The following is a 142,631-nucleotide window of genomic DNA, read 5'->3' as shown; positions in this document are numbered from 1 at the left end:
GAAGGTGTTTGCTGTTCCCACACAAGCATGGCTCAAAGGAGATGATAAGGATACACAACCAGAGGAGGCAGAGGAGAAATGCAGCAAGACTGAATTAGCAAGGAGTTTGGTATGCTTTTGGTCTGATGGTTACTACAGCCTCAGGAATTTGCTAATTATCTGTGTGGGACAACTAATTATCTTGTCAGCCAGTAAGTCAAATAGTAATTCAGTTTAAGCACACTTTTTTTTTTTCTGTTTGGAAGCATGGTTGGCTCTTTGGCACCTCCGTGCACTGTTGCGGTGCTGCACAGGCTGCAGCTCATGAATCCCCCCGGCTCTGTGGGAGGGTGGGCTCGCAGCCACTCATGGTCTCTGCTGTGACACTGCACGCAGACTCACTTGCTGCTGCAGCAAAGCAAGGTGGGATAAAACATTGGGGTTTGGGGTTTTTTTTTTTGCATCCCACAGGACCCTGAATTACACATTGAGGATGGGACCAGAAGACAAGCCCAGAGCGAACGGGAGCTTGCAGCTTGCTGTACAGGGGCAGTGGTCCACAAGGGCCAGAGCAAGTTGGAAAATAAAAGCCTGAATGTTTTTAATAAGCGACATGGGTCTGAGCCAGCAGTACAGAAGTTTTGTCTTACACAGGTGGGCTGGTTACCCCACACCCCAATTTCCTCAGTCTTGTACGCTTCCCACGTGAGTATCCAAAGCTGTGTGTACCAGATGGGGTAGAAATTAACAGCTGGAAAGGGCATTTTTTTTCCACCTAGTTGGTAAACATTTTAGTCTGTGGGCTTAACTGTGCTCTGAGTGATGCCAGAGTAAATCTGAAGTTTAGTTAATTTATCAGAGTTACTTCAGGTGTAACAAACTGCAGAATTCACCCCTGTGTCTGACGAGGGATCCACGTTCTTGGAAGGAGAAGAAAATCCCAGATCAAGGCTGCATTTTCCCACCATCAGTGTAAGAGTTATCTCCTCCACCTCCCCTGAGCCCAGGGAGAGGGTGACTTACATTATTCATGAGCTGAGTGCTAATGAGGCTAATCACCAGCTAATTAAAGTCTTCATATTAGATATCCTGCATTGCTTTGCCCTAACATACAGCGTAGGATGTTCTTAGCTGAAGAAGCTGAAATGATTTCTTTGGAATACATTCCAAAATTAATTTAATGTACAATGTCTGCTGGGACTGGGTGAGTCAGAGGGCTGTGATGGGACTGTGAATGTGCTGCAATTTATTTGTACTGAAGTTTAAATAAGATTGATGGAGCCATAAAAACATTGACGAGACTTCATCGTGGAGCCTAGAAGGGAAATAAAGCACAGCAACAGGCTCTTGGTTTCATAGCATCCTCCCACCTCGCTATAAGGGTGTGATGGTGATAGGTCTTCTTCATCAGATGGGTTTGGGTCCACAGAGAGCTGTGGATAGCTGTGGGCTGGGGTGAATGCCTGGGACTTGTGAGAGTCGCCAAAGCTCTGCAAGATTTCCCAGGAGATGAGAGATGGCCTGTGGAGCCATATCTAGTAGAACGTTAAGGTCCACCTGAATTTCCTGGTTTAGATCTGAGTTTCTGTCAGAAAATGGTCTTGGGGAAGAAGGCTTGCAAACCTGGTGAGGTCTGAGGCCAGTGCAGTGGGGATAACTCAGGGGGGATGTGGAGGTCCCAGCTGATTTAAGCTGAAGCTCCTGAACAGCTGAGATCCTCAGACTTGCCCTTTCCAACTGCAAATTCATATTCAGTTGCCTCTTAATGCCTTTTATTAGCAAACACACAGAGCACTGGTCCTGTATTCCTTTCACCCACTGAGGACCTGAATATGTCCCAATGGCTGAGGAGTAAAAACATTCTGGTCTAAAAGATGCAGGCAAAAGGCTGGATTTGGCCAACTCACTGCTCCCATGAGCCATTTCTTAAAACATCCCACGAGCAGAGAGCTCGATTCTCTTCCTGTATTCCTTGAAATAGTGATAAGAGAGTAGACCAGAAGAAGCCCTTTGGCTGCCTGGGTTGAGTCAGGGCTGTGGCAGGGAAAGGCAGTTTGGAACAGAAACCAGAAAATCCAGAACTGCTGAAGGTTTTGCTGAGAGCCGCTGGTGCTCAGACAGTCCAGAGATGGCTTGGGATGCCATAATACCTCTTGGAAAAGAGTATTCAGGCTCCCACAAGAGAAACCAAACCCTGTTGCTGGTTGCAGTGCCTGGGAGAGTCTTTGCAGCAGCAGGAAACCGCAGTTGGGAAGGGAGATGCCTTGAGGGTCCAGGCACCCCTCGCTGAATCTGAGGCTATCCCTCCACATCTCTTTTTCTCCAGCTGAAGATGGTTCCCCCCTGCTCACCCCACTCCTTCTCAGCAGCGCTGGTGCCTCTGCCTGTGGGGCTCTGCAACAGGCCCCACCAGCAACCCCCACCAGGCTGGAAACCAGCGACTGCCCATCTGCCACAAATGCTTTTGGAAGCAAAGCAAAAGAAACTGGATGGGTGGTATAATAAAACTACAAAGGATTATTGGCTTTGGTTTGCTTTTCAAAGATTAAGAAGCTCTTTCAAGTGTCTTGGGCTTCATTTATCACCGAGATATAGACCAGCACAGGCAAATACATTTACAGTGCAAGATATCTCTAAAGGTCTTTCTTTATACTTCACAGCTGTGAGGTATCAAACCCTCAGCTTTTTAATGATAATTCAGTCCAAGGAAGCCGTAAAGAGGAGCAGCAAATATATGTGGAGCTGTGGCAGTCTGCAGCCACAGGCTGGGTGTCTGTGGGCCCCGGGCAGCCCCGCTTTCCCAGTGCTTGACATGCTGTCACGTCGCAGGCACACTTTGGCAGCAGGGATGGCCCAGGAACGGTAAAGAAAAGCCTGATGTAAAATGTTTACAGTCACCCTATTTTGGCTGAACCCTCTCCTTTCGGGTTTGTAGAAATGCTTAGTGGTGGCTGCTGCCTTGAGGTTTCCAATGCCGCATGTGTGCAGCTGACATGGACAGTATTTCTCACTTGGAAATCTCTTTCCAAATGCACCAAGACTTCAGCTTCAGAGAAAGAGCAAGAAAGACTCAGGATGCACCAGGATTTCCAGACTGGATATTTGTATCACTCCCGGACAAAACACGCTGAAGCAGATTCCTCCTGAGTAATTCAGAATCTCCCTTTGCAACCGGGCGTGTGAGTCACCAATACGTTGACACATACTCATTTTAGTAAAATCTGGCATTTGGTTCACTAGCAGTGTTGATGTACAAAAGGCATTGAAATTAAGTGCTGCATGTTAAAGATCAATTAGCTTTTACTCCCACCGAAAACGACATTGGTATTTGGAAGACATATGTGCACCCACATCCCGGCTTACGCTCACCGGGAAATTTATGGCCCGCTCCCCAGCTGCAGAGAGGCCATTTCCTCTGCAATGAACTTGAAACTTTGGTTTCTAGCTCTGCTCTTTCTCCATTTGAGTATGTTTTTGTGTGCAGGAAGGAAAGTCCTGGAAAGAGTGAGCAGGTTGGTGCTGGCCAGGAGAGGCTGGGAGCTGCCTGCTCCTCTTCAGACCTCGTTCCCTTCACCTGGGCCTTAATTTGGGTAACCAAAGGAGCAGATTCACATCATGTGTGTGGGCTGCAGGTGGGAACACATCACCTGCCGTGAGAGCTGCACCCCCGGTGGTCGTTAACAGCAGCTTAAGGGGAGGCGGACAGGGAGAAGGGGAAGCACCATTACAGGTACCTCTAAGGGAAGTGCTGTGAGATCTGGTGCAGAGGTTTGTGAGGCTGGTACCAAGGACTTTACGCTGCTCTACCAGGAGAGGTAAGGCAAGAGAAACCACAGTAAAGGTGCTTGTGTGGGTTAAGCACTGGGTTAAGCTTGTCCTGGTCCCCGCAGGTGTCCTTATGCGGGTGGCATGGGGCCCTCCTGATTGCTGGGGTGCTCCTCTGCCTCCACTGGGCTGAACAGGGAGAGGTTTAATGCTGTTCTGTACTCAAGTGGCTTTGCTTGTTAGTCCCCTGTGATGTTGGGTCATTGCCTTAAAAGAAAGTGGTATTTGAGGAGTAAAACACATCTCTCAGATGCATTATTTAAAGCAACAGTCATCCTTAATTGTGGGGTGGCACCTGGCCGGACTTTCCTGTTCCTGTGGTTGGTGTTATAAGGGGGTGGAGGAGGCTGTTGCCCAACACCTGTGGCTAACACACCCCTCCCTGCCTACAGCTCTTGCAGGCAGCAGGCACCCTCCATCACACCCCAGCCCTGCTGGAACCCGGGGCGGCTGGCATGGGGCTTGGCGTGAGCAGCCCTGGGCCCAAATAACCCTGGGGAAAGGGGGTTGGGAGGGTCTCTTCAGCCTGATGGTTTCCCTGGTGTAGTTAAGGGGGCTGGAGAGAGGCTGCTGCTCATGGAGAAAGGGGGTGCTCAAGAAAAAGAAATGCCTGAGAGGTGGTTGCAGGTGGCTCCTGTGCTGACTTCAGCCATCATTCAAGAACTGTAAAATGAAAGAAAGCAGCATGGAAGTGAGGTGATTCTTGCACTGGATCAGTTCCCTGGTGTGGTTTGCACTGTGCCTCGCCCAAAAAAAGGTGTAGTGGCCCAGTTTGGGCAGGACTGAGCCGGTGGAGAGACTCTGCCTGGGCTGGCTCTGCACTTGGGAGGAGGGTGATGTGTCAGGGGCCAAACAGGGAAAACACAAGGCTCTGTCCTGCCACTTCTCTCTATTCTAGACCCAGAAATTCAAATGCTGCTGCATAAAGGATATGTGTACCTTTTCTTGTCGTTTGGCTTATTTTACCCTCTGTCCCTGTGTGAAGACAGATGCAAACTGAGCTCAGTACAGACGAGCTACAAAGTGATTTCAACTGCCCAGAGCAACAGGCTGGAAAGGGAGGGATGCACGTGCTCTGCCTCTCATTTATGTCGAAGCCATAGATATTATTTCTCATTTCCAATTGTGTGTGTGATTTTTGTCAGTTTAATCAAATTGCTCCTTTTAACACTAGATTTGCTCAGGACCTCCTTCCCCTTCCTTCCCTTATCGGGCAAGGATCCAGCACAGGCAGCGCAGGGCGTCCCGCTGTCCCACAGCCTCCCTGAAGGGCTGGGGCCAGCCAGGGCTGCTGCCAGAGGGCTGCACCCAGCTTCGGGCACACGTGGGGCTGGTTGAGGAGAAGCATCGTGTCAGGGACCGCCAGCAGTGCTGGTCCCTGCCATGATGCTGATCCCTGGGAAGGCTTGGAGGAACCCGCCCGGTCATCGAAGGCACCTGCGAGCAACGCAGGGAGGGCAGCAGTAAGGAATCTGACGTCACCCACTACGGCTGCTCACTCTGTCTTGCCTGCTGGTGACTATATTTAGCATTATCTTAAAAGTGCCTCCTTGCCAGGGTTTAGTTGCTTAGCAGCCGCCTCGCAGCTGGTGTGACTCGGATGGGAGCGGGCGGCTGTTAACGCATATGTGCGGAGATTACCTTGCGGTTTCCACCCAGTCGCTGCCCAGTAACCTCGCAGCTCTCAGGTGCGCGGGGCTGGAGACAGAGGTTTTCTGCTCCAGGGGCTGATGTCCCCTGCGTGCAGTGGTGACAACCCCCACCAGCCTCGGGGGGCTGCCTGCATCCCCTGGCCTGGGCTCACTCCTCGGGCACAGCCGACCCCATCCCTCTGGGTTCGCTCTGTTTGGGAATAGGCATCAAAAAAGGGGCTCGGGCTCAAAACATGCATCTGTGGAAGTCCCCAACCCACAGCCAAGAAAACGCAGTGCACAAAAGATGGGCAGGATGCTTTGTTTATTCTTTGGTGAGACGTTTTAATTTCAGATGATCTGTTTTCTCTGACATACATAGAATTGCATGTTTCTATACCAGGATTGCTGGTGTCTGAGAGCTGAATTATGTTTGTCATGAAGTCAGTGAAACCCTCAGTCACAATAGGGCTCTCAGAAGACAAAGGGAGTTATTTTCTCAAATTGAAAAGTTTGGTACTTAAATTATATCTGCTCAAATTGATTAAATCAGGTTGCTGAGCCACAGATAACTCTATAAATAAATTAAGCTGAAGAAAAAATTCTTTTAAATCTCCATGTCCTGACAGACCCCTTTCAAAGCTGGAAAATCCTGAAATGACTTACTGTAGGTACAGATATGATACACAAAAAGGACTTTTAGGGACTGGTTTCCAAAATGGGAGGAGCCCAAGCTGATGCATGGCTGTAAAGCACATCCCAGCCGCTGGCAAAGCGATGTCTGCACATGGAGACCACTGCAGCCTTACAGCCGTCAGAGTATTGCAGCTTCTCCTAGGAGTTACTACAAGAGGTTATTTAGACAGCAAAGTTGTCCTTCAGCCTCTGTTCAGGGACGGTCTTGCTCAGTGGCGGTGTTGGACGGTGCCTCTTCGGGATGGCCGCTGTGCAGAGGGACAGCTAGCACAGCTCAGACGAGTGCCTGCCCCAAGGAGCCTCCAGGTCTGGGGGATTAGGTGGCAAAGACAGGGGCTTTTGTGGATGGGCAGAAAGGGACTGCAGTACAGCATCCACCACCTCAATGCCATCCTTGGCATGCTGAGGTCTGGCCCTCAGTGCTTCATCTTTAGAGCTGTTGTAGAACAAGAACTTCCTTAGCACGGTCCCACCTGGGGACAGCAGCCCCTCATTAGCACCTTTAATCCTTCTCAAATTCCAGGATAGTGCAAATAATATTCCTCAAGAATGATCAAAAGCTTGCATGTGGACATGGAGCAAAACTGGAGATTGCACAAAGTGGAAAAATGGGCATAATCTGATAAACCTGAAAAATCAGGCTGAGGCTGTGTGTGCCTCCAGGGACACATCCTACTCCTGTCTGCCCCAGACCCTCAAGGACATGCTGTAGCTCCTGTTCCTGCACTGGCATCTCCTCATTGCGTATGACGGGATATGTCTGGGAGTGCATCCAAGCTGGAGCGTGGTGCTGCAGTGCCACAGGTCTCTGAGCACAGGCAACCATGGTGTCGGGGAGGTGAAGGCAGTGGGGATGTGCGGGGAGGGCTGCTGCGGTGGGACTGTGCTTGGTCTGGGCAGCTGAGGGAGGGAACGGAGGTCTGGGATATCCTCGATAACCCGCTGCCCATTTATTGGAGAGGGATGTGTCACTGCAAGGACAGATGCTATTTCAGGAGCGATGCTGTTTGGGAGACAGAAGGTCTCTGTCAAGCACCGGGGCCTGAACGCTGCTGGCAGGAGAGGATTTCTGCTGCGCACAGAAGCTGCCAGGAGGAGTCCTGCAGCATCCAAACCAGGGATCAGAGTCCTGCTCAAGGGAAGTGATCTCTGAATATCACCCCCTGTTTAATCCAGGGTAGGTTATGCTCCTCTGTGTTTTACACCCAGGATCTCATCTGGAGCATCTCCACACCCCTTCCAGGCTGTGGGCAAGGATAAGAGGTGGGAGCATAGGCTCCCTGTGTGAAAGCCCTGTGTGCATACCTGTAGTCTTATCGATTTAGCATGAAAGGAAGAAATCAAGTATGAATTCAGCCTTCCTTGCCAGCTTGGTCCACAGATCGTGCATTTTTAGAAAGCCATCCTACATCCTTCATGTAACTGAGAGTTACGGGCCACCACTCTTGATAAATGTCAGCCAAGAATTAAGTAGGATATGGGAATGGGGCAGTCATGCGTTTCCTGCAGGTGACGGTGACACCAAAACTCTTCCCGGTGGCCCATGTTACTACCCAGCTAGCTTGCAAGTGGAACAGAGCTCAAATGGTTTGAGGAAAAGTAAAATACAGTGCTGCACAACAGAGAAGGCATTTTGGTCTGATTATGGTTGGCGCCCTAGAGTTATCTTTAATCACTAAAAGATTAAATGGCAATTTCTGAGCTACTGGACACTTGACATTTCAGGAATAGAGTTCTTTTAACGCATGCTTGAGGGATGGAGCTGTTTCCTTTCCATTTGTCTTCTTTAACTGATGTACAGTTGAAGCATGTAGAGCCAGTTACTAAGTTGTTTTTCCTGACCGGCCCTGGGAAAGGTGGATCTGGCAGACAACAGCAGCAGTGGCCTGGGAGTCCTGGCCAAAGCAGCAAAACGCAGGTGCGTGTTTCTGCCACAGTCCCAAAAAGGCGATGGAGAACTGAGCACCGCCCTGCCTGTACTCTGCTCCTCTGCAGCCACAGCCGGCTCCTCTTCACTACCTGGCATGTGTCCTGGCTGAACCAACCCTGTCTGCGCAGGCTGTCCCGAGGTGATGCTGGAAAGGTTATTCCTTGGCTTTTTGCTCCTGTTAGTCATGTTGGCGCTTGCACCCGTATCGATTATTTTCAGACATGATGCAATGTTAAAGCGTGAATTTAAAGCTTCTCCGCCCGTGCGAGGCAGCGTGAGAGCAGATTTGTGTGCTTCTCTTCGAACCAGCTAAAACTATGAAACCGTGCATTTGCAAAAACAGCCCCTCGATGGGGCCTTTTTACGTTTTTAATGAAACGTTTTCTGCATTTATATTCCAGTTGCCTCTCGCTCTGCCACCTGCTGCCGGCTCTGTGAGCGCTGGCTTCGCTGCAGCCGAGTCTAGGCCATGGGGCTTTTTTCCTTTATCATAAAATAAATTTGAAATAAGAAATAATATTTAGGTGGTTTAGGGCAGAGCTTTATCCTACTACTTGTTTGCTTAATGCTCTTTACTTTGGCAAGCGTGTCAAGGGTGGGAAAGGAAATGAGCGTTAACATATGTCACACATTTGGTAATATTGCATAGAGAAAGGTAAATGCCAAATGTACATATGCCATTTTATAAATAAATGCTGCTGGCAAGGAAAGGCGTCTTCTACCCAATTATGTGGCCTTATTGACGTAAATGTTATAAATGTGTGGTAATATTTGGCCATCTGCTGATGACAGTAAGTATTGCACGGGCATGGCAGAGCGGAGCCCCATCATGCTGGGTTTGCGGGAGCAGACTGTGCTGCTGGGGGCAGGAGGAGGGATGGCGGGGACCCCAGCACCCCGCAGGGGTACCAGGATCTGCCCCACATGGTGGGATGGGGCTGACAGCCTCACCCAGACTTCCTGACATCAAAAGAAACCTAAATCCAGGTTTGGGATCACCACCTCGGTCTGTAATAGTACCTGTGGGTGTCAACTAGCAGATGACCCTGCTGGCCCGTGGCAAGCTTTCCCCAGGCTGTTGGCTGCTTGTTGCTTCCAATGGCTGGAGGTGTTTCTTGAAATGCATTTGCCTAATGTCTGTAACCTATAGGGTCATGGACAGCACCTGGGAACAAAACCAGGGCACTATATCTGGGTGAGAGAGGAAAAGGAGAGGTGCCAGAAGAAAGAAGGGGAGATGAGAAAAACACAAAGTGGAAAAGGTCTAAATACAAAGAAGGTGGGAAAGTCTTGGTTTGTGTGGTTGAGGTTGTGTGAAGGAGGAGATGGGGGTTGAGAGAGTAAGGAAAAGCTGATGAGGGAAGATGTGGAGACAAGAAAAGGAGAAAGGTGAGGGGCAGTTGAAGTGAGAAGCCCTTCTCAGAAGAGAGAAGTTAGGAGCTGCCATCCAGGTCATGATATATAGAAACTCATCCCTTGAAAGTCCCCTTTGCACCCTCTCGGCTCAGTGTGCCTGATGGGCAGGGGACGCACTGTCCCTGCACAGGCAGAGGTGGATGTTTCAGTGCCCCTCCAGCCTGCTGGCTTTCCCCACGGACTGGGGAAAGTGGTGGGTTCAGGTCTTAACTCACGAGCTGGAGTCAGTCAGGGTGGAGGAGCTGGGGCAAACATGCTGTGCGCTGGGGTGATGGCAGGGACACGAGACTGTGATGGCAGAGGTACGGTCTAACTTTGCCTCGACTCCATTTCAGAACCCAAAGAAGTTGTTTAAAGGTTTCACTGCTGGTTTTGTTTTCCTTTTCCTCTCTGAGACCGGCCACCCCGTTTTGTGTGCCAGCACAGACCGGCACTGCAGTGGCCCTGGCCAGGGTGGACACAGGGACGTGGGTGCCCTGACTGTGTCACCCAGGAGACACCTGGTTCTGAAGTCTTCACAGTCCTTTCCTGCTCTTCCCTCATCACGTGCGCATGTTGCAGGATGTTGGTATTGTGCTTTACAAAAGAAGGTTGTGTAAGGGGATGTGATTTCACAGTCTGCCCAGCAGAAGGCAGTCAGGTGAGCTCTGACAATATCTGATTATCTTCTCCGCCTCCCATCAGAGGGAGCTTTCAGAAGTTCTCATCCCTGCCACCCCACAAAAGGCACCGTGGAGGTGTTGTAGGAGGTGAAAAAGGAGGACTTGGCTTTTAAACCCACAGAAACATAGTGAGTCAGGAAAGGTTTTTAGAAGAGACAGATGAAATAATAGTACAGCTGTTTTCTTTCAATCTTTCCTCAATATGTTTGTTACATCTCTTTCTGCTGAATTAATCCTGATTTTTCTCAGCACAGCTGGAGTTTAGCCCTGCGAGCCCACCCCAAACAGAGACAGGGGCATCTGGCATCATTATAACACCAGTCCCACCTGTATCCACCAAACCCTGAGTCTCAGCTCTGGGTAGTGAGCTGGGAACAGAGGGCCATTTCCTAGAGTGAGAGCTAGAATCGGGTGAGGGAAGGTGACAAATACATGGCAGGGATATCAAATCACTGGACTTCAGTAGGAGCACGGTCTCCAGGCTGGCCAGGGCTGAGAGCCTCCAGCATGAGGAGTAGTCCTCAGGCTGTGTGCCAGTGCTGCTCTGGCTTTCTTGGGGGAGAAGGAGAAATTCTCATCATCTGTCAGAAGTCATCACCTGCAACCCCCCAGTCCCTGCTTCAGCCCCAGGGTCATTCCGCTGCTGCAATGAAGTTGTGCCAGGTAGGGACTCTGTTGATTGCATCTGTAAAAAAAAAATGTGTATTTTTTTACTTTCAGCTATCATCAGTTTGAAAACTGCTTCTATGTTTGACAGGCAGGGTATTCACTCACTTGTGCTCATTTGCTTTCCAGCTCAGTTTTTCATTTCACATTTCTCAGTGTCTCACCAGAAGCTATTCAAGTTTGCGCTCTTTCTGTGACAGGGCACGTCCTCAAACTCGAAACTGCACATGTTGGACAAGAGATGTCTGCTCCAAGGCTTACAGCTTGGCTTTTTATAAAGACCTGAACAATTTGCAGAATTTGGATCCACCTGCTGTTTCAAATGAAGGCAGCCAAGACTGTATTAGGGAGCTCAAGGGCAGCACTGTAGCCATTTTGCTGCAGCACTATGGTTTTGTTTCAGCTTAGAGTAAACAATAAACCTGACATATATTGAAGGAATTGGTGGAGATGTCATACAGCAGAGCGAGGTACTAGTGTTAGAGGTATGGGGACAAATTCCCTGTTAGGGAACCCTATAGGGGTGAGCCTGACTTCCAGGGATGGGATGTTCCTTTTGCCAAAAATCCTGTGCAATTCCTTCACCCTGATAAATGAAAAGCTTTGTGCTCGCTTGCTCTCTCACCATAGTCCTTAATAGTAAGTGAAAATCTTTCTACACGTGGCTGAGATGTCTGTGGCCTAACAGCGTTCATAGCAATTGCATTCCAATTTCCTCTCTTATTTGATAGTTTAATACTATCCTGAGTAGCATTTAATGCTACTGTTACACTTGCCACATCTGGTACAGAATGAATATCAATCCCTTACAAAGCTGGAGCTTGGGATATTCATGAAAACTTTCTCTTATGCTGAGTTCACTGTTGATTTGTTTAGTGTTCCCTTTCACCTCTTCTATTTCAATTAAAGAAAAAACAACTCTGAAAAAGAAAAGGAGGAGAAAAGGCAGTTTCTGTGGGCTCACATTAGTGTTCCTGACCTACATGCTCTTGGTACTGCTTACCTGTAGCTCAGCTGAAGTTGACATACAAACCCTGTTGCTGTATCGGGCAGGGCCATATTGATATTTATGTATAGATTCCCCTAACTTCAAGGAGAATATTTGACCTCTGAAGGGCCTGAGCAACCCCCATAGTCTGGAATGGTAACAGTGTCCTCTGTGCATTTGCCCTGGGGGATGGCTGAGCTGTATTTTGGGCTATCACTTCCTGATCCAGAGGCGGCTGCGTTGCAGCAACAGCAAAAGAAACCCTGGGTCGGAGAGCTGTGAGGTTAAACCGGAGCAGACACGGAGTCATTTCTTGCCACAAGACAAATGGTATTACTCACACAACGTGAACAAGATCTGTGCCAGGGCTTATGAAGACTGTCAGCTTCGCACACGTGGATAAAAGGCATTAAGGAAATCTCCCTTATTTTTTTGATGTGTTGTCTTTTCTGGGGCTTTCCCATTTGCTGGGTTTGTGCTCTCACGCTGAATGCATTTTGAAGCTCTCCAACTGCTGTGTATTTAATTGGCTTCACAGGCAGGCACCTCGCGCGACACGGTCTGTCTTGTTGGCAGTCTGTAAAATATTTTGCCATTGTTCTTTTTCATTTGGCACATGAGTGTCTGCACACAGTGTCCAGAATAGCCAGGCCCAAGTCACTGGTGACATCATGGTCTCTGGAAGAAAAACTTCCTCAGGGAGCAGGGGCAGTACGTGCAGCTTTGGGCTAACTGCAAAACAAACCCACTCCTTTTTTTGTGTAGAAAATGAAAAATATGCTCAGAAAGATAAAAGGGAATAATAACAGTGACTACTAGATGTGTTGGATAAACCTAAAGTCAATGTGATTGTACTTTACACTGTACCAGTGATTACATCTGCAGGATGACCCCAAGCTCTCAGTGAATTCATCCTTGTGCCTTGGTGGCCCTTTCCCTCTTATGGGGGCAACCTGTGGTCCAGAATGACCTGCCAGGACTCAGCAGCAGCCGACCAGAAGGAAGGCAGGGTCCTCAGCAAGCCTCCCGTCTTGGGAACCCGTCACTTCCAGACTAGGGCCTGCTGGGCCCCAGGTTCTGACCAGGGTTTCCCTTTTTCTTCTTTTTCTTTCTTTCTTCTTTTTGAGCTGACTGCTGGTAGCAAATGGTAAAAGCCCTCTTTGCTGACACTGCTGCAGGAAGATTCATAGATTCCTCCTGGTTTCTGGGAAATATTGAAAACTCCAAGACAGGGAAGAGGCAGCTGTGAGGGAGGGAGGGAGGGAGGGAGGGAGGAGGAACATGGCGGGAGCTATTCAACTGTCCTGGGAGATTTGCATCTTTCAGCTGATAACTGAAGTAGAGTATAACAATGGAATTAACTTTAAATCGCCTAAACAATCAAAGAGCAATTGCTTCCTTTAATTACAAGCAAGATAAGGGAAACAATAAGATTTAATTTCAATAAAACCTCAGCCAAACCAGCTATGATCTTTAATACAAAAGTGACAGAACTTCCTGCTTTGTGATACTCTACGTGCCTGAAAATACTGTGCTTTATCTTCACCATTGACACAGTAAACCACAGTATGGACTTCGCTTAACACTCAGCACCTGACTGAAAAATACACCAGGGCCCTACACTTTGTTTTTAAATTATAATCCCAAGTCTGTACAGCAGTATCTGCTTTCAGTGCCAAAGTTCACTGGGAGAACCTGGCACTAAGTTGAATGATTCCCTGCTTGTTTTGGTATTACTCATTAATTATATTTTTTTTAGACACCCCCCAAGCATCATAGTCCCTTCACAGAGCTCACAGCTAACTCTATCTCTCCCTGGAGGGGCTGAGGGCTCAGCGAGGGGGATGTGAGGGTGGCCTTCGGGTACTCCCGGGCTGGAAAAAGTTACCGAAATCTGGGTAAACAGAGAGGGAAATGAGAGCAAAAGTAACAGCTGGATTAGTTGGCTGCTGGAGCGCTGCAGGCAAGCTGGTGAGCGGCACAGCTGTAGGACAGTTTTGGCTTGCTTCTTCCTGCTTATTTGCCTTTGTAGTTGCAGTTTATTTTTTTGCTAGCATTTTTAGCATTATTCCAGTTTGGTAGCATTTAACCTTGCTGCAGTAATAACTGTTGCAGAAACTGTCATGAGGGAATTTATTCTGTCTTTGTGAATATGTTTGTACAGTGTGAAATGAAGAAGGCCTGAGGCAAGGTATCAAACAACAAGGAAAAGACAAAATATTGACTCACCAATTCATTAAGTGTGCTGAACAAGGCAGGGGTCCTATAAGAAAAATCTCCCTCGATCATGTTATTAAGTAATATCTCATAAGGCAAAGAAACAGGAGGACTGAAGACAGCTGCATGGCCTACAGTAAGCCTGATAAGTTTTGAATACTTGACTTTGCAGCATGTGAATATATAAAACTCATACATAATTCATATAGGTGGGCAAAGGAACTGATATATCCAGACATATATTTCCAATTCATGTACGGCAGTGGTAGTTTCATTCCTGGTGTTAGTGGTTCCATTTATTCTCTTCTTGGTGCTCATTGCTTTTATTTGGAGTAGCCCCTTCTGACGTCCTGAGTTACCTCAGAAGAGGAGGACACGAGGATCCAGCTTTAGCTTCTCCAGGCAGCTCTCTCAGTCCCATGCCTCGGTTGTTGTCAAGGAGACATATCTCTGGCATATATCTTCTCTGTGGTTTCTCTTCTTAGTATGCTTTTCTATTGCTATGGAGACTATCAGAAACTCATTTAGTAACTCGAGTGCCCCACGAGGAATGTGTATTTCATAACTCACTGCTCAGAACAAGCAGTGCTGTTTAAATTTTGGCCTCTCACCTGCACTGTCCAGCCTGGCTGCGCCAGGGACTGCCTGTGCTGAGACTTTCCGAACTGACACAGCACAGCTCTAAGGGCACAGCTATAAAAAGGTGTCTTCAGTGGGGACAGTTTTGAAGCTGACGCAAACCTCACATGTGAGAGGTAGCTGAAGGCTTGCCCTGGCCACTTGGCATGGCTCTCCAAGTCCAAAACACTCTTATTCTTCAGCTCTTCTGCTGAGTTCTCATGCCATTGCTATCTCCGGTAAAGAGACCATTTCAGATCAAGGAGTAAGTGTTTGCATGCTGTAGGTAAACTGTAGCTCTGGAGACCTTAAGGATTTCCCAATAATTTATTTCGAGGAGACGTAATTACAGTAAAGGCTATTAAGAGACAAGTCTCCAAATAGCAAAAGGGACAGAACTTGCTGGGATAAGAGCAAAAGCAGTTCACAAACTTGGAACTGGGGCAGAGAACACTGGTATCGTGGTCTTTCATGGATGCTACATGAAGCAAAACAGATGAAACCACGGAAAATGCCTTATTGTAATGGTGCAAAAAAGAGGGAAGCAGAACCACTTTGTTGGCCACCATTGCAGGGCAGGAGAGAGGGAACCACGCAGCGGGGCTAGCAGCATGGAGGTACGCAGTGGGAGGGAGGACCTGCAGCTTGGTTAGACCAGCTCCCAGGACTGTCAGCGTCCTGACACTGCAGATGAAGGCTGCGTCCCCCTCAGGGCAGTACCTGAGTTTGTGTCAGTCAAGCGGTGGCACTTTGACTCCCAGAGAGCGGTGGGGCAGTTGCGCTAGGAGCAGCAGCATCCCAGCAATAGAAGTGCCAATAGCAGGCTGGAGGAACCTAAATGTGTGCTGGCACTGTGCACCCAAACCACTTTGGCCGGTACAGAAGTGTAGGCTTTACTAAGAAAACCAAGACATAAGAGAAGTTATCATTTGGGGTTTACAATAGCTGGTATGCAGGCAAGTGGTCACTGATGGGCTGAAGGGCCAGCAAGCAGTGGGTGTAGGCACAGAAGAGTACCTTCCTTCTGAGATAGAAGGGAGAATAATCCTTGCAACCCAGTCCAAAAGGGACTCAGTACCATGGAAGACCCCTTTCAAAGTGGATGCGAGCGAGCAGGCAAAAATTAGAAATAAATAGGGCAGCCTATAAAATAGTAAAGTTCCACTTTCAAGGTGGGACTTCCAGCCCCTCTCATGAGCTCTGAGGTTCATGCTGAGGTGGCAGCTGAGGCTGCAGTTCCCAGCTCCCTGCCCTATCTCCCCACCCCAGTGCACAGTATGACATATTAGCATAATCCTCAATTCCAGTTCGCATTAATATGTCGGCCTATCCCCTGCAGTAGCTCAGGAACAGATATCCTGTCATTCAGGTATTGGGGCTAGAAGGCCATAGGAGGGCTCTGAGATGGGGACAGTAACTCCATTACCCTCTCTGGGTAAATCAGAGCCCACCCATACCCAGAAATCTGTAAGTAAGTAGACAGATAGTCTCCAAATCACCACCTTAGTGCAACACAGAGCTATAAATATTCAGCAGGTACTAGGAACAGCTGAACCCAGCTAAAAGAACCTAAATACATAAATAAAATGAAGTAATTAATCAGTTCAGGCATTTTACAAAAATGTACATCAAATTTACATATTTTACTAAGGCACATGATTTGTAATGAGGTAGGGTTTGGGGAACCGAAAGGAATCACACAGACCCTGTCACTTACGCAAATCACTCTCTGTTCACCGATTTAAAAAATCAGTTAGTTACATGTGAAGCTGCTTTAAGATGCTGCTGTGTGTCTCCCTGATGTGTATTGGGCTGTGTTTATGTATGCTGGACTGGAGCCGGTTCAGTGCAGAGCTGTGCCGGTGTAGGAAGCACACCCCGAATGTACCCTCAGCATTTGGGAGCCAGCACCCTGCAGCCGACGGGCTCGCAGGCAGCGGAGAACGAAAAGAGGAGGGAAGTGCATTAAAAATCTACCCTGAACAATTGATTTCAGTATGTCTTAGAAGTGATGGGTTGCTTTGTAATTTGCTTCAGTGTAATTTTTAATCTTACAAAGTTCAAAATGTAAAGGATATATTTCATGCAAACTTAGATGTTCTTTTTTACACTTGGATTCCAGATCTAAAGGAAATCAATTACGCTGATCCAGCTAGTGTCTATAGAAATGTATGTGTATGTATGTATACACCATGCACGCAAATGCATTTCAGAGGGGTACCTACGCCCAAACAGCAATTACCTGTGCAGCTCTGGTTCATACTGCTACAGTTCTCAGTGTCACTTCTTTGCCTCGTAATGGGTTTTCTTCTCAGCGTTTAAACGCTTAACTTGTTATTTAGCTGTGTGTTGGTGAAAGCATACAGCCAGGATTTATGGTTTTGCAAACACGTCATTACGGGGTTAGTGGACAGGGTCTGCACGCTTGGAGCTGAATTCCATTTATCTGGAGAGTAGGTGTTTAACTAATGGGGACATCAGACATAGAATAAATGCAGGGTAGCTTCTAGTGTCAGTGTTGTACAAAAACATCTGAATGAATGAGCTGAGAGAGCAAAACATTGCCTGGTTTTATATTTGGTGAAGAGAAATAACAAGGAAAAGCACCAGGATGAAGCACTATCCTTGTGCATTACTGATTATTTCAAGGTTAATTTTATTTGTTCCGAATGATTGACATATCTGCAAGACTGAGGAACAACAAAGAACCGAAAGAATTAAGTAATTACAAACCATAGTCTGAAAACAATCTAATTAATATCTCAAATAAGAATTGAAAGGAACTTACGTGAAAGACAACAATAAATTTATGCCACTTACTGATTACTTTCTAGGTGAACGAAAGGCTGATCATGTTTGTTAAAAGGCCTCTGTGTTAAAGGGCTGTACCACTGCTGTGTGCATAGGCTGCACGAGCTGTGGTCCGAGGAGGATGGCTGTGCTATAAGGAACTGGGCAAAAGTGTAGTGTAAACTATGGTCAAGAAAAACAACGAAAGAGAGAAAGAGAAGGAGAGAGATGTGCTCTGTTTAAGGGCTCATTCTGCTTTAAATGATGAAGCTCCCACTGACTTCAGGCTCTTGGACTCTTCTATAGCAGAATTATTAGACCTAACGTTATGCTGTGCTCCAAGATCCCAACCAGATCAAGGTCTTACTGTGCTAAACATAAGGAAAGATGTCATTTCTGCCTAGAAAGCTTTACAATATACAGAGTTTTATAGAATAACGTGTTTTACAGGAGACATTGCAAGTATTGGGGACTAAGGAGTATCACTTACATGTACATCACCAAAAAAAAAGTTAAAAGAACATATCAATACTGCATGATGACACTTGCTGTCTTTCTTCTGTTTATTTCTGATTAAATCCTTGGAGTCTTCTCTGTAAACATGAGAAAAACTGAATTAAGAGAACTTTATGAAGGCTGCAAAAGCAAAACTTGCAAACTGGGAAAAAGTCAGAATTCAGGTTGGCGAGGAATAATGTATGCTTTTTATGCCCAAGAACACATACTATTTTTTCACCCTGGCCTGGAGATGAGTCAAAGGTGCGTGTTGAAGGAAGCTGTGGTTTGTAAGGCTGTTGTTAGAGAAGCTGGAAATTGTAGTGATTTAGGTAGAGCACTACAGGAAGATGATTTGGTGGTTACAATGCACGTATGTTATTTGGGAAATCAGATTCTCTTTTACATGATTCTAGCCAGTTCTCCCACACCATGCTTTTCACAGGCTCAAATTAATACCAAGTCTTTGCACTGAATGTATCTGGCAGTAGAAGGCAATTTACTCTCATCTGATTCAGCTTGAATTGTGTCGTTATTTAGACACGGACACAGCCTTTCTCACAAAAATAACACGCAATAACAACTATGCGAGTGAGATTTCAATCAAGAAGTGCCTGGGGCCTCAGTTCTCCCTGTGGACACTTTGAACCCTCCTGGCTTTGCTCTAGATAGTGCCAGGTGACTGTGGCCATGGGGGTGCCTGTCCTTCGCAGTGCCAAGCAGAAGAGACGCGGTTGAGCTGGACCAGAGCATCTTCTGCTGCTGCCAACCCTGAGTTTACCCCAGCTTTACCCGCATGCCACAAGTGAAGGAGTCCAACTCTGTTTGTTTTCTGCTGAGGAGCATTTTTCCACCCTGGTAGCATGTCACCATGCAAACATCCAGAGGAATCAAAGACTTTGTCTTTTTAGCTGGTTTCTTACGGAAGCAGAGGTTATGTGGTCCCTTGGCCAGCAAGTGGACCCTGGGGCCTCTGGTAATAACTTTTGGTGCCATTGCCAGCTCTGTGGTAAAACACCTCAACTTGTGAGTTTCCACAAAAACACCCTTCAGAAGGACTGTGAGAAAATCCGAGTGGGACTTGAGAAATGTGTGCAGAATTGATAGGTGTTCTGGTTGTACTTCACGTATAAAATCAGTCCCATGGAAGACTACCTGGCTCAGAGCAGTGAACTCTGTTGGATAAGGACCTGCTGTTTAAATCTCTGAGTCTGGCCCCATGGCTCCTCGCTTTTGTGCTCTGATACTATGTTTTTTTCTCATAAAGGCTGGCTATCGAGCTGTCACTTGAAGTATGACACAAGTGACATCTCTAGTGTTATCATCAAAGTATTTTCCAGAGGCTTCAAGGAAAGATGGAGAGATAAGGACTTGGTAACTTTGAGACCTGGAACACATTAAAAAACAGGTAAGAAAATAAGCCTAGAAAAAGCAGTTAAAATTAGAGAAGAATAAAGGATAAATACCTTGGGGGAGTTTACTGTATCTTTCACTTCTAATTGTAATGCACCTCTTAGACCAACTTTTCATAGCACTCCACTATCTGCAATAAGCACCAAACTGAGCTAAATTAACAAGTTGGATTCATTACACCATCCACACAAATATCCCTGGGCTTATTATGCCTTAAAGGCTTGATACTTTCCTGGCAGCCTCTTTCAAATTACCCCTTCAACAAACATAACATAAACTTGGGTCTGTAGAGCATGAAAATTTATGTGAGAGAGCAGTTATTTTACCAGACGGAAATTCTCAGATTCACCAGAAAGGTGAAGCATCAAGTACACTATTAATTTTTCAAAAGGACTTCACAGTATAATAATCTTGTACTATTGGCATCCATGGTAAAAGACAACTGCTTTTTGCTCCAAGTTTGCCTTTTTCTGCAGTGCAGTACAGTGAACGCCAGCTCCGTTCCAGCACTGTGCAGCATTTCATAATATGCAATTGCTCGTAAGTCCTGATTCAGCTTTTCGCTCTTGCAGGATGCAGTGTTTCTCATTAAGCTTGTGCCCAGGCTCTGCAGAAATAATGCAAGCAGCACAAATCTCCCAACAGCTGCCAGTCAAAACAGCCATCTCTTGCAGCAACATGAACTAATCTGCAGCCACGCTGTTTGGCTTGCAGATAACAGAACATCTTGGGCAGGACCTTGGGCACAGCACCATCTCATTGAATGGCAGAGAGAGAACTGCTGCTCGTGGCACACATTTTATTCGGCATGAGTAAAAGCATACTTGATTCTCGGCCAGCGCTGTCTACCAATCAGACACGAGATTGTTCCACAAGGAGTTTGATTTTCAGAGATGTTGAGAATTTTTTTTAACCCAGTTCCTATGTTGCTGTCAATTTAACTACGTAACACACTGCATGCAGGCTGTGACATTCCTCTAAGGCATTCTGTGTGACTTCCAAAACTCACAGAAGGACTGCTGCAGTTTCTGCTCTCCTGAAGACCAGCATGGAAATTCCTGCTTGGGGCTATCTCGCCATTTGAAATTTAACAGATGTAATATGGCTGATTGTATTGACCACAAATTTACTATTCTACCATTTTTCCTTGGACATTTCAAGACCTACAACTGTTTCAGGCTACACATTTGTCAGGTCAAAGCAACTCCAATGACTACTTGTTTAGGAACCAATCACTTAAATGGAAGTGCTCAGTTTATATATTATATATGACTGTTGCTGGTAGTATGTAAATGATGTCTAGGACATTTAAGGAAGCATGTAGTTAATAAACAGAAAAGCATATTGTTAATAAACTTAAAATGAAGAAACAGCTTATACACACAACCAAGGACTGCTGTAGTCCCATGATGTCATAAGTCCGTAATGAACTTCTGTGACAGGAACTCAAATGTTTACTCGTATACTGTATACAGAAGTACATAATGCTGCCTCACCTAGGAGATGTAAAATGTCTTAAAGGTGTAATAGCCTTAAAGAAATTCAGTAGAGCAAAATAATGCAAGTTCTAGCAAGGTTGATGTATTGTATTTGTTGCAATGATGTAGAGGAATGCTGCTCAGTAAAAGCTATCCTCTAAAGGACCTTGAGGAAATGAAGCAGATGGTTCCATGTGTTATCCCACTTAAATTCAAAGTGGTTTTACAAATACTTCAAAAAAGTAAAATAATATTTTCCTTAGTCTTTTATGTAAAGAAAAGAAGGAAAAAGATGATTGTTGTTAGTACTCAAATCACAGTGCCTTTATTATGGAATTCTAAAATACAAGATTGACTTTTTTTGCACTAAAAAAAGATTTTCAACACAAAACTCTAGAATGGTTCAATATGCCTTGCTATTCGGACTATTTGTATGTTGGATTTCTGTATTAATACATGCCATAGGATAAGGAAAAAATCCAGTTTGGGATGAAACAAAGTAGGCCCCAATGAGGATTGCACCATTTGTTCATGATAGACAGTATCTTTGCTCGGCAGTACAATCGCTGTAGTTCATTACACCTGCCGACATTTTTAATGAAGAAAACAGTAGGAGTCCTGAGGGACTGACTGTGCATGCGCTGACGGGCTGTGCCTGCGCCACAAGCACAATATGTTCTGGACACCCTGGGCTCTCTCTGCCTGCACAGATTGGCCATACACCACACATGCTTTGAGTCTGCTGTGTCCAGGAAATAGTGTATGTGGCCATTCAACCGAAAATGTGGGAGGTTACTGATAAAAACAGGATTCTGCCATCAAAGCAGTAGAATTGGCAGGTATAGGGAATAAGTATTCTAGGAACCCTTTATAATTTTTAAGAGGCATCCATTTGCAATATACAGGCCACAGGATCTTGGCGTCTGGTACTTCTCTGCTCTAGTTAAATACTGTTTTGCTCCTTGGCTTCTGTCCTGTTTCCAGAGAAGGAAATAGCATCTCTTTCTCTCTCTTGTGGTTGGTGATTGTTTTTCTTGCAATCTGTAGCTTTGTTATGGATCAGAGGCAGCCAAGGGCCAAAAGTGACTTGTAATCCTCAGCACATGCTGTTTTTTCTAGACATACTGCTTAGTAAGGAAATAAAGTAGTACAGGGTAAAAGATGCAATATGGTGCCTATCGCCCTATTTCAGTAAATTAAATATATACAATCTGCACTTTATTCCAACTAAAAATAACACTCAGATTAATACAGCTTTCTTTTATATGTTAAATAGAGAAATCATTACCATGAATTATAAAGCAGGAAGAGTGTGGTTCACAGTGTCTGTCACTCCGGAGTTCTGCATTAGGATGGATGTGGACAGTTTGATGGAGTGGATTGAGCATACGTCCCGGAGTGAGACAGGAGATGTATCTCTGTGAGTGTCATCGACTCATTCTGAGATCTAAGACAGGTCTTTTACGTCCATATATTTCTATTTTAAGAGGGTCCAGATTTAGACACCTTATTTATTTCTTTTTAAACAAGACTCAAGAATCTACAGCTCCAACTGATGTCAGTGCCTGCCACTAAGTATCCAAAACTGAAGTCCCAAACTTAAAGACAGAAAATTAGAAGGCAGTTTTGAAAATCCTGGCCTCAGCTTCCCTGGGCTTCTTCATTTATAGAGTGGTGCCTGAATGGCCTTATCCATCTTTGCAAAGTGCCTGATTTAAATCTGCAACTGAGAAAGTGCTATACAAATAATTATTGCTCTGTCTCACAAATCTCTATGAACATTGTAACTATTATCTATAATACCATTCAAATTTCACAATATAATCATCCTTGTAGAAGCAGATCAAGTATGTCTTTTCATTTGGCAACTATATAACATTCTACAGTTTTAAGGCTGTGCACAACAGCAGTTTAGAAAGCTCAAACATCACTGATCCATTTTACAAACGGAGACAACTGCACTCAGAAGATGGATCTGCATTAGACCACACAGACTGCAGCAAACTCACCACTAGAATACAGGATTTCTGATACAGAATTTACCGTACCAAATACTAGATCAGTCGTTCTTAAACTCTTGCTATATGCAGGAAGTTGTTGGTCATCGTATGCCAGCTTTCTTTCTTGCCTCCCCTTGCTACATTAATTTGAAAGGTAGTTAAAAAGACATTCCTAGTATTACCTTGCCCCTCAAGTGATTCATGTTGTTACCATTGGGATACTACACAGTCATGAAATTAAAAGAAAAATCATCACCTGCTGCATCACCATGGGCAGAGGATCTGCTAGACTTTGTTGGAAAGGGTGAGCAAATTTGCAGCAGGTATTGTTGCTGTACTTATAAAAAACTAATTTTGCCACATATTGTGTAATTCTGGATGTCCATCTCAATTATAAAGAAGGGAAAAAAAGATCTATCATGGCTTGTGGAACTGATTGTTTTTTTGCAAAACTGATTCAGTTAAGAGACACAAGCGTATGTCAGTTGAAGCGCAGTCTGATGGGCACTGGGTCATGTTGCATAGAAATGGTATTACGTTGCAATGAAGCCTTGTGATACAATTTTTTTTTTTTTTTGTCCTGAAACTTATTTTGAAATCTGTACGTGTCTTGCACGCGTTGCTTATGGACTGTAAACCAACAAGCCCGTATAGCAGGATGATGGCTGCCCAGCAGAATCCCAGGGAGACGGCGGTATGCCATCTGTCTTAGCTAAGTCACCAGCAGAACCGCGGTGTACTAGGCACAGGAGAATTTTAAAAGTCTCCTCAGGTCTTTCAGTGGTCACAAATCTAGGCTAATGTAATTAAAAAGAGTTTGATCTACCCAGGTCTCTTTGTTGTGTATCTGACTAAACTATTAAAATTTTTCATAACTAAGGAAATATTCTGCAGTCAAGAACTGCGTTTATCAAATCAGCTAATGTAAGTTTCCAGGTCTTGCAGGAGAAATAAAAATATGCCTGAGACAGTCTTCACATCTTTTTTGGGAAATGTACTAAGAATATCCACCAAACTGGGGAGACTTTTTTTGTCCCCTCATATTTGCCTGCCTTCCTGTTTACAGACAGGCTTTCCCCACAGTGGGCATCAAATGCCCTTAGAATCATAGAATCATTTTGGTTGGAAAGGACCTTTAAATTTGGTCACTGCTTTACATAGAATTCTAAGTCATCCGGGCTTAGAAAGACACTATTTTGCTAGACTGCCTTTGAAACCCATCTTAGCAGCTGTGAGGAAGAAGGGAGGAAGAAGAAACTTCAGGGCTTTAGTGTTTAGTGTGGGATTAGTCAGCTTTTTGCTGTCCACTGCCAAACATCAGACTTCTCCCTGGCAGTCACACATGGGTGACACGTCCTAACGGGCAGATACGTGCGGATGAAGATCTGATCTGTCCACGGGGACTCAGCTCCCCGCAGGCACTCCAGCAGGGCCTGGGGCAGCACAGACCCCTGCAGAGGGAAGGAGGGAGCATGTCTTCATCCTCTTCACGAAGGGAGATGGGAGCAGGGTGCGGGTCCTCCCGCTCTGCTCAGGGCCAGGGAGCCCCGGCTCCTCTCAGGACTCAAGGGCCCCAGGCTCCCCTCACGCCCTGGGGACCCTGGTCCCCTCAGTGCTCAGGGGGCCCCGCGGGGCTCTGGGATCCTCTGGCTCCCCTCGCAGCTGGGGGACTAGGATCCACCGCCTCCCCTCGTGCCCCGGGGACCTCGATCCCCTCAGGGTGCCAGGATCCCTTCGCTCTGGTCAGGCCGGGATCCCCTGGCTGCCCTCACGCCCAGGGGCCCCGGTTCCCCTCACGGCTGGGGGGCCGCGAGCCTGTCGGCGGTAACCGACCGCGACAGCCCGGGGGCCTCAGGCTCCCCTCAGGACCCGGGGGGCTGGGAACCCCCGCTGCCCTCACGCCCCGGGGCGGGGTGGCGAGGACGGCCGCCCGCCACCCCACGCCCACTCGTGGGGGCGACCGAGGCCCCGCGGGGCGTGCAGAGCCGGAAACTCCCTCGCGCGCGGGGAAGCCCGTGCCGCGGCTGCCGCAGGCGGTGCGGCCCCGCCCCCGCGGCCCGGCCCCGCCCTCCCGGCGTGCCCCGCGGAGGGGGCGGGCGGCCTATGTTCGCGATCCCGGCATGCCGCGCGGCCGGGCAGCAGCCGGAGCAGCCGCGGCCGCCCTGTCTCCTCCCTCCGGTGCGAGACAGCAGCCGCCTGCCGGGTGCGAGTGAGGAGCCACCACCCGCGCCTCTGTCCCCCGCCGCCCCTGTCCCGCGCTGCTGCCCGGCCGGCCATGCCGTCTCGGGCAAGGTAATGAGCCGCAGAGCCCCGGGGTCTCGGCTGAGCGGCACCGGCAGCAGGCAGCACTACCACCCGCGGGGCTGGAATGACTGGCAACCCAGGTGGGCAGGGCTGGGGCAGGGGGCGCGGCCTGGCCGCCTGCGGGGCGCGGGGGGCCGGGGCAGCGGGGTGCCGCGGAGGGCGGCTCGGCCCGGCCCCGCCGCCGGGCCTGGGGGAGCGAGGCGGCTCGGGCCGCGGCGGCGGAGCCACTTCCTGGCTCTTGGGCCTAGGAGCGGGCGGGCGGGCGGGAGGCAGCGCCGGGCCTAGCGCGGGGCGGGTGGCGGCGGGCCGACCGCCGGGCCTAGGCGGTGGGGAAGGTGCCGGCGGCGGCCGTGCCCTGGCGGGAGCTGGGCAAGAGCACGGAGGGGATTCCAGATCCGTGTCCGCCGGTGGCTGGAGACGGGACAGGGAAAGGTCTGTCACGGCGCGGGGCTCGGTGCGGCCCCGGTCTGGGCTCTGAGCTGGCGGTTGGGAGCGCTCCTTCCTCCCCCGCTTCTCCCGCTGTCCCCTCCTGCCCTCGCTCTGTCGCGGCCCGAGGTGGCTGTGACGTGTGTGGCCGGTACCTGGTGTGTGTCCACGGGCAGCGGCTCCGCTCGCCCTGCGCAGCGCGGGGGGAGCCGCCTCACGGGCAGGCTGAGGCGTTGGGGGCCTGCAGTGGGGTGGAGAACTGGGGGGTGGGCTTGGTACCTTCATTTTTTCGGTCTGGTTTTCATCTGTCAGTTAATCAGAGAAAAGCAGAGGCTGCAGAAGTGCTCACGCAGTCCCAGACACAGCACATTTTTCTTTATATGTTATGCTCAAGTTTTTTGAATCTCAGAATACAGCTTTGGCGATGTGGAATCTGTGAGTATACACTAAGAGCTTAAAGAACGATGCAGAGATTAGATCAGTCTTTGGTGTTTTGGCATTAACTAATTTTTAAAAGTGATTCACATGCACCGTTGAAAGGAGTTCTGTTATATAAAACTGTCAGTGAGTGTTTCTTTTTCACTGATTGTTTTGAATATGCTCTTGGACAAACACGCAGCACAAAATATACCCACGTATTCTTTCCCTTTCTTTTCTGTTGACTGTTAGTTTCGTTTAGCTTAGGTGGTGTTGCTGGTAAATGCTTGCTTGCAGGGCATGGAAGAGGGAATGCACATGGCCACAGTAGTGAAAACTGCAGTAATTGTAGTTGTTTCCAGTTCCTAAAGGAGAAAAAAGGAACTACTAATGCACGGGTATATTAACAGATGGGTTGTGTTTTCAAACGCACATTTTTGTGTGTATAAAAATGGTTAGATTGATTCTAATTACTAGGTTCAGATTCCTCTCAATTTTTAGTAATGATAATCAGCACTGGGACTTGGGGTGAAAACTGTGTGAAACTGAAAGCTGGAGCCCACATCCTTTTTAAGGGAGAATAGTTTTTAATTAGAATTTGATTTTTTTTTTTTGTGCCTGCATGAATGTAGTCATATCTGTCAGATGCATGTGGACTCATTTTCCTACAGTGTGTGTATTGATAGAGCTGTGTATTACAGAGGAAGAAGTTGTCCTGATATATATGGGCATATTAATTTGTGCACTGAGGTGTACCAGACTCTAAATTAATAGCAACATAAAAACTTTTTAGGTAAATGTTGGATATATGTGACAGAGAACAGTGAGGGTTTTTTTGAGAAGGCTTGATAAGATCTTGCTCCCTTCTTTCTAATCTTTATAGCTTTCTAGACCTTTACTTTTTTATTTCCTTTTTATTCACCAGATCTCACTGTGTTTTCCCTGATACAGCTTCTGGGGAGGGGGGGAAATCGTGTCAGTGTGCAGGTCTTGCGTGTGAGCGGAGATAATTTGGTAGAGTACTATAGGCTAATTATATACTGAAACGAGCAATACTTCCCTTTGATAGGAAATGCTCTGGGTGGCAAAGCAAGTTTCATGTGCTTGTGGTGGTACTAAGCAGGAGTGTGAGTGCAGGGTAGCAGGTTAGCAAGTGTGGGGTGCACCATGGCTTTCTTATTCTTAGGCGAAAGTGAGAAAAGGAAGATAAGATTTTAATTAACAGAACTTCTCTGTCTCTCCTGTCATAAACGTAGGTTAGCAGGGGAGTCTACAGAAAAGTGAAGAAGAAAATCTTTCACATCCGAGAAAAGTTCCAGGAGTGTCTTATTAGGTTCAGTACTGAAATTTCTTCTTGAAAATGAAGTGTATTATTCTCGTGCAATCTAAGTCAGTGTTACGAATTACTAATTTCTGTTAGCATGGTGCCTGCCAAACCAAGTTACCACTTAGGTCCCTGTGGGTCTAGACTCAATGAGACAAGACAGTAAAATATGGCTTTCCTTGCAGGTAGCTTATAACCTAAGTAGGAGAGCAATATTGGCTAGCGCTTTATAACTGAGGACAAGTACCCTGTTATTAATTAAAGACAGAATGGGAGGTATTGGCAAGGAACAAAGAAATTCATTGGAACAAATGGGCTAAGAAAGTGATGGTTAGAGCAGTGCTTTTCACGTGGCTGTGAAGGGCAGAGACGTGTCTTTTACAAAAGGCAAGCACTAGTTGTGTGGATATTGTCTGTTCGTAATGCTGGATTAACACATTGAATGACAAGCAGGGCGATAGTGGGTGCTGTGTATAAGGAAAGTTGAGATGGAGACTGTTTCTTCTGTGTTTGCATGTACAACAGAAATAGGCTGAAATTGTAGTTTGGACAGGTCTGTAACTGGGAGACCTGAAAGTTGACAACAGAGGTGTTTGAGGATGTAGCTGAAATTACCTGGGAATGGATGTAGAGTCACATAGGATGAAAGCTGGTAAGGCTTCTCTTCAGGGATAGTTGAGAGAGAGGAGAGCACAAAGAGTGAGAGGGATATGTACATAGGGAGAGAGAGAAAAAGAGTCTGCGATGTTGCAGGCAGCTTAGAGAATGAGATGCAGTATCAGTTGTGAGGTGCCGTTGTGAAGAGGTCAGTGGAAACCTTGGGAAGAGATTCAGTGGACTGTGTGTGGGAGATGCTGAACAGGAATGGGTTCAGTTCTGAACTGGCAACAAGTAATTCTTGATCTCCTTTCACATCTGAGTGTGTTGAATATGCTGATAAGGTTGGGACGGTATGAGATCAAAGAGGTTTTTTGTTTTTTTGGCAAAATGGGGGAGCTTAAGTTTGTAATGTGAAAGCCTTTGTTTTTATTGTGAAGACAGAGGAGAATGAGATGTGAGAAAGATGAAGGAAGATGAAAGCATGTCAGTGGGAAGCAAAAGGAACATGGAGAGCAGATAGTCTTCCATACAAGAATAGCCATAATAGATCAGACCAATGATTTAGCTAGCATAATATCCTGTACCCAAAAATGGCGACCAGAAGATGCCTATGGAAAAATAAGAACAGGATTCATATATGTGGTACATTTCCCTGACATTCCCTCCTAATGTCCATCACAGGACAGAAGGAAATTGGTGAGCTACTGTGTAAGAAGGGAGTGATGCAGAATCAAGAGGTGATTTGAAAAGCGACTGTGACTGCAGGTGGTTGTCTAGCAGTGGAGATGGCAGAATTGCAGTACAAAAATAGTTAATTAGTTGTTACTTCACTAGTAGAAAGCATGACCGCTTACACTCTCATCGTGCTCTCTCAATACAGGAGTAGAAACAAAAGTAGGCTTTGGGGTGGGCTCAGCCAGGCTTGGGCTTGGCAAGATGGACCAAGTGATGATAAAAGAGCATGGCAAAAGGCAGCTGTCATTGCTCTGCGTGCCAGTGGAAGAAAGGTCGGAAAGTTGGTGGGAAGCTGTTCATTTGAGTGGATACAGTGACTCCTAAGTTTTAAATGTTTTATTGATAAAGATTTTAAGTAATGTAGAATTTATCTGCAAATAAACTTGGCAAAAAGAGCAAATAAGCAAGTAAAATTGCTTGACTTGAACAATAATACAACTCATACAGTAGAGTTGTCCCAGAATAAATCCTCCGTGTAGATTCTGTGCTTGGAAACAGAATCAAATAGAATAATTAAGTGATTTTTGTCTCAAAATAATATCCATATGGCAGGGTCATTCTGAAAGAGCTACAGATAATCAATAGTATACACCAGATTGTTTGTAGCAAGTTTCTTGGACAAAAATTCTTAAGGCTTCCATGTAACTAAAGAAATATATTTTTGATTGACCTGTTTTTCTAGATAAAGATTTTTTTTTTTTTTTTAGGGAGTACTAGTGGCCGTTTCTGCTTATTTATGTGGGTGAACTATTTTCTTTTTCTGATGGATAAAGGCAAGTTAAAAAATCACCCTGTAGAAACCTTTATGCACTATCTTCTGTATAAATGATATTGCTAAAACAGTGTGTGCAGGAAATTGTTGCCAGTGTTGGTGGTAATCAGGTAGCCTTCCACCCAGAACCAGGCACAGATGAAAACTGTCATGTGAGCTCTTGAAGTACTTTGCTTAGCCTCCATCAGTGAGCTTTTCAGGTGGAAATAAGAGAGTAGTGTCTCATGAAGTGGCAAATATGGTTTTGAAGCTATAGTATAAGGTCATCAGTCATGTTCATCCTTGCAGTTTCCCATTACAGCTTTGTCTAATATCACATTTGTATTTGTACTTCTGCTTATCTGTTGCTAACATTGTAGTTGTGATTTTATTAGTATACAATGTTTGTTCATGTCTGTGGCAGTGTCAATGTATGTAACTGATAAATTTGTTGTTACATAGACTTCTTTTGAAAGATAACACTAAACGTTATGTCTGTCACCTAACCTACCCTCTGCTTGGCACAATGTAATTCCAGTGGAAATACCCCCATGTGAACGGGACAAATGCCCTCCTGAAACATGGGCATGAGTTGAGGTAGCTGGGAGTAGAGTTCTTCCCATCGCCTGGCGGAGTGGCTGCAGTGTACCCTAAAGGGCTGGAGGGAGCGGGGAAAAGCAGTTACTAGTGAGACTTTGGCAAGTGCCTGTCCGTAGAGTGGCTGCGGTTTGAGTTCTAAGTGGTTCTCTTCTGAAATCATACGTTACTGACGTGAAAAATGGTATTTTTCAGAAACAGATTTGAAAATTAAATGTCTCTTGCCGTGCATGCAGACTGTGCTTTGCTGTGAGTCTACGCAGCAGTGTCCTGCGTCACCCAGGCGTCTGGGTTCCTCGGTGAGGGAGCGCAGATGCAGGGGACAGGTACTGGGGTTGCGTCCACAGGTCTTGATGAGCCCGTGCCACAAACTCCCCGAGTGCTGATGCAGGAGCCTACAGTACAATTCCTAAATTTGTTTCCCACCTGAGGAATGGCATGCATCGCTGGACAGCTAGAAATGCATGGCCCATGAAATGGTGGGCTCTGCTTCTGGCATGAATCTTAGTGCAGGTTTGCTTCAATTTGAAGTCCTCCTTCAAATCAATACGGACCATGGCAGCCAGCTGGGTCACAGAACCTAGTTCTCTGGAAACAGTAGCTTTCTATGAAGCGGTTTTTCTCTGCCTCATAAAGAAAGGGCAGAAACTACTGGCTATCTAAGCTACACACTTATTGTAGCACGAACAATGTCTTCAGTGGTAACTATTGTCTTTTAAATTGATGCATAGGAGAACAATTACATATTTTTAATAAAACTGTGCTCACCTTTTAGCTGAGTGACGAAGTGTGAACAGGTTAGCTTGCAGAAAGCTGTTCCCAAAGACAGAATGAAGCGAGTGTGTGGTTCTTCCCAGGGAAACAATAGGCTTATGTGTTTTACCACAATGGAAAATTTTACAAAACGTTCAGCGGCTGTGCTGCGGGAAGTGAGGTTAGCTGTAGTCCTTCAGTTGATTGGGATACACAGAACAGCCTTAAAAATTGTAGGTTTAATCAGCTTGCCTTCAGACTCAAGAATTTCAGACTTGATGCTTGACAATTGGAGATGATACAGTCTACAGCACATCGCCTTAAAAAAAGCCACGCTCTTTGGGGAGGTACACTGTTAAGAACCCATCACTACTTAAGTTTACAAATTGAAAATTTGTCAGTCTGGTTCACTGAAAGGCTAAAATGGTTTTAATCCTTTGTCATAAACTCTGCTGTTCCTCAGAGTGAGCTGGAAGTCTCCTGAGGTTTTAGGGCAGGGAGAAAGTCTGGGGGCTCTGTAGCAGACTGGAAAATTTGCACATGATGCAGGCACATTTAAAGTTCATACCATTTGAAGGTAACAGTGCAGAACTTCATTGTTGTTCAACATAACTTAGGTGAATGATGAAGACCCAACTGTGTAAGTATTTCTGCAGTCCTGGTTGACTGTCAGGAGCAAAGACTTTTACTAAGGCTCTGCCCCTTGAGTAGTGGCATAGCCTGTTTTATAAAATAGCCCAAGCAAGTGCTTGACAAAACAGTAGATGTGACGCCACAAGGAATACTGAATGAGGGAGAGAGTCTTACTGTGTGTATCTAAAGACGAATTTGCTTATAGAGCAACAGGGAGTAATACCTGCCAAGCAGACCTAGTGTCAGCCTTTCACTGTGAGAACAGGGCAAAAGCACAATTTCCTTCTTTTGAACCCTGTTCCAAATTGATAATATAGTGTCCTTTAACATTCTCGAGAGAATAAAATGTGTGGAGGGGTTCCTTTAATTCCAGTTGTTTTTGCAAATATCAACCCTCATGGTGTTACTCGTCCAGTTGTACTGAGGATGAGCTATATTTGAAAATAGCAAGCCTTTAGGCCAGCTTAAGTAACAACTGCTTTTCAAAAATTCTAGCTGTGTTTTTCCCTTTTGGCCTTGAGATGTATTTAACTCCTTTTCCCTGAATTTGTCTACCAGTTCTAATCAAAGTGTTCTCTTGAAAAGTAAAAATGAAAGACTTTTTCCCAAGAACACATGGTGTTTGTCCTTACACAAATTGTAGTTAATTTACAGGAAGAAAAAGGAATGATCTGTTGTGCTTGTTGTTAAATAATCAAATGAACTATCCAAAGCTTTAAATAAAAATAGATCTTTGGAGTTTGCTTAGGAAAAGCCCTCTGTAAATAATTTGAATTGTATGATTCCGAATATACTTGAACAAAATCCTGCTGATTTTTGTTTTGGATGGGTATTGTTTTACTGGTTTTAATGTAAAACCTCCAGTATTGCTTATAAGACTTGCATTTAAAGTGATTGGTTGTATTTAGGTTCTGAAGGCTCATGCACACAAGTTTAATATACTAAAGTCACTGTATTTTAAAAAATGAAATCACTTAGCATGTCCAATGAGAAGAGTTAGTTTCATAATTTTCACCTTTTTCCTTAAAAGTTTATTCTGGGCTATAAATTTGCTGATATGAGAGTGGTTTAAACTTAATGCAGAATTTTTTAACTCACTTTTTATCAGCAAGCATTTACTATAAAGAATAACAGCTCTTAATTTACATTCCAGGATTTTTCCACAGCAAAGCCTGTTTTCTTGTTTTGCAGTTTTATTTTTCAAAAACTTAATATGTGATTCCTATATTGATTGTCAGTTATGTGCCAGTAAAGCCTCCATCTAATGAGTGGTTTTCCATTGTTCAGTAAGGCCCGTAGCATATTATGTAAATGTTCATGTGTGGATTAGTAATGACTTTCACAAATGGTAGATACTGTATTGCTTAGCTGTGGTATATACCTGTACCTAGTTGTATTTTATTTTTCACTTCTGGGAAGTAATTTTTTCTTGTATAGGCATCTAACTGAAAAGAGGCTTGAGAATGTCCTGAGGAAAAGGCATGGGTGCACTAGAATGCATTTCCTTGGCATGTTGCTATAATAGTCAATTTTAATCCCAATGTGAATTTAAGGTCACTTTTTAAGCAGCAGGTTAGATGTACAACTTTTTTGACACAGGAAAATACATTTGGGATTGTCATTTAAATATGTTGCATTTATAAGTGAATGTGAATCCCACTCCTGTTATACCCCTACATAAAAAAAAATATTTTTCTCTTTATAGAACTGACAGTGCATCAGCTGACCAGGACAATTTAAAATACTCTTCATCCAGAGATCGGGGCAGTTCTGCCTCCTATGGATTACAACCCTCAAATTCAGCTGTGGTGTCTCGACAAAGACATGATGATATCAGAGTCCACACTGACATACAGAATGAAGAAAAAGGTATACAGATTGCTGTTCCATGTGTAAATTGTGAGGGGACATTCAGAGAAAGGCAGTAAATTTGACATGGTGGAGAATATTTTTCTTTTTTTTTCTTTTCCAAAAAAGGCAGTGAACTGATACAACTCGTTGCCACAGTATCACTGTGTTGAGAGATTTATGGAGGATCAAAGCAATGTTGTGGTTGATATGAATAATGAGAAAAATATGCAGTTGCATTAGGAGAAGAATGTAAGAGAAGACTTGATGCATTAACAGAATAAGCACTTTTTTCTAAGGAATAGTATTCTGGCTGTGTCTGGTCTGCAAGTTGTAATTTCTTCCTGAATACTGTCTAGTGCTTCTGGTATTGAAAATGGACTGCGTGATTAAATGGACTACTAATCTGATATGTTACCTATTGCAGCTTTACTGCAGCAAACTGGCATCTTTGGGAATCTAATCTATAGTTTCTCATTAATGGGAATTCCTACTTCCATGTGCCTCAGTCTGACTTCATATAGGTCATGTAGTGTGTAGTTCATAGTTTTTTTCTGTTTGCTTTTTTTTTTTTGAAAATGGAAATAACTATCTCTAGAAAACAGCTAAAAATTCAGACTCGTCTTTTTCACCTTCATGAAAAAGAAATGGGTATTCTGATTTTATTTTTAAATCACCAAATACAGATATCAAATAGGAGTATTTTTTACTTGCAGAGTCACTTTTTAGACTGTGTAAATCTTTAGACAGGCCAGACTCAAAAAAAAAAAACCTCACAGGAATATTAGTGTGGGAGCTTTTGTTCAGGAACCTAAAAAGCATTGGCACTCCCCCTACTCCTCTGCCCTGTAATTGTAAAGAAGTGCTACATCTTAGGGGAACTTACAGCTGGGTGCGCTGATGCAAATTTATTCTTTTCTAAGTAGTAGATACTGTTAGTAGGAGGCAGGAGCATGAAACACGTATTTGTTTATCTGCATACCTTGAGAACCTTAAGACTGATTAACTTTAACAGAGAAACTGGTTAGAAAGTGAGTATATTTGTCAATGTGTCTTACTGTGTTTCATAGACTGGCATAGTAGGTTATTCTTGTACTTCGAAGTGTGCTAGTATTTAAAGAACGTACTGGGAGTATAGTGAAATAGTAAGTTTCGGACAAATTCAGTAAGGTAGTTTCTGAAGTTACTGTGAAAGTGCCATTTGAAAAGAAAAATGCACCTATCTCTCCCTCAAGTACTGTGACTTACAGGGCATGCCTCTGCTAGCTCAGCACTTTAACTATGTTATTTTGTTCAGGTGTGACTTGAAAAGAGATGATTAGGATATTCTGGGCTATAAAACCAAATTCAAGTATCTCTAGTTCATTTTTATTTTTGGAGAAATCTAAGTTTACAGATGCAGAACAGTTCTTTGTTTACTAAGATTTTTCAGTTAATCTGTTGGAGTCTGCCAGCATGGAATTTTCATTTTAAGAACTTCTAGCTTTTCTGTCCTGGATAACCATATGTCATAAGTACCTAGAATCCTTGAGAAGAGATTCCCTCCCCTGCCCCCTCCAGTTTCTGGTGTTGATAATAAAAATGACTTCCAACTTGATCATTTCTGGAGGTTGTTCAGGTTTGAAAACCTCCAAGGATGGGAGGTTCTGCAGCCTCCCTTAGCAGCCTGTTTAGTGCTTTACCATTCTCCTGGTAAATAATTTTCTCATATCCAGTTTGAATTTTCCTTGCTGCAACTTATGACTGTTGACTCCTGTCCTTTTGCTCTGCATCTGTAAGATTAGTCTGACTTTTTTAAAAATAATCCTTCACATGAACTAGTGGATGGACTGCAATTACGTCTCACCCCTTTGTCTTCTCTCCTTTACTTCATAAAACAAGACAGGGGAGTTTGCAGATCTAACTTTTTAAAACTAAATAAAAGGCTCCTGGGTTTTTTACTTACAGATGGGATGTTCTCCATTCCTGCAACACTTTCCTCCCTTTTGATTTGTAGCTGTATGATGTGCCCAGAGTCCTTACTGCTAAAAGGGTACTGCACTAGTATTCGTATGTCATGGTATCTGCATATTTATGCTAAAATTAATAAGTGACACAGCTGATCATACTCTTATTTGGTCTCAGATTTAACATTTAAAGGAAAGTGGATAGAATTTGTATATATTAGGATTTTCAAAAACTTTTCAGACCAGCAGATAAAGGAAAAGAGTTACAATGTAATATTTACAGCTTTATTGCCAAAAACACCTGATTGCCCTGCTGTTTTTTAATTACTCTGACAATTTATGTCATGTTGTCACTAAAGATGTATCATCTATATATCAAGTGGGAGAATATAGGTTTGTGTTTAATTCATTTAAGATAATGTCAAATATGCTGTAGCAAATACTACATGCCTTTGCAGACAACCAAAAAGGCTGTAATTTTTTGTGTGCTAGAGGGAAACTATGAAATAACTTTAAGAACTTCAATAGTATATGGTAGTACGTCTGTTCTTGATAGCTGATGTTTGTGGTCTGTATGCATGATTATCTGACATCTTCAGTAAATTAATTTCTTTGTTGCTTTGAATTTTAGTGATACACTTCTGTTTAGTCATAAATATAATTATTGCTGTTAGAAGTAATTTCCTTCATAGGATAGTGTTGGTTTATTATGACAAAATAACGTTAAGGTAGCAGAGATGCTAGTTTATGTTTAAAAATTGAATTTAATGTTGTAAATCCAAATATACACAAATTATCTTTACTGTAATTGTAATTAACTAATTACATCTGAGACTTTGCACAGGATTTTCTGTGATGGTAGGATAGTCCCGTGTGTATAGAAATACAAACGTCTGCTGGTAGTTCACAGCTTCTTTTTATCAAAAGCTTTGCCTTCAAGATGACATTCTTTACATCTGCTAAGCTCCAGATTCACCTTCATGTTTGAACTTTTTTTATCCATCCCATGGTCTCGGTAGGCTGCCTCTTTTTCCAGAGAGCCATCTCCCCTTTTCCCCAGGCTTCCTTTTATACACCGGTGCAGATGGAATTGTGGAAATATCTTTTCTGAAAGAAGTCTTGCATATCTTTTGTTTTTCTGGGTTTAATTTTATTAGTTGATTCTTCCGTGTCTCAGGCAGGGAAGGCACTTTAGAAAGCTGCCTGCACAGCTGTCTCGAAAGTGAGCTTCACATTGAGTGAAGTATTGGGCAAACTCAGGGGACAGTTTCACTTCTCCGCAGCACTGCAGAGGAAGAACCTGCCCCTCAAAGTGGTGTGACAGACTAGAAAAATCTTTGGTTTCAACAATTTAATGTGTAAATTCTTGTGGATCTAGGAGAAAAAATAATCTAATTACTCAAAATGACACTTTTATTTCTGTTTTATATTGTTACCAAAGATGTACCATGCGTATCTCAAGTGGGAGAATGTAGGATTGAGTTTAATTATTTTAAGATAATGTCAGTATTAGTGTGTGAAAATAGTGATTGTTGTATGTTTAGGGAGAGTTGTTCAATCTGTACGTGATAATATAAATAATCTGTGGCTTTTTAAAAGCTTTCTGCTTTTTTTTTTTTTTGCCAATTACTGACCCTGTGTGGTGGATTTGTAACAAAAACAGAACGAAAATTTGATCTGCCCAGTCAAGGAGCAAGTAAGTGAATGCATCTAGCCATGTGTACTAGCAGTTTGACATGAAGGGCCTTGTAAAATACAGGGTCAAAAGGAATAATAAAACCCCAAATACAAGGAAATCAATGTTAAACTTTATTGCAGTAGAGTTTTTTCATACGCCTCAAAAAGACTGATCAGATTCTAAATGTGACCTGGAAACTTGCAGAGCATAACAAAACATTTTTGTGTGTGAAAGTGAAAACGGAAGCTAAAGAAGGTGGTAGAGGATAGGGCTGCTAATTTGCATATGAATTGAATAACTCATAACATACTACCCGACTAAATATATGGTCTGTCAGCCTGTTTTAATCTCATGTTGGTTTTTCCACAGGTGGCTACAGTGTCAATGGAGGATCTGGGGAAAATACGTATGGTCGGAAGTCGTTGGGGCAAGAGCTGAGAGTTAACAATGTGACCAATCCTGATTTTACCAGTGTTCCACATGGGAATCGTGCTTTAGCCACAAAAGACATGAGGAAATCACAGGGTAAGGATACCACCGATTTTCAGGAAAAGAGGATCTCTTTTGGCAACCTCTCTTGTGTTCAGCGTAGGAAAAGGAGTTCACTGTGATTAGGCAATCTATATGGATTTTTTTTTTTGTGATGTATGATTAGATGATGTTGATGGGAACAGTCATCTTGTATTTACTGTTCCCTTCATTGAGACTTCCTACATAAGGTTAGGCAGATCTCTTGGCTATATGGCTTCTGATATCAATCTTTCAATTTCTTTTAAATAGCTTTTGAACCCTTATTCAGGTTAGCCACATTTGGCAAAGAGAACAAGGACTCCAAGAAGGAGAATTTGCTCTTAGATTTGTTGAAAATTGATGCCTGAGTAAAAAGTTGTTAATTAATGAGCCTAGTGCAGGAAAATCTGCAACAGTGAGCTCAACCGTTACCTGTTCTCACTGGCCTGTAGGTCAACTAGTCATCACATCATACCAGCTGATTAGTCAGTAGATGTATACTCCTGAACCAGCCACAATTCATGCTTTCTCTTGCTCCGCTGAGGGTTAGAGGCCAGGGTGGAACTGGAGTCATCATAAGAATGTGGGCAAGGTCTTGGGAGATGCAGCCGGAGTAAACCTGGAGTTGCAAGACGGTGCAAGAATGCCGGGCACACGTTTTTGAGAAAGAAGGCTTCACTTTTCCCACTATTTGGGTTTAAATCATAGTCTAAAAAAAAAAAGGAAAGTTGTTCCAAGGTCTTTTGAATGAAAATAGAAACTTAGTTATGACTAAGCACTGCCATTTATTGCATCACGTAGTACAAATGGTAGTTGAGCCATTGACAAAAACTGCGACTGCTTTATGCCAGGCACATTACAAACGTATGCGCACACAGCGTTTCTCTTCAGGGATTTATATTTCAAAGGGGACAAAAGGTGAAAGCAGAGTGTTCAGTGTGCTTTGCAGGTGGAAGAACTGGGATGCAAGTGGTGACATGACTGTTGCAAAAGCCTGATGCTTGGAATGGGTTAAACTCAGACTTTATAATGCCTTTCTGGTGTCTTGATATAAAAATTATTCAGTCCTTTTAGTGTCTTAAATTATGTCTATGTAGAGGAAATAGATAATTGTCTAATAGAGAACTCTGTGTAAATAATACTTCTGGTAGTGGGCTTGTGTGAATGTACTGTTAGTGCTGGCAGAAAATTCGGACTGTTCTTCTAGTACGTGAGCGCCTCTTTAATCCTTAAAATGTTAGGAACTATAATTTCGGATGACTGAAGTCGCTGCCTGTGACTTGTACGCTTCTGTACGTCTTTTGTCCTCTAGAGTTTCTTCTTTTTAACTGGGATTTGTGATTGTTGTAGATTTCAGTAAGTAATTTTGATTTTTTCATATCTTCAAAATACAATGGGATTATATTGCAACAGGATCTTATTTTTTAAAATTCTTTTATGGTTTCTTGTTTGTTAGTGTGCGCATTAAGCAATTTTTAAAATAGTTGTCTTCTGTGTGTGAGTTTGTGGCTGAGACCCCGCTGATTTTTCACAAATTGGAAGTCGTACAGGTGTTCATTAACTAGTGCTTTGATTAGTACAGCTTCAGTCAAACATTTGGTTAGTTTATTTTTTTTTGTATTATTTTTAGGTTATGATTATGGTACAACAGACAGCTAACACTCTCTTAGGAAGTTCATCTGATATTAATTGAATAAAAATAAAGCTGCTTTTAGTAGAGAATTTTGAACAGTACATTTTGTTCTCACAGCAGCTAATGCGTCTCATACCAGTAACCTTGGTGGTGGTAATTTTATTTATACAGTCCTGGTTTTAGGATTTTTTGTGTATGTAGAACAGCACCACCGTATTTTAAAATAAAGTTTTCCATGAAGAGATTACTAACAAAAAGATGAAGGCAGAGGAGACAGCACTAAAAAGTTGCGAGTTGGGGATTTAAGTAATTCAAGGCTTATACTTACTGTTGACTTTTCATCTAACACTGAAGAGTCAACCAATTCTTAGGCATAGGAGGCGGCACACGTTAGGGATCTTGCAAAGATCTAGAACATCTTTATAAAAAGTTATTTAGTAAAAATAATTTTCAGTGTTTTCCAAACCACTGTATCCTGGTTTGCCCTTCAAGAGCAGTATCTAGTGACCTAACCTAGCTGTGCTGGTGTAGGTTCCCATGTGCTTGCTGGGTGGCAGAGAACAGTGCAAACTGGGAGTGACAAGAGAGAAGTGATGTGCACTGTGTGTTCCTGGTCCAGGTTAGTGTTGACAGAGTGCAGCTGTAGGAATATTGTAGAATAGACTTTTCTCCTTCTCATGAAGCACATCTGTTGTCTTAGAAAGAACTCTATTATGGGGTGGCCAGGGCATTTAATTATTCAAGAACAGATTGAAATTGCTGTTTTGAGAGGCTTCATATGTAGACAATCTAATAGTGAAATAAATGTGTGTAGATTCAGTTCAGCTTAAGCTTTCAAGATACATTCAGTACTTCCCTAGCAGAAGAATTTTCACATAGAATTACTAATGAATAGCAGTTGCACTTTTTATTTTGTGTACCATAGTCTGTCTTAATTTCCATTGTAACCAAGCTTTAAAAGAACTTCCATTCTTGTTTGTATATGTTTTGTTTCTGAACTATGCCATTGGAACTTTCAAAAAAATAATTTTTTCCCTGGTCTGGTGACCTTCTACTACTGCCCAGGTTTTCAAGCATATGGTAGACGTGGTACACCCCTGGGCAGGCTGCATCCTTCCTGGTAGTCCTTTTCTTTCTTCTCCAGGGCTGATCAAATTTTTTGGGTGGGTACCCGTGCTAGGTCCATCTTTCTGAAGTTTGGCTGTGTATTGACCATGGGCAGGCAAGCCTTGGACTACAGCTGCTAGCTCAACTCTGAGCCGGAGATCTTCAGATGCAAGTGATCATCTAGCAGGGATTGTAGTTATTAGTCTGGCACCATCACTCAGGAAGACCTCAGATACTGCTTTAGAAGGTGTCTTTGCTGATCATGATTCCTTGTATGTTTCTCACCAGACATGTGGCTTTTCATCCACTACTGAAGACTGGTTTCCAGATAAAGCAAGGGAAAAGAAACTTAATTCTTCCTAAATGGATGTGTATGCCTTAGTCTTTTGTAAAATCAGTAACACCTGAAAAGAAGTGCTCTTCATGCCTGTCAGATAACATCTCAACACGTCTTAGGTAGTTGTTCTAGCTAGGAACAAAACGTAGATTTGATCCTTCAGACTCTTATTGCTATTTTAATGTTCACTAAGCCTACCTAATCCTTCAGAATGTCAGGTGTCTTCAAAATTAATTGCTTAAACTGATGCCTGGCAAGAAACAGATTATGAAAGCCTATTTTATTCATAGTCTCTTTTACAGTTAAAAAAATAAAGACATGAAAATAAGGTTGAGAATATTCTTCATGACTATAATATAGAAGACATAGTCTCCTGTAGATGATGTCATGAACTATAAGAGTTACTGGCCTGTGGTTGGGTTCATAGGATTCTGTAATGCACAAGGACGCAAAGGGTTTTGTTTCTTAAGTTTCCTTATTACAAGTTACTACAAATTACCACTAGTAAAGCAAGTATATACTTATGATTAATTACTTACATGCACACCTACATATATTATTCAAAGTGTTACCAGTACAGTACTCACCAAACTTCTCCCAGGAGTGGGGCCAGTTGATGACAGACAGTTTCACTTCAAGGATGATCTGCATCACGGAGCCTGGAGTCAGTCAGGCGTCCCCAGCGAGGGTCCGGTCTGTCCAGGAGATATCACATAGCGAAGTCTTTGCAGGGGGAGCTCTCGGAGAGAAGCTCCATTTTGGGTAGAGAGTGAGTTATTTTTATATTGTTAGAGACATAAGGGAGTGGAGGACACAACCACCTGGAGCCACCAGTAGCTTTTATTAACTACTGTTTTTCACCTGGAACAGCCAATGGATGATGCTGTTTTCTATTTTTTCAGACCAATGTTTGCTTTCCCAGTCTGTTTTTCCAGCAGGAGCAGCCAATAGCTGTTGCTGATTCCTCCTTTCCCAGGATGTTTTCCACCATTGCAGTCTAGATTTCCACCTCTTCAGACAATGAGTTTGTTGTTGCAGTTTCTTGGTTTTGTGCTTATCGAGGGTATCTTGGGATGTCTCAGGTTCTTAAGTACCCAGCTGCCCTTCAGGGATGTCCTGCGTTCCCAGGCCAGGTTCTCGGGCTCATAGTTCCCAGGCTAGCAGGCATCATCTTCTGGCAGTACTTTTCCATTGTAACTTTCCCATTATAACCAGGTTGCCTTTATGGCTGCTCCCATCAGATGACTGATGTGTAACATACCAGAGAAAAGTGCTGTCTGTAGTTGTCTTGGATGTTCTCGTAAGAGTCGTGGTGACTAAGAAAACCTCATCACGTTCTATGAATCCTCTAATTTTAATCACCATGAAACATCTAATGTTAAACTTTTCAAAAGAAACTTTGTTTCCTTTTTGAAAATGAGGGAAACAAATTATTCATATGAATTAATTGTAATTGGTACCTAAATCGGGTAAACAGAGTTGTGACCTTCACTGGTATCAGTGGTGCTATTGATCAACTTAAATGAAATGTTTTCTTAGGAAGATGCTAATTCTCCTGTATTATGATCTGCTTAAATCAATAGCCACTGCACCTCTGCACAGTGTATACTTTTGTTCCTCAACAGGGGAAGAGTAGATCTATTTTCCTTTTCAAAGCAGAACCCTGCTAGTTGTCAGAGGATTGCTCATAATCTTTCTTCTTGTGCCAAAATGATAGAGAAAATCTTGTTACTTGGTAGCTGCTTGAGCTTAAATCTGGTTCTTTGCTTCAAGAAGCAGCTTGTTTTTTCCACAAGGTTTTCTTTAAATGTTATTTGTTGAATTATTTTTGTTTATGTATTCAGTCAGAAGTATGATTTAACCTTACCACACCCTTTTTTTTTTTTTTTTTTTTTCAGTTCCATTTATGCAGAAGGGAACCAAATCCAGGTTTTTGTGTAGAAGTAAAACTGTTCTGCTTAATTCTGAATGAGTTCTACCTGGGTACTGGGCTGTCCACTGGAAGAAATGAAATATTTTAGTAGCTAAATTAGATTTTACATTTCATTTTCCTCATAATAGCTTTAAAACAGATCAGGATTTTTTTTTTTTTTTTTTACTTCTTTTCTCAGATTACTATTATGCCTTAGTCCACAATACACAGACAATACAGGTATTATTGATCAAATGCTGTAGAGAAAAGAAATAATTGCCTTTTCTCTTTCAGAGCGATCGTTGTCTTATTCTGACGAGTCTCGACTGTCAAATCTTCTTCGGAGGATTACTCGGGAAGACGACAGAGACCGAAGACTGGCTACTGTAAAGCAATTGAAAGAATTCATTCAGCAACCAGAAAACAAACTGGTTAGTAATTGTTACTTTTCCATAGCACTGGAGTATTTATCGTTTTATAAAACTTATCTTTTAAAAATCTGAGTATTGGAATATGTCTGTGAGGAATATCTTGTATTCAAGGAATTTCCTTGCACAACAAAGGAAAGTGTATTCCTGGATTGCCTGTCCTTTTTCCGGCATTCAGGAAATTTTGTATTGCTTGATTACTTACGACGCATTGCCTTAAAGCAAACTACTGAATGCATGAGCTGTAGGAATAAATGTGGCATTGCATGTGGGTGTTTTTGACTGGTCTTAGCAATATCCTGTGGATTCTTCAGCAAGGAAATAGAGGAAAAAGGAAGTAAAATGTGGTGTTGTCTTGTTCAAGAACTGGTCCTGTATTTTAAATCAAAAATATGCAGATATTTATACAGTCTTGTGAATAGCTCTTCTTAGAGTTACTCAGCTTTCTAGCTAAACAGCTTTGTATGTGGATTCTCTTTTATGGGAAGAAAACAAAATAAGTTTTTGTTTTCATCACATCTTTGGGTTTTTTAATGAATTGTTGAACTCTCTAATATCCTCAAGTGTTTCTTAAGGACTGGGGCAGGGGGGAAGAATCCCACTGTGGGTATATGTTCTTAATATTACTTATTTTGAAGTGAAGTATTAAGAGTATTTTGTCTGACAGATCTCCCCCACTGTGTTGGAGAGCTTAGGAGTTCTCCAAGTACTGAAAAAGCAGGAAGTGATGCTTTAATACCCTGCCACTCATTTACAGGTGGTGCTGTGATATTTCAGTTGTGAGTTATGTGTCTATCTACTATTAAGTGTAGTTTAACAGAGTTCATTCTCAGGGTTGAAATGTAAGTGTGTTTAACAAAGTAAAGTAGTAAAAGTCACTAGGCAAGTGGCATTGTCATGTAATGGCATTCTGCTTCAGCTTCTAAATTGTATAGATGCTGCCTTCTGTCTCTTCTGTAGCCTCTTTTTGCAGATACCAGGCACATTTTTAAAATGTCCTTGCAGCTTCTGTGGACCAAGCATGTGGACCTCTCTCTGCCGCCACCCCTAAAAGGGTGATGGTGCTCAAAATTTAACAACAAAAACTAGATAACATCCACTGTGTTAAAGATTAAGGTTTTCCTGAAGAAAAGAGAACAAACCTTTTTATTAACTTGTCAAGAACACTTCGTGTTAATATCTCATACAGTTGCAGCTAATGTATTATTTTGCAACTCAACTCACTGATGTGTTTTTTTTTTTTAGTGCATATTAGGAAAACAAGTATTTCTGGTTATGTTTACTGAGAAGCACTGGTTCATCAATATTTCATCCCCCAAAATAGTACTCCATTTCTCTGAAAGTCAGGATTGCCTAAGGAGAAGTTTTAATGCTTCAGATTGTATTATATGATCAATTAAATATTCTGCTGATACAGTTGATTATTAGTATAGGAGACTAGGTCTTCAGCAGGCACTGGTGATGAGCTGTATGGCGAGTCTTACATTTGTGATGTATGTTATCAGCGAGAACTAAACCTAGAACAAACCTTGACAGCAGGCTGCCAGTGTGTTTTCCTGGCTACTGTAAATAAATATGAGCTGTAACATGTAGGATAATATTGCAGTATTGCTTAATATAGTTCATGCTAGTCTGCAGTGGCCACAGAAAGCATAATAGCATTCTATTGGCAAACAGAATTGGCAGTGGTGTTTTTAATGTGGGTGTAAACAGGACCTAGTTTGCAGAAGTTATCGTGCCATTATTATGCTTATGCCTTTTATGTATCTTATATTATAGGTACTAGTTAAACAACTGGATAATATCCTGACTGCCATTCATGATGTACTCAATGAAAGGTAAGCTGGAAAAACTAAGCAGTTTGAAGGCTTTAAAGAGAAAAAAATACTGACAGCGTTAGGTTTGGATTTCAGTATAGAAATGGAATGGAGAGGAGAAGGGTTGAATGAATTTCATTCACTAACTTTGCACGGATGTGACATTGGAGTAACAGGAAGGAACTGGGGAGAGTTAGAACTCTCTTAGGCTTATCAACAATACCGTTCAGACTGTCTAGAGTACACTTCACACGCAGAGAATTTGAATGCACAAGTGTGGCTTTTATGTTGTAGGTAACATGAAGTCTGTCTCAGCTATGTTTAGTCACCTGGCTGTAGTAGTGCACTGCTGCGGTTGTCTAGCTTACAAAATGAACTTAAGTTTTTTACAACCTGATCTAATTAATTTACATCCAACTAAGGGTATATGTGGAGGGAGCTCAGGTGTGTGTGGGCTTTTTGGTATTTAGTTCAGTGTTATTACCCAAAGTCAGATATATGTTAAGAATTTTCTTTCTCGGATAGTGTGTTGCAACTGTAACGGCCTATTTATTGCATACTTTTATTCCAGTTGATTTATTGCATAGAATTTTTCAGATTATTAATTTTTATTTTAGCTTCATCACTGTACCATTAAGTAGCAGAGAAGCAGCTTCGTTCATGCATGTATTTTTCTGCTTTAGAAAATGTTTTAGTTTGTCGTTGTTTCTTCTGTTCTGCTCTCATGTCTGGAGATTCCACATTTATTTTTTTTCTCCCCAAAAATACAGCAGCAAATTGCTTCAAGAACTGAGACAGGAAGGAGCTTGCTGTCTTGGCCTTCTTTGTGCTTCTCTGAGCTACGAGGCTGAGAAGATCTTTAAATGGATTTTTAGCAAATTCAGCTCATCCACAAAAGATGAAGTTAAACTTCTTTATTTGTGTGCAACCTACAAAGCACTAGAGACTGTAGGAGAAAAGAAAGCCTTTTCATCTTTAATGCAGGTAAGACTACAAGTTAAAACAGGATTATTAATGATTTTTCCAGTGCAATGCTTGAATCAACTTTTTAAACTGGAATGAACAGTAAGTAAGGCTATTTTGACATAAGTAAATATAATTACAACTGGGAGCAAACTTTCTGACTGAATGGGCTTCTTTCCTTTCTAATGTAATCAGAATCAATGTCAAGTCTTTGTAAGATGATACATATTTTGATACGACTTTTTAGCATATATTGCAGATCCAAGAGGAAGAATCTTGTTGAGACCAAAAAGAGAACTCAAGTGGAATGGTACACAAAACCCAACCTGTTGATTGCTTTATGCTACTTCCTATTTACAATTTCTAATTTGAATTGTAATTAGACTGAGGTGGGAGTAGGACGTGTACAGACAAATGTGGTCCCCTCATTCAAGTTTTAGGGTCTGTTATTTTGGGTGTAGAACAACTATGTCCCCGTCTGTGCTCCAATTTAATATTTTCTTTACAGAACTGAAAAGCTTCAGCAGGAGAAACAGGAACTTAGAACAACTAGTTGTTCTGTGGCTAAAGAATTAAAGAAAACAGTGTCCCCAAGCTTTGAACCTGGGTCTGCCATATTTCAAGCAAATACCCTCTTGACATGATTATTTTCATGCAGTATATGTGATGCTTTTTACATTTTTCCTTCCTGCAGAAAGAGTATTGATGTTTCTGTTGGTTCAATGAAAGTAGTTTGCTAAAGTGTTCAACACTAAATAAATCTGTGTCTAGTATCGTAACTTTTTCACATGTTGTTTTAATGAAGTGAAATGTCTAGTGGCTTTGCTTTACTTTTTAGCTTGTAATGACGAGCCTGCAGTCCATTCTAGAAAATGTGGATACACCAGAGTTACTGTGCAAATGTGTCAAGTGCATCCTTTTGGTGTCCCGATGCTATCCGCACATTTTCAGCACCAATTTTAGGGTAAGCTTACTTTGTCCTCTGTATTTTCTTTCTCGTGTAGAAATGTTGGTGCAGCAAATTGGGTAATTAACCTTTTTTCAAAATTGCTTTCCAGGACACAGTGGACATACTGGTTGGGTGGCATATAGATCACACTCAGAAACCTTCATTGACGCAACAGGTGTCTGGTAAGATTGGCCCAGGAGTCCCTACTGTAGTCCACTCTCGCTTGCAGATGATGTGGGTTTACTTACACAAGACTGGTCCTACTGACATGGAAGTTGATGTAAAACCAAAATGAGTTTCTGGCTACAGAACAAGAGACTTTATTCCTGATTTTTTAGTAAATTTGCATTTGGCATTTCATGCTATATCTGGAAAAAATGGGATGCTTTATTCAGGCTACATTTAAACGTCAATTGTTTTGTGTAACTAACAATTTTTAATAAGTTTATAGATCTTAATATATTCCCTGTGAAAGAATATATTTTCTCCTATGTACTTCTAGAAAATCTTTGTGGTAAAGATACTGTACTGGCATTTAAGAAATTGGGAAACTTCTTCCTATAGCTGTAGCAATTGTCTTGGACTTATTCACAGCAAGTCTGCTATGTTTCCCGTGTCAGTCCTAGATTCTGTTCTTAATGTTTAACTGTTGCAGGGCAGGACTGAACCTTAAAATGAATTTGTCAAAGGGACAAAGGAGGGAAATACAATTTATACTTATTTTAAAAACAACTTATGTTAAAACTTTAATGCAGAAGACCTTCTCTTACCTTAGCAATTTATACCTCAGCAATATGCAACTAAAATTTAGTTTTCATATGTTACCTCGTTCCCCTGTTTTAAGTGCCCTGGTATTTTTGTACAGGATGGCTGCAGAGCTTGGAGCCCTTTTGGGTGGCTGATCTTACTTTTTCTACCACGCTCTTGGGTCAGTTTTTAGAAGATATGGAAGCTTATGCTGAGGTAAACAAGACTTTATGGTATATACCAGAGTTAACTGATGTGGATTTCTTAATAAATCCACAGCTGTGATTCTTATGGATGTATTACATTTGTAGAATATAAAATTATATTGTTTTCCTGGGGAAAAGAGGATCAAGTTACGGAGTATACTTAAGGCATGTACAATGACAATTCTACATGAATCCTCGTGAACTACTTAAATAGTATCATAGCCAGTCTTTCAGCCATTGTTGATTGAGAATATCGTGTTATAATAAAAACAATTAACCAAAGAGGAATACCTTCATTTTTAAAAAGCTGGAGTGAAGACATTTAACGGTCTTTCCTTGGTATTTTTTCTAATTGTCTAACTTCAGAGTTTTTCAGAAGTAGTGGCTATTGGGAGAAGAGGGATTCTTAATGCTTCTGTAGATTAATGGTAAATCTGTCTTTCTTTAAATAAAGTAACAGATTTTATTGTGCCGGAAATAATGCAGCAGGAACTGATAGAAAACTAAAGTATATTCATTTAATGTATTTTGTTTTGACTTTGTAGCCTTTCTTAGTTAATAGGGCATAGAGTTTATCTGATGCTGTCATTAAAGGAAGAGTTTTGGTTTTTGGGAGGGAGTGTGGTCTTTTTTTCTTAAGGTATATGTGCTTATGTATACATGCTTATAACTAGATTATGCTATATTATATATGTTAACATGCAGATCCTATAGGTGAAATTGCACTTCCAGCATAATCTGTTTCACTCAAAGCAGAATAAAGAATTTGATTTTATTAGCGTACTTCTATATACACCAAGGCTTCTGATGGTACAGCTTTAAGAGTTAGGATTCACAGACCTCTTTGGCAGTGTCAAGCCCACAGAAACCTGCGCTGCTGTGACTGTCGGCACGCGGTTGAAAGTGATTAGTCAGTGCAGTAAGTAGGTGCTTATCAGCTTGTCTGCTGAACCGGACAACGTGCGTATTCTTAGTCACGGAAGAGTTTTAGGATAACGTGTTAACTTAAATCATGGAGGAGGTGGTTCCAGGTAGTGTGTTTTTATCTCACAGTGGGGTAGACCAAGGCTATATCTATACTAATGAGATCAGCACTTCTGGGAATGTTCCCAGGCACTGATGCCAGCTGGCATGAAGTAGACTGCTAGTAAACTCATGGCCTCCAGATCAAGGTAGCTGCATGTAAACAGTGTGATGGGAATGGCCACTCAAACATCCTGACTTCAATTTGTGGACAGGAATTCTTTGGGAGAGTGGTAAAAGTGTGCAGACAACTGTTGTAACAGTGCAGCAATATGGATGATCGTGTTCCAGGGGCCAGGAACATCATAAGGCTCTGTTTTAATTTACAAGATAGAGTCTGAGTACTCCGGCTCAGTGGCTGCTCTGTGACTTGCTCATCATCATTGTGTGCCTATATCCCATCTTCATATGTAAGTGAAGTTAGGGATATTGGATAAAATATCTATAATTGATAGGATCTATAATATGTCTGCAAAATAGATATAGTATTTTCAGTCTCATATTTTGATCTTTTATGCATGTATTATAACTGTTAATGACGTGTACTGATACATAAAACTTGGGTGCTGCAGGACCTCAGCCATGTGGCTTCTGGGGAATCAGTAGATGAAGATATTCCTCCTCCTTCAGTATCTCTGCCTAAACTGGCTGCACTTCTTCGGGTTTTCAGTACTGTGGTGAGGAGTATCGGGGAACGCTTCAGCCCAATTAGAGGACCACCAATTACAGAAGCATATGTAACTGATGTAAGAATTCAAGTTTTCCTTTTTGTTTTTCTTTGCTGACATGATTTATCACCATATAATGATGCTATTCACTGTCGAGTTTATTTAGGTTTTGTGAATTTTACATGATTATGTATGTGCCTAGCTTTGAGCAATGTGTTTTCTTGAAGAAATATGCTACAAGAATTTTATGAAATATTAAGGTATAGATTGTGATAGGGGCACATGGGAGTCATATAGAGCAGAAACTAACTTTTTTTAGGCGTTTTAACTTCACGCAGCTAGGTTTATGCTTGTGTTACCTGTCTTTGTAACCATAATGTTACCACTTATTCAGATTGCTATGATGTTATAAAAACTGAACTCAAATGATGAGTTCAGTTTTATAAAATGTAGGGTTTTTTAATCCATGCTGAAATTGTATCTGTCAAATCTGATAGCAAAGTCATCTTGTTCTAAACTATAGTATAGGACGGTTTAAACTCAGAAGAAATGTTATATAATACGCTAAGTAGCTGCTATACTTCTGTAAAAGGAACTGTAGAGGGTGTGAATGACCTTTAAAAAAAAAAAAAAAAAAAGGATAAAAATACCTGCAGTCAAAATCTTGTTGCTGCATGAGCTGCACAACTGGAATTTATGCCCTTGCGGAGTTCTGTGAGGGTCAAAACTTCTTGGATAAGTGTATGGATTTCCCAGTTAAAGCCAAGACAGTTATGTAGCTTGTGTCCTGATCTGCAGAGGATTCTTGGGACAAAAGCTTGAGAAGAGAAAACTAGTCTGTCTTTTACAAGAGGAGTTCTGTTGACATCAGTTGGAACTGAACAGAGTTCTGAATAATGAATTTAGGTTTTCTAGGTCTTTGCAGGTCTGTAACTGAGTAGGAAACCAGGCAATTGAAGGTTTCTTTTTTCTCATACTTCTGAAGTGTAATGCCATGATGTGCATTATTCAGAATATTCTATTGACAGAATTTACCAAGCTGCAGAGTGGGTGATGGGTCAGGATATCAAATGGATGTGAATATAATTAAATAGCATGTAGTCCTTGTGTCTTTTTAATGGAGTGTTTTTTAATTTAGTGTAATTAATTTAATTTAGTGTAATTAATAAGTTTAATTTAGGTGTGTGTTTAATTTTCCAGGTTCTGTACAGAGTAATGAGATGTGTGACTGCAGCAAACCAAGTATTCTTTTCTGAAGCCGTACTTACAGCTGCCAATGAGTGTGTTGGTGTTTTACTTGGCAGCCTAGATCCAAGTATGACCATACACTGTGACATGGTCATCACATATGGATTAGATCAAATGGAAAACTGTCAGACTTGTGGCACTGATTATATCATTTCAGTCCTGAATCTGTTGACACTGGTTTGTACATATTTTTATTATTGCGGTTTTTACAGTGGAAAATATTATTTTCTAAGCAGCCCTGCTTTTTTTGTGTGTGTGTGTAATAAATAAATGTTTAGAACTCTTCCTGATCACAAGCAAGAAATTCCTCTTCTAAATGCTTGTGTTTTCTGTAAAGCTTATGCTGCTATCTTTTATGTGTTTGTCTTGTTGATAAAATGGGGTTTAGTTTTAGCCTGAGTGTCCGTGGTTTGTTTGGCTTGGTTGGTTTGATTTCTTTTTTCTCCACCCCCCGCCACCCCGTCTGCTTTGACTGTTGGACAGTGCCATTCTCTGGCCTCTGCAGTTGATAACACCACCTGATGGATTTCAGAATCTTAGTACTTAATATGTTCTATTTATCTACTTATGCAATGACCTGGGAAATCAGACTTCTTTAATGTGTAGGCCACAAACTCTTAAACCCATGTTGATCTAAATTAACCACACAACTTTCTCTCAGCTGTGCTGTTAAAGCCTCAGAATAACTAATTCTCTGAATGTGAATTTGGGAAAGCTAATACAAAATACTTGCATTGCTGGGAAGCTGTTTTTTCTAGATATAGTGTATACAAGCTAGAAAAGCAGTATTTTAATTAATCTTTAATAGTGTATTCTAATAAAAATTAATTCAGGTAGTTAAAGATATTTATCATTTTTGGTTTTACCCCCAGATTGTTGAACAAATAAATACAAAACTACCATCGTCATTTGTAGAGAAATTATTTATACCAGAGTCTAAACTACTTGTTCTTCGTTATCATAAGGAGAAAGAGGTAAGAGTAAGTGACTTCTATAGGTATATTACAACAGCCTTCATGCATTGCCTGGAATATATTTATTAAGCTGTAAAACTTTGTTCATCTTAAATATATTTTTTATCTAACTATATATCTATGAAACTTCTGAAAAGGCAGATGTAGCTAATTCTTGGTTTTGGCATTGAGATTTTGTAAGGAATTAGTAAGTTGGCCATCATACCAGGTAGAGGAGTACTTAGTTGATGTGGCTTTCATACTCAGCTTGTTATGTGGATGATCCAGATAGTAATTAATAGATTCTGTAAGTGAGTAGTACTTAATTACAGAGAACTGAAGATGGGTATGTGTATCAGACTAGGCTATTCATAGATAAAGCATAATTTTAAATTCTACATTTCATTATTTCATGCTAATCAGTTATTACTGTAATTATTTTATATTCTCAAGGTTGTTGCAGCAGCCCTTGCTGTATACCAAGCCGTATTGAGCCTGAAGAACATTCCTGTTTTGGAGACTGCTTACAGGTTGATTCTAGGAGAAATGACCTGTGCTCTAAATAGTCTTCTCTATAGTTTACATCTTCCTGACGCCTGTTCTGAAATCCAGCACGACTCTTTCAAGAAGCGTATACTCAATGTGGATAAAGCAAAGTTTGTTGTTGTATTTGACCTCAGTGCTCTAAGTACTATTGGAAATGCTAAAAACTCATTAATTGGGGTGAGTAAAAATTCTGTGGGTAAAGTTTGTGCAATAAGTGTAAAAACACTTTTTGACTTAAAATCTACCATAAAGTATTTCACTAGTAGTGCGCATAACGTATAATTCAAATGATCGTATTTGTTTCCTAACTTACGTTATAGAAAAACTTCCAGTATTAAAACCTAGGGGAAACAGAATGGGTGGATTGTATGTCTAGTTGATGTGTAATGAAAAAGAGTTTCGAGGGAAGGGCATCTTATCAGGGTTATTCATGGATTGATTCTGAATCGTCATAGTAATTCTTCTGGGAAATCAAGACAGCTTTAGTGTGTCCTCTGGTAGTGTATCACCCATGTGAAAACAGTTGTTCTAGATCTTTCCAAATAAAAACATAAACTGCTTTTAGCAGGTTTTTTAAAAAGGGGAAAGAAAATAGTTACAATTAAGGTCAGAAAATTAATAGAGTTAAATTATTTCCCTTGGGAAGAAGCAAAACACAATAATTAGTGGTATGAAAAGTACACTTAAAGATCCTATTTTTTATGTTTCTTTGCTTATGTTGCAATTTTTTTTGTAGATGTGGGCCCTTTCGCCGACTGTGTTTGCACTACTGAGTAAAAATCTGATGATTGTTCATGGTGACATAGCAGTTAATTTTCCTGCTGTCCAGTATGCAGTACTCTATACATTATATTCGCACTGTTCCAGGTATGAAAATTAATAATCCATCAGTATTTTAAGAGCACTAGGATGGACTGATCTGAATAGAATATATTGTTGGAGGAATGAATTTAAATAGGCTATTACAATTAAGCTTTTGCCCAAACTTCCCTAGTCAGTTTTTACTTTCATTAATTGCAGGGAGTCTGTATCTCAGCCAACAAAGCATATCCTGGCTTAAAATTTGGCATTTTATTCAAAGGCAGGTTAGAAATCTTGTGTTTGAATAGAGATAACTGAGGGAGAACTCTACTGAAAGTAAATAAGGAAAGACTATTTACTGTTTTGCTTACTATGAGATCTAGGAGAGGTAATGAAATGTAAACAGATTTAAACACATTTTGGACCTTATTACTACAAAAATGTTGTCAAAGTAAGGGAATATACTGGTTTAACTGCTACTCTGTACATTTCTTTGTTTTGATGATTTTTTACTAAGCGTTTGATACCAGCCACAGATGAAATCAGGTTACTGGGCTGCGTGGACTGATGTAAAATTGTAGCTTTGTTCTTTTTGGCCAGGGATAAAAATACTTGGGTTTTGACATAATGTGGTTACTCTGTGTGTGTACATTAACTTTGGCTGCTGATTTTTTTGGGTTGTTTTTTTGTTTGTTTTGGGCTTTTTTTTGTTTTTTGTTTCCTCCCCCCTCCTGTATACTTTAAGGAAGTATCCCTAATCTTGGGGTGGTTTTATATTTTATGTTTTCCCTTGCCTTTTCAGGCATGACCACTTCATATCCAGTAGCCTCAGTTCTTCCTCTCCCTCTCTTTTTGATGGAGCAGTTATAAGTACTGTAACCACAGCAACAAAAAAACATTTCTCAATCATACTAAACCTTTTGGGGCTACTGCTTAAGAAGGATAACCTTACTCAAGATACCAGGTAATTAATATTTTCTTATTAATCAGGAGACTTTTTTTTTCCAGTGGAGTACCTTAATTCAGAAACCAGGATAATTTTCATCTGTAAAACTTGGGGTAAATTTAACCAGTCAAGTGTTTGGTTTTTTTGAAACATTAATAATGAGAAATACCTGTGGAAAAAGTAGCCGTTCATTTTTATGCATGAGAACTAGAAAAGCTGAAACCATCATAAGATCTATACAGTAAAAGCAGAGCTATCAAACTTTACTGAAAAAAGTTTTTGCTCACGAAAGTACCCTTTTACAATAGTTACAATCCTGTATTAACAAAATGCCGTGAAAGCTAGGGATGTTTTTAATGTTATGAAACCTTTTGCTTAAAAAATGAGTTATGGTATAATACTCATCTGTAATGTGAAGTAGTTTTAAGTTCTATCAGAAGACATCTTTCTGTAACTGTAGAGAGTGACTAATACTTTTGGTTTTTTTTTTTTGAAGGAAACTACTTATGACATGGGCTTTGGAAGTGGCTGTTCTGATGAAAAAATCAGAAACATATGCACCATTATTTTCTCTCCCATCTTTTCATAAGTTTTGTAAAGGACTTCTAGCAAACAGTAAGATATCGCATATTTTTACTTATTAACTGTCTTTTATGTGGCATAATTAAGTACATAAGCGACCTTGTCATATACCACTGATAGCTGTAACTGTACTTGTTTCATTTACTTTTAGGGATGCTTCCAGTTTGTATTGTGCAAAACTTATGCTCTCCTTCTCTAATTTTTCTCAAATGGATCCCTACCTATTACTTATGCAAACAATTAATTTTCTTAAAATAATAATTTGTGATTGTGAAATGGATCTACCAAAAATGTCAGTGATGTGCCAAGTCTTACTTGTAAGATTGCATTTTATTTTCTCAAAAGCAGTGGAACCATTCCATAATGTGATGTATTGTTTTGGATTTCAAAACCTGGAAACTAAAATATGGGAACAAATGCTTTTAGTAGCATAATAGTAGCAAGAGCAGTAACTTCCCAAGGCCAGGAGTTACTAACTTTACCTTAGTTTTTTCTTATGGAAATATATTGCGTATAATGCCAGTGTATGGAGACCATAGAAGGATTAATCTGTCAGCCGTCAGAAAAGGCCCATAAGTAATATGTAGCATAAGTGACTTTTTGTTACTACACATTTACTTTTTGTAGTAAAACCAGTCAATGAAATCAAAAGAAAAGTATTGCTTAAAGCCCGTGTCTCCTTCTACCAGCTATGCTCTAAAAATGTCTTTAGATGTTCTACTGCAACCAGAGTAATGCATAAGTTACCTAATTCTAGTAAGAATAATGTCTTTTTTTCTTTCAACTCCTTAATTCAGCCCTTTTGGAAGATGTGAACATTTGTCTTCAAGCATGTAGTAGCCTCCATGCCCTGTCTTCCTCACTCCCAGATGACCTTTTACAAAGGTACTTGCACAGAATTCTTTATATTATTTGAATTATTCTGTTAATGGAAATGTTACCACCTTTTTTTTCATTTTTGGTGATGCAGGTGTGTTGATGTGTGTCGTGTTCAACTAGTACATAGCAGTGCTCGTGTAAGACAAACTTTTGGAAAACTTCTGAAGTCAATTCCTTTAGATGTTGTGTTGAGGTGAGTTTAGCTTCAATATGGTTTAGTTTCTTTCTTCAATGACATTTATATGAAAAATAATGTCAGTCAAATGTCATCATACTGTCTTAATTTAAAATCAAAAAGCATGAAATGTCTTACTCTCTCTTCTACTTTCTTACAAGTTTAATAACAGTAGATAGTACACAAAGTAAAGAACAAATTTGATAAACTATGCAGCACTTGCAGCAAATATGAATACTTGTAAGGTCCATGTTATCCAGAGCTTCAACAACATTATGTCCTGCAATTTGTTTCAAAGAGTTGAACTCTTAAAGCACTTTGTCTTAATAGGAAAGCATATACTTATTTTCAGTCATTGGAGATCTATATGTGTGTGTGTGCAACTTTTTTGCACGATTTTTTTTATTTATTCAAGTACATTATAGCATGGGTTGTTTGTTTTTTGTTTTTTTTTTTTCCACCCCCCTTCTTCCTGCAGTAACCGTACCCACACAGAAATACAAGAAATTTCGTTGGCTATAAGAAGCCATATGAGCAAAGCTCCAAGTAATACATTCCACCCACAGGATTTCTCTGATGTCATTAGTTTTATTTTGTATGGAAACTCTCACCGAACTGGGTAAGAACTTCTTTTAATTTCAACATCCATGGATTTCAGTTTTATAGTAAACAATTCCAAGCTATATTTAGTTTAAAAATTGTAATTATCTTTACAATTTACATTGCTTTACCTTCAGTAATTTTTTTTTTTTACACTTCTCTTTCAAGTATTTATAAATATCTTCAAATACACACATTGTATAGTTGCCTATGTACGTTGCTGCTTGGAAATAATCCTATGAGAGATTTGTTTGAGAGCAACGGGGAGCTGAAGTGTGTGCAGTGTGAACTTGTTACCACATGAACTTGTGTTAACGTAGTGATGTTTTCTTTCAGGAAGGATAATTGGTTAGAAAGATTATTCTATAGCTGTCAAAGACTAGATAAGAGAGATCAATCAGCCATCCCTCGTAATCTGTTGAAGACTGATGCTGTTCTTTGGCAATGGGCTGTTTGGGAAGCAGCTCAGTTTACTGTTCTTTCGAAGCTGCGCACTCCTCTGGGTAGAGCCCAAGATACATTTCAAACAATTGAAGGTAATGTGAAAAATATAGTTTATTTTCATGGGGTTTTTTTGGTAAGATTGTGCAGCTAAGAACTTCTTGTCCCAGGCAAGAAGCACAATGGCTCTATTTTTCAGTGATTATAGATTTTAGCATGGTTTTGACTGACACATCAAGAAATGCAATGGCAGAAGAGCAGTTGCATAATTACTATTAACTTTTGAGGTATCTTACTTTAGCATTGCTATCCATTAACACATTTAAATAAAATACCGTCTGATAACTTTTTTTTTTTTTACCATGTTTTGGTAAAATGTGTAGGTATTATTAGGAGTCTTGCAGCCCATACATTAAACCCTGACCAAGATGTTAGCCAATGGACTACTGCAGACAATGACGAAGGACACAGTAGCAACCAGCTTAGGCTTGTTCTCCTTCTGCAATATCTGGAAAACTTGGAAAAATTGATGTACAATGCTTATGAAGGATGTGCCAGTGCCCTCACCTCTCCACCCAAGGTTTGTCTGTCTTGCAGTGCTGTTGTTACTTGAAACCATCGACTGAATGAACAGTGTTTTCAGGGTTGTTCAGGTCTTAACTGTAGAACTTCAGAAGAACTTCTCAAAGTTTGAGACTCTTAATTCATCTGGCTTTGACTTTGGCGTATTCCTAGAGAACATGTGAAAACAGGATATATTTCTAGAGTACCAGCTTGTATAGTGGTACAAATCGAGCAAGTTTGTAGTACCTCTAATTTGTAGCAGTCACTTACTTGTAGATCGTCAGCAGTCCTGTTACAAAGTAACACAATTATTTGAGGCTTTAAGTTGCTTTTTTGAAGAGTATAATTATTATTTATAAACAACTTACCCTTTTGTGTAGTTCTAACTGCAAAACACTTCACTGTTGAAATAAGCTGTTTAATTACTGGACTTTGACATGACAATAATATATGATTTATAGTCAGTTCATTTCAAGATTTTTAGCTTGCCTGTATGCCTGGTCAGTTGCATGCTATGCATGATTTCAGACTATCAATAAAGATGATGAATTTTACTTGTTTCTTCATCTCTCAATTGAAAACTCAAGTGGAGAGGAGAAACCTGTCCTGACTTTGGTTGCTATAAATATTAAGTACTTAATGTAACTATTTTGATTCATACAGAAGAGCAGTATTGTAAAACTTATTTTTTCTGTCTTTAAAGGTTATCAGGACATTCTTTTATACTAATCGTCAGACATGCCAAGATTGGCTAACACGGATTAGACTTTCCATCATGAGAGTTGGATTGCTGGCTGGCCAGCCCGCTGTGACAGTCAGGCATGGTTTTGATTTACTCACAGAAATGAAAACTAATAATAGTATCTCTCAGGTACTCTCTCTTCAAACTCTGTAGACTATTGCAAAAATATTCCCACAATATTCTAAAAGAACTAAGATAAGGCAATCAGTAGTTATTAAACTGACTGGTCTGTAGAAGATTCTGTTATTTAAAGCCACATTTTAAACTCATACTTCTGTATTGACAGACATTTATGGTTAAGTGATACTGTAGGTTGGAGATTAGGATGTGTACTGTGTACCTGTGGTCAAATACTATACATAAATGAATGCTATAGTTTGTTCACAGTTTTAATTGAGCCATTTCTTTTTAAGCAGAAGGTTCTGCTTAAACTGTATGAAACTTCTGTTGTATTAGTGTGAGGCCTTGTCGAGCGTGTGGTAGTGTAGTGTCTTTGCTTACCTGTGGGTGTGAGCAGGAGAGGGGTGTTTCGTGAGGGTATCCTTCCTCTGTAAGTAACTAGCAGATCAGTGCAGGGGTGGGATAAGTGGATAAAGTAGATAAGCCCTCTTAAAAAGATTGAATAGTTTCTTCAGTACATGACTTGATTTGCTTAAATATTTTAACAGAGGAGGTTTCATAGATATTTATTACTTCCTGCTTCTTTATGAATTCTCATATAGGTATAGACCATCACATAACTGACATTCAGGCTGTGGATTCAAAGCATGTCCTTTTCCCTTACCTCCCCTGCTTTTCCAAAAGCAGTGTAATGGATGGATATGCAGAGCATTTCATTTGTAGATGCATATAATGAAACAGTGCTTTCCTATTTCCAAGTATTTAACCATGTATATAGCTCTTACTTTAGGTGAGATTTGTTAAATAAAGCTTTTGTTTTGGTTTTAGGGAAATGAATTGGAAGTGACAATTATGATGCTGGTAGAAGCACTATGTGAGCTTCACTGTCCTGAAGCTATTCAGGGTATCGCTGTCTGGTCTTCTGCTGTAGTTGGGAAGAGTCTTGCCTGGATCAGTTCTGTAGCTCAACAAGCAGAAGGGCGGTAAGTTTTCTCAGATGACTGGATGTTACAAACTTGGACATTTTTTCCTTTCTATGTATAGTTCTACTTCTGAATCTTTTAAACTGGCCTGAATCAAGGCTACTGATCTAATTTCCGTGTCAATTAAAGTAACTATCTTTCAGAGACACCTAATGCATCCAGCATTTTTAGATATTTTAACTTTTAGTTTTAACGTAATTACCAGGGTTTGAATATAAATGGTGTTCCTAAGCGTGTTTTTTTTAGTTTTTCATACACAGCAATACTGTTTTCACATTGTATTTAATTTTCCATTGCAAATATTATTACTGTAAATCTTTTATAATGAAGTTTCTGACGAAATGGTGTGATCTGATTACCTGCCACAGTTTGCCAAGAGAGGGACTCCGAGGGAGATGCTTTGCAGTTTTAGTTCAGCTTTGAAAAAGTGGCTTCTACATCTATTGAAGTAGAGTCTTTGGCTGCAGATACAAATAAGTGGGTGAATGTTCTAGATAGGGTATGCCTTCATTTTGGTGTTTTCACCTGCTTAAAGGAACGTGTCCTTTCTTCTGTATAAAATGAAAAAGGGACACCTTTCATTATTTACCTGCCATCTAAAAACCCCCAAACAAAACAAAAAATAGGTTTTATATTTATAACTATATTTTTCCCATTTTTGTAAGATTCCTTAAAATAATGTGCAGATCTTGTAATATGTGAGAAGTTTCTCAGAAATGTCAAGTTTAAGGTGTGAATTGTTGCCCTCGACCCAGTTTTACAATCCTATATTAAATGATATGTAGTTAATCAGTATTCAGCTTTACTCATTCAGGTAAAACGTGTGACAGTCAAATATAAAACTCATTTATCTCCTTCAGTCTTTACATGGCTTGAAGTTGGCATTAAAACCTGAATGGAAAAGCTTTTATACTATGCTATAACCTGGAAACTCAGCTGGTAAACTTGTATTCCATGTTAATCCCTTTCTTTGGCTGAAGGTGACACGTGAACTGTTTGAGTATTGCGGTAAAGACATTTTTAAAATATAGTCTATTTACGAAAAAAGAAAACCGGTTCTGTAAAATGCTGACTAAAATATTAAACCATTTAAGGTTTGAAAAAGCAACTGTGGAGTACCAGGAGCACCTGTGCTCCATGACAGGAGTGGACTGCTGCATAACAGGCTTTGACAAAACTGTTCTGAAGTTGGCCAATTCAAACAGTGTGAATAATGCCAGCCCAAAACATTCCTTGAATGGTCAGTATTTATTGTTTTCTTTTTAAGAGAAAAATAATTTTGGAACTGTATGTACTTATAATTAGAACATTCAGTGATACAGCCATGGTAATTACAATGTTTAATTCTTAAATCTGAAAACCTGTTTCTGTATGCAGTTAAACTGAACCACTTAATGCCGTTGAAACCAATATTATGTGTAGATACGAGGGTTTGCAGTACTGAGGTCTAGCTGAGTGAAACTAAAAATAATAGGTGAAGTATTTTGTAATTTACTAATTTAATTCTAAATTATTTTAGATCATAACTTAAGACTTAGTATTTATCACACAATTGTATCATAAATGCACTAGTTAGTTTTTTAACTACTGTTAAAAAAACCCTACTGTTGCAGTATTCTGTTTCATCTTTGAAAAGGGACCTTCTTTGCTTCTAATTTAGTTCTTTGTTTTCCTGTTTTGATGTTTCTTTACAGATATGGATTAAACTTTTCCAAAACCTCCTTTGAAAAGGTTCTATTTTTTTTAAAGCATAGGTGGATGAATAATACTGTAAATGTGTAACTTTGATTTTTTTTTTTTTTTTAAATTTAAGTGTGTTTTCTTGAGAAAAGACAGAAATTACATTTGAGTAACAGAATTGCTATTTAAAAATATATAAGCATAAATATATATTTAAGTATATATACTGGTTTTTGTTTCACAGGAGAAACTAGAAAAACAGTTCTGACTAAGCCAAGTGACTCTTCACCTGAAGTTATAAACTACTTGGGTAACAAAGCATGTGAATGTTACATTTCCATTGCTGACTGGTCTGCTGTTCAGGAGTGGCAAAATATGGTCCATGACTTGAAGAAAAGCAATAGTAATACCTCAATCAATCTGAAAGCAGATTTTAACTACATAAAGTAAGGATATAATTAATTTATTCAACAGTACCTTAGAGTTCATTATCTTAGAACTGAAATATTAAAGTTTTAATGGATTTTAGAAACTGGATGTCATTGAAATAGAGGTGTGATAAGAAGAAAGTTGTGTTTTTGGGAGGGGGAAAAACTCGGCCATGGTAATTTACTAACCATACAGATAAGTAAAGAGGTAACATAATTCTAAATAGTTACTGTGGCTTTCTAACTGCTGAGGTTTCTTAGTACTCAAGAAAAACATCTTTTCATTGAAAGTAAAAGATACTAAATTTATTCTGCTTCTATTGGCAGAAGATGCATCCTTTCACGCAACTTAAAATATTTTTAAGAACTGCACTGCTGACAGGCATTTTATTTTTTACTATTATTTATTTATCTAATCTAAAAATTATCTTAAGGAGGTCATCTTGGCTGCTTACTTTTCTTTTTTAATAGAGTTTAGAATTGTAGTTTGTGCATTTATTTCCTAACCCATGATATTTGTCTGGTTCACGAAAAAATATTTGTGATATTGAAATAGTCCTTCAAAGTTTAAAGGTCCTTTCTGTTTCATTTGACAACTTGATTACTTTCCATCCCTCTACTATTGTGGTAAACATCTTAAAATCCTTTTATGTGAAGTTTCTTGACTTGAAAATAAAAGCAGAGAAGGAAGCTTTGAAATAAAATCTTGCAGGTCTGAAAAGGTGACTAGTTCTGTCAGAGAAAGGGGTGATCCTTTTTCTTACTGCAGTAACTGCGTGTGGTGCAGCTAATGCATTAGGAAAGTGAGTGCTTGTCATGGGTGTGAAAATGTGTCGTTTCTGAGCATTCATGTTTTTGTGAACTAAACTCCTTGTACTTCTGACAAACATCACAAGTGCTTGCTGTACTATTGCAGAGATCTGGCTGTTTTGGCTGGTTTGAGTTAGTTTTCATCCAGATAATTACTGGAAGTAAGATACTGTAAGATATCAGAAAAAATCCTGTAAAGAGCTCCTGAGGATGCACACCACTGAGGAGGCTGAGAAGAGACTCTCTGTAGTAATGAGGATCAAAATAATTCAGCAGAAAGAGGAGTTTTCACATGCTGAATAATTTTTAAAATTTTCTAATGCAGATACTTAGATTAATTCCTCCTTCAGTGGATAGTAACAAGAATTTTGAACCTTTGAGTCTTCTGTATTCTGAGCCATCAAGCCTCTTGACCTTTCACTGCCTTTTTTTTGTGTAGTGCTATGAAAGTCTATAATGCCCAAATTATTTGCTGCTTCAGGCTGTTAAGCAATATAAATTTGTATAATCTATGACCCGCACAATATTCCAGTATTTCTGGAATTTTGATTTCATGTAAACTGAAGAGTTGAAACCATGGCCTCATGAAATTCTGCCCCAAAACTTACTTTTCTCTGCATAGAGCGGGGGGAAAAAATCTTTGGGGTTTTCTTTGTTTGTTTTTAAACTCTTCCAAAGCCAACCTTTTTTCTTCCTGACTATGGTAAAAGAATATTATATATAGTGTGATGAAAATATGAAAAGCTTCATAGCTGGAGAGGTGCTTTTTCCCTTCACTTTATTGAATTTATCCATTTGGTGCAGTACTACTACCTTTTACTGATCTATGGGAAAATTGGGATTTTTGCTTAGAATTAATAAGTGCTCTGTAGGATTTTGAGTTAGGCTTGAGTCTTTTCTTTTTTTTGCTGTGTAAGGTATTTAGCAACTGGAATGAAGTAAGAAACATGAAAATAAAACTATAAACATTGAATTGCAGATCTTTGAGCAGCTTTGAGTCTGGACAACTTACTGAATGCACTGAACAACTAGAATTACTACCAGGAGAAAACATCAACCTACTTGCAGGGGGATCCAAAGAAAAAATAGGTATAAATGCATAAGTTAATGTGACTTCAAATACAGAAGTAAATATTTCTTTATATATCTGTCTCTGTAAATGACAGAGTGAAACTTCTGAATGCAGCTTGGTGTGTTCAGTAGACTGACCATAACCTTTATGAATCGAGCTTCTAAATGATTGGCAGTGGTCATTCTAAATGTTGATGCAAATGTGTTTTCTGGAGTTAATGTGTTTGTAAGTAATCTATCATCAGTTTCTAATATGAATACATATATATATATATTAAAAATAGATATATTAAGGTTTTTTTTTCCAAACTTCCTTGCTCTCAAAAATGCATTCTCAGATGGTGACACTTGATAAAATTTGGCAGTTCTAGTTGGTTTCAATTGTTTAATCTCCATGTAGACATGAAGAAGCTCCTTCCTAATATGCTAAGTCCTGATCCAAGAGAACTTCAAAAAGCAGTTGAAGTACAGCTTTTGAGAAGTTCAGTATGTCTGGCAACAGCTGTAAACCACATAGAACAGGAGCAAAAGTGGCAGTCAATATCTGAGTAAGTTGAAATGTGCTATGAATGAATGTAATATACTGTGAAAAGCTGTTCTAGTTTGTTAAATATAACTTTGTGAAAAGCATGCTTGGCTTTGTACTTCAGCATCTATGGTAGTTTGCTACCAGTTTTAGCTGTTGTAAATTATAGGCTTACTGAGGAAAAATAAGATGATGTTTAACTTGGAGATCATGTAGTTCTTTGATAAAGTACTTCTTGTCAGCTTAGTGATAAAGTATCATACTGTAACTTGTGCGTGATATTGCAAGATTTTCTCATCATCTCTTTGAAGATGTTGATTCGCTTTTTCTTCAGTAATTTTGATATCACTGTTTACTCTTAAAGTCTAGCTAACAAAAATGACTGTTCTGATTCTTTTATTTCAGAAATGTTATTAAGTACTTAAAGCAAACATCACGAATCGCTATTGGACCTTTAAGACTTTCCTCACTCACTGTGTCTCAGTCTTTACCAGTGTTGAGCACTCTTCAGTTGTATTGCTCTTCTGCTTTGGAAAACACTGTATCCAACAGGCTGACATCAGAGGTATGTCTGTCTGTTTAAAACCTAAATTGAAGTAATGTCTTTCTCCACGTCATGTCATGAAGTATTGAATATAGAACATACATTGTTTTGACTGTTGTTAATCATACTGTAAAAAGACCTCATTTAGTTTTCTAATGTGCCTTGACCTGAGTTTTTTTTAAATTTACATCTCAGTTGGATTCTTTCTATAGTTATAAATGTAATTGAAAGATGGTACGTTTATAAGTATTTTTAAAGTTTTATTGGTAGTTGCTTTTTAGAGATATTTCTTGTGTTGATATTTCTTCTATAAATACATTGTAACACTTATTCCTACAACACACACATAATTTACTTTGAAAGTAACTTTAAAATATTTATTAAAAACAATCACTTCAGCAATTAAAAACTCAATGTCAAATTTCAACCAGTATGAATAATCTAGCCCTAGTCTCTAATCACATTGTTCCGAAAACAATTCTGCTTGATTTGGAGCTGTTCTTAGTGTTGCTCTCAAAATCAAGCATGTCTCTCTAGAGTTGCATAAAACGTATTTGCTTTTTATTAGTTAATGATAAAGAGTGGCTACTAATACAAATAAGAATGTTTACTCTGCACTAAAATGGTCTTTGGTTTTAATAAATGAAAATACATTTTAGTAAAGATGTCTCTCATGACAACTATGCAACTTCTATGCCTCTTTCAGGACTGTCTTATACCTCTCTTCAATGATGCTTTGAGGTCATGCAAGCAGCATGATGTCAGGCCATGGATGCATGCGCTGAGGTACACAGTCTACCAGAATCAATTGATGGAAAAACTTAAAGGTATATAAGCTCTCACTTTAGTGTTATGAAAGGTAAATGCAGAATTTGAACTTAAATCCTCTGCTGAAAGCAGCAGCTCTGTCTTTTTTTTATTATTCAGATGGATTACCTTTTAAAAGCCACGTTTTGGTTATTTAGGTGTCTTGCTTTACAATCACGACTGTAATGTAGACTGTTAAAAAGAAAAAAAATTTATTCTGAAATGCTTAGCAGTTCTATACTCACTTTTCTAGTCACACTTTACTTGCTCATCTCTTCGTACTCTAAATGCTTTCACTTTTGAACACTTCAACACTATCAATAATGGATCTTTAAAAGCAGTCATGAAAACCATTTAAATGAGAAGAGGTAATGGGAGAAAAAGAAGTTGTATCAGGGGACAAGTAGGTTTCTTAGTTAAGAAGAATGCTTATAGTGAAAAAATTATTCTTTTGCCCAGCAGATAATCTGTGGATATTTTTTTGTTTTGTTTTGTTTTGCATGGGGTATGTAAATATTCTAGGCAGATATGAAGTCATGTAAATTTCTGAAGAAGGGTTTAGGAAATATGGAAGAGCTGAGCAATTTTTTACTGATGGCCAAGTACAGAATACATTGGACAGAAATTTCTGTATAACCCAGGTGCAATTATTGTTTGTTTAATAATTTTGTTTACAATGTCTTGGTTTCTTCTTCAGAACCAATGGTCCCAATTAAAAGCCACCTCATGGAGCTGGGCCTAACAGCAGCAAAATTTGCACGGAAGCGAGGAAATATTGCCCTAGCTACACGACTGCTTGCCCAGTGCAGCGAAGTTCAGCTAGGAAAAACCACCACTGCACAGGACTTAGTCCAGCACTTTAAAAAATTGTCTGCACCAGGTCAGATAGATGAAAAATGGGGTCCCGAACTTGATATTGAGAAAACAAAATTGTTATACACAGCAGGTGAGCATTTGCTAATTATGTTGTAGATACTTGAGCTTCTTGTCTTTATAACCAGGCTAATTCCCCTGGCCTTGAAGAAATTGTAATAGGACAGTGTCATTAGGAGCTGATTTCATCCTATTAACTGTTATCTCAGTCTGAAAGTGTTTTCACAACTCTTTCTTACTTGTAATTTTTAACTTCAAAAGAGAATTTCCTTTGTAAAAATATATTGTTACAAGCTGTATCTGAATATGCTGACTTCCAGAACAAGTGTTTTGAATAAAGTTAACACTCTACTGAAGATATGCTTTTGATGATATGCAGGTCAGTCAACACATGCCATGGAAATGCTGAGTTCTTGTGCCATATCCTTTTGCAAATCTGCCAAAGCTGAATATGCAGTTGCTAAATCTATTCTCACACTGGCTAAATGGATTCAAGCAGAATGGAAAGAGATTTCAGGACAGTTGAAACAAGTGTATAGAGCTCGACAGCAGCAGAATCACACGGGTCTGTCTACCTTGTCTAAAAACATATATAATTTGATTGATCTCCCAACTGTTAATACACTAGAAGAAGAATATCCTAGGATTGAAAGTGAATCTACAGGTAGATTTGTTCTCCTTCTTTTTCGTTTTTTGTTAAATTAGTTACTGATGATTCCACTGAGGGATAGCACCAGTTATATTGATAAAGACTAAATGCTCCATCACTCATGTATTTGTTTTCCTAATACCCATATAAACAGCGTGTGTTTTGTGCAATAGGTAACTATAGACAGTTAAAAAAAACAAACACCTTAATACTGATATTTCATATTTCTTTCACATTTTCCTCATTCGAGTGATGGTGGCCTGAAGAAGAAACTGGAATGTGTTTATTTTATATGAGGAGGATACCAGATTTTGTCATGCATTTGTCTGCTTTCAGCTCCTGTATTTGCTAAAGTTTGAATGAGATCTTTCAGATTAAGCATTGAAAGGATTTATATTTTGAAGGCCCTGATAAGTGTGAAAAGCAGTTACCTTAGATTTTCTCATTATCTTTAATTTATACTTACTTTGAACCCTTCTATTGTTGCCACAAAACATACTTAATTCCCAATTTTCGTCAGACTTTTCTTCAGATGTCATTATAAAGCTCTTTTTTTGCTAAAACATGGATTTTATAAATAACTTAGTTCCTCTTTTGCAGAGTCAGAATTATTTTAGAGCTGTTAATGAATGTTAAGTAGTAGGTGCTTCATAAAAGTCTGCTCTCTGAAGCATCTTGCGCTTTTGGAGATCATGAATTTCTTGCCTCAGTTCCATCTTTCTGTGAAAGAGAAAGCAATTGAGAGTATAGGCAGTGGTTGTTAGCATATGAAGAACTGGTCTTTGTTTTGCAGCTGGTGTCAGAACTGAAAACCAATTGTATTTTGGAAAACTTTACACTCTTGAGTACTAACTTTACTGAAAAAAATATTACTTACTTATAATGTTTTGGTGTTATTTTCTATGTTAAGGAAATTAGAAGCAGATTTTACATCCTAACATATATTGCTCTATTTCTCCCATCACAGTAAATATTGGAGTTGGAGAACCTGACTTCATCTTGGGACAGCTGTATCACTTGTCTTCAGTTCAGGCACCTGAAGTAGCCAAGTCTTGGGCAGCGCTGGCTAGTTGGGCTTATAGATGGGGCCGGAAAGTAGTTGATAATGCCAGGTAAATTCATCCTAGTGTTTAAATTTATATGACACAATTTTTCTTAAGGTAAACCCTAGCTTTGTATTTACGATTACTGTTCTCTGTGGCCCGAAGTTGCATGTGAGCAGAGAACTGAATATTCTCTTGATTACTTACGTTCTGTAAAAAGAAGCGAGTTTAATTCTGAGATAACGATAAAGATTTCTTCCTTCAAGAAGTTTTATATGTACAGTCTCAGTACATATGTAATGGGCTCAGTAGCTCTACGAATACTAATATATTGGGGATCAATAATTCATTAAATGTTACAGTCAGGGAGAAGGTGTTCGTCTGCTGCCCCGGGAAAAATCTGAGGTTCAGAACTTGCTTCCAGACAACATTGCAGAGGAAGACAAAGAGAAAATCTATGGGATTCTTGGGCAGGCAGTGTGTCGTCCAGCTGGGATTCAAGTAAGTGTAAATTTGCTTGCTTAAAAAATGTTCAACTTCAGTGTGAACCTTATTTTTCCTCTACTTGTGATTTGTATTAACTCTTGTAAATGTTCTAAAGTTAAAATTCAGACAATACAGGAGTTCTCTAAGAAAACATCTGTTAGCTAAGTGGTGACACATCTGTTTGCTAAGTGGTAACACATCTGTTCTATGGACTATGGTAATATGATCAAGTAATGCAGTTGCATGAGTTGCCTAGACAAAAACTGGATTAGCAACTAATATTGCTTATAGAAATGGTTGGAGGACTTAATCAAACCTGTTTTCTCTTTATTTGTGTTTAGGATGAAGATATGACTCTACAAATCACTGAAAATGAAGACAATGAAGAAGATGATATGGTGGATGTTATATGGCGTCAATTATTAACAAGTTGTCCCTGGCTTTCAGATCTTGATGAAAATGCAACTGAAGGGTTAATTAAAGTGTGGAGGAAAGTTGTAGACAGAATCTTCAGTCTCTATAAACTCTCCTGCAGTGCCTACTTTACTTTCCTCAAACTCAATGCTGGTCAGGTTAGTGTTTGTGCTGATGAGGAAATCTAGTTCCAAACATTTCTAAATGATGATATGAACTATGTACTTAGCTTAGAGAAGTATTTCTTTCTTTCAAGGTTCCACTTGATGAAGATGATCCCAGGCTGCACTTAAGAAATACTTCTGAGCAAAGCACTGATGATGTTATTGTGATGGCAACCCTAAGACTGTTACGATTGCTTGTGAAACATGCTGGAGAACTTAGACAGTATCTAGAGCATGGGCTAGAAACTACACCTACTGCTCCTTGGAGAGGTAAGCATATGTTATCTAGTTGTTAAAATTAATTTTGATGCATTTTCTCTAAATACAAGCAGAGAGGTATTCATTACACTTTCATAAATTTTTTATTTAAGCATGATGGAAAGAGAGCCTGTCTTTTACTAAATAATTTCATTAAAGGTGTTCAAGTCCACCATGCATTCTGATCTTAGAATAGATAAGTAGCAGAGATTCTGATCCGCTCCCTCCCCTGCCGTAAGACATTGAAAGGAGAAAGGAGATGTAGTTTGTGAAGTATTACATTATATTACTACCTTAAAAAAATGGGGTGAGTTTTTTTCCTAGCTACAGTTTGAAATGCAGTTCAGAGAAAGATGTGTGGCTAAAGCCAGATGTCTCAGAAGTAGTTGTTTGTCACTACATTACTGGTTCTGGTTGCTCAGGGACTTTCCCACAAAAGGTTATTGTGTGGAAGGCAGCAAAGAGGTGGCCAACTATTGCAAAATTGTACTTTCTTTTGAAACATCCAGTTATGCAAACTTCAAGAACTATTAATGTGACTCTCCTTATTTTTGAAAAATAATATAACAGATACAGTATGCAAAACTCAATTCCTAGTGCTTGACTAAAGGATCTATGTATTGCATCTGATGTTGTCTGTATTTGAATTGTAGAAGAAATAAGCTATTGCCTGTACTGTGAAAGACAGTTATTTAAAAGAAGTTGTTATTGGGAAACTAGACACTTAGGTTCTCCCAATGCAAAACCAGCATGCTTTTAAAAATAAAATAAATTCTGCATCATATGAAATTAAATGAATCGGCACATTTTCTTTTCCTGTTTATGAAGGTATCATACCTCAGCTTTTCTCCCGCCTGAATCACCCAGAAGTGTATGTGCGTCAGAGTATTTGCAACTTATTATGTCGAGTGGCTCAAGATTCTCCTCATCTTATACTATATCCTGCAATAGTGGGTACCATTTCACTTAGCAGTGAATCCCAGGCTTCAGGTATGGAGGAACAACTAAATGTTCATATATACTTTAGCTAATATATTTTTATATACTGGATGAAATAATACTGAGGGGTTTTTTTTTTTTTCAGTAACTATGATACTTTCTATCTTAAGAATATTTCTATTATGGGACCTCGCTGATGCCTTTCATTTGACTTACCAGTTTGGCAAATAAGTCAGTGTTTTCAATTTTATCATTATATACTTTGCCAGTAGTTAATGTAATATGGGGACCTGGTGCTAAATGAAGTATTGAGTGATGTATCTTTCAAGGCCAGAACAGTGTAGCTAATGTTTTAACATCTGTCTCTAATTTAGGAAACAAGCTGCCTTCTGCCATCCCTACTTTGCTAGGTAATATTCAAGGAGAAGAACTGTTGGGTGGTGAATGTGATGGAGGGAGCCCCCCAACTTCTCAAGAAAGTAGTAAAGATGACACAAAAGTTGGATTAAATGAAGATCAAGCAATGATGCAAGATTGTTACAGCAAGATTGTGGAGAAACTCTCTGCTGCAAATCCAACAATGGTATTGCAGGTAAATAATCCAAATTATGCTACTTGTGCTCTTATTTGAATCACAAAATATGTAATTTGTATATCTTGTGGGTGGACCTACTGAAAGTTTGGTGCACCTTTGCTATTAGGCTGTCATCTTTTTTCAAGTTGTTCATCTACAAATATACTTTAGCTAATATATTTTTATATACTGGATGAAAATCCAGTGAAGTCTTAATACTAGTACTCTTAAAAGTGAGTGAGTCTTTATTTTATACAGGTTCAGATGCTAGTGGCTGAGCTGCGCAGAGTTACAGTTCTTTGGGATGAACTTTGGTTGGGAGTTTTACTGCAGCAGCACATGTACGTCCTCAGAAGGATTCAACAACTGGAAGATGAAGTCAAGAGGGTCCAAAACAACAACACTTTACGGAAGTATGTCTTTTTTGAGTAATTCTTGGGGAAGCATAGTCAAACCGATCAACAGTGTTGTTGCTCCTGAATTCATACTGTCCTAGCTGCTTCTTTGTAAGCCAGTGACCTTATTTCAAGAACATTTTGATGCTACAGCTAGTACTCTAATCAAATGAGAAACAACAACAGTCTACCTGTGAATCCATGTTGGATTTTCCTTAGTGATCATGTGTTAGAACCCAATGCACATTAAGTTGTGGATTATGAGATCCTATAGTTCTTAATTTCCAAGGTCTTTCTCACAAGTCGGCTGAAATGAGGACAAGCATGTTGAAGGGTGGAATCTATTTGGAGTTTACTGTAAATACAGATACTTGGAGTAAACAGAATGTCTAATCTGCTTTTGGTTTTCAGTGTTCAGCAAGTCTTTTTTTTCTCCCTCACCTGGGTTCTTCTGTGAATGGATTTGTGGAAGAGGAGAGCCATTCACTGGACACCTGGCTAAGCTTAAGAATGCCTCTTGAATTCTGTAGTCAGGGCTGACATGGAATGGGAGAACAGCATGTTCTAAATCTCTCTCTTCCCCTTCTTTATAGTGTGGTACATCCTCAGGAAGTAGTAGTAAAGAGCTCTTTTATTAAAGGAAATCAGTTGCTTAAGAGTGGTTTGAGCTCTGGGTTTTTCCTCAGGGTTGCCAGTGGTGAAGAACCCAGTTCAAATGTTTCAGTTAAAAAAAAAGAAAAAAAAAAAAGAAAAAAAAAAAAGAAAAAAAAAAAAGAAAAAAAAAAGTGTGGTTCAGAGGAACATGCATTCAATGTGGAATGAAATACTCTTCCTTTCAATACGCTCATCCTTGAAGACCTCATTTTAGAGATGTAATAATTTTTGTGTATTCTTAGGTGTCTCATTTGCAGTCTTATTTTAATGCTCTGCTTATGAAGTAACTTGGTTTTATGGAGTTAAGAGGAAGTTTTGTTGTTTTTTTTTTTTAATAGAGAGGAGAAAATAGCAATCATGCGTGAAAAGCACACAGCTCTAATGAAGCCTATTGTATTTGCTTTGGAACACGTACGGAGCATCACTGCAGCTCCTGCAGAAACTCCTCATGAGAAGTGGTTTCAGGATAACTATGGAGATGCAATTGAAAATGCACTAGAGAAACTTAAGAATCCTTTGAATCCTGCTAAACCTGGAAGCAGCTGGCTCCCATTTAAAGAGGTATTATATGCTCCGACTAAGAGTACAATGTAGAGACTCTTGACACTCTTACTGCACCATGTGCTTGAACCCTCTCCTTAGTATTCTCTTGCTCTTCTCTTGCCATATCAAAATTGCAGCCTGAAACTTCATCTCCTCTGCCATGACCACAGGCATGCTAGACACTAAAGCACAGCAATTTTTGCCTCTGTAACAAGTCCTACTGACTGTCTGCATTATTGTGTTTCTACCCAATGAAATTTCTCTTTTTTTTTTTCTTTTTTTTTTTTTTTTTTAAAATCTTGCATCTTCTGCTGTCTGGGATGCTGTCAGTTTTGGGGGCAGAGGGTTTTATTTTTTTAAATACTGTCTTTCTGAAACTATGCCATTTCAGTTTAGTGGATTTAAATTTTAACAAGTTGGTACTCTGGTTATCTAAGTGTAGTCCTTGGGCTGTGCAGCAACCTTCAAATGATCAACCCTTCCCAAAGATACTTTGTTTTTTAATTATGTGATCTTGTCTTAGCTTTTTATGGGTTTGAGGAGGAACAAAATATGTATTCACGTGGATAACCAGAGCCAGCCTGGTGGTTTTTAGGTCTTGCTAGACAGAACCTAGGTTTTACACACAAATAGGCTTTTTTTGTTTTTAGCTCCCCTTCTGCTTTGCAGAGCAAGCAAGCATGCAGATACCTAAACAGGAGGTTGCTGAATGCTGCTGCCTTTGACCACAGCTCAAATATTTATAAATGCAGAAGCAAACCTCTTGAGGAGCTTGATTTGTTGTGACTTTGGTGCTTATCACCAGGCAGGGTATATTTGCTGCATAAAGAATGTCTTTTAGTTTTTGTCATCTTCATCTTAAGCTGTAAATGGATTAGTAGGGTGGTAAGGATGAAAGGTAGTTTAAGAAAAATCTCCAGGCCTTCTGGAAGATGACCAGCATTAAGTCTGTTTTGGTGGTGGTGTTTTTTTTATGCTAGCTGTTAAGGTGAATCTTAACCTAAACCAAAAAATTTCTTTGGAAATAGGTTATGCTAAGTTTGCAGCAAAGAGCACAGAAACGGGCTAGCTACCTTTTACGACTTGAAGAAATCAGTCCTTGGTTGGCTGCCATGATGAACACTGAAATAGCACTTCCTGGAGAAGTATCTACCAGAGATACAGTCACAATTCATAGTGTGGGCAGCACCATTACAATCCTGCCTACAAAAACCAAACCTAAAAAGCTACTTTTCCTGGGTTCAGATGGGAAGAACTATCCCTACCTGTTCAAAGGTAAGAAATTGACGTTTTCTCATACAAGTTACTGTCTCTGTTATAAACTAGACTATATTAAAGTTGGGAAGATGCATGGTTGCAACTTTTGTTTTATCTACCTGCATGATACAGAGGAAGAATTGTTTGGAGCATCTGCTCCCTCTCTTCCCCACCTCCCACTTCACCATACATTTTCAAGGAATTTTGCCTTGTGAAGCTGTAAGTCAGGGGTGTTTCAGATCCATTCTTTATAAGGGTTGCATCAGAAACAGTGTTCTACTTGCATACTGATAGGATTAGTGGTTGCACTTTTCCAGAAGCTTAAGGTAGCACTCAGAAGAGAACTGCAGAGACATGTTGCCTTCCCTGAAAGGGAAAGACCTATTTGTTATGTTAGTGTAACTGTTGCGTGTACTACTCAGAGAGATCTGTCATAAACTGATGATTCTCTTAGGTAAATGCTGTGTAAACATTTAGGTTTAGGTTGAACAACTCATCCTTAATCTGCATAATTTATAAAGCTATTCATAATCTGAAATGGAGTAGGATTTTTAAAAAATGCTAACTTTTGCGCTTTAGCAGAAGAATTTTTTTTCATCTAGAAACTAAATTTTAAACAAAATAAATTCGTCGCAGGTTTGGAAGATTTGCATCTAGATGAAAGAATCATGCAATTCTTATCAATTGTGAACACAATGTTTGCCACTATTAACCGTCAAGAGACACCGAGATTCCACGCTAGGCACTACTCTGTGACACCTCTGGGAACAAGATCAGGCTTGATCCAGTGGGTGGATGGAGCTACACCTTTGTTTGGTCTTTACAAGCGGTGGCAACAGCGAGAAGCTGCTTTACAAGCACAAAAGGTAACAACGATGTTTTATGCCAGCTAGAGCAATTCAAAAGGGAAACATTTATTCTTATTTGCTTTGCAATTCTAAATAACGTAGTCTTAAAGGATTGTGTTTTGTTCATAATAATACAAAATGGTTCTGTGTATTCATATCTCTTGGGATTTCACCAGATGTCAATTAAATTGCATATATGTATTTATATATCAGTATGTAACATAAACATACTGTTCTGACATAATTCAAGGGGAACTGTTTTTGAACAAATAGTTAACCTTGGTTAAAATTATTTTAATTCAACAACTCATTCTCTCATTCTCATTTCATTTTAAATATGGTTTTTACAATTATGTTTTTGAAATTTACCTTGGTAAGAGTAGAGTTAGGCCAAAACAATGTGTTTTCAGTTTATTTAAGCTTTTTTAATTTTTGTATTTTGAAAGAATTCTCTGAGCTGTAAGAGTCATCCTCAACAGAGGAGTTGATTTCATATTTCATTCTTAACCAAAACTGAATTTGGGATACTTTTCTGTGGTAATGAGTTGCGATATGTAAACTACCGTTTTTTACCTTCTCTAGGCTCAGGACTCTTACCAGACTACTCAGAATCCTGGAATAGTGCCTAGACCCAGTGAACTTTACTACAGTAAAATTGGACCAGCTTTAAAGGCGGTCGGGCTTAGTCTTGATGTGTCACGTCGTGACTGGCCCTTGAATGTCATGAGGGCTGTTCTAGAAGAACTGATGGAAGCAACTCCCCCGAATCTCCTAGCTAAGGAGCTCTGGTCATCATGTACTACGCCAGATGAATGGTGGAGAGTTACACAGGTGAGTTATAACGAATATATTTTCCCTTTGAAAGGCTGTGTTTTTAATGGGATGAGGGGTGACAAATGCCTGGGATGTGTTCAAGCAATGATACTAGTGAGTTAGGGGAGCTAGGACTGCTGAAGTCTCATGTAACAGGAAATGTTGGCAGTTGTACCATATGGAATAAAAAATGGGTATACACCTGGTAGCCCTACAGTGTTATACTAGAATTATCAGCCTATGACATGAAAACTCTTGTAAGATATCAGACAACAGATAGAAAACAGCTTGGTATAAGTTGGTTTTGATTTATCTTACACTTACACTTAAAATAATGTTTTAAGATGGTAGTCAGTCCAATGTGTTGGCAGAGGATTCCCACAAATAATTTTTTCCTGAAACTCTCTTTAAAGTCGTATGCAAGATCCACTGCAGTTATGTCCATGGTTGGCTACATCATTGGTCTTGGAGACAGACATCTGGATAATGTTCTTATAGATATGACTACAGGAGAAGTTGTCCACATAGATTATAATGTTTGCTTTGAAAAAGGTAATTTAAAAAATGCTATATGTTATTCAAATAAAAGGTTTCCCTTCTTGGTAATTAAAAGAAACAACTTAAATTTTTATCTTAAAGGGAAAAGCCTCAGGGTACCAGAGAAGGTTCCGTTCCGGATGACACACAATATTGAAACAGCACTTGGAGTGACAGGAGTAGAAGGGGTTTTCAGGCTTTCTTGTGAACAGGTAAGTTAGGAAACTTGCATAAAACTGAGGGCTGTCACTTGCCAAATACTATCTTAGAACTTTTCTATTAAACATTCTGCTGTTGATTTATAATGCTTTCACCTTTTCTGCTGTGATTTTAATTGGACTTATTTTAGATACATCCTATAGTATGTTTTTAAGAAATATGAGAACGTCAGTTAAATACATATGCAAGTAGTGGTATGACTACAATTTGGGGGTAGGGGGACTTGTAGCTCTAGATGTAAAATGTTACATTTTTCCTGAAGCTTTTTTCCTGAAGTTTTGCTTACAGTCTCTCTTCAGGACTCATCTTTTATAAATATGACAGATATATTTTTAAAAAGAAAAATGCTCTGAAGAGAGGAGAGTTTTCTTCCTCAAGTGGCTCTTGCTAGAGTATAGAGTTTGTGTGGAAGGCTAGAAAGCAATCTTTAGTTTTAGTGATGTTACTACAGGCTGGCTGTGTACCTACTGTGGTGGTCTTCCTGTATTTGTAGTGGTTAGGGACAAGTTACAGATTTCTGTACCTACTCAAGTACAGTATTTTGCATTTAAAATTCCACTGTTCTACAAGGATAATGCAAGATCAGAATGAGTCTGTTTAAAATATGATGCAGGTTCTTCATATTATGCGGCGTGGGAGAGAGACTTTGCTTACGTTGCTTGAAGCTTTTGTTTATGATCCTCTGGTGGACTGGACAGCAGGAGGAGAAGCAGGATTTGCTGGAGCTGTCTATGGTGGTGGTGGCCAGCAGGCTGAAAACAAACAAAGCAAGAGAGAAATGGAAAGAGATATTACACGTAGTCTCTTTTCTTCAAGAGTGGCTGAGATAAAAGTGAGTTTACTACAATAATTTTCTATTTTATAACCAAAGTAGGCCCTGTGCTTTCGCTTCATTTATGTACATTTTGGGGGTGGTGGAAGAGGTGGTCACTTATTAGAAATAGTTCACAAATTTTATGGAGCTAAATTGAGTTTGTATTGAGGGAAGTGCTTATATGGAGCTTGCAAGTATTTAGTTTTCATTTTCTGTGTGCTTAATTCTAAAACACGTTTTAATGTTTTGCCTGAATCTGGGCTAGAGGAATAAAAATAGAGGTTTAGAGAGCAGTCTAAATAAAGAATGTCTGTTAAGCTTTAGCACTTGTAGCACTGGAGGTAGTCCTAGATGAACAACATCATTGAAGGGTTAAGTTTTGCCATGTATTACTTACTCTTAACCTGTTTGAATTAAGTCCAGTTCTGTAACATCTGTGTCTTGGTTATAGGTTAACTGGTTTAAGAACAGAGATGAAATGCTTGCTGTGCTGCCAAAGTTGGACAGTAGTTTAGAAGAGTATCTGAACCTGCAAGAGCAGTTGACAGATGTAGAAAAGTTGCAAGGAAAACTACTGGAGGAGATAGAATTTCTGGAAGGTGCAGAAGGAGTGGATCATCCTTCCCACACGCTTCAGCACAGGTACAGAGGAGCAGTTCAATACAGTTGGTGGTTTAGTAATGTACTTACAAGTTAAATGTTAGAAATTTATATAAAAGAGAGGTTAATAGCTGGGTAAAAGCTATTCTTACAGTAAACAAGTCACTCCTTGTACAGAAGATATCTTATGTCCTACGCCTCATATTCCATCAATATAACCTGTGCTAGTCCATGTTCCACACCTAACCCTCAAGGCAAGAGAGAGAATGTGCTGAATGTGGTGTCCCATCAAATTAATCCACATAATGCAGCTATTGATAAATAAAACAAAAATCTTTTCATCTAAGTTTCTAATTCTTTAACTTATTTTTCAAGTTTATTTGAGATTGATCAAGGATTTCAGAATTGCATGAATACGCACATGCATTCATTATTTTGTAGGAAAACAGAATTAATTACTAACACAACATTGTTAGTTTTATGTAATTGGTCAGAATATGTTTGTTTTCTGATCAACCAAGGTAGTTGTATTGTTCAGTGTGGTTTTGTATTCAATATACTTAAGTATTTTTTTTCTTGTAGTACTTACTTGATTCTGTGGCTTCAATAATTCAGGTATTCTGAGCACACACAGTTGCAGTCTCAACAAAGAGCTGTCCAGGAAGCAATCCAGGTGAAGCTGAATGAGTTTGAGCAGTGGATAACACATTACCAAACTGCTTTCAGTAACTTAGAGGCAACGCAACTTGCAAGTCTTCTTCAAGAAATTAGCACACAAATGGACCTAGGTATGAAATAGTATTTGCGGGGTTTTTGCAATGGTTTGAAAATAACTAGAGTTAACTATATGGAGGCATTGTGAGTATCCTCTAACTTAAAGGCAAGGATCTGTATAAAATAAATGAAAAGAAAGGGAGTTTTTCAAAGGGTGATTTAGAGCACTTAAAGGTTTCTGTGCCAAGCTGTCTGAAGGAGCTTGTCTGTCTTACCCTAGCTGGGCACAAGATTATTCTCTTACCTTGTGCTCAGAATTCTCCAATATGATTTCTCCATGCCTCCTTTATCACAAGTAAAAGAATATTTTTAAAAAAATGTTAACGTTCAGTATTTGTATGCTGTAAAATATGCATGCTTCAGAGATGCGTCTTAATTTTTAACCATTTTTCTTAAAAGGTCCTCCAAGTTATGTACCAGCAACAGCATTTCTGCAAAATGCAGGCCAGGCACATCTAATCAGTCAGTGTGAACAACTGGAAGGAGAAGTTGGTGCTCTTCTCCAGCAGAGAAGATCTGTGTTACGTGGTTGTCTTGAACAATTGCACAACTATGCAACAGTAGCTCTTCAGTATCCAAAAGCTGTGTTTCAGAAGCACCGAATAGAGCAGTGGAAAACCTGGATGGAAGACCTCATTTGTAATATGACAATAGAGCGTTGCCAGGATATCTTTAGGAAGTAAGTTGGCAGAATAATGGATCATTTGAAGAACTTAATTTTCAAGCTATTTTAGGTTTTTAATTTTCTAATTAAAATGAATACTTTTGCGAGGACCAATCTAATTATAAAACAAGACAAGATTAAGTTGCAATTCCAGAAGTTTGGAGAAAAAGATGAAAAATTACTTTAAAAGTACTGTTCCAGAGTTTAATCTGTGTACTTAAAAAAGAAAACTAAGTAACGTTGCCCTGTAATGAAAAAATGAAGAATCATGTTTGTGGCTTTAGGGTAGTGATATTTAGGGATTTTAGAAACTTCTAGTATTTAAAAATCACTTAAATCAATTAAAGATTTTTTGTATTAAAGCAGATTTTCAAGCAATTATTTTTTTCTTCTACAGTCAGGCCATTTCAGCATTATTACTGCTTGGCTTACAAGACCTAGATTATATTCAAGCATTTACACTGAAAGCTGTTTCCTTTCTATTTCTTATCTTCTATTCATTCTTTGCCTCAAGGACTACTGATTGTCGTCTGTCCTTGCAAATAGATATGAAATATGGTGCATTCTAGGACTTTATGAAACTGTCATTAGGGTAGCCATCAACTGCTGTGGTATTTAGAGTCGATATGGAGTAGGTGATGTGGGAACTGTTCAAGTGCAGAGTATTTTTCCCACCCCCAGAGCAGAATGCAATTTGCTGGCACTTGAGAGGGGAGAATTTTGTCATTGTACTTTTGCTTTACAGGTATGAAATGCAGTATGCTCCTCAACCACCTCCAAGTATGTGTCAGTTCATAACTGCTACAGAAATGACTCTACAGCGCTATGCAGCCGATATAAATAATGGACTTATCAGGCAGGTGGAGCGTTTGAAACAGGAGGCAGTTACTGTACCAGTTTGTGAAGAGCAGCTGAAAGAAATTGAACGTTGCATAAAAGTTTTCCTTCATGAAAATGGGGAGGAGGGCTCACTGAGCTTAGCAAGCGTTATCATCTCTGCTCTTTGTACACTGACGAGGTGAGTTGCCTCTTCTGAAATTTTTTTATATGTGTTCATGTTTGAGACCACATAAGGAATATCCAGGTGACATAATTATGTGGAGGACGCAATAGCAGGCAGGTTGTCTAACTAAGTGTCATAATTCATCTAGGCGAAATCTAATGATGGAAGGTGCAGCATCTAGTGCCGGAGAACAACTGGTTGATTTGACTTCAAGAGATGGAGCCTGGTTCTTGGAGGAGCTTTGCAGCATGAGTGGGAATGTTACGTGCCTCGTGCAGCTGCTGAAGCAGTGTCATCTTGTACCCCAGGACTTGGATATTCCTAACCCAGTTGAAGCATCGGAAGCTGTTCAGTTAGCGAATGGTGTATATATTTCACTTCAGGTGATACTTTTATGTTACTTTTTCTTTCCTTATCCCCAACCTTCTAAGGCTTCAGCTAAGCCGTTCTTAACAGTTTCTTCCTTAAATAGATAAATGTTTGTTTATGATGCTGCTGAGATTTTTTTAGTGGGACCTTAGTTTTGATTGCTGTATCTGGCTGTGCTGAACAGGCATTTGCTACTGCCATTCACATTTCTACTGGTTGAAAGAAACCATTTTGATCTATGCATGACAAATTGTAAAAACTGCTCTGAAGTAAGTAATCATGAGACAGAAGTTAGTATCAGATTTGTAGACACACCAGCTCCATATTTTGCTTTCATTCTTTTATTCCATTGCTGGCAGTCCAGAACAACTTCCAGACTGTTCGATCTGTGTTCTTCCTGTTTTCTGCTCCTGCTAAGCCTTACTTATTTTCACCTGAAACAGTAGTTTGAAACAAATTCTGAAAACCTGTTTTACAGACCCCTATCTTCAAAATTGGGTAGGAGAAAAATGCATTTATAACATTTTAGAAATGTTTCCACTTTAATAAAAGAATCCAAAAAAATTAGTGGCAGCTTGAGTAAAATATCTACTGAAAACTTAGGTGGTTTATAAACTGTAGCTGGTATAAACAGCTTTTTGAGGATTTTGATTCCACTGTATTGTATTTGAAAAATATTTTCCTACCAGCTTGTGTAAGCGCATTGATATTTTTGTCACTTTGTTTCTTCGCTTTGCAAAGTATTAGTGTTTCAGAAATTTTCCAGAAACATGCATGCAATTTCATTGCATTGCAGCTGAGATCTTTCACCCACACATTGTTTTCCTCCCTGTGAGCTCTTAGGTGAGACGTGTAGCTTCCTGAGCAGTCAAGATAATTAATCTTTTTGGTGTGTCTTGTCTCATTTTGGAGACAGAACACATTGGTTGGTTCCTTCTGTAGCTGCCTTTAGCCCTCTGATGCATTCTGCTTGGGGAAAATTGCTTTATACCACTTTAGGTACTGTTTTTCTTACTTGCATTGATTTCTGTGGTGTGAGTAGCACTCTAGAAAAATAATGACTATCTGGCAAGTTTTTGATTCTTTTCCCTTGCCTAGTCCAATCAGTTTAGCAAATCATAAATTCAATAAATAATTTAACTCACTCATTTATAGTTACATAATGGAAAAGAAAAGCTATGTAATTTGACGAACTTGATTTGCAAAGTGTGATCTCTGTACCACTAATCCTCTGCTGAGGATTGCTGTAAGGTATTGGTGCTGATGCTGTTGAGGTAGTTGTTGCTACATTGTGCAAATGTCAAACCTTTGGGTTTGTACAGGGTTTAATGTATTCCTGATTTCTTTAAATTTAAAAAAAAAAAAAAAATAGATTTTGACCCTTGGCTGACCACCATCATATTATCTTTTAGATAATGTCTACCGCAGGGTGGTATAATACTAAAATGAGGAAGATGTTGCATATGCTACTTTGAGAGGGGAAAATGTCTTATGTCTTCATACTTACTTCCCAACAGGAATTGAACTCAAACTTCCGACAGATCATTTTTCCTGAAGCACTCAGGTGCTTAATGAAAGGAGAGTATACTTTAAAGAGCATGCTCCATGAATTAGATAATCTTATTGAACAAACAACTGATGGAGTCCCTTTGCAAACATTGGTTGAATCTCTTCAAGCCTACTTACGAAATGCCGCTATGGGACTAGAGGAAGAAACACATACTCATTACATTGATGTTGCAAGGTAAATAACTTTTTTTTTAGTCCAAGTATGAGAAAAAGAATGAAAGCTGCAGAACATTAGTTTGTCTAAATTTTATTATTTTTGATGTACAGGCTTGTCTTGCCCAAGAATACCCTTAAGCAGAGTGCAGTGTCTAAAGTGTGCATGCTTCCTCTCTGTGTGTTTGTGCATTTATCTGCATGCATGCATAGAAATACAGAGCTATGGCAATTTACATTTACATCTGCTTAAAGTTGACTTTGGTAGTCAACTTTTTCCAAAATACGTAGTTGTGATTTTATGTTTGAAGTTAAGGAATGCTAAAAATAGGAACTGGTCCATTAGTTTGTGAGAGGAACCCGTGAAAGGGAGAGCTTATAATCATGGCACTCCTCTTGTCAGGAGCTTTGATGAGTAGCTTTTGCATAATGAATCAGTGACTTGATTAAAAAAACAAACCAAAACACAAACAAAACCCCAACCAAACAAAAAGACTTGTGCATCTTGTAATGTGGGACAGTATCTTTCTAGGGAAGTGCTTGGTAGACAACTGAGCCAATTCAAAAGCTTCCTGCCAAGTAGAAGTGATCTTGCTGCTTCCCTTGAGCCAATTATGGTGGCTCCACCAGTGGTACCATGAAGCTTGCTATACCAGTTGAAAACAATTTACTTTTTTTCTCTTAGGTTAATTTACTTCCTGGTTTACCCATTGGCAAGCCTGCTCAGCCTGTTAGTTGAGGATCAAAAGTGCTATAAGGGAGGGAGAGGATCAGACCACCCTTTCAGGAGCAGCAAGCTGTTAAACTATCTCAGCCATAACCTGAGACCTCATCCTCCACCTTTTTACCCCATACTTCATTCAGTCCATTATATATGTGCATGTTATAAAATCAGTACTTGGTTTTCAAGGAAGGAGGGGTGATACTTACAGAACTTACTATTCATAACTTTTACCATGCTTGTAGGAAGTACAGTCTGTATCCTCTGCTGTATTTTAAGTTGGCTTTGTAGCTGATCCTTTAATACAATCCCATCATATATGGTATCCTTAGCTGTTCTTATGAGACTGGTATTAGGATTCACGTGGTAAGTAGGGTGGGGTAGGAAGAGCCTGCAAAAATTTCACCTTGTTCAAATGCAACTTAATTCCAATCTGCTCTAGCTGTGGGATCAATCAGTTTAAGAAAATCCTGTTTATTTTTTGTAGACTAAGCAAAACCATGTAAATTTTCTTTTTTTAAGAGTACTTCATGCTCAGTATGGTGAGCTGATTCAGCCAAGAAATGGTTCAGTTGATGAAACTCCCAAAATGTCAGCTGGTCAGATGCTTTTGGTAGCCTTTGATGGAATGTTTGCTCAAGTGGAAACTGCATTTGGTTTATTGATTGAAAAGGTATGGATTTGTTCTTTTCAGAGTACTCTGAGTCAGGAGTATGAAAGTTTTGTAAAAACGAAACTGATTATTTCCTTTACATTGCTTAGCTAAACAAGATGGAAATACCTGTTGCTTGGCGTAAGATTGACATAATTAGGGAAGCCCGCAGCACCCAAGTTAACTTCTTTGATGACGACAATAATCGGCAAGTTCTAGAGGAAATTTTCTTTCTGAAGAGACTGCAAACAATCAAAGAATTTTTCACACTCTGTGGTACCTTTTCTAAAACATTGTCAGGTAAATAAATGTTATCAAATATTCAGTATTGCTTTCTCCACTTCTCATCCCATGTCCTTTTGTGAAGAATGTAAAATGATGGTTGCTTTTACTGTAACGTAGCCTTTCATATATGGCAAGTATGCTGAAATTAAATATTAATTCTTGTAATCTTGCTGGCCTTATAAGTCTGATAATATTTGTCTAGATGCATCAAATGTTTATAACAAAAATACTATGTCTTTCCTTTAAAAGGAATCAGTTCGCTTGAAGACCAGAATGCAGTAAATGGACCTGTTCAAATTGTCAATGTGAAAGCCCTTTACAGAAACTCTTGTTTTAGTGAAGACCAAATGGCCAAACCAATCAAGGCTTTTACAGCTGACTTTGTGAGACAGCTTCTCATTGGCCTTCCAAATCAAGCTTTGGGACTGACTTTGTGCAGTTTCATCAGTGCTTTGGGTGTTGATATCATTGCTCAGGTAGAGGCTAAAGACTTTGGAGCAGAAAGCAAAGTTTCTGTGGATGACCTGTGCAAGAAAGCTGTGGAGCACAATATCCAAACTGGCAAGTTCTCGCAGTTGGTCATGAACAGGGCAACAGTACTGGCTAGTTCGTATGACACAGCATGGAAGAAGCATGATCTAGTGCGCAGACTTGAAACCAGTATTTCATCTTGCAAGACTAGTCTTCAGAGAGTACAGTTGCATATTGCCATGTTCCAGGTAAGACTACACCACATGTTAATTCTCTCCAAATTATGTCTGTGGAAAGTGAGCTTTAGTTGCTGTGTCTGAGCACAAGAACTTTATATTTTGTCGAATGAGCTTTAGAGTATTTTAATGGACTTGATAAAGTATTTTGGTTTTAAATTGTTCTGTAAATTCATAAGGAAAAAGTGTTACACCTAGCTTCTTTTGAAGACTAGCTGCTTTATAAGATGCAACTGTGGCAATGTGTAAATCTTTTTTGAATGAATATACGTAACTTTTTTTCAATAACTGTGAAGTAATTTATTAGAAAATAAAGTCAATCACTGGCTTTCTTACTAGCGATGTTGTCCCATTCTCCCCCTTTTTTCAAACAGGCTATGACTTTAAGGGAGGAGATTGCTTAAATCAGAGGGTATGCATTGCTGGATGTCGTCTTGTACCTTTACTTCAAATTTTTAATGCATTGACTGTCTCCTTGCTCTCCACTGTTGGCCTTGTGAAAAAATAAATAGCAGTAACTATCCTGAAAATGAGGCTTTAGATAAATGCCATTGTGTATCTTGAACTGTGTGTTGGTATCCAGTTGTATTTTAGTTATCATTAATCTTCATTTTGTAGTGATTTGTAGGTAAGGCTTTCTCCATGTCAGTTAATAAACCATTTTATAGGCTGGTAAGCAAAATTGTCTTGGTTTTAATGCATCACAAGTGAACTGTTTCTGAATGTTGATGGGTTTTCCTTTAGATCAAGGAAATGTGTATAAATCACTTCTAGTAAGTTAATGACCGATTAATGGTACGAATATCTAAGCCAGCAAAACATAGTTTACAGCTACTTATATAACTTAACAGTAACGATTTAGAATTTTTAAGCATGCTGGTAGGCTGACTCCTATCCCTTTTAAAATGCCCTTACTTATAAAGTGTACCAGAGTACTAGAATTACCGCTTGTGAAGCAAAGTATTTTGTGCTGAGCAATATTGATAATCACGTGTTCCCATTATTTTCTTAAAGTGGCAGCATGAAGATCTCCTCATCAGTCGCCCACAAGCTATTTCTGTTACTCCTCCACCTCGTTCTGCAATTTTAGCCAGCATGAAAAAGAAACTTCACACGCTCAGTCAGATTGAAGCTTCAATTGCAACAGTCCAGGTACTGCTGTTTTTGGGAACAGCATATTGGAATGTGACTCTAACACAAACTGCAAAATTATCTGCCGCCTCCAGACCGTTACCTCTCTTGCTATCGAAGCACAAATTTAGTGGTATTTTCACTGATCTCTTTCAGTCTGTCTGATGTATACTGTTACATTGTTTGATTTTGCTGTCTCGTACAAAATAGTCTCTCTGGAATATCAGTAAATCTGTTTCATGAGCAAAAATATGAATATGTGAAAGTACCTTTCCTTCTGAAGGCTGATCATGCTCCTGTTCTTCAACTTCGTCTGACTTAGATCATCCTTACTATCATTTTACTAGCCAAGTGTAAAAGCTTCCTTTGTAGATCTGGGCAAATCAATTATTCTGTGTGTTAAGGTTTCTGTGTGCTGTGGTTGGCTCAGCTTTTTAGACTTTTGGGTATCAGTAATATGGAAAGTTTAATTGTTTAAAATAAACACTGCTTAGCTTCTTGATTTTAATTTCCTGTTTAGTTGTGAAGGTACTGTTTGTAATAATTTTTTGAAGATTATTTGTAAATTAATTCAGGACTCCTATGATTTTATATAATTTTTAGTCTAGAAATGTGATTACTTTTAACTTGCTTTTGTATTTTTTTTTCTGGTGCGTTAATCTAGACAGGTGACTATTTTCATAACAATCAAATCCAGTTGTGATGTGTGCTGAAAATAAACCTTTAAACAGCATAAGCTAACATTAGTCAATCATGAATACCACTTATATATATGGGTATAAGAATGTGTCTGCCTGTGTTATATATGCATAACTGTTTTTCTAAGTTAGGCTTAAGATTATATATATCAGTATGGATTGTCTATATCTATGTATTTTTTTTTTTCTTCCTCAATGCAGGAGAAACTAGCAGCACTTGAAGCAAGTATTGAGCAGCGTTTAAAATGGGCAGGAGGTGCTAATCCTGCGCTGGCACCAGTCTTGCAAGATTTTGATGCCACTATTGCTGAAAGAAGAAACCTTGTGCTGAAAGAAAGTCAAAGAGCAAGTCAGGTATTATACATAAGTACAGTACTGTTGACTTGATAAGTGTGTTCACTCTTCATTTCCTACTTGAGAATTACATAGAAGATATTTTTCCTTCTCAGCATCTAAAGAGCAGACATAGATAACCAGAAACTTCTGGGAATCCCACTTTAAAAGTAACGTGAATAAATTCTGGGAGAATTGCTGCAGGCTTGGATGACTCTGAAATGATACTGCTACTATAACAGAGCAGCTTTACTGCTCTATTTAAAATTCTTCCTTCTAAGGACGCGGAACATATGCAGTTTCTGTAACAGACAGTTTAATTGGAATAATTTATCTCACTTTTGCTTTGATTTTTCAGGTCACTTTCCTCTGCAGTAATATCATTCATTTTGAAAGTTTACGTACTAGAACAGCAGAAGCCTTAAATCTTGATGCTGCATTATTTGAACTTCTCAAACGCTGTCAACAAATGTGCTCATTTGCATCGCAGTTCAACAGTTCAGTCTCTGAACTGGAGCTTCGCCTCCTTCAGAGGGTGGTAAGTAAAGGTCAAAGCAAAATATGTAACATTACAGAATTGCTCTAATCATGAGTTCTCAGTTTTGTCTTTCATTCTAAATTAATATTATGTATACCTTCTAATGGGTTGCAGATTACAGAGTTTATTCCATCAGCTGCTAAACACTTGGCAGTAGCATCTACACAGTAATTGAATTTTATCGCTGGATACAGATACAAAAATGTTTGTTATTTTTAGGGCACTGGTCTTGAACATCCTATTGGCAGCTCTGAATGGCTTCACTTGGCTCACAAGCAGTTGACCCAGGAAATATCTACGCAGAGAACAGTACAAACAGAAAGAGAACAGCAAATAGAAACAGTTTGTGAAACAATTCAGAATCTGGTGGATAGTATTAAAACTGTGCTTACGGGTCATAACAGGCAACTTGGAGATGTCAAACATCTACTGAAAGCTATGGCAAAGGTATGCCTAAAACGTTGTTAAATTTATTGCTCAAACCCGCGTCAGTATAGTTTAAGAAAAACAACACTTGTAACTATGTGCTTTTTAAAGTATCTAGAAACAGTGAAATGTGCTCATGCATATAGAGTTCAAGATATAAAATCCATTTCATCTCTAAGAATTCATAAAGCTTTATTTCTAGAGTTAGGCTAATCAGGCTTTGGTTGTATTAAACCTTTTTTCTCATTTTGCCGTTGAAACATTTTCTTTGTGTTTACAAATCCTCCTGGTTTTTAATCAGTAAAATATCTGATCTTTTTGAAATTCATTTTCTTGAACTCTAACTACTGAAAATTATGGTTATTCGTAGTCAAATGACAAACTGAGGGGCTGAAAAGGCTAAGAAATGCTCAGCTCTTTTCTCTTAGCCAAAATATAGCTAATAGTTAACCTTTTTGCACATCTTTGTTACAGGATGAAGAAGCAGCTTTGGCAGATGGTGAAGATGTTCCTTATGAGAATAGTGTTCGGCAGTTCTTGGGCGAATATAAATCATGGCAAGATAACATTCAGACAGTTTTGTTTACATTAGTTCAGGTTATGGGTCAAGTCCGCAGTCAGGAACATGTTGAAATGCTACAGGAAATAACTCCCACCTTGAAAGAACTAAAAACACAGAGCCAAAGGTAAGAAAGTCACCTTCTCTCAGGTGGAGGCATTTTGCTTATCTACTTGTATGTAGCAGAAACACAGCATGGGGGGGGCGGGTGGGTGGGTGCCTGTTTGGTGGTTGTTCTAGAATGCAGAAATCTTTTTGCAACATTTGATGTAACTTTCTTTTTGAGTTTTCAAAAAGCCAAGTGGTTGCATGAATATTTATCAAGTCCATTATGTTTCCTAGTGTCTACAATAATCTAGTGGGTTTTGCATCACCCTTAGTCACGGATATATCAAATGAATGCTCAAGCCCAACGTCAGCTGCTACATATCAGCCAACTTTTGCTGCAGGTAATACCTGAAAAACTACAAATATTAAAACATCAGGAACTGATATTAGACAGGGCATCATAACTTTATTAAATTTTAAAACACAGACAATCTGTATAAGATCATCAAAGTCTGTAAAATTCAAATCATTTAGCATACAATACTGAATGACTGCTTGATCATAGCCTTTGAATAGCCTTCAAGATCTGGATTCACTCCACAAAAACCGAAATACATGGAACGCATTGTCACATATATCACCTGAACTGTGATTTCCGTTGAAATTAGTATTAAAATTTATGGTGACTTCGGAATTAATCCTGAAACCCTACAAATGCATTCATGTTTGCACAATTTTCATTACTTTACAGTTAAAAACATGAATAAAATTTCTCAGGAGCATGGATTTCTTTCTATTTAAAGGATTATTCTACTGTTAGTATTTGGACTAAGTGCAGTTTCCTGATTTCTATCAAGAACAAGAATTGCATTTTATAACCGCCACACAAAATTAGAGAATTAGAGGATAAGAGAGCCCATAAAAATTCACTTAATGTAAATGTTTTGCGATGGAACAAAACCTCTTATTTATGAAGTGAAAGAAATTAGAAAATGGAAAGACTGAGGAGAGAAGAACTGGTGCAGAGCTTAAAATACAAGTTAAAACTGCATTTGTACTGAAGTACTGATAGCTGCACTTGATACATGTTTAATTGTGCTTTTTCTTGCATCTATAATATATTATTTTGAATAAGTGCTTTTAAACTTTATTTTCAGCTGTACGTAGCAATACAGGGCAGAAAACTCAGCCAGAGGTGATGTCGCAGAATGCAAGAAAGTTAATTCAGAAAAATCTTGCCACGTCAGCAGATACTCCTCCAAGCACAGTCCCAGGAACTGGCAAAAGTGTTGCCTGTAGTCCCAAAAAGACAGCCAGGGACCCTAAAACAGGAAAAGGTAAATACAGGGCTTAAAAAAACCCAAACAAACAAAAAACCAACCAAAAACCCCACCACTGACAACAACAAAAAACCGCAAAACACCTCAGTGGGCTTCTGTGCAGGAACGTAAAATTGAATTAATTTTATTTTGTACCTTTAGCTGTGCAGGAAAGGAATTCATATGCAGTTAGCGTGTGGAAGCGGGTCAAAGCCAAGTTAGAGGGCCGAGATGTGGATCCCAACAGGAGAATGTCTGTTGCTGAACAGGTGAGTTGAAAAAGTTGCAGTACTGGTCCTTGCTTTAAATATTTGGTAGTAAGCACGTGCGTATGTATGCTGAAGGATGCCTTAAAGACTAAAATCCCATTGTGAATGGGGGGTCCCTTTTGAGATGTGATTTATATTCCAGTGCAAATCAATGTATGCTGCTGCCTTGTATTGCTGCATTCATTTTTTTTTTTTTTATAAAATGCTTTTGTTTTCTATATCACAGATTTATATAAACTCATGAATTGGATAAAATTGCCTTTTGTGTATCAGTAAGCTAACATTTGTTACACAGCTGTTGGTATCCAGGGAGAACATGAGATCTGTACAGCTGTCTAAAGGACAGAACTCGTCTGTGTTTACTAGCATAACACAACCACGCTCTTGTCTCTGGGAAACTGAGTCACGGGACCTAGATGTCCATGTAAACGTGAGAATGTGTGACTATTTTCAAGATAGGGGCTATGAATGAGATTATACATAATCTTTTTTTGTCCCTGCAGTACAAATTCCTATTTCTTATGTGGAGTACACAAAGTTATGTAAGATTAAGTTTACAGTTACTATAGATTTTTTTCACTGAAACTTTGTATTTGCAGATGACATCCAACAGTAAATTTTAAGATCACTTAAACACTTTTTAGAAATCGAGCTTATTTTTAATTACTTGTTTGACCTTTTTAATAGGTTGACTTTGTGATTAAGGAAGCAACTAATCTAGATAACTTGGCTCAGCTGTATGAAGGTTGGACTGCCTGGGTATGAGTAGGGAGAACGCAGATCAGTCGGTTCAGCGAGGTCAGACATCCACCAGAATCAACTCGGCCTCAGGCATCCGTAGCCGCACCACAGTCGGTGGTGATGCATACTGGGGCTTAATCTGAGGAAACCTAGGAAATCTCGGTGCACTGGGAAGTGAATCCTGCAGGATAGCTGCACTCAGGGATACGCTAAACACAATGGTCTGCAACCCCCACGGTCAAGGGTGAGAGCTCACCGCTTGAACAACACGGTTTGTCTTTCTGCTACGGAAGAACTGCAAACGTGTCTGGGGGTTAGCTGCAGAAAGAAATCGGGATGCTACAAGCTGCAGAGTGATTTGGAACTCAATTCCACCTGACCCTGTGAACAATTCAGGAAACACCGAATCCTGTTCAAGAAAAACGGAAAAAATGGGGCCATGAAGAAATCACAGCAAGGGAAGAATTGATGCATTCAGATTCTTGTGGCAACAGTGCTGGTTGAGTCGACCAGTTAGTACGGAAAAAGGCTACAAAATGTAAACTTCAGAAATGGACTGAAAGCAAAGAGCTGTACATCAGATACACGCTGCATTGGAAGAACTTCTGAGATAGAAGAAAAAGCCTTTGTTCTCTTCTCCCTTTCCTCTTTCCTTTCTCTCCTCCCTCCCAGCCTCTCCTTGCATACACCCTTCTTGGCTTATTCTTGTAGGTTAGGCGTACTTCCAATATACCTTTTATTTCAATCCTTCTACTTCACAGCTTAGTCAAATTAACAACGTAAATTTTGTTTGCTAAACAAATTTTCCAAAAGCACTGAAAATATAGAACATCAATGATTGCTTATGAGTTGGATGGTCAAATGCAAAATGTAATTTTGGTTATTTTAAAGTCATTTCTGTGATTCTATTATGTACAGTTTCTCAAAATTGTCACTGTGCATTTAAAAGTAATGAATCCTACAGGCATTTGATTTACTGTGCACTTCCCTCTGCTTGCAGTGTACACTTTTTTGTAATTCAAATTCTCCCTCCAATCTCATCCTACTGTGATTGCTGTAGTTTCTTTCGTACGACGTAGCTAAGCCAATGTAATCTTTACCTTTTTAAAAACCAGGATAGAGTACCTAGTAGAGTTTTACATTGTTGATGACAGATAAACAATAAAGTGATGTTCTGGTGGAGGTAGAGTGATATGCTTTTTACTTCACTTTCCTAATACTTTTAGTTTACACTTGTAAATTACAGTGCTTCAGTTCACAGGGGTATACATATAATCCAGGAAATGAAGGACTCTCCAATTTTTGTTCAACTAGATCTGTAAAGATTTCTGCAAAGTAACTTTCCTTTGCCATATTATTTCTATAGATGGTTGTTCAATAGTGCATCTATAGTGAACCTTCCACCAATGATTTCTGTTTTTTTTAATCAATTCTGCACTCAAAGTGTGATTATGGTCAGAAAAGTCTCTGTAGAAATGGCATCTTCTTACTTAGATCGATGTCCCGCTTGTCTGCTGGTTGTCTAAAAGACTTCTTGCTTCCTTTTTAAAGTGGGACACCTTTAGGAAAAGGCAGCTTCCTTTTCTTAGAGCAAATAAACCTAACACAATTCAGTTATAACTACAGAATCTTACAGGTGCTGACAGCTAAAGCAGAAACGCACACTGGCATTCTCAACCCAGAGAGATTTGTGTAGCTATGTATAAAAAGTTTCTGTTTTGTAAACTGGGTGAATTCATTACGCACAGTTGCTGAAAAATTATAGATGTGGGAAGATCCTTTATGCCATTTTAGTCACTTTTCAGAGTCAAAACACACTTTAAAAGCATTTTTTCAATCAAAATGTAAGTATTAAAGGATTTGAGCCAAGCCCACTACTGGCATAAAATTCATTTAATTGAATGGATTTGCAGCAGTTCATCTGAGTAGAAAGCTTGGCTAGTAATTTTCAGTTGATGTAAATTAACTCCAGGTGTAAGTAATAGAGAAACTTGTATTATTTTCAGTATTTGCACTATGCTAACTGCTCTGCCTCCTCAGTAGGTCTTAGAATTCACTTTCTCCTCTGTTGCCAATTTTTCGCGGACATGCACTTTGAAGTACAAGAACTTTCAAGAGACACACGGCCTTTTGTGCATTCTGATTGCCTGATTAACTCTAGGGAAGTCACAGGCTTTACATCTAATGATACCCGTGCAAATGCATTCCACTGCCGTTGCTTCCTGAACCCTCTGCCACGCCATGCATTGCCAGAAAGAAGGTGTTGAATGTTGCAGTGAAGAACATTCATATGCAGAACAAGGCACTTGACGCTGTCAGTCCTTTTTATTTTTCTCCAGCTAAAAATTACCTTACGAACAATCTGTTTGGAGCACCATAGTAGCAGGAGTGTATTATACATGCTGTTTTATTTCTTGGAAGCTGGGGGGAAGGGAGGGGTAATGCACTCACCTGTGGCTCATGTATTATACCTCTGCTATCCAGAAATGAAACACTTGTGTGGAGGTGGGTTCTTACTGCGTAATTTAATAAAGTTTTAAAAAAAAAAAAGAATATGTATTCATAATTTCCTTCTATGCAAAACTACTTGTGGCTGTGAAAATTACAGGGGAGAAAAAAAAACGCCAAATACAAACAAATACAAAACAAATCCCAAATTTAGAGCAGGATTCTACAGAGACTTAAATTTGTGTAACTAATGTTGAGGAGACAGCTCACACTCTTCGCTGTTAGTGGGACCGTCAGCTTTTGTGTGCTGATGCATTTTCCTTGGTAAATGTTGACAACATGGCAAATTGGTAGTCTTGGTTAAACCCAAAATGCAGATTCTCTGCATGCATCTTGCATATTAAATAAGACTGCATTAGTTACACTGTCTTTTAAAAGATAATGTGTTTCTTATAAAGATATAAGGTTACTTCATTTTTTTTCAGTAAAACTGAGAGATTTACTTTTTTCCTGCAGTAAGACAGACCTAGAATAATGCAAATCTAGAATCAAATCTTTGTAAATCACGTACAAATCAACTGAAGCTATAGAAGTCAAACCGTTCAGCTGATGGCAAACTTTTGCATGATGCTCACCTGCAGTAAATGTTAACCAAGGGATCCTGCTATAAACTAATTTCTCAAAGTCAGACTGAAAGTCTGCTCATCAGTTTTAAGATGTAACCCCCTTCCAATTATATAGGCTAGGGGCTGAGATGCTCTTAACCCTTTGAAAATCCAGTTACTAGTTTGCCTCTCTTCCTGTGCCCCTTCGCAAAGGCTCTGTAAAGCCAGGATGTGAGCACTGCTCTGCCAAATGGGTTAATGGGATGTGTTAAACAAACTGGAGTCATTAGTGGTGTCTTAGATTATTTTGGTGGAATAATGGCAGTGTCAAGTTAATATAACTGAAATTGAAATTATAACAGATGTGTACAGTTAAGTTATTTTGGTGCTTTGCAGAAGAGACTTCATGGTCTGTTTTTCCTTTGTGACAATTAGTTTTGCCTTCAGTGATTAGTCTATTTAAATAGTAACATATTTTGTCTGTAATTTTTCAAATATCTGTAGAAGACTTGAGTCTCCCATATAAATCAGACATTAATTAGAGGGAGAGAGCTAGTTTTCCAAGGAAAAATGAATGAGATGTGTATAAAAGCACTGGCGACCCTTAACGCTAGTGCGAGGTGACCTTGCCGGGGAAAGGAGAGTGTTTCACTGCACCAGCTCCGTTGTGGGAATTGCAGCAGCCTTCAGCCCGGCCCTGTGACACCACACAGTGCTGTCCACCCTCTGACAGACCAAACTGATCAAATAATGTTTATACTGTTACCTGCTTTGTGATACCTGAATGAAAAGGATCATATAAAAATATGACTTCAGAGATACTGGAGGGGATTGGAAAGGTTAAAGCTCTATTTTTTTAAATGCTGCAGTCCTTAAGGTTAATTTGCTTCAATTATTCATCAGTGTGTTCTGTGCCCGGTACATGTGGCCATCCCATTTTAGCACACTCAAGTACTTCAAAGATTTCTTTGGTTCCCCCCACCCCTTTTTTTTTTTTTTGGCAAGCTTTTCCTGAAATTAGCAGACACGCCCCTTCATGCAGTAAAGAAAGGGACTAAGAAAGAAGTTCAAGATGACACCCACCATCCATCTTTTGCTTTCTTAACACAATACCCAATTATTGCACACATATATGGTTTTTTCTTTAGTGGAAAATAGTTATTCATGAGTATACTGTTAATGTTTTAGTTAAAGAATTTCATGGGATATATAGATATTGCATAAGAGTAGTGTTGTATGTACTTAAATGCATAGCTGATCAGAGCAATTTTGCTCTCCATCAGACTAATTTTTTAATAGCATAAGAAAAAAGTTTGAGATGCATTTATTCTATTAGGTACGATGAATGGGTGGAGGCTTAACATGTAAAATTTGTGTTTCTGTGTCTGTTCTAAGCGCACAGAGCAATTAAACTGCTCCTTTCAAAGGTGCTTTGAAGTTAGCTTGGGCATTTAATTTTCTGTGCATCCGCTAAGAGAGAATCTCAGCGTAGGAAGAACGCATCACGTTGCAGCATGATCTGTGTCATACATTGAAGCATACAGAAAACAACTGGCTTTCTATAGCTCAGGTAACATATGGGAGGTGATTAATAGTTTTCCACACTCTAGCTACTGCTATTACCATTCTCTGCCTTCTACATTAGGATTCTGATTTTAACAACCAAATTTATAAACATATACATGTATATGTATACACATGCATCTCTCTGTTTTACATTGTGCTTCAAAAGGCCTGGCTGCTGAGGGAGGGGGGTGTTGAGTAGTGTGGCAGGGCCCCACACTGTCCTGCTCTCTGCAGCACGATGGCCCATCTCCTCTGGTGTTTCTGGGCAGTGAGGGCATCCTGCAAGGTTTGCTTTTCCCTCTGCCCCTCTGAGGTACAGAGAAATGCTTAACATGAGGGAACTGCGCTTCTGCAGGCCCTCTAGAATAGGAGAAAAGCTGTAGGGGTAGACTAGCTGGAAGATAATGAATCCGACAGTGGTTGGAGACGATGGAAATATCTTCTTTTTTCATTGAGCGGTGGCTCCTGCAGGACGCTGCAAATACTCCGGGGAACAGCAATGCATCATGCTTCTGCGTGTGTCTGTACTTCCTCAGAAGACTGATCGCATTTATTGGTGGCATCACTTCCTTCTGAAATTAGCTTTTGTTTGAGCTTTGCTGTGGTGCAGTTATGGATTTTGAGGGTGGACTCCATCATTTTTAAGTGCAAAACGGTACACAAAAAATACTCTTAGCTTTTAGCAACATGTAACTGAACTTGAAAGTTGTTCAGCAAAGTATTCTTTACATACAATCTTGAATGAGTCTGAAAAGCACTCTGTACAAGATCAAACAATTCAGTACAGACATGTTTTTGCTTTTACAGTATCATCTGTAGTCCTCTTTTTCCTCTCCATCACGCTGGTGAGCCATGCTGGAAAAGTATTGCGGTTTTGGTGCCAGAAATTGTTTTCTTTGCCCTCATTTTGGAATTGCATTACATCCTAGGGATTGTGATTAAGCTCATTAACATGTGTTACAAACATTTAGGCAGTTGAGTCAGAAAAAATATTTATACCCTAGTGCTTTCTCCTGTGTTTATTCCAATGCTGCTACAGCTTCTGAAAAAAATATAGCAAGTAGTTGGATGGATGGTAATTATGACAGGTAGGTGAGGCAGCGGTGGTGTTCAGAGCTGGAGAACCTTCCTGTGAAGCTGGGAGTTGTTGCATCGGTTTCCTGTGTGGTAATTCGGAAATCCCGTGCCCGTGGGTTCTGCTGTCCACAGCTGACACGCTGGCTGCGTCACGTCGGTCACCTGCAATAAATACATTCCTGTGCTGGAAAACCAGCGAACTTTGAGTCAAAGCAAGTTAGTTGGTGAGCGCCTCCAGTGCCATGTCATTTCAGCAATAATGGGCTATCGACTGGCCTTGAAGCATCCCTGAGCAGGTGGCCGTTTAATTTGTAGGACATGTAAACATACGATGTATGCCAACAAAAAATAACTTTTTTTAGACAACACATAATTGTCTACTTATTTGCCTCCTAATAGTCACACGTTCAGGTTATGTGGGTCAGGCTTTTGAAAATAAAAGCCTTATCCTTGACAGTCAACGGCGGCCGCCACACCTCCACCACCCCCCGCCTGGGGCCCGCCCGAGGCTTCCCCGGCCCAGGCTGCGCCGCCGCCCCGAGCAAGACCCACGGACCCCGCCTCAGCCGCGCCCCAGCGCCCGCTCACTGTCGCAGTCGCATTGCGACGGAAGGAGGGGCAGGAGGCGCGGAAGCCCCACGCTCATTGGGCGGCTGTCTCTATTCGAATCCCGCCAGCCAACCGGCTGGCGATAGGGTGCCGGAGGAGCTCTGGGATTGGCCCGCGCTGAGTTTCGAGAAGGCCAATCAGAGTGCGGAGAAGGGCTGGGAGGCTATAAAAGGTGGCGGCGCGGCGGGGGCGGCGGCGCGAGGGTCGAGCAAGATGGCGGAAGGTGACAACAACAGCGTCTACCAGCTGGTAAGGGCGGGCGGCCCGGGCCGGTCGCCCCTTCTGGGGCTGGCGGCGGGGAGGTGCTCCGCCTCTCGGTGGCTGGGGAAGGGCTGGCGGCCGCTCGGCCCTGCCGGTGCTGGGGGAGGCGGGGGAGCCAGGCCTGCCCTGGCGGTGGCTGGCGAGGGCCGCTCGGCCCCGAGCTCGTGAAGCGCGGGGGAGTGACCTCCCTGCGCTCGCCTTTGCTTCCCGTGCCGGGATCGGCTTGTGCCTTGGGGTCTGGCTTTGACGAGGCCGCTCTGTGTGCCGTCCCGGGGAGCGCACGGCTGCTGCTCTGCTGCTCGCAGGCCGGAGCTCACAGCAGCGTCTGGCCCTCCCTGATGTGCAGGGCTTGCGCTCAGTATTGGTGTCGTTGTGTTTCAACATCCTTTGGCTGTGTTGTCAAATGCCTCAACGATGGAGGAGAATGGCAGGAGCTGGACGATTAGCCTAACAAATACGTCAAGGGTGGGCTTAAATACTTGATAAATACACACATCCTTATATTTATTTGCTGTAATGGTAAACGGCTACTGTGCGATGTGGGAAAACCATTGCAAAAACATGTGAAGGGGTTGACATGGGAAGCTTTTGAGTGCATTATTGATCAAGAAGCTGTAAAGCCTGGGAGGTGCAGAGAGAAACTGCCAGTAGCGCAGAGGTGGGAGGGAGGTTCAAATTTCTGCAGAAAAAGTGTGCGGAACTATATTGCTAAAAATACTTGCAGGATTGGGAAGGGATGCCCCTTTCGGAGCAGAAGTTCATATCTGTGGAAACTTTGTTGTTTGATTAATGAAAAACACTTTTGATGGATAGGTTCTGGAATTAAGTGGTGTTGACAAAAGCTGACTTAAGCTTTCTCTACCTGGCCCAGTGGGAAAACAATCTACCATAGTTGTCTTCTAGGCAGACAGCGGCAGACTGCTAGTAATAACACCGTTCTGTTCCAGTCTGTTTCCCATTAAACAGCCATTGGTTGTGATGTTAGATGCAGACAGACAGAGGTAATAAAGCAAAGCAGTTTGCTGTAAAATGGCTTCGGGAGAAAGGCAGCTTATTTTTTCCCCAAGTGACAGTTTGTGTTCATAACATGAAATAGATTTGATAACTGGAAGGTGTTCAGCAGCATGTTGGATAGTTTTCTACTCCTCCTCCCTTTTTTTTTCTTGTCCTGAACTGTAGTTTTCAAATAGTTTCCAATGGTACCACACAAGCAAACTGTGCTTCACCATGGTAGCTGCGCTCAGCTGTCCTTGTTATTCTGCTGCTGTCAGGCTTCTCATTTGAGGTAAGGGTAGCACACAGTGGGGAATCAAACCTGCTCTGCTATCTCTGCACAGCACATGGGCAGGTCTTGATGACTTTTAACCTCTTACTACTTGGGCAGTGATAAGTTCTGTTGTTGGTTACCTGAGTTTTGTAACCTCTGAGATACCTTGTCCCTCTGAGGGGAAACTGTTAAGCTATGTTGAATATGGAACACCTCAGGTGAACTGCTTAGCAAGCTGATGCCAGAGCAGACAGGGCTCCTTGTGGAAGATGTGTGGGGAGGAATGCAGGAATAATATAGGAAGAGGAGTTTAAAGGCTGCCTGATCGCTGTCTTGGGCAACCTGTGGAAAAACTTCCTTTGCAGTCCAAATGTGAACAGTTGGGTGACTTTCCTCTACTATGGAGTCTGAATTTTTATCTGTCTTCCACATAATAAAAAATTGGTGTTGGACAGCAACTAGAAAGCTTCAGTTTAATGTGGTAGAGTTGCCTTTGAAAATACATATATTTTAAATAGTTCTCATGTTGCAGTTTTCCAGATGTTGCCACTGAAAACTAGAGAGGCTTTAGCTAGACTTTAAAACTTGACTTTCTACTAATCTGGGGGGAGGGAGTACTGTAAATAGGGACTGGGGGAAAACACTGTGGCAAAATCTGTGAGGAGGTATCCTTTTGTCTAATAACATATGGTGCTACTTTGTTAGGATCTTGACTATTTTAACGTATCACTGCTATAGTGAAATAACTTAGTACAAAAGTTACAACTTTTTTAGTAATTTAATCACTCAGGTTTGTGACTGGAGTCTTTAATTATGACACTTTTTTTTAGCTACTTCGAGTGTGGGAATTAATTTCATACTTTGGTTAGCAATGAAAGAGTTTTCTTCTCTTTTATGTAGGCTTCAGAAACTGCTAGCTTGGAAGAGCAGTTGCAAGGATGGGGAGAAGTGATTTTGATGACCGATAAAGTTCTTCGCTGGGAGAGAGCCTGGTTTCCTCTGGCACTGATGAGTGTTGTTTCCTTTTCTTTTCTGTAAGTAGCTTGTGGAGGGAGCCTGGAACACCACTGCACTTTCATGGCTGGTAGCAAACCTATTAAGCAAATTAGTAAGACGTCTTTAAAAATCTAATATCTTACTCCAGGTTCTGTTTCTGAATGTGTGTGAACTTTGTTGAAAAGAAAACCCTGAAGTATTGAGAACAGGAAGTGACACGAGTCACATCCTGCTCAGAGGGGTGGCAGTGCTTTCTGCAGAAGCTGTTTGCCAGCAGTGGCTGCTGTAGTTTTTTACCATGCTCAGCTGTATGTTCTTCACTGGTGTGTTCGTATTCTGCCCTCATCCTTTGTATCCTGCTTCTTGATCAAATCTGGTTATCTTCTTTGGCTTTTTCCCCCAAACCAACAGCAATATCATTATGGAAAACTTGTTTCCATAGGGCAAACTTTCCTATTCTGCATCTTTGGTGTGGAGTTTAGGATGAGCTCAATTGGTTTTGTACAACTTGTTTTTTTTACATTCTTTGTCCTCTCCTTTGAGAAAGGAGGCAAAGGAAAAGCTGAAGGTAACTTCCAGTCAATGGGATGGGAGGATGTTGCCTGTCTCTGGATTCCAGATACAGAACTGGCTTGCTGGAGGCACTTGTACGTGCTTTTACGTAACATGGTAGTAGTCAAGGTGACCCCAACCTGCCTTGTACAGATAAGTGTCCACGCCAGCTGTGGAGTTTGCCAGTTGCATGTCCTTTTGGAGGAAGGAGAAGAGGGGAGTTACAAAAATAAATGCTGAACCAGGTGAGGCAGGGATAATTGGTCTTCTGCCTAATACAAATTTTATGGTCTTCAAGGGAGGTGAGGAGGATGAATTGAATGATCAAATGAAACTGAAAAGTAACTTTTAAAAGAAGTGACTGCATGAACTTCAGGGTATTCTGTTATAAATTCTGTGATTATAGCAGGAAAGATCTTGTGTTGAATAATACTTTGAGGAAATGGAACTACTTTGGATTCTGAATTGGTACTTCACCAAAAGTGAGCTTGAACATTCAGCGCAGTAGCACTGTGCCAGATGTATAGAAAGACTGGCCCTGCAATGGACTGTGTCATTTCTTTACTTTTATTTCTTCAATGTTCAGGAAGTTCTGTTAAGTGCAAATAAGTAGCACGGGGTACAGCTCAGTGTTAACAGACACTTAGGAGATGAGGTAGTTCTTGTCCAGTACCCGTACTGCTGTATTGGGGTTGTGGCACGTTTAATATGCAAAGGGACAACAGTGGCCTAATGGGAGATTTATGGCTCCTTGTCCAGAACAGGTATGGTTAGCTCTCACAGGTGAGACACAGCAAATGACAACCCATAGTGGATCCTAATTCTGTGACTGACTTAAGAACCAACAAGATTAGAGCTTTCACTCTACCTGGTTATTTCATATGTTCACTCACTCATCCTCCTCCCCTGGTTGGTGTTAAGTTCACTAGATGTCAACTTCTGAGAGAGCAATAATGATGAGTTTTAATTAAACCTGTTTTTAGTAGTAGGAGGAGCAAATTTGAAATTTTTTTTGAGGTTGGGCAAGAGGGTGGGTCCTACTGTTTTGAAGTCCTGAACCAATCTGAAGAGGTGACTAAATATGTCTAGAATTTAGCAGTCTGAGCATCCAGAAATCATTCTGTCATCTTCTTTCTGCAGGATGATCTACTACTTGGACCCATCAGTTCTTTCAGGTGTCTCCTGTTTCGTTATGTTCCTCTGTTTGGCTGATTATCTTGTTCCTGCTCTTGCACCTAGAATCTTTGGTTCTAATAAATGGTAAGGAAATCTTGAATTACAACAGTTTCTTGAGTGTAAATGAATTATGAACTTGTATCAAAATGAATATCTGACTTGTGAAAATCAAATGATTACTTTATAGAGTCATAGTAAGAAATCAGTGATCTCTATAATATATGAAGTGAGGACACTAGTAAGGTGTCCTTTGTTCTTCTTTTTCTGAAAGATAACTCCTACAACATATCTTTATTGTTCATTCTCTTGTAGAAAAATAAGATTTTTTTGAAGGAGTAGGCACATTCTTTGCTCTTCATTAAGGATGCTAGTTAGTTCTGCTAAACTAGTTTTTAGTAATTAATGGATAATAGATACTGAGAACTAAAATTATGAAGAAGAGTATTGGATTATGTGTTTGGAAAGAGTGGCAGTAGTAAATACAATGAAGGAAAAGAGTAATGCAAAGAGTATGAATGCGATCTTAAATGATTGAAACAGATTTGAAGAAGGGCAAGCTTATATAAAAACAGTAAGCTGGAGAAGAACCTTATTTAAACTAAATTTCGAGTTAAAAGTCGATTTTAGTGTATCTGCTTTAAGATGACTGGTGGATAAATGTTCTTGTCTAATAATGAACCAACGTAAATGCCAAAGTAGTACATACTGGTATTAGGTGCGTATTACTTGTGTGTATCACACTGGTATCAGATTAAAATCAACGGTCTTCTGGTTTGGATGTGGTTGCTCTTTGGGAGTCAATTTAAGAGAGTCAGTGTACAGAAAAATCACACGGGCAGTTGCAATACAATGCTCAATAAAGATAAGGTATAAAACTAAGTGAAGCAAATGCCAGGATAAGTACTGGATACATTTTTACTGATGGAAAAATCCCATGGGAGATTTTTTTTTTTAAATTTCAGATGAAATCTTGAATTCTTATTTCTGTCTTTTTTTTAATAAAAGGACTACGGAACAGCAGCAGAGATTTCATGAGATTTGCAGCAATTTGGTAAAGTCTCGTCGCCGAATTGTTGGCTGGTGGAAACGTCTCTTCACACTGAAGGAAGAGAAGCCTAAAATGGTATTGAGTTCCAGGAGTTCATCTCTATTGTGTCAAGATTTTATTTGTTTTATTTTGTCTTAAGTATTTTAGCAAGGCACATGTCTGAATGAACTGGTATTTCAAACCAAGAACCAGCAGTTCTGGCTGTGACTTAGTGCCAGTCACACATTTTATTCAGTTCTGGAGCGGCAAGATAGATGACTTTAAACTTGCAATACTGTGCCATTAGGAGCATACCCTTGATATTAAGGTAAAGTTAAACTGGGTTTCTTTGGATAGGGCAATTCTTTGAAACACCTTGTTTCCAGTGTACACAAACTGTCCAAAAAACTCAGTCTTAGTAATATGTCAACTTAGTTACCTGAACCACTGAGTTTAGTGTCCTGAAAACAGCTTCAGGTACTGTGTGAGGCTGAAGTTGTGTCAGTGGGGATGGCATAGTCTGACTCTAAGGCATATCTTGACAGAAAAGAGCTGGTGTCCTGTAAAACTGATGGTCTGAAAATAAATGAGAACATACAAGTGTGTGGACTCTGTAATCTCAGTTTTAACAAGCCTATGCATAGGTATTGCATGTGGAAGAGCCAGCGAACTTCAAGTTAGTTTTAAATGTTGGAGTGTTGCTGGAATCTGAAGGGAAGGGGGAGAATTCCCCACAGATCTGTGGTAACTATTCCTTTTTTTTTTTTAGTACTTCATGACCATGCTTTTTTCTCTTGCTGTGGTTGCTTGGATTGGACAGCAAGTTCACAATCTCTTTCTGACCTATCTTATTGGTAAGTGTGCAGCATGAAAACCAGAAGTAACTTTTCGTTAGCTGCCTGAAATGGTATGAGGCTGGTAGAAGTAATTTTTGATTGTGTGAGTGTGGTGATTTTTTGTCACAGGGTTATATTCTTATGTTTTCAAGCAGTTAATGGGGCTTAAGGGAAGCAAGGAGTTGCAAGGTGGCAGAAGCTTGTTAAAGGTGTATTAAGTAATTCTCTTTTTTTTTTTTTTTTCCCCTTTCTAGTAAGTTTCTTGTTGCTGTTTCCTGGACTAAACCAGCATGGGATCATTACAAAGTATGTTGGGATGGCAAAAAGGGAGATAAACAAACTTCTCAAGCACAAGGAGAAGAAGAACGAATGAAGACTTAACTGCTGTTCTCTCTTGTAAGAGGTTTCCTTGGGAACAGTTTTGAGAATTAACATGTAATTAAGATAATAGAAGTTGTATTGCTCACTGGCTTTTTTTTTTTTTTTTATTGGCTCCCTGATGAAGTGAAAAAGTCACTCTAGCAGCTGCTGTGGGTTTGTGTCTCTTGCTGTGTGGACTAGGGGTCTGCAGCCTGCAGCTGATCTTATATGGAGGATCCTGACCTTTGATGTATGGAGCTTAAGTGTCTTCACCAAACTAAGAGGTCCCGTGAATAAATACCCCCAACTCAAGAAACAGCAGAGTTGTAATGCGTGGTAGCATTTCTGTAACTGTGTTAGTTTCACTGCTCCTTAATTTGTGGCTACAGCAAGTATGAAGGGCAGTTCTGAAAGCTTATGCTTCTTGAAGGCTTGTTACTACTGATTCTTGGAGGAGGACAATTAGCTGAATAAGAATCATTATAGCTGAGGATGCGTACCCAAAATCACTGCAGAAGGTGATCCCATTGTCTCACTGAATCTATTTGCTTTTTTTTTGGCTGCATATGCCAGATAATCTGTTGAATAGGGGTCTGGAATATATAAATTTGTAGTTCAGTTATTTAGCTGTAGTGTGAACTTCAACTCATTGCACTGAGACTGTAGAAAATGAGTTAAGGTGTGTGTTACCGTTGCAGCTTATTGTTCTAAAAACTGCTGTTGTCATGGAGCCATGTAACATGTTTGGTTTTATGAATGTTGTTGCCTATATTCAAAACCACCTTGAGTATGCTAGGTTTGTTTCTGTAAATAAGCCTGTCTGAATTGTTTGTGCTTTTCTATGACGTCTCCCTCCTTTTTTTTAAGACTGAACCTTTTTTTCTTTAAAAAGCTAAAACCTGTGTTAATGCATTTTAAAAGTTTACTGTTTTAAAATGAACTCTCTTCAGTGTCTATTGTAACTGTTGAATAGGTAAATACAGACTAAAGAGAAACTTCTTTAAGACTTGCTCTTTGTGAATGTACAGAAAATCGTGTAAATGCATCTTTCAGGCAAGAGTGGGAGCTGGGAATGGTGTTTCAGCACCATGTGGTAGTTGGTGTGCGGTGTCCTAACAGGACAACACTTTTTGTATAAAATAGCTCACTGTAAATAGTAAAAGGTTTTTATCAGCCATGACAGCACACTGACAGCTCCTGCTGTGATGTCAGCTGTAGCTGATTAACACTGATAAAAGTGGTGGGTTGTGGACAAATCAGACTGAATCAGTGAAACTTGGGGTAGATTTGAACTGTGGGGAGATGCTACAGTGCCATCTTGAAACCATTATTTGGAAGATGCTGTGCTGACCTGGCACAAGCGGTGGCTGGGGGACACTGTGGAGCTGTCTTTGGGAGAGTTGGGGACGGCCCCTCTGCCCCCACAGCAACGCCGTTTGGAGTGATGTACGTTCCCTGTTAACAGTGCTGGGAGCCGTGTTCCTGCTTTAAGTTAATATCCAGTAGAAACACAACCGGTCTGCTTTGGGGCTGCTTGGCTCACCTCAGACCTTCACCTTCCTCCTGTAGCTCCTCACGGTACGGAGCAGCTCTGCTCTTCTCCACTGTGCATGGCCGTGTTAAAGCTACAGGGGAATCAAATCTATTAGGAATTCCTGTGTTGTGTTCTGTCTTGGGAGAGGGGAAGAGGGGAAAAAAAAAAACCAAACCCACCACCACAATGCAGCGCTGCAGTACTGCTGCTGTGGAGGTGGCGTTTTGGGTTTGGTTTGGTTTTGTTTGGGGTTTTTTTGTGTGGTGTTTTTTTTTTTCCCCCCGTTGGGGGTGGTTTTTTTTTTTGTGTGTGTGTTGTTCCCCCCCGCCCCTCCCCTCCCCTCCCCCGGAAGGCCCAGTGTCCGGTACCGGGTTTCCCTACGCAGCACCCCTTCCCCGGGCTCGGCTGGCTCCGGGGAGCGCGCGCCGCCCTCGCCAGGGCCGCAGGCGTTTGTCCTTCCCGCCCCGCCGTAGCCCCGCCCGTAGCGAAGCGTTCCGGTTGCTATAGGAACCCGGGAAGGTGCGTCGCTCCGGAAGTGCGACATGCCGCTCTCAGCCAATGGGGATGACCGAACCTGGCGCGCGCCTCATCCCGACTGGGACGCCCAATCTCGCGAGATCGCGCGGGGCACCGCGCACCACCTCGCGCCCATGGCCATCCCATAATCCCGCGCGGGCGCCCGGCCTCTTCCTTTTCCGCCATCTTGCTGCACCGGTGAGTGGGGGGTTCTGCTGGGTCCTGGCCGCCATCCGCCGCCTCCCGGCCCCATCCGTGCTTCGCGGCCGCCTCTGACCGCCTCGCCGGCGCCGTGGGGGTGCGCCCGACCGGCTCGGCCCGTTTTGAGCCTCTGGCGTCTCCCCTAGCGCTCCCTGGAGCCTCCGGAGTGGAGGGTGGGGGGCAGCACCCTCCTGCCTGTGGCTCCGCTCTCCACAGAGATGCGGGGCGGGAGCCGAGGGCGGGAGCTGGCGCGGCAGCCAGGCCCGGGCCGGTGCTGTGGGAGGCTACGCTGGGCAGGGCTCGGGGGAGCCGAGGCGCGGAGTCTGTGGGCTTCAGGGAGTGAGGATCGGTCGGCGAGGCCTGGGAGGCGGTAGCGGAGGGCCTGGAGAGTGCGCTGGGCCCTGGGAGAGGAGGCGGCCCTCGGCACTGGGGGTCTGGCTTCAGTCGCCCCGTGGGCAGGAATTAGCCAGGCCTGCTCGTTTAGGGGTCCCTGCCTGAGTGGTAAAAGCCTTCCGGTGCCGCAGGACCTGGTCATCTCGGGAATGGCCCAGCGGCCCGGGTCAGGAGACCTTCGTGTCGGTCTGGCGGTGCACTGGCTCCCTTAGTAAGTGGGGCGACAGTATCGAGTGTTGTCATGCCTTGTGATACTTGAGGGGCTCTTGTCTTTGTCACGAGAGTGCAAGAGTTGATGTCCAGTTTACTTTTCAGAGTGCTGTGTTGCACTTGGATCCTGCAGGTTTTTTGCAGATAAGCAAGCCGAGCAGCCCCTATTGTATTTACTACCATGTATGACCTAGTTTTTGAACAGGGCTAATGCAGCATAATTGGGTTTTAAAGTCCGAAACGATTCACCTGGGAAATGTGTCATGCTGATGAAATGTTGTCTAGATGGTGCTTTTTAACACTTTGTGTGTGCGTGTTGATAAAGCTGTTTAAATAAGTTTGTCAGATTTCGTAACTTGTCATGGTAGTTGTGAATCCTCTTGAGCCTACCCGAGTATGTGATTTGATCTTTTTAGCCTCAGAATGCTTTTTAAGGATTACTGTAACTTTCTATCAGTCTTTAGATCTTTTAGGTCTAAAATTAGCCTTAAAAAAAGTGCGCTGCTCAGTATTTCTGTGCTGAAAAGCTGGTGTATGTAACTGCCTCTCCTCTTTCCCACAGGCACCATGGTGCGCATGAACGTTCTAGCCGATGCTCTCAAAAGCATCAACAATGCAGAGAAACGTGGGAAACGCCAAGTTCTCATTAGGCCGTGCTCCAAAGTAATTGTCCGGTTTTTAACTGTGATGATGAAGCACGGTAAGTCTGGAGTGCACAGCGCTGACTTGTTTCTCATGCATGATTTCTGTGGATGCTGTTGTGTTAAGGTGCTTTTAGGCTGAAAGTAAATCAAGATGCTTGAACTAGTTTTGTCCAAAATAGTTAATTGAGTTGTATTAATGTAGCTAAGTATTATATATTTGACTTGTCTGTTTTCTAATCTTTTGTAGGTTACATTGGTGAATTTGAGATAATTGATGATCACAGAGCTGGGAAGATTGTTGTCAATCTCACAGGCAGACTCAACAAGGTAGGATTTGTCTTCCTGAATTCACTTCTCTAGGAAGGTGTTTAAATGAGACTATATTTTTTTTTATGTTTTTCTGCTCCAGTTCTGAAAGAATTGCTTGTAAAGAAGGTAGATTTTATTGAATGAAAGTAATATGGATGTTATCAGCGGTTATCAGATGTTTGTTAATTTTTCTAGATTCATAATGTTACGGTTAACTAATTACATTTTGGTTAAACTCTGAATGTGTAAGGCACATTTTCAGGGAAGTCTGCTTGCAAGTGCTGTGTGTTTCTCTCTCTTTAAAGGTTTTCTGGCTACTAGTGATTTCTCAGTTTCATTGATGTTTAAGCTGTCTAGAAGACTTGTCTTAAGAGATAGGAACTGAGTTGCTTTCCAGTTGATGTTTAGTATCTGTAGATGTCAGGAAGACAAGCCTTTCTGCTGCCGCTAGATGGGCTTTGCTTGCAGTTGAGGGAAAGTTGAATGTTACGTTAATTAATGCTTTTTAAGTTCCTGGGGCATATGAAATATTCATGTGTGTGTTGGAAATTTTTTAAATGCCTTTGTCTCAAAATATGGAGCTGTCTAGTTCTGTGATGACTTGCTGTGCATCATTGTTTCAAATTAAGTTATTCAATTAAGCTTCATTACTAAAGAGATAAAAAAAATTACTTGGTCAAAACATGTTGGGGGCTGGTTCCACGATGAACAAATATTGCAGCTGAAAATTGCTTCAGTGTAGTAGGCAGAGAATTCTGACACCACCTAAATTACTAGTGTTATGTGTCTGTAATAGTGTATTGTCAGGCTTGAGTATAGTGTTCCTTGAACTCTTCCAGGATAATTTTGTAGGGTGCAGCTAGATACAATGTTTCTGTCAATAGTTGCAGTAAGGGAACTGTTTTTTGGTTCAGAAAAATGTCCATCAGTGCAGGAAATGTACTTCTGATCTTGGATATATATTAAGGTAATTGGAGGCAGTGAGGTAACTGGAGGTGGTAGGAGTGGTCGTGGTTAGTAAGTAGTACAGTTAATTTGAACACTTAAGTAACTTCTATGCATGTTAATTTCTCCCTGTTCAAAATCTACAGGTATTCTTTGCTAAATATTTGTGATGAATAGAAGCAGAATCTCCCTGAGTAATCGCAGGGTTTTGGATGATATAGGATACTTAATCTCTACTGGTTTAAAGTATGCTTTTGTGCTCTCCCAGGTGTAGCCATTAATTTGTTAGTTTACCTTCAGCAGCAGTGTAAGCCACTGTTTAGGAGAGGAGGAGGAGGTGAGGCTAAGGAAATAAAAGCTGAATAGCTGTGTGAGAGTCAACTCAGCGGGGAGGGAGTGCTGTTTCATACTGGGGGTAATGGAGCGTGCTTCTTGGTATTCTGATCTTTTGCTGCCAATTGTTAAATTCTTTTGTTCAGTGAGCTGGAATGACAAATGTACAAATCCAGTTAATAAAGTTCTTCCATTTGTAATGGAATTCTGTTTTATAGTGCGGAGTAATCAGTCCCAGATTTGATGTTCAGCTGAAGGACTTGGAAAAGTGGCAGAACAACCTGCTGCCTTCACGTCAGTTTGGGTAAGTATGGAGAAGATTTAAATCTACGTCACATATAAAAATGCGTTTTTTTATTACACTTTCGTACTGTCTGAATTAGACTCCCCTGACATCTTTCCTCTGATCAGTTTGGAGGTAGATACCAGTCTAAAAATGCGTCTTCCATATAAGTACTCGCTTTAACCAGTTTTAAAGGGGCACTGCTAAGCAGGGACCTGTTTTTGCTTGGCTCTGGTAAATCCTGGTTTCACCATTTTCTACAGTTTATTGGGAAAATAGGATTTTTCTCTTACTCGTTTTGGTTTTATTAATATCCATTTATAGGTGGGAGAGGAGTTATGTAAGTTACCAGGTCAATGGAAGTAGGTTGTACTACTTTAATTTAAACTTCCTGATTGTGTATAAATTGATTAGATATTAAGTGATGAGAGACTTAGAGCTTCTGTTAAACAAACCTCCACAACATAGAAAATATTACTATTGTGCGGTATGTTTTTCCTTCACAAAATTCACTGAGTCAAGAGTAATAAATCTCAGTGCACTGGGGTGACAGAGCTGGAAGAACCTTCAGAGGCTCAGCTAGTCTGTCCCATCAAAGGCAGGATTAACAGTTCCTCGTCATTTCTCTTCTTAAAGCTCCAGTGATAAGCCGCTTGCTTTAGCTGTACCTATGTAGCTTACTAGCGTGTGTTGTCATATTTTTAAGAGTATTTATAGAGTGGTAGGACAAGGGGTTCTCAGACACGAAGCCGTGTGGATGAAATATGCTGATAATCCGAATGTTGGTGTTAGCAATGACTAAGGCTGCTTCAGTTGTCAGTCCAAATCCATAGTCATCTGCATCACTGCACAGTGTTCAAAACACTGAGGGACAAAGCGCTCGGAGCTGAGGAGCTGTCTGGCACCATGGCAACTCTACTGGCTCTGAAGAAAAATACCTGCTTAAAGCAGAAACAGACTTTGTCTGGAAACTGTAGCGTTGCTACTGCTACAACAGCTGAACTGACTTTACAGGAGGAATGTGCAAAAAACCTTCTTGCTGAGACCTAGGCAAATATTTGGAGAACAGAAGCCTATAAATGTCCTTTGTGCGCTGTGGAGTTGTACTTGTGAGAGAAGTTTCTTTTTCATTGTCAGTCTAACCTGACTTAGTTCCGTTAGGCCGAGTCTTACAGATCTTACTGTTGTAATACAAAAATGAAGTTAGTGCTGTCAGCTCTGCACAGGCGTGGAACAAACCGATAAACTGAACATTTGTTCTTTCTCAATAGGTACATTGTACTGACAACCTCAGCTGGCATCATGGACCATGAGGAGGCTAGGCGAAAACACACAGGAGGCAAAATCCTGGGATTCTTTTTCTAAAACTTGTAAAAAAAGAGGATACTAATAAATTGTTCAAATGGACTCTGGTGTTTCCAGTCGGTACTTTAATGATCACTGCCCATGATAGTGCTTGTAACAGACAGCGCTTCAGTAGTGCTCAAGTTCCATCTTTACTGCAGATGACGTTGAGGTTCCACGCCATCCCTGGTCACAGCTTTTATTTCTGTTAATAATACAACATACTTTCAATAATTACCACTTGAATGACAGTTACAGGTCGCTATACAGAATAGCCTCAGCAGGGGAACTCCAACGTTAAGCTACGTACTCAGCTATCACGTGATGGGATCGCCTCTTGGGTCTTAGATACGTGTCTCCATAGTTACAGATATGTGACTCTAAAGTTCCACCTTTTGGCTTAATAACAGAAGATGCCTTGCCAGAAGATATTTCCTGTTTGTGGTTTAAGAAGTTATGAGATGTGGGATTGTGCAGTAATTAAGATGGTTGAAGTTTGATTTCAGAGCACAAACTTGTTCCACATCTTACACTGTAAGGAGTAACTGAGGTACAGGGATGAATAGTTTTTTCTTCAGATTTCCAGTTTGAAAGTCCTTTGAAACATCAGTTTTGGGAGGGTAGATGCAGCTGTTTTGCATGTTCCCATGAAGACATAACTGTTTGGGATTTCTTTAAGTTACTTTTTGGAGTGAGGAAATAAGTGTACCTGAACCTGCGGGTAGTGAATGTTTAGTATTGAATGAGTTGTTGGTCTTTGTGTTGGGCATCTGATGCATAACAGCATAATATACTTGATGCAGCAAAATCGACATGTCTTTCAAAGCAGCACACAGAGCAGGTGCTACAGCTAAAGAGCTGCTTTAAGGTGGTAAGAAGGGGAAGCACATTTCTGGGCTGATAGCGTTGTTCTTTAACAGCTGTGGGGAATGCCTTGCCTTATTTTGCTTTGTTTGGAGTCTTTATTAGGAAGGAGCCTATTCAAATGTAGCAAGCCTGTTTCAACACGCTCGAAAACAGCTGTTGAATATGTGGTTCTCCTTGATACAAACAGTTGGAAGCAATTTTCCTTCTTGGTGATATGTCCTGATGCTTGATATGTACAGATGATTGAGTTAGAAGTGGTGTGCCTTGAAGGTGATACTGCATCCCAAAGCTTTTCAGAGAGCCTTGGGATGGAAGTGACTGTCCCCAGACACGAAGTCTTTGAACTGTAGTTTATATAACCTGTTTCAGTTCAGTCTGCTACTTTTTATGGAGAAAAGGAGAAGGCAATGCTTAGTGCTAAGCAAACAGGTCTTCACTCTTTGTAGACAGGCAGCATGGTCTTGAGTAATGTGGCTTTTCTCTGAGGAACAAGAAGCTAGCAGGAGCTGTGAAAGAGTGCTGACAGTAAGTGTTCTGGTGGTGTACACTAGCATCCTGTAACAGATTTGCAGCTTGACTGAGAAGAGCAGGGGAAGAATAAAAAAGACTGGTTTACCAGCTTTGTCTCAGCCATTGCCAGTTACGGTCACAAAGTATGGATTGCAGATGGCATCAAAACATTCAGGTGTGATCAGTGTGGGTCTCAGTTTGATTTGAAATAAATTTGCTAGCTGAAGGTAACAATCTGTACATTGAACTACAAGGAGTAGGTATGAAGTCAAAAGAAGTCAGTCTTGACCCCTTTTGTATTGTCAAATCAAGCTATTTTGTTACAGGTTTTTTTTCTATCCTTAACGGAGATCATTCTGCAGTGCTAAGCACTGGTACACACACGAGCTTTGGTATTTCTTGCTCAGAGTAACCCTGAAGATCACATCAAGATTCCATGGTTCCTTTTCATAAAATCTTGATTTTTATCAGTCCAGAATAGAACACGTTTCTGATACCTGATGGAAGAAGGTCAGTGTCACTTTAAGGCTTCCTTTAGAAGAATTTCTTATGGCTTCAAGTTCCATGCTAGTTTGACATACATGTTCTAAACCAATTTTATACACGACATGCACATCAGTTTCCCTGTGTACGACCTTTCCTACCATAGAGACTTCGGAAGTGAGATCATTTTTGATGTTCTCAGTTGACAGACTGGTTGGGAATAGACTGTGTTAATTTCTTTCACAAGCCAGCCCAATGACTTTTGTAGAGTTATTAAATGGAAATTAGAGCTCCAATGTAAAAGGAATGGCCTGGAGGGAAGTACGTGGCAGCGGATGCACCTTTTCCATGGTATGTCTAACAACCGTAACTACACACTGGCTTACCCCATGTAGGAGCTGATGCAGCTGATCTGGGTTCCTAAGATGGTCTCTGAGCTTTGCACCTCACTGATGAGAGCTTTGCTCCTGGGCAGCTGCTGCTGGCTGAGATCCAAGGAACTTCTGAAGTGGGACTCGGGAGCTGACATGTGGGATTATGACGTGCCCTGCAACACAACTGCTTTAAATGGGTTTGCAGGAATTCTTATTCTCAGACATGTTTAAAATGTGGAGGTGGTATTTTTTTAAGCCTCAGTGATGTTTTCTGAGCTGAGGGCATATGCCTTGGGAAAGAAGTTTGTAGGTAAAAGTTAACTCATTTTGGGTAATAAAAGGATTAATAGGGAGAGGTGAGAGGGAAAACGGCACAAAGCTGAAAGTGTGGTACGGGTCGCAACTGGCAATCACAGCAAAGGGTTAATTTAGAGAAGGTGTTTGGTACCTGTGGAGCAGAGGCCATGTTAATGACAGAGGAGTCCCCTATGGGGCAGACAGTTGACCTTCATGTGGGGAAAACTGGGGGAGTGGGTGACACCTGGGGAAAGCGTCTGTGCTGCAAAGCCCTGAATTACCAAGCTTTACCTCTGGTGCTACCGTGGATACCCTGCAGTCCAACACTGAGCGAGTCTGGAAGTTATTGTGTCACCTCCATACCCTTCTAGGTGTGGAGAGAAGTCTTGGCCTTTTGACTGGAGATCTGCTTCTACTTGCTAAGCCAAATCTGAACAGCTGAGTCTGTGTGAGTGCGACCACTTGCCCGGCTGTTGTGCCATGGAGTAGCTAGATATATTACCACGTGGATAGTGTATGGTGATGCTGCACTGCCTATAGTCCTTCTTACCTGCCTAGCTGATCGCAAGAAGGTGAGCATCAGTAGTCCTAGTTGCAGGTGGTAAAATGGGGACAGAACTTAATCCAAGTTGTGAAAATCACTTATTAAGTCAGAAGTAGGTGGGAGAGGGCTGGTGACCCGTCTGCAGGGTACAGCCTGGCCCCGCTTCTGCTGTCAGATACACGATCCGTATTTCCGGATGCTGTTTGCTATTGCTCCTCGTGCTGTTGTTTAAGACAGGATAAAACATGTTCAAACAGCCTGCCGTGCGTTAGGAGAAACACCTAGTTATTGGTGGGAAGGTGTCACCAGATGGCAGCATCCGACCTGGAATCGCTGGAGACTGAGGGGATCTGTGTGGTGAGAGGAGACCCAGGAGGGCCTTGGCATTGCTGCTGGTCTCCCTGCTCCGTCTGCAGAGCTAAATATCCTGACTTCTCTCGTCCTCCAGTCCACAGAGAGAATTTCTTCTGTCTTTGATGCAATAGAGCCTGATTTAAGATAATATGGGAGGTGAGAATAAGTAGGAACTTCACAATACAGCACCAGGGTAAAAAGCGTGGTGTGTGAGAGTGGCTTCACTGGAAATGTGCTTTCTCCTCCTCGTCGTTTTGTTTGCTTTCTGCCGCAGGTAATTCAATCAGCTCCATTGCCCTGAACGGAGCGTGTGTTTTGTTTCTCAAACTCATGTGCCAATTACTTGCACCAGAAATGCAAGCAGTAATTAAACCTTGATCTCCAGTATCTGAGCAGTTACTTTAGTGGCTCTTTCACGCCTACTGGAGTCCAGACGAAAGCCAGCAACGACAGACAAGGATGTGTGTGGTGGTGCAGCAGAAAGCAGGGAAGAGAAAATGGGTTGAAGCGGTGAGTGAGGCTTTAGAACTTGCCGTGGTGGATTTGGCACTGAGTAGTTATTTCACAGTGAAAGAATGAGAACTGCTTGCGGCTGGCGTGGGGGACCCTGACTGCAGGGTGCGGGAGCACGGTGAGGAGGTGCAGGTGAGGGTGATGGTAGAGGATAGGAGACATCATTTATTTTTGAAGCATCTGGGACTGCAAAGCTGTTATTTTGGTGTTTTTAATTAAAATTTCATGCTCTCGATGAATTTTTTTGTGTTTTGTCTAATGCTATTTAGCTAATTTAGACTTAAGACTATCTGTTGTTCAGTGTCTTACTGCGAATTAAAGCAAATATCAGGCTCTCAGTAAATATCTGGATGGATTTAACCACAGTTTAGTCCAGAGGACTGTTCTAGTAGAGCCAAGGAGTTTCACAAGCTGGTGGACTCTGTTCTCATGCATGCCTCTGGTGCTTTCTCTGCTCAAGTGCTGCCTTTTTACTTCTGCAGTTCTATTTTAAAAGAGAATTATCTATTTTTCTCTTAATTCTCCTGCTGTTCACCATCTCCTTGCTCTGGTATATTGTATTTTGACTACCAGCTCATGACTTGGATTGATTTAGTTTTGTTTACAAATGTTTTTACAGAGAGAGAAGTGCTGATATAGCAAGTGGCAAGAATAACTGGGTAAACTTTATTGCTTGATAAGCAAAGGCGCATCTTCTGCTGGGGAAAAAAAAAATTCCATTGACCTTCTGCTCTTAACAGATGAAGTGAATGAGGATGTCTGAAGGCGTAAAACTTTCCACTTAGTTTTAAGTTGATCCAGTCTAATTGATTATGTGAGATATGTAAGAATAATCTCATAAAACCCACTAGAAACAGAGGAGCACATGTACAAAGAAATATTGTGGTTCTGGTGAAGGTAATAAGAGTTTTGACCTTTGCTAGGACCACTTCTAATGTAATCAGGTAGCCCTGGTATCCGGCGTTAGCTGGTGGTTACCCATGGTTCCGACAGCTGTCCTGGCGTTTTTGATCTGTCTGTACTGGGTTTGGCAGCCAGCAAGTGATTCCTACTCAGTGCGTGGCTGCTAACTTGAACCTGTATGTATTTATATAGGGAGCACAAATTAAAATCTGTACCGTTGGGGTGCTGTGATGCACAGGGTGAGTGCGTCGCATTGTAGGGGGAGCGTGGGCACAGCCAAGCAGAGGCGGCAGACGGGGGGATTTCACTGTCTCCAAAAGGGTTACAACTCCACCAGGCCAGGCTGTACCGACTGGATCTTTTCTCATGCAGTACCCAGAATGAAAGAATGGGCAGATATTTGATTTAACAACTGGTAAAATGTGATACTTGTGATATGACAGTATTTTACTCATACTTGGCCTGTGTAACATGGGTTTCAGCTGGGTGCTGGTGCTTCAGCGTGCTGACTCTCCTTGGTGTGCTAGTTTTCCTTCAGCAGAGAAATGGATGCCCTTAATCACCTGATGTGTGTTCCAGCTGGAGTTTCACAGGCTGAAGGTGGGGGGAAGGAATACTGCAAGCCAAAAAATATAGGCAAAGTAAAAGTGGGGAAAATAATACTTGTGTCACTAAGACAATTGTTTAACTGTCTAAAATCTGAGTTGGGAAGTAAGTCTGGAAGAGACTCTGTTATCTTCCCTGACCTTGGTATAACAAAGGTCCCAGACCTCATTCCTGTTGAATTTCACCCTGTTTAGTTCTTTCTGGGTGTGAGGGAGCGAACAAGAACAGGAGGGTATGTTGGTGGTGAGACTGCCTCTGCAAGCGGAGCAAAGCTACGATGATTGCTCCCAGCAAACCCCTTGTGCAAAATCTCTGTAGTGCTGGCGTCCTGGTTTTGTGGGGATAAAATTTATAGAATCAAATTTCTGTTAGATTTTATTTCAGCTTGTAGCCAGCCATGGTGATCAAGGCCATTAGCAGGTAAACCCAGGGCAGCTGCCCCAGGCTGGCCCACAGGTGTATTCCATATCGTTAAGATCACGTTCACTATAAAAGGGAGGGCTGGCTGGGGATGGGGGGGTCTCCTCTCCTCTCCTCTCCTCTCCTCTCCTCTCCTCTCCTCTCCTCTCCTCTCCTCTCCTCTCCTCTCCTCTCCTCTCCTCTCCTCTCCTCTCCTCTCCTCTCCTCTCCTCTCCTCTCCTCTCCTCTCCTCTCCTCTCCTCTCCTCTCCTCTCCTCTCCTCTCCCCTCCCCTCCCCTCCCCTCCCCTCCCCTCCCCTCCCCTCCCCTCCCCTCCCCTCCCCTCCCCTCCCCTCCCCTCCCCTCCCCTCCCCTCCCCTCCCCTCCCTTTTTCTCCTTCTTCTCAACAATTGCTATCCCGGGAGGAACTTGCGAACACTCTGTGGGCTGAGTATAATTTTGTGTGTTTTGTATTAGCATTGAAATTGTTTTCTTATTTTATTAAATCTGTTTAAATCTTAACCCATGAGTCTCCCTCCTTTCCCCAATTCCCTTTCTTGGTTGGAGAAGGGACATTGGGTGATAGAACAACTGCTTATTGTTTAGCCCTGGGTGCAGGCTAAATGAAGATAGCTGGTGACAAGCCTCAGTGTAACAAGGTAATCAAATTTCCATCTGCTTTCTTCAATAGACTAAATGTAGCTGACTGCTACAACTGTGTTACATGTCCTACAACCCTGCTCCCCCTCCTTCATATGCTGGTTGTGACACTCAACTGTTTAAGCAAAACCTCTGGGGATGTGTATTTTGTTCTTGCATTGGCGTCAGGGCAATATTCATTGCGCAGTTGTAGCTGATAAAATTTTAGTGCCATGCAACAGCATAATGCAGCAGGACACTTGAGGTCAGCCAGCTGAAAATACCCAGCAACCACCACTTACACTTTTTATAGTGACATAAAACATTGTTAAAGTGGATGTCAAGTGGTCTATAAAAGTGAATGGGTCAGGTGCATATTTTAATGAAATGGGTAGCTTGTTTTCCCTGTTCTGGGCTGTAATTCTGATCCTCAGGACACCCCATCTCATCAGTCTTTTGACTGAGTTGAGAATAGTGATGCTGTTGGAGCAATTGTGCTGGTGGGATGGACGTGGGCCTTTGCTTTGGGATTAAAAGGGCAGCATTCAAGTTCCAAGTCTAGTTTAGTTAGATTTTATTGAGGGTTTTATCTGCTAGTGCTGCACTTAATCATTGTGTATGCATTCCTGTAGTACTGTCTGCTTTTGGACAGGGTGCCCTAGCAGGGTATGTGACCCACCCCAAACTTTCTGTCTGCCAAGGAGGTGCTTTGCTTCACAATTTAGGCGTAGTGTTGTCTGAGGGCAGGCGATGGAAATGGAGAGCGTTCCTGCTAGTCTATAATCCATTGTTATTCTCTCTTGGGTCTTCATAATTTTAAACCAGGAGTTGATATGTATCATATTTCATTCATTTTATTTATTGTTCCCACTCTGTAAACGCATCATGTTACCCATTCTACTGAAAACTGTTTTCCAGAAGCTGCAGTCCCCTGCCTGTGGTCTCTAGGTGTCTCTCTTGCCCTAATATAAGAGAATATGAAAAAGGCAGGAGTAGCAAAACACTTGGTATGTGATCTTGGATAGAAACGTGTATGTGCAACACCCCTCCTTCTTCACCTCCCCAGCTAGATTAGAGTGGGATTTGCCCCTTCTATTGGGGGGAAGAAATGAGGCATAACCATTCTTGTTGTATTGCACTGATGCAAGTAAATTGTGCTTTCATCTGGACCAGGCTGTAAGCAGGAAGGAGCAAGGATTTTATGTGGGAGCAGGAGGAGAAAAGCAGGTGATGAGTGAGGTTAAAAGAAAAGCTGCTGCCGAAACCCAGCTCTGGTGTACTTTCCCAGTCTCGTGAGCTCTACAGATGGAGCCTAATTGGTGTTTCATCCATTGTTTGTTTTAAAAAGCAAAGTCCAGGAACATCAATGAGAATTGGGATTTTAGTATCTTTACAAATCAGGCCTTTAACCATAAAAATAAAAAAGGTTGTGGGGAAAATGAAAGGATTTTTTTTCCTTTTCTCCCTACACCTCTGCAATTCACATGGATGCGTCTCCTCGCTTGCAGTAACATGCCCAGCTGTATTCTTGCATAACAGGATCCTTGACATATAATCCACAAGTCTGCGTGGGCTGGTAATTAGCGCTGGCCCCCGTTCAGTCCTTGGGGTTTGTTCCTTAGGGCAGCAACATTAGCCCCTCAGTTAAGCATCTGCACTCCTCAGATCTGAAACCATTTTTGCCTCACTTGTGCAGGCGGAGGGTCCTGGAGCCGACTGCAGACATCGCTTGTGTTTGTGTGGAGACTTGGGTTTGCTCTGGTGTGGATGGGCAGGTTCCTCTTGGGCGGAAGTCAAAACCTTGTTTGTTTTCCACAACCAGTGGAGGATTTCTGGCTTGGTTCTATTTTCGGTTTAATGTGAAAAATAATTATAGTTCAGCCCAGGTAGCAGGAATTTCCGAGTGTGGTGTGATGCCTTGCTTACAGCGTGAAGCATCATCAGGCCAAAGATGAGATGTGCATGGTGGGACCACTAAATTCATCTGCTACCTGCCAGGCAGACATTTGCTCTGGGAGGGAAGCAAAAATCATGTTTTTAGCTGTGAAATACTTCTCTTGAATGACATTCAGTCCTCGCCAGCCTTTGATGAGCAGAGAAATAATCCCTCAAGGGAACAACTGAAGGTGCCTGGATCTATGCTTAGCTGCCGGCAGCTCCCGGTGTGGCTGTGAGAGCGCTGGGGCAGCTCCGGGAGCAGTGGGCATCACCTGACGGCAGGCACCGGGTGAGAGCAAAACACACGTGGGGTGGCAGGGAGTTAGAGTTGTCAGTACAGGAATGTATCAGAGCTTGAGAAAAAATGACTCTGAGCCCATTTTCCTGATAGAGACCCAGTCCTACGGTGCAGGGCACAGGGCTGAGAACCACAAGCCCATTGCATGTCAGGAGTCAGCCCTGTTCCCGTGCCCAGGTGGGAGAACTCATCTTTCAAATCGGCAGAATACGAACTCAGTGCTTGTACGTGGCGGCTCCAGAAATAGCAAGATACAGGGATAGCAGATAACACTCCCTGATAGCTGAAATAAAAAGAATTAAACTGTACAAAAGTGTGCTTTAATTGCTAACTCTCTCCTGCCTGCTTAAATCACTAGAAATAAAGGTCTCCTCTTCAGCGATGAGCAGTTCCAGGCAGAGCAGACGTGATGGGGGAAACATGTTTGGAATAAATACTGATGTGAATGACGCTTATTAGCTACAGTGTGGCATATTTATTTCTCTGTAGTTAGCATAATAGCACAGCTTGATATGAGAAGGGTTCTTCACTTGTGTCTGTGTGTGCGTGCGTAAAAATAACAATGGATCGTTATGGGCAGAATGCAGATGATTTTCCTGTCTGTGCAATTAGCACCTATGTTTGGATGGCATCGTTTGTTGCAGGAGATGAGCGAGTGGCCAAAGCATGGCTGTGCTTTGAGAAAACCTTCCCTTCCTCGTGTCAAACAGGAGACAAGTGAGATAACAGCACAAGAGGCCAGCTCTGCTCCCCCGTCTCCATGCCCGACAGTTGCCTGCCCATGATGGCTCTGCTCTGCATCCGGGTGCTGCAGAGCTCCTACGAGGGCGAGACACCCCTCGCCAGCTGCCCTGGAACCCCTGGCAGCCTGGCCACAGCCAACAGCCTTAACTTGAGCTGTGGCTGGAGTGGGAGGGGAGTGGAAACATCCTGATTATCTCACGGAATTCAATCGCGGATGTGTGGGTAGCCGGGTGAAAGCTTTATTGTCTTCTGAGGAGTTGGGAGCTCCAAGTGGAGTTTAGTGATGGAGATAAGGTTGTTTGCTTGAACGTGCAGGTTACCTGCTTTTCTGCTGATGGGAACCTGCTCATCTTACTCTTGTCTTGCTTTTCTGTACTTGTGTGTCGGCTGCTTCCAGGTGCCCCCATACCTGGTGCTCTTAGCTGGGAGTGTGGTGGAGGTTCTGCAGGGAGCTGCTTGTTGCTCGCTTGCCCAGAGCCTGCTCAGTCATGCTAGCTGTGTCAGGGTCTGGCAGCCCTGCTGCTGCCCTGCCCCTTCTTGTTTTGTGGGGTTTGGGGTTTCTCGCCCTTAGAGAGCAAGAGCATGCAGTAATTTTAAAAGCATTGACCAACAAGGGCTTCCCACTGTGGTTGCCATTTCTTCCCCAAGTTTCTGGAGGGAGGAAAGCTTTGCTGAGGGTCCATGTGTTGGGCAGACACTGGCTGCCAGACAGTGTGGGGTGAAGGGCCCCCTTGCAACAGCTTCTGGACAAATCTCTTAGCACTCGAGTTGTTCAGCAGGCATCATCTTTGAGTTGTTGCTTGCAACAGCAGTAAGGGTTCTCATCTCTTCTGCATACAATTTAGTGTAAGAATGTGTGGAAATGGACAATCTTGTATCTTTACTGTCCTGTTTAAAGTTTGAGTGCAATCCACTGACTGGTGAATTGCAGAGCTGGGTTGGGAAAGGAAGACAACGATGTGGACAGACAAAGGGACTGTCTGAGCTCTGTTTCCTTAAGAAAAATCATGAGGCATTTCAAATGAGGAGCCAAGAGCTTCTCAGGTCAGCTGTGAATGCTGAGTACTGTCTGAGGAGCTGTCTTGGAAGCCTTTTTGCTGAGGGGAATAATTATACTGTGGCAAAAATATTTACTTGCCAGGTATTTGCCTGCCTTATTTGTACTGTATTCTTCCATTGCTGAAATGTAAGATGAAAAACTTAAGGCATATGCCTGGGAGTAACAAACTTTCCATTCTTTCCAAGTTCACTTGATTGAGTGCTTGGTTTAGAAATACCATAAAAGTGCCAGGCCATAGCTTGAAATATCTCGATACCAGGTGTCAGGCTGCTTATAACTTTCACTCAGGGATTGTTGAGGGTTTTTTTTCCTGTTGGTCTTCTAATGAAAATGCCAAAGGGGGAAAAACTATTACAAAATATAAAAAATGGTGCTTTGATTGAAAATAAAAATGCTGAGCCAGCAGTGGCTTTCAGTAGCTCTTGCTCTATCGTATTGCCCGGACTATGTAGTATTTCATAAGCCTGTGGGATGTTGTATGGTGTGAGGGCCTTGTACGAGCACGGACCTGTTAGTTTTCGGTGTGCTGGGAGCTATTGCAGAGCTGAGAGATCAGCAGGTAGTTCATGTCGATAGAGGGACCAGACAAGTAGGCAGGGAGGAAAAAACTCAGATGCTGAGGTTACAGCACTGACTTGGCTGAAGTCAGACAAGTGTCCTCTTGTAGGGCATGAGCAGCATGGCCAGCTAAGGGGACAAGGACCTTGTTGGACCTTTTGTGGCTGCTGGTGACCTGTGACAATGTGGGGACACTCTTTTAGAGCTCTTGCGTTCTCTTACAGGGTTGTCTGCTCCTCTAGCTTTGGGTGCTGGTGCAATAAGTGACGTGAGAGAACTTATGGCATTGCCAGGCCCTGTGGAATACATGTGTAGGATCAGCGAGGCCACTGTGGACCTGTGAAAGGTGGCTGAAGAAGCAACTGAGAACTGGTGGTCCAAAGCGCGAGCAGGCAGAAACGGCGCTGGGAAGGAAATGTGGGGAAGGCTAACGCAGAGTGCTGCTGGGGAGGGCATACCTCTTCTGCCTGAAAGGGGGAGGAAGGTGTTTCTCCAGAGACCTTAGTCATGGTTGGAGATTCATGTGGCATCTTCGGAAGCCTCCTGTCATGGAGAAGATGATGCTCTAGAAGGATAGTCTTGGCCAGGTCCAGCTCGTACCAACTTTGGATGGCATCAGGATCTGTCTTTAGTACTGAACTTCAGCAGTTCTCCCCTGCTGCCTGGGCATCTCCCAGTGCTGGCAGCAGAAGTGATGGTTTAAGGATCTCCATGTCACACTGGAGAACATGATGTCAAGGATGGAGGTGTCACAGCTTGTGCAGCAGCACCCAAATGTGCTGGCTGCTGGGAAGCCTGCAATCCCGTTGCTGTCTCTCAGCAAGCTGTGCCCTGGCAAAGGAAGGTCTCTGCTGCCTGAGGCATACAGGCAGAGGTGCTTGGAGACACCGCAGTACCATGGGGGGAGGTCACAGTGCCCCAGAGTAGCCTGAGTTCGTGGGAGGTTTCTGTGGTCCTCTCCAAGGTTCAACTGCCTGCTTCTTCCGGCTTGCGTGAGGCTGCAGTCCCCTTCTTACAGCAATGCTGGCACTTTCCGCAGCAGGGAAAGGGAAACTTGGAGACATGGCAACCAATTTGCAAATAATAAAACACTTAAAGCTATACGAAAAGCATCTTGCATGGAAAATCAGACAGGGCAGGGAAAACAGCACTTACCATCAACATAATGCAGCTGAAATCGCTTTCTTAGAGATAATAATCTCTGACTTGAGCAGTAAAAATAAAGGAAAAAAGCTGGAAGAAGCCAGAAAGCACGGTCGTGGGAGTGAATCTTGGTGAAATGAAAATTAAAAACACAATGAAAGGCGTAGAATTGCCTTAAGTAAAAACAGAGCCGTCTGCCTAGAACAACAACTGAGATTATATGGGAAGCACATGGGGGTGTGGGGAACTAGGCTTGAGCCTGGGGCTGCAGCAGGGCTGGTGCTGTGCCAGTGCTCAGCCATGAAGGAATGGGGGGAAAGAGACCCTGCCTAGATTTGAGAAAGCTCCAGATTTCAGGTGTCCCTTGCCGTGTAGGAGACATTCAGGTCCTTGCTTTTAGCACCCCGTCTGAAGGATAAAGTAATTTATGGTCTGTCTGAAGGATAATGGCTGATCCTGGCCAGTGCCTGCTCCTGCCTGGTGAAGCTCATTCCTGCTGACCTTTAATGAACAGTATGAGCTGAATTGGCCTTCCTCAGCGAATCTCGATGAAGCTCACATATAAAGGTCTCTGCAAGTCAGCCCTCATCCAAAGCTCGAACAATTGAAGGGGAGATTTCCACTGGCCCCTATCCAAACCCCACCAGGCTGTGAGGGCTCAGAGAGGCAGTGCTGCCAGCTGAACCAAATTGGGAACAGCCTATGGGGTTCATTATTGTCCCTGCTATGTGGGAGCACGCAAATCGGAGCCACAAAACTGGGCTCTAAATGTTGTTTCCCACTTCAAGTTTTAAACAGTCATTTGGAGACCTTCGTTTAAAAACAGGTATCGCTTTTTAAGTGCTACAGGAGATGCACAGCATTTTATCAATGTATGGTGTGAACACCTATGTCTTGTGACTGTTTCAGGCTGACCTCGATGGATTTGTTACGCTAAGTGTCATAAAAATCAAACTGCTCAATGAACTATCCGCTATTTCCCACAACACTAAGAAAGCACCTTGGGCCCTTTTGCTCCTTGTAGACAATAGCACAGAGAGGCTTATGCAACTCTCCTGCTCTGCTCTACTGGTGGCTGATCTCTTCCAGAGCTGGTGTGGTATTTTTAGATGCAAAGGAGAAGTGTCTCCTAACTATATGCTAATCACATTTTCAAAGCTTCAGCTGATATTAAAATGATTCAACCGTTGCCTGAATTCACATACTTTTATTTGTTGCCTTTTGTATGCTGTATGTAGCTTTTCATATGACTGTGCCTATTTTCTACCAAAATTATGGTTTGAGAGCTGCCATACAACAAAGGATGTTTTTATCCTTTCTGAAGATCTTTTGAGTTATCCTTGGCCCCAGCTATCTGAAATACACTCATGCACATATATTCTCTCTGCAGGCAAAGAACAGAGGCAGGAACAGACTTCACTGCTGTGGTTCTCAAATTTTATTAGTCAAAGGGCTGCCTGACCTTCAGGGGGAAAAAAAAAATCTGGGAACCATCATATGTTCATTTATGGCCAAATAACTTCTTTATACGATTTTTTTTTTTTTTTTATTAGTTTTGCTTGCCCTTTTGTCTACTTGCTTGCCTGGGTGGGAATGTGCTCAGTAAATGTCTTTGTCTCTCCTCATGGGTCACTGTCTGGTGTCTCACGCAGCACCCTCGGGCCTACGCTGAATGCGGGTCTGCAGCCCTCGTGGCCTCTGCCCCGTCGCTCTTATGTGGTGTCTGCTAAGCTGAGGAAAACAGTAACTTTTCTGCAGATGCTGTGGTGAAATTAGTCATTTTCTTAGTTAATAGATGCTGCATGCTCAGCCCAGCGCACTGTCTGATACTGAAGAAGCGTTTTCAAATTCAGTCCATCGCACATTGAACTCACCATGTACTTAAACAAACAAGGAACACAATAAGTGATTGCTTTTCCATAGCTTTCCCTTGTTTGCTGGGTGCTGGTGAGGACCTCAGCTCAGAGCAGGGCCCTTGCTGGTGAGGTTTGTTGGGAATGAAGGGGAGGAGAGGGGAAGACCCAGCTGGGCTTCACTGGTGTTCCTCCACCCAGGGTGCTGCTTGTGCAGCTGGTGAGGGCTGTCAGCAGGGGCAGGCCGGGGTCATCTCTCTGCAGAGGTAGGTGGGGTTTTGGGGATCCCCTTGTGGGAACTGATGCTTCCAAAGCCAGGCCTTTCTGTGGCAAAGCAGCACCTGGGTTTGCTGGTCCCAAAGCAAGGGCCGCTGCCCTCCTGAGACCTTCTCGGCCTGGCGCCAAGGAACCAGGCTGGGGGGTGCTGGGCCGCCCGCCCAGGCCTTTGGGGATCTCCCCTTGCCAAGCTGCTCTCCTGGGGCCCTGTCCTAGCCCGTGGCCTCAGAAACTGGCCAAGTGTGTGACTGCATCCCCGAGTGGCACCTGGACATGGACGGAGGCTCTGCCTGTCCCCTGCTCCCCTTTTGAAAGCAGTCGGCTGTGGTTTTCTGCGACACGATGTGTGTGGGAAGGGAATGGCCTCCTGCGGTATGTGCGGCACGTGCATCACGTTGATGCCCTACGCTCTTGATGCCCCATTTCTGAAAGCACCCCACTGACCCATTTCTCCCTCTTCCAGCCCGGTGATCACTGTCGGACTCAGAGTTTCAGGATCTTGTGTCTCCTGAAGGAGGTTGGGCCGCTGGCCCACCGAGCCCTTTAAAAGTCACATGGCCGCCACCTGTGCCAGCTCCTGGCATGCTGGGCCACCCCAGAGGTGGGGCTGCTCTGGGGAGGGCAGCACTGTAGGGGGGATGCTTCTGGGGAGACCCCCTTTCTCCAGGGCCTGGCCAGGCAGGGCTGCTGGCTGCCACGGCCCTGCTTCCGTGTAGGCCGGAACCACCCCACATGGCTGCTGGCCCTGCCCCAGCTGGTGTGGGCCCACATCTGTGCCTGGTCGGGCCCAGCCCCTCCTGAGGGGCCAGGGAAAGCTGACATGGAGGGTGGCTGCTGAGGTTTTCAGCTGTCCTGAGCTCCTGTTGCTTTGCAGGCATCAAGTCTCCTCTTGCTTTTCAGCTGCCCTCTCCAGACCAGTAGCCTCTCAGTCCCTTGCCCAGCCATGAGGGCTGGTCCTGCACGAAACCGCCGGCCCTGAGTAGGAGCAGCAATGCCAGAGTCCCTGGAGGGCAGTGAACAGCTCTGGTCTGGACTCCCACAAGGTCCCTGCATTGAGGTGAGGTACTAATGACATTTTGAAATAAACTAATTTTGTGTAATTCAAGCACCAGAGGGAGCAACTTGTGCTGGTGGAGGATTTGTTCTGTGTCTCCTTTCTTCCCTGTGCTGTTTTTTTCCCCCTCCTCCTCCTCTTTAATCCCCATGCTTCTCGGATTCAACTTTTTATCCTGATCTTCAAGGACTAACACAAAATGCTTTCACAGCTCAGAAAGCTGCCCAGATTTGCATTTAACATGTTTAAATATTTAACATATTTAGGGCTGAATTAAAGCACAGGGAGACAAAATTGGGAACAGACTGAAGAATAAGCGTGTGTGCGCGTGCGTGTACGAAGGAATAAAGGTGATGCTTGCAGATACACAGGGAAAATAAATTATGGGAAAGAAGACAGACAGAGCCCGGTCCCTCTTTGTTGTTGTATCAAGCACACTGTGACTAATGGCGATAATTTTCCCCCCGCCCCCATCAGTACTGTAATAGAAGAATAAAACTAATTGTCATCCGTCACCCACTGCTTGTAAAGCAGCTTCTCTTAAATAGTTCTTATGTATTGAGTTCAGCTGTCAAAAGGAGCTGCTTTTTTCATGGTCTGCAAACTACATTTCAGTATGAACACAGCTCAATGCAAAGGTCACCCCATCAAAAATGTTTTCCCTCAGTAGAGAGTATAATGGCAAAAAAAGGCATTTTGCAGTCTATTCTCACCATTTTACTTGATATTTCTTAAATGGTAGACAGCTGGAGATTAAAATCCCTTTGATGGGCAGAATTTGAGGGAGAATGTTTTGTAGTGTGTTTTGGGTTTCCCCCTCCTCTCTTCCATGCTGCAGTATGGGCTGCTTAATAGCTACTTATGACAGGTAGTATGAGCCATAAAAAGAGCAGGAGACAGAAGAAAATTATCAATTATTTTCCAGATTGGCTGTTGTTCCTTAGGATATTAGTACGTGTTCCTGTGTGTGCTAGTGTTTTAATGGTAGTTTGGTTCCTGGATGCTTAAATTACTCTCCCTGTCGGTGTTTCCATTTACCTGACACATTCCAAATATGAAAAGACTTCGGGAGCCAGCCTACAGAGCGAGACAGACCACGACGACAGTAAATATCACTACAGAGAATAGGCAGAGGTCACAGAGCAGCAAGAGGGAGAGTTCCTGCTAACACTTCCACAAGAAAGTTGGGGTAAGGCAGTTTGAAGTTACAATTACAGGTGTACTCATGCAGGTGCTCCTGCTCTCTGTGTGTGCTCCCAGGCCTGCTTGTAACATAAGCTGGTGGGGGGAAAAAAAAAAAAGGTCTGACTGTCTTCTGCCAGGCATCTGAAAGCAGGTGTTACATCTTCAGGGATATAACTTGCATGTTTCACCCACGTTTTTACAACAACTTTGCTATGTTTTGGAGTTGCAGAGGGGAAGTTTGGAGAAGGCTTTACTTGCCCTGAGAGGAAATGGTTTCTGCTGTTGTTCTGCCTAGATTAACCTGTGGTGACCCTTGCGTAAAGGACTGTGTGCAGACATTGAAAACAGTGGCTCTGCATCAGCTCCTACCAAAGATATGTCAAGTGATCTTCCAGCAAAGGCAAGCTTAGAATAGTTGAGAATGTAACCCCAGCTGTTCTCTCTCCCCTAGAAGGGGGAACCTGTCTTTCAACGAGACATTTCTTATAATTTCATCTGTAGTTCAATCGTGTACATTGATTTAGGCTTGGCTGTGCTTATGTGCACTGAGATCTTAAAGGGAAGAAAAAAAAAGGCAAGCACAAATGGTGCCAAGCCTTGAGATTTAAGACCTACCATTAAAGGCAGTCCTCAGGAGAAGTTTAATTGTAATGGTGGTTGGTGATTAAGTTGCACTGGAAGGTTCAGTGATGGTAGGTCACCCTCAACAGACAAGAGGTGGTACTGCCTTGAGGGTAGATGAGTGGTGTCAATCTGCAGAGAGGACCAGGGCTTGCCTCAATGAAAGTAATGTACTGTCACAGTAGTGTCCTTGTATGGTGGCATGGGCAGACCTTGTCCTTGACTTCGTGTGAAAACAGTCAGGACATAACAACAGTTTGGAGATCTTAAATGTCAGCCTTCAGCTGTGGCCCTGGATGCAGATTGAACCTGGAGTGTCTGAATCATTAAGCCTGGGCTGTTACAGTTTGATCCGTTAGTGAGGAGTATCAGTAATGGATGGGAATTTCTGTTGGACCAGCTCCTGAGACAGCAAGGGGTGGCTGAGATAATGTAGACCACATCTTACCTGCAGGGAGGTAATATCCAGTAAACCCTGAACAACTTCTCTGGTGGTAGGAGTGTTGCTTTTTCCCAACCACCCATCAGAACCGAAAACTTCCAAGTCTCTTCAGGCCTTATTCTTCTCTTAAATGTTAGATTTCCCTTCTTTAAAGGGCAACTGTAGTACATGTAAAAGATTTTAGTTCCAAGTGTGCTCTGAATGCAGCAGAACCTGCTTTGTTCTGTTGTGCTAGCAAAAACGTCTTGACAGGGACGGGCGTCGAAGCCCCAGGCTGAATTACCTGGCCTCAAATTAGGCAGAGGATGTTTTGCAAGGGTGTTCCAGCCAGGGAAAACCACACGGTCTGGTCTCTTTTTGCTTCTACGCTGCTGTGCAGTCCAGAGAGCTCCTTTGTTTTAAGTTGTGTTGTTCATGGCTGAGTAACAGGGGTGAAGGAGTCCGTACTTTGTCTCTGGGCCCCTCCGTGGGTGACAGTGCCACGAGGTGGCAGTGGCCACCAAATAATGTCTGGCCAGAAGCACAAGGTCCAGGCAGTGCATTTGTCCAGCTCTGCTCTCTGATGTAAGGGTGGGAGCACAATCCAGCCCCTAAATGCCAGCCAAAGCACTGCTCTCGCTTACACTTGTCCTTTGACTTTTAGGTAGACCCAAATTCCCATTTCTCCATTCCCGTGTTGTTTGAGCACCTCAGTAAAGTCGGGGTGGGAGATGACTGCATTCTTGGTGAACTGTGTGTTGCTTTACTGTGTGCACGCTTCCAGAGACTTACTGCCTCTGCAGGGCTCGCTCCTATTCAGGCTGTACCCTTCATACAGGATTCTCTCTTTTGTGTAATGATGGTTCTGTCTCTTTTTCTAGATATTCAATTTTTGGCTGACATTTTGCTCATCTATGCCTGGGCTACCTGGGATGGACAGCAGGAACTGCAGTGTGAATAAAAGCTAAATCACTTGAGTGATGATGGCTCCACTGCCTTCTCACAGGTCTCTGTGTCTGAAGGGACAGAGAAGTTTTCCTGCAGTTTGGTGGGACAGACCTTTGGAGATGGCTGACCATTAGGCTTTGTAGTAAACCAAGGGATATATCTGTTAATTTTGGTGCTGCATGTCTACAGGAATTTACAACACCACAAAAAGTCCAGAAGTCCTGGTAGGCCTTTGCGATGTGCCTGAACTGCCTCGCTAGTGCTGGGAAATCTGGCATCCTGGCCTGGAGGAGCTGGCCCATGTGCAAACCTCCCTGCTGTAAAGGAAAGGCCATTTACAACCTGCTGGGCTCTGTAGGCTTGGCCAGTTCAAGAACCAAACCAGAGGCAGATAGACACATCTTTATCATGCAGCTGGTGGCTTTTTGCTGTCTTTGGTGTAAACAGTGTCAAGCAAGAACCATGAATGCGTGGCAGACCTGTGACATGTCTGATAAATGGGAACAAACGTTCATGGGTAGCTCTATGGAGAATGGCTAGGAAAAACAGGATGGCTTTTGCATTCTGCAGTCAAGTTACTGAATAATCTGAGGGCAGGCCAGGAGGATGGAAAGAAGGCAAGAATCACTTCTGTCCTGTTTTTCTGCTGATAACTCAAGCATGACAGCACAAAACTTAATAAAGCACTGTGACATTTTAGGTAGAACATTGCACGTGGGTGAAATGTGCTGCCTACCCATAATGGAAAGCCTCACTTTCCAACAAGGGACTCCATTGCTGTCATGTCATTGGGGCTGGTAGATACCATGTGCCATATATTTCTGTAGGCAAACCACCCACTTCAGGTTCTCCTCTGTAAAACAGGTTTTGCTTCACCCAGCAGGGGTGATGTGAGGATATGTTTGTTGATAGTTTTGGGATCCTCATCTATTTTTGGGACAGTGCTGTAAAAGGCTTGAATGGGAAATTCTTTCTGTCAAAGTGTACCCATAATTAAACTGGTCTGTTTATTCATGAGTTCAGGACGGCTTATTATTGTTTTTTCTGACCTTGGTCTAACAAATTGTGCAATGTGGTCTGCCACACATCTGCTGCTCCATGTGTGCTGGGGAGGGTGGACACCTGGTGTCAGTGGAAGGAGAGTAGTGGAGTGGAAACAGTGGCCTCACTGGGAATTTTCTTTGAAGATAAAAACCCTGCATGGCTATTTGGAAACATTTCTTTTGAAGCAGCAGCATGGGTAGGTCTGTCGTGAAGCAGGAGACATTATAAAAGCAAATAACTGCAAGATGGCTGAGTGCTTAATGAGGATCTGTGAGTTGTGACAGGTGAATTCATCTGGCAGCAACGCTGGCTGCATCGCTGTGTCACATGCTGGTGGTTGCTCTTGAGAGACACATTTGCACAGTGTACCTGGTGCATGTGTTGCTCCTCCTTGATGTAAGACTCAGGTTGTTTCCATCACGTTGTCTTGTGGGTCAGATAGATAGGAAAATGACACATGTAGTCACGTGCAAGGACCATGACTGGTTCTGCTCTCCCAAAGTTGGGGGGAGAAAGGGGAATGTCCCTTTGTGGGCAGAGTTTGGTAGGAAGGGAAGCAACCTGCTGGAGAAGGGTGGATCTGAGCACTGCATCTGCCAGCATGGACACTTGAGCCTTTGCAATACATAAATCATGGAAAATGTGTGTGCTTTTCTCATTGTGTCAAAGCCAGAAAGCCCTGACCCAGCTGGAGGAAAATAACAATTTGAACAGAGATCTCATCAAGCAAGATGTTCCAGCTCGTTAGAAAACAACTTACTGTATGCTTGAAAGGCGCCTGCAATGCATAAAAAGAAATGGCTCACTCTTGCACTGGAAAATCTAAAGTAGAATAGGCACATATGACCTCACCTCTTCATGCTGGAAAATTACTGCCACTTCACTTGGTGTTCTTGCCATCTTGAAGTGGTTGCTGGGGAGTCAGTGATTTGGGAGCAAGTGTAAATGTGGCTCAGTTGCTTATCAGGTTGGAGCAGTCTGTTGGAAGTAAGTATAATGAATGGAAAAGCAAATGAACAAGAATTTAAAGTGAACTGTGTTGCCTGACCCTTGCATTGAAGGCAACTATGGTCTTGTTATTCACAGTACAGACTTCTGTTCATTTGGGAAGTGTGGTCCCACTGATAGACACTGCCACAGCATTTAGGAAAATGAGCAGGTTCCACAATGCAGGCACAGTGTACTGTTTGGGGATGGTCTACGTGGGCTAGCAGTAGATGGCACAGATGGTTGTATCAATCTGTCCTCTCCTCATGCCAGTTCAGAGTACTGGGCTTTTGCTGTGATCGCAGAGCTGGGGAGACCCTGTCAGGCAGACCTGGAGGTGAGGTCTGCTCACAGGCTGTGCGCTACCGGGAGGGGAGATCACCTCTCTGTGGTGGGCTGCCATGTTAGAGGTCTTTTGACTAGAATATGGCCTTTGGGAGATGATTCTTTTATAAACAAAAAGATATTTAGGCCCAGCATCTCTGGTACTGCAGCCATTTCCAGAGAGTGCACCTAATGAGAGAGAAGTTCCTAAGAAAAGGAGAGAGTGGTGGCAGTGGCTGAAGGGATCAGCAATCTGTATGACTAATTGTCATGTGCTTTACTCATGAGTGGTTGAATATACTTTTTTCTTTAGTAAATTCCATAGTTCTAAAAAAAATAAACAGAGTCTGTTTCTGAATATAAGAGCTTAGGAGCTCTGAGCCTGGTGTGGTTTGGAGGTCCCCAGGTTCCTGTAGGCTCTGCCAGGGGAGCGAGAGCCAAGCCCTGACTTGGGAAGGAGCTCCTTGGCTTCAGGCTCTTGTTTCACAGCAGGACACATGTAAGCCAAAGGCCCTTAGCCTTGAGGCAGGCCACGTGGGATGAGACCACTGCAATATGTCTATTTGACACACTTGGATGCGTAGGGATAGATGAAGCAGATTAAAGTGTATCACCCAGCAGTGATATACTTCCCAGTGGGGAAGACTACCACCTCCCCAGGGAAGCTATTCCAATGGTTTAATTACTCTCAGTGCTGTGAAACAAGGTTTTATGTCAAAGCTGAGTTTGTTTGACTTCAGTTTCTGCCCATTGGGTCCTATTTTGATGACGCTTACTCCTGTCTGGCTCTTCAGTATGCAAGTACCTGTGAGTATCAATTGAGTTGTCCCTTTGTTTTATTCAGACACATTAAATTCCTTATGTCAGTCTCTGCAGGAATTGTTCTCCAGGCCCTGGTTTTCTTTCAGCTCTCATTTAAACTTCCCATTCTCTGAAAGTTGACTTTTTGTTCTGGACGCAGTTCTCCTAGGGACTCCTCAGGTCTACATAGAAAGTTAAGGTTGCTTCCATGCTTCCTGGCTCTTCAGTCATGCAAGAATGGCATCAGCACTGCAGATATCATTACTTTCTTCTCTGAATCCTTGTTTTCTGTCTTGTAAACACAACATTGCATTTTTGGTTCCCAAATCTACAGCCTTGCATTGTATTCTGCAGCAGTAATCCAAAAAAGCCTGTCTCACCTCTGCAGACATCACAGCAGGTCTGGTTGGGAGCTGGGACTACGTGAGGCTTGTGGGTATTGGCATAGCCTGCCAGGTTGCTGTTTTCTACCAAGTCCATTGTCTGCATGTTACTAGCAGTCATGGAAATAGGGAAGTTTGCCCTATCACCTCCATTTCACAACAATTTGCTTTGCAAATTAATCGATGTTTGTCAATATTAGAAAATTTCCAGCTAGAAAATTTCTTCAGGCTTGGCTAGGTTTCAGCAGGGTGGGGAAACAGGAACTGCTCTCACTCCTTCTGTTGGAGTTTTGCTGTCTATCAAGGTAAAGGTGTGGAAGGGAATGTGGAGGGGAAGCTGGGTCTGATACCCACCATATGAAGGCATTAGGGTACCACTGAGATGGCTTGTTTTAGGTGTATGAGCTTTTATAGGGAGTTGCAGAGAGGATCTACTGGATATGATTCAAAGCAACCATCTGCTGTGGGCAGGCTGTGCTGCTGTCCAGAAGAGCCATCTCTGTTTATGACGAACATTTTCCTTCACTATGAACTCTCTCTTATTTGGCCACTTACCGCAAGAATTGGTTAACCCCTTGAAAACTCTCAGAAAGTGGGTAATGTTGCAGGGAGTTGATGTTCAATTAAAGGTTAAATTAATGTGTCTGCCCCCCTGTGCAGCGTAACACACAAGAGCAAAATCTGGGAGGACCAGAGAAGGCCAGTTTATCACCTGTGAGACCCAGTTTGCACATCAGAATAGTAAATGTCTGACAGTAATGAAACAGTGCTGGAATGAATAACAGGTCTTGTTCTTCCCACCTGTTCTACGTCTCTGCCGTCTGCAGTGTCTGCTCACTAAAGCTGCTGGGATTTCAGTGCAGTGCTTGGGCATGTGCTTAGTTTCTAATTTCTCACATTTAGGAGGGACTGAAATGCGTGTTAAATACTTTGGTGAATGGAGATCTTTTGTCAGAAAAAAACCCATTACAGAAATCTGAACCAGAAGGCAGGGTATCTTCTTTCTTTTTTTTTTCTTTTTTTTCAAACTGACTTTATGTTTTCCTGTTTAAACACAAATATTTCTCCTTGACACCCTGCTTGAGGACAAATAAGGCAATTGCTCCTCGTGGCTATGCTGGTTTCCTCATTTGAATCTGCTGCTCTAATGGCTGTCAGATTAAAAAAAAATAATAAAAAAAAGGCAGACGATTGGGCAGAAACGGGATGTTAAATGTTGCAGAGAGCATGGAAACCCTGTGTCAGCCCAGAGCTTGTAAAGGGAAAACCATCACTTGGCAGAGACAGCTTAATAGGCTTGTAAAATCTGGCACCATCAAAACCACAATTTGGGTTTTATCAAAGCATGGCAGGGGAGCCTTGAGAAATGACAGCTGTATTATCTGTCTTCAGATCATTCTGAGAGCAACTTCAGGAGCAGGCTGGAAACAGTACAGAAAATAATTTCATATTGAGGGTTTGCTGGGGGCAGAAATGTATAGGGAAAATTGAAATGAAAGAATTAATAACAGTATCAATAACCTTCCTACAGCAGCTATCAGGCGTGACATGAAAATGACTTGAAAGTTGTCATCTACTGTGCATTTTATTCCCATCAGGAAGGTTTGAGGGATGAGAGGAGAATCCAAACAAGGCAATTAGAAGACTGGAGCATGTTGGGGAAAGGAGGAGTAGCTGGTGCACCTTTCAATGCAATTCTCCCTGCCAGACACAGGGGCTGGGCCAAATTGTGATATAGTGGAGCAAACACTGGAGCGAGGAGATTTACAGAGTGACACCAGTGATTGCACTGTCAGCTGGTGTGCACAAGGGCGGTCTATGCAAGATGCCGATAGCTACAGCAAAAGACACAATGCAGCTCTTCCTAGAAGTGTATCCTAGAAGCAGGAGACTCTAGCTAGGATTTCTTATTCACCACCAAAACCTGTGAGTCTTTGAGTATGATTCAAATTCACCGAAGCCATTGCCAAGATTTCCAGTACTTTTTCTGGGCTGTGGACCAGTCCTGCTTAGTCCAGTCTAGTTAGTGTGGGTGTAGGGAATGGTAAAACGTCCTACTTTTTTTCTAGCACTGTATGTTGACTCTGAGCCATTTGTACTCATTTCTTTTTCTCCAAGATGACTTGACTCACAGCCAGGAGTTCACTGTACTTGTCTCAGGCTTTGGGACTCTGGGCCCAAACTGGAGCTATCCATAGCTACTGGAAAAGACAGCCCAGCACGTAGGTTAAACCACTTAAAAATGATGGCATGGCTGAGGCAGCCAAGCTCTATTTCTGAAAGTAACTTAGTCACTTAAGAAATGAAACCGCACTGAAAACGTTCCCCTTCCTGAGGTCCAAATGCTTTTCAGACATTACCTAAGCCATCAGGCTGTGATGGGACAGACTACTGTGATCCCTTTTGCCAGTTGCCGGTTATTAACGTGCAGAGGAGAAAGGACTCAATTTTCAGACTTTCCCAGAGACAGCAAGTTTCTATTGCAGTTTACGTTCAACCTTAGCCTGCAAATCACCCAGAATTGACATTGGATTTTGGCCTATATTTAGCTATATTTTTGCCACATAGGTGGCCAAACTTGCAGTGTTTCCAAGGTAAAAGGGAAGAAGTGAGCTTGCAGTCTCCGTTTTCTGAATTAGCAATTGTATGTCTGAGAGCTTCATAAAACTGATCGGAGAAACTAGCGAAGGAGAGAAACTGCTTGCATGAATGCACGGTGAATGTGGAGGCACAGGCTCAGTTGAAGTATCTGTTTATATACAGAGGAGAAAAATGGTATGAGATGAGCAAGTTGGTCACTTTAGCAGGAAGTCGGTCATTACCTTCACTTTTGCTCTCGGAGCAGTCTCTCTGAAATTAATTGGCGACTCCTTTGTAATGGAGATAGATATAAATAAAGAGGTTTATGCTTTCAGATGGACCACAGACACTGAAAAGCAGGTACTTTCTTTGCTGGAGGAGACAGTCTGAGGTTTGCCAAGCAGCTGGACGTTGCTGGGGAAGCAGGGAAGCGGTCTGACAGCTGGAGTGAGGTCGGCAGCCTGTGCGCAGCTCGGTCCTGTGCGGCACTGGTGACAGGGCTGTATGCTGTTCAGTCCCAAGCCTGGTCCACACCAGGAAGCCTCCGATGCACTGGTGCTCGGAGTTGTGATGCACACAGACCACAGTCCCTGAAGCCAAAGGATATTTGTGCTGCTAGGGTCGCATGTGTGATGGGGATGTGCCATTCCTGTAAGCTTGGCACAGAAGGAGAAAATGCCTTTTCAAGGGGAAAAGGTCAGTGTATTCACTGGTCATGGCGTTCAGTGGGTCTACTTGCCAAAATAACCTATGTGCACCCAAAGTAAGGAAAGACCTCCATGGCACTGAATCTGTGATTCTAGGTCCTTTCTCCCTGTGAACATTTGCTTTTCTTCTGCAATATGTAGTTGGCTGGGAGTTATTCAAAGGTAGCTTCAAAAGAACAAAGTCAGATCCAGTCTTTACAGCATTCATGCCTCTGCCATTCAGTTTATGCAGATACTAATGAGGTGTGTTTTATATGGCCTGACATTCATGTCTTCTGTTTACTTTAACGAGATTGTTCTGCTGTCCCTCTTGTTTTAATAAGCAACAGAGTCTCCAAGATCATGTTCTACAAAGATATTTTCCCACTTTAGGATTAGCAGGAGCAAAACTAGGAATGATAATTTTAACAAGCATAAAACATCAGGATCTTGTGTCTGATGCCTTCAAAGCAGTGCATTCTCCTCTACTTCGCCTACTTTGTATTATCACAGGTCTCAGGCTAACACACATTTCTTGCCCTTTTTATCTCTCTAATTGTTTTCACAAGTTCGTTAATGATTTTGCAAAAGCTGTAGTGAAACTAAATGACATGCTCGTAAACCTCTAAAGGAGAATATACCCGGCCGGTGATGGGAAAAGTCTCATTAGTCTTTTCAAATCGCTCTCAGCAGGTTTTTCTGCAGATTCAAACTTGTTAGGCACATAAATATGCTTCTCTAATTCAATCGGCTGTGCTGATTTTGTGACAACTGAAGTTTGCTCTGCTTTTAAGCAGCCACTAAAATTACGCTTCTAAAGCAGATGTTCTGAAAGCCAGGACCGGGCTGAATTCTGAGGTGTTTTTTTTTTTTTTTTGCATTCTGTGGAATTTCTTGGGCTGCTGATGTCACTTACGCTTTGTTTCCAAGAAAATCCTATGGTAGGTCTTTGGAAAATCACTGAGTTTCTCTCTGAGCTGGAAATATAGAGGTGATGATATAGTATCTGCAATATATGATGTGGGAATTTTGCTGGGACAAGGACTAAATTCTGTAGGATTATCACAAAGTGATAAGCGAGCTCCTTTGTTGTCTCTACAGATGGTATGCTCTGACATGTGCGCGAGGCAGAGAGAAGAGCTGGGTACAAATGAAGGCAACTGCAGCATCTGTAGGAAAATGTGCAGTGTGTCCCATGGGAGACGGTCCAAACTTCGGTGAGCTGTGCCAGGGGCATGCCTGGACCCAATGAGGAGGTTAAAGAAATTGGTCTTTCTCAGTGGTGTTCTTCAACAGTGCTTTGGGCATGAAGCAGTGGTGGGAGGGAGAGACTGATATAACAGCATTTCAGCACAGCCGGACAAGTGCAGAGAGCTGGCCTCAGCGCCGAAGTGGCCGTGGAGGAGGAGGAGGGCTGGAGGCTGAACAGGGTGGGTGTCCAGGTGTGGAGGAGCCAAGGGGAACCGATACCAGAAGGCTCACTGCTTCTGCAAAGTGCAGGGGACATCCCGAACTGCTAGAGCAGCACATTTCCACTCTCCCTCATCTCAGAGGTGTTCTTTCTATGCTGAGATAAAGAATGAAAATGATTTTCTAAGTCTTGAGAGTGCTTTCCTGTGAGCTTATCTAGATGAGGATATTTCTACCACACAAACATTAATTGAAGTATTTATTTCACTTTTGTCTGTGGAGTTAATTTATGTGACACAATTAAAATATATTTTATTTATACAATAGGAACTTAAAACTGGAGTAGGTGATTAAAACAACTGAAAAGCCTCTTCTGAAATTTTAACTTAGCTAGAAGCATAGTGATCCTTTGACATGATATTCTAGTTGAGCATTTTTGAAAGGAAGTTAAATATAAGGATGCGTTTTAGATAAATACTTTACCACGTGAGCTCTATTTCATGCCTAACACTAGAGATCTTGAAAGTTTTAATTGGATTGGGCAGGGCATACTAATGTATGTTTTGGGCCTTATTGCTCAAAGTTGCCTGCACGAAGTTGAACTGTCTGGTAGTGTTACTTCAAAGGGGTGAAAAAAACCCTTCAGGCTGTGTTCGTTGTGTGTTATGTTGTCACCTCTCCATGTAAAGCTACTCAGCACCAAACTGGCATTCTCACATTAGAAACTGGGTAGTCCTTGGTGACGCAGAAAAAAAAAAAAACCTCTTTCCCCAAGGATGCAAATAAGCCCATCCAAACTCAAAACTAGAAACCAAACTGCATCGAGTCAGGTTAGCATCAGTACCAGTGATCAACAACTTGCTCTGCGGCACGCTTAGCACATAGCACAGGCCTGAGACATCCCTTTTGTATGGCAGTGAGCACAACTGTTACGTACTTGTCTTGTATGGGCCTCTCTTGGAAAGGGGATTCAGCTGTAACTCTGTTTTTAAGGCCTCGCTTTGCCTGAGACTCCGCTGAAGTTGTAAATGGCTAATTTTGGTTGTTACAGCTGACAGCTGCTGTCACCTGCGCTTTTGCACAGCGCTGCGTGGATCACAGTGAAGTGCAACCGTCAGCCCTGGCTGGCCCAGCAAACAAGACACACATCTGCTGACATTTAACCTCGACTTTACTGAAAAGAGCAAAGCCCTTCCTGGGGTTAATTGCTCAGCTGAAATGTCTTGGGCTGGATGCTGCACGTGTGGGACTCTCCTGACCATGGCAAGCGCTCGCTGAGCACGGCCGGGGGCCGTAGATAGCCTGCACACTGAACTGCAGTCTCTGCATCTTCTGCAGGGCAGCGGGAGCAGAAAGCTGGGCAGGCTGTGCTCCAAACACAGCTGGGGATCCTCCTGCTCCCCAGGGCCCACCTGTGCTGCTTTGTGCTGCTTCCACTGTCCGTGCTGCTCCCTGCTCTGCCCCGAGAGGGACAGATAGCTGTGGCTGTGCTCAGGCTTCCACATCCCGCTGTTAGTTTTACTGGTTGGATGGTCTCCGATTGCTTTACAGTTTCTCTGGGATCAGAGATCAAGAGCTCAATATTTTGCAGAAAGGGAGGTCACAGGGAAGTGCTGGTTTCTTCAAGTCTTCCAAACTGGATTTTGTTGGGGACCATCTGAAACAGCAGAAACAGGATTCTAAGTTTCCATTTTAAAATATGTTTGGCAAATCTGCTTGATTCTGCGATAAAGTGTTCGGGATAACAGATGAAACACCTCAAAGCTTGTTGTTGTTGCTGTTTGTTTGTTTGTGAAAATGTTGAAATCTTGACCTGACTTCTTGGGATTAACTGGGGAAGGACAAATACATTTTTTTTCTTTTTTTTTTTTTTTCCTTTTCCCAGAAAAAAAAAAAGCTTTCCACACAAATCTGTTGAGCCCTCATTATCTGGAAGTCACAATTTCCAGTCACTCATCACTTTGGCTATTTTAGTCACTTTTTCAGTGCCTGGCTTCGATTCATTGTTCTCAGTTTCTATAACAGAGCAAATTTCTCCTTTCTGACAGCGTACTTATGCTGCTGCATTTCTGTGTGCAAAGTGTTCTGAAATCTTTGTATAGGAGGTACAATTCAGTGGAAAGTCCTTCTGTTGCACATGAGAAAATAATTTGCAATTAATTAAGTTATTGGATGAATTCCTCCTTTGTTCTGTCTGAAAATGGCCTGTGAGCAGATTGCTGAATTCTGAAACAATTCATTAGAACAAATTGCTTGTGAGTTTCTTCCCTAAATAGTTCCTGGTCTGACCAGAACAAAGTTCACAATGTGTTAGTAGAATTTATAATTTCTTAGTTTCTTGAGTGGCTAATATATGGAGAGATGTTCCCCATTCAGTGTGAACTGCAGGTAGCACAAGACATGACTCAAAACTTGCTTTTGATCTGTGCTTTAATACTGAGATTATATCACTTTAATACTTGTGACCTGCGTTTTCATTATCTTGAGGGACTGAGCCCCAAGAATGAGTGGGTGGGTTAAACCTTGCTTTCAGGTGGATATTTGCAAAGGGGAGGTGGCTGTCTGCGAGCAGGGGCCATATACTGGGATTTTAGAAGGGTGGGATTAGCCCCTGTAAATAGATAATTTTAAAACTCCCAAATATTATAAGTGGGAGTAAAAATAAATATGGACAATTCTTTGGTGCAGGAGGGAGAAGGAATCCAGGACAGACTGGCCATGTAGCTTGTGTCTGGTGGTGCTGGGAGAGGTTGTGTGGCAGAGCACTTGATTGCCAAATCAACTCCCAGCCTGTCCAGCGGGTAAATATTACAGGAGCTGAAAAAATGAATGAGAGTATAACCAAAAATGTCACCGCCTGTGCCAGCTGAAAAGGGCTGGACTCAGCGGTGTGACACTGGCAGCCCTTTCCGTCACTGCTGCAGCCCCAGCTCCTCTGTGCTCCTTGCAGGCAGCTGTCAGGTATCTCGATCTGCATCCCTCTGCTCTTGGTATTTGGAAACAGCACAGGATGCAAAAAAAAGTCACCAATTTTTGCTTTATTATATTCTGTTGCTTTCTGCATGTGGTGGTTTTATTGCCTGACTTGGTATAAAAGCTGGCTGGAGCATTTTATGTACTCTAAATCTCATTTTTACACCATTCTTCCTCGCATTACAGAGTTGCATGTGGCCCACCAAAGGCTGCCTGTGCTGGCTCACGATCGGCCGTTAACACAAAAGTGAGCACTGGCTAATGAAGATGGAAGTGTTGGTGTTCAGACTGTTGCTGATTTGCTAATCTCTGGTCTCAACATCTTTGCCCCCTATTAAAACTGACTAGGTAGCATATGCCACAATGCTCACTTTGTCAAAATGTTGTCTGTCCTTCTAGATTAGTGCAGCTCCCAGACCAACTGCACTGGCATCAACAATTAGTTCATTCTGCCTCTGTTAATTAAAATAAGCTAAGAGTATCGCGTGTTATCGCAGCTTTTAAAAGCATATGAGCATACTTGTGTCTATCAGCCTGTTCCCATGGCTGATCTTTGTTGACTGATGCGTGTTGTGTCTGTGTAATGGTTGCTAAATCTGGAGTGAAACAGGAACAACGATTAGTGAAACCCAAAAGATTTCTTGCTTCTCAGCTGTCTTTGGCTCAGTAGCAGCTCATATCTCTACCATCTCTCTTGTGAAGCATTAAAATTAAAGAATTGTCCCCTGCTGCTGGGGTGGTGGACTGAGGACTGTCGGAGCAGGAGTCAGTAGATGGCACTGTCAGACCCTGCTGGGGAGGTGACGGGGCAGGGGAACCATGCAAGTGCAGCTCTGGAAGGTGGTGTGGTGTTGGGACCTGGCTTCTCTCCTGGGCAAATCTGTTGTAAGTAGCAGGTGGACCTTTTGTCCCCTTAATCTCTCCTGCCAGGGTCTGGTGTTCAGGTTGGGGGAATGCATCACCAGTGTTTTGACAGGGGCTCCTGCTGGAAGGGTCCAGCCTCTGAAGGTGTTTTACTACCTCTGCTCCGCCACCAGGTCAGACAAGGTGTTAGCTCCACAGACATCTTCCTCCATGCAAGATGACTGATACACACGCCAAGCTGGGCTTCATGAGGATAGGGGGTGATGTTTCAGTTTTGATTTCTGTGAAGGTCACTGGGGCATTTCTAAGGGGCAGGGAGAGCCGTGGCAGCTGGGGGAACCAGCGCGGAGGCAGCATGCTGTGGGGATGAGCACCGTGCTTTTCTGTGCGAGCCTGGCTCGTTCTGTGTGGCAGTAGCTCTCTAACACTTCAAAACTGCAATATGGCCTTACAAAGAATAGCCAGTTCTGCACTGCTGATGAGAGAGCCTCATTTCCTAAGGGATGATTCCTAGAAAACTAACTAGCATTGCTGTAAAATGAGGATTTGTGGTTTAATAGTTATCCTGGGAGCAGCTCCAGGAATCCCTCTGCTGCAGTCACCATCCTGCACAGGCTTCTGTTCTCCGAGCAGTGCCTTTCTTCCAGCTTCTGGAACAGACACCAAGCTTGACATCATATTCATCTGTCTGTGCACTGTAATATTGTCAGCGACATTCAGTACTTTGGGGATTTTTGACTGCTGACTTTCAATGACATTTGGAGCAATCCCCATGGCCAATGTGTGATACTTCTCTGTACTAAAGAATATAAAAGAGACTGTTGCATTTAATATACTGGAGTACATGAGACACAGCAGCAGTTTGTGTGATTTATTGGGAAGACAACAATGCAGCATAGCATGTTCAGTAAATATAAGCACAAACAAATCATGTTACATCTTGCTGTAAATTTCCTTTACTGCTGAAATGTCTGAATTAATAAATGCAGCAATAATGAATTAATTCAAACAATAGGTTCTATCACAGGCTACTTGGTCATTAAGATGGGGGCATACTTGGCTGCCCTGACAAGGAAATAGGACTTCAGATGATGGTGACGTGGGACAAAACAACATGTCACTTAGGGCATGGCCTGATGCCCTTGAGTCTGCAGGAGGTGGTTAGTGCTGGGGAGACTGGAGAAAGGGACTGCCCTAATTTCTGTGCTGTAGACCACCCTCTCTGAACCACTTCTGCATCATAGAGGAAAGACTAACCTGCATCTGTCACGGGTTACCACCCCCTGACCTCACTTTTTTAATGTGTATCAGGCACCAGGCAGGTGATTCCTATGTTGTAGTGTCTGAATCCTTCTCATACTGGATTCTTATTCACTTTTGCTCTCTTTATATCTGGAGGGTGGGAACAGGGAAAATTACTCTCAGTTTCTTTGGACGGATTCCCCAAAAGGAAGAAACAAATAAGTAAATACATAAATTTAAAAAAAATAGTATTAATTTTTACTTGTGACGAGGCTGACAGAAGAGAGGAGCTGGCTGATGGGAGTCAGTGTGGCGTGTCTGTTATCACATCTCATACAAAGTTTGATGTAGCCAGCTGGCAAATACCAGCGGCTCTCCTGAGCTCATAGCTCACCCTGTTTGTGTTGACATTTCTGGCAAAGAAAGGTAAAGAGTTATCCCAGCTGCAATAACCTGTGAGGTCTCGCTCTGCGTTTCTCTTAATTTGCCTGAAATTAAAGTCTCACTCAGCAGGAGCGATTCACATGCCAGCATTTCCTATCGTTACTGCTGGCTGGGGGACCTGCAGTAGGAGGATGCTGTGGGAGATGGCATCTATAGTGATCCAGTCCCAGCTCTGTAACTGCACACCAGTAGCCTCACAGCTTACGCCTTCCTTTCCTCCCTCTTAAAACCTGACTTTGTTTCAACCTGTCTCCCTCCAAACACAGCACAGAGCTGGCGTGAGGTGCTGCAGCCCCCAAATGAGCAGCAGGCTGAGCCCTGCCATGTTACTGGAGAGGCAGGTGTGGGGATGCTCAAGGAGCTCCTGAAGAAAAGCCTTCAAATGAGTATCTTGACCATATGTCCTTGTACAGGGACTTGCCGTTTTAGCAAGGAGGGCTCTGTGCTCCTGTGGCTACGTCACACTTCTCGTACTGTTCACAGCATGCAATGTTTATGCTGTTTGCAATTTGGAGTCAATTGGGACTGTTTTTTTAATACTTGTTTGATATTAGCTGCTAGATAACATAGAGAATCTTTACCTGAATTCCTGCCCAAGCATGTGAGATGTTGCTGATGCGCAAAGGCTGTGTAAAAACACCCTTAACTCTAAAGAAGCTGATGCTGACAGCAGGTTTCCTTTGAACTATCAGAGTTCATTTGAGCTTCAGATGCCTTTGCACAGAGCCCTTGACTTTATCATTAATATTGAAGTCTTTGGGCCTGATTCTCTTCTCCTGCCAGACTCACCCTGAGGTGACACTGGAATGATTTTCCTCTTGATTCTTATATATCAGAGTGAGACAAAAATCTGATTTGCAACATGAACCTAGAATATATATCAAAACAAAAATAAAGAGAAGAAATGAGCCAAAACTGACAGGCCTTTTGTGATACAGTGGAAATATAAGGCACACTTGATACAAAATCATTTGGAGTTGTTGGGAAACTTTACTTTCATTGCAATGGTCTTTGTTCCTAGGGTATAATGGCTTGACATTTTGTCTTAGCACATGAAGCCTCATTAAAAATATAAAGTGGATGTGGGGTATTGGACTGGTGTTTTAAATAATGATAAAAGAACCAGTACTGAGGTCTGAAGAACATTTTATTTCATCTGAAATAGATGCTAGAAAAAAATCTGCTATTTTAGTAATCTAAATTTTGCTGAACA

The 142,631-nt window shown here is 41.6% G+C and overlaps 3 protein-coding genes across 8 annotated transcripts; all 3 read left to right on the top strand.

The window, feature by feature from the left end:
• The first annotated feature begins 24,947 nt into the window (after positions 1-24,947).
• SMG1 (SMG1 nonsense mediated mRNA decay associated PI3K related kinase) lies at positions 24,948-92,145 on the top strand. 5 transcript variants are annotated; one of them, XM_068424166.1, is made up of 63 exons: positions 24,948-25,188; positions 33,101-33,213; positions 37,186-37,341; positions 42,610-42,746; positions 44,523-44,581; positions 45,331-45,544; positions 46,362-46,487; positions 46,582-46,654; positions 47,338-47,435; positions 49,021-49,194; positions 50,317-50,541; positions 51,237-51,338; positions 51,771-52,040; positions 52,600-52,730; positions 53,467-53,628; positions 54,107-54,225; positions 54,990-55,077; positions 55,163-55,264; positions 55,725-55,865; positions 56,183-56,382; positions 56,671-56,867; positions 57,555-57,722; positions 58,542-58,696; positions 59,791-59,936; positions 60,621-60,822; positions 62,594-62,703; positions 63,086-63,233; positions 63,617-63,776; positions 64,462-64,582; positions 65,260-65,508; positions 65,815-66,099; positions 67,052-67,196; positions 67,490-67,628; positions 67,955-68,185; positions 68,284-68,461; positions 69,278-69,439; positions 69,763-69,980; positions 70,221-70,375; positions 71,350-71,572; positions 72,583-72,829; positions 73,448-73,677; positions 74,242-74,490; positions 74,886-75,024; positions 75,112-75,221; positions 75,842-76,060; positions 76,494-76,684; positions 77,258-77,430; positions 77,816-78,095; positions 78,826-79,098; positions 79,232-79,466; positions 80,970-81,196; positions 82,418-82,568; positions 82,658-82,847; positions 83,082-83,551; positions 84,554-84,691; positions 85,570-85,722; positions 86,060-86,239; positions 86,459-86,686; positions 87,140-87,351; positions 87,567-87,673; positions 88,430-88,609; positions 88,754-88,860; positions 89,548-92,145. In XM_068424166.1, exons 1-63 carry the CDS (start codon positions 25,100-25,102, stop codon positions 89,623-89,625), a joined length of 10,938 nt encoding a protein of 3,645 aa, XP_068280267.1. In that variant the 5' UTR covers positions 24,948-25,099; the 3' UTR covers positions 89,626-92,145. The 5 variants fall into 5 exon arrangements, with proteins under 5 accessions (XP_068280267.1, XP_068280265.1, XP_068280268.1 ...); XM_068424164.1 differs by having other exon boundaries at positions 33,050-33,213; XM_068424168.1 differs by lacking the exon at positions 24,948-25,188 and adding an exon at positions 25,477-25,540 and having other exon boundaries at positions 33,050-33,213.
• A 3,943-nt stretch (positions 92,146-96,088) lies between these two features.
• Positions 96,089-103,380, top strand: ARL6IP1 (ADP ribosylation factor like GTPase 6 interacting protein 1). Of its 2 annotated transcripts, XM_068423318.1 has the most exons (7): positions 96,089-96,155; positions 98,335-98,468; positions 100,123-100,242; positions 101,164-101,281; positions 101,955-102,039; positions 102,276-102,417; positions 102,527-103,380. In XM_068423318.1, exons 1-6 carry the CDS (start codon positions 96,120-96,122, stop codon positions 102,392-102,394), a joined length of 612 nt encoding a protein of 203 aa, XP_068279419.1. In that variant the 5' UTR covers positions 96,089-96,119; the 3' UTR covers positions 102,395-102,417; positions 102,527-103,380. The 2 variants fall into 2 exon arrangements, with proteins under 2 accessions (XP_068279419.1, XP_068279417.1); XM_068423316.1 differs by having other exon boundaries at positions 102,276-103,380.
• Positions 103,381-104,606: 1,226 nt separating this feature from the next.
• On the top strand, positions 104,607-109,156 carry RPS15A (ribosomal protein S15a). The gene is made up of 5 exons (XM_068423339.1): positions 104,607-104,629; positions 105,798-105,935; positions 106,127-106,206; positions 107,685-107,770; positions 109,021-109,156. Exons 2-5 carry the CDS (start codon positions 105,803-105,805, stop codon positions 109,112-109,114), a joined length of 393 nt encoding a protein of 130 aa, XP_068279440.1. The 5' UTR covers positions 104,607-104,629; positions 105,798-105,802; the 3' UTR covers positions 109,115-109,156.
• Positions 109,157-142,631: the final 33,475 nt, after the last annotated feature.

This window comes from Nyctibius grandis, chromosome Z (assembly GCF_013368605.1).
Source record: "Nyctibius grandis isolate bNycGra1 chromosome Z, bNycGra1.pri, whole genome shotgun sequence".
In the NCBI taxonomy this organism is placed as follows: Eukaryota; Metazoa; Chordata; class Aves; order Nyctibiiformes; family Nyctibiidae; genus Nyctibius; species Nyctibius grandis.
The sequence above is the reverse complement of the archived record's forward strand: the minus strand, read 5'-3'. Positions and strand labels throughout refer to the sequence as shown.

What these genes read in the sequence shown, in the direction of transcription:
- RPS15A (XM_068423339.1), top strand. Translation starts at nt 105,803, where the DNA reads ATGGTGCGCATGAACGTTCTAGCCGATGCTCTCAAAAGCATCAACAAT. An exon ending in AACTGTGATGATGAAGCACG is followed by an intron (nt 105,936 to 106,126) that starts GTAAGTCTGGAG and finishes AATCTTTTGTAG; the next exon opens with GTTACATTGGTGAATTTGAG. An exon ending in CTGCCTTCACGTCAGTTTGG is followed by an intron (nt 107,771 to 109,020) that starts GTAAGTATGGAG and finishes CTTTCTCAATAG; the next exon opens with GTACATTGTACTGACAACCT.
- ARL6IP1 (XM_068423318.1), top strand. Translation starts at nt 96,120, where the DNA reads ATGGCGGAAGGTGACAACAACAGCGTCTACCAGCTG. An exon ending in ACAACAGCGTCTACCAGCTG is followed by an intron (nt 96,156 to 98,334) that starts GTAAGGGCGGGC and finishes TCTTTTATGTAG; the next exon opens with GCTTCAGAAACTGCTAGCTT. An exon ending in AGGAAGAGAAGCCTAAAATG is followed by an intron (nt 101,282 to 101,954) that starts GTATTGAGTTCC and finishes TTTTTTTTTTAG; the next exon opens with TACTTCATGACCATGCTTTT.
- SMG1 (XM_068424164.1), top strand. Translation starts at nt 25,100, where the DNA reads ATGAGCCGCAGAGCCCCGGGGTCTCGGCTGAGCGGCACCGGCAGCAGG. An exon ending in CCAGATGACCTTTTACAAAG is followed by an intron (nt 55,078 to 55,162) that starts GTACTTGCACAG and finishes TTGGTGATGCAG; the next exon opens with GTGTGTTGATGTGTGTCGTG. An exon ending in TTGGTTTATTGATTGAAAAG is followed by an intron (nt 82,569 to 82,657) that starts GTATGGATTTGT and finishes TACATTGCTTAG; the next exon opens with CTAAACAAGATGGAAATACC.